Source organism: Peromyscus eremicus, chromosome 13 (assembly GCF_949786415.1).
Source record: "Peromyscus eremicus chromosome 13, PerEre_H2_v1, whole genome shotgun sequence".
Classification (NCBI taxonomy): Eukaryota; Metazoa; Chordata; class Mammalia; order Rodentia; family Cricetidae; genus Peromyscus; species Peromyscus eremicus.
The window spans coordinates 4,134,330-4,266,492 of NC_081429.1; the positions used below are offsets into that span (position 1 = coordinate 4,134,330).

The 132,163-nt window shown below is 43.2% G+C and overlaps 8 protein-coding genes, 1 long non-coding RNA gene and 2 pseudogenes across 11 annotated transcripts; 10 read left to right on the forward strand and 1 right to left on the reverse strand.

The window, feature by feature from the left end:
* The first annotated feature begins 1,232 nt into the window (after positions 1-1,232).
* LOC131923358 (UDP-glucuronosyltransferase 1A9-like) lies at positions 1,233-2,114 on the forward strand. The gene has a single exon (XM_059278353.1). It carries the CDS (start codon positions 1,233-1,235, stop codon positions 2,112-2,114), a length of 882 nt encoding a protein of 293 aa, XP_059134336.1.
* An 11,097-nt stretch (positions 2,115-13,211) lies between these two features.
* LOC131923607 (UDP-glucuronosyltransferase 1A7-like) lies at positions 13,212-14,093 on the forward strand. The gene has a single exon (XM_059278729.1). The coding sequence runs from the start codon at positions 13,215-13,217 to the stop codon at positions 14,091-14,093; it is 879 nt and encodes a 292-aa protein (XP_059134712.1). The 5' UTR covers positions 13,212-13,214.
* Positions 14,094-18,551: 4,458 nt separating this feature from the next.
* On the forward strand, positions 18,552-19,195 carry LOC131923608 (UDP-glucuronosyltransferase 1A8-like; annotated as a pseudogene).
* Positions 19,196-28,651: 9,456 nt separating this feature from the next.
* On the forward strand, positions 28,652-30,602 carry LOC131923609 (UDP-glucuronosyltransferase 1A8-like). Its single transcript, XM_059278730.1, has 2 exons — positions 28,652-29,479; positions 30,591-30,602. Exons 1-2 carry the CDS (start codon positions 28,721-28,723, stop codon positions 30,600-30,602), a joined length of 771 nt encoding a protein of 256 aa, XP_059134713.1. The 5' UTR covers positions 28,652-28,720.
* A 5,431-nt stretch (positions 30,603-36,033) lies between these two features.
* Positions 36,034-104,841, forward strand: LOC131923443 (UDP-glucuronosyltransferase 1-6). 2 transcript variants are annotated; one of them, XM_059278475.1, is made up of 6 exons: positions 46,941-47,142; positions 50,892-51,750; positions 100,812-100,943; positions 101,552-101,639; positions 101,886-102,105; positions 104,006-104,841. In XM_059278475.1, exons 2-6 carry the CDS (start codon positions 50,893-50,895, stop codon positions 104,301-104,303), a joined length of 1,596 nt encoding a protein of 531 aa, XP_059134458.1. In that variant the 5' UTR covers positions 46,941-47,142; position 50,892; the 3' UTR covers positions 104,304-104,841. The 2 variants fall into 2 exon arrangements, with proteins under 2 accessions (XP_059134460.1, XP_059134458.1); XM_059278477.1 differs by lacking the exons at positions 46,941-47,142; positions 50,892-51,750 and adding an exon at positions 36,034-36,932.
* Positions 39,297-40,749, forward strand: LOC131923572 (UDP-glucuronosyltransferase 1A7-like; annotated as a pseudogene).
* Positions 63,729-64,649, forward strand: LOC131923573 (UDP-glucuronosyltransferase 1A5-like). Its single transcript, XM_059278705.1, has one exon. The coding sequence runs from the start codon at positions 63,729-63,731 to the stop codon at positions 64,647-64,649; it is 921 nt and encodes a 306-aa protein (XP_059134688.1).
* On the forward strand, positions 75,328-76,246 carry LOC131923574 (UDP-glucuronosyltransferase 1A5-like). The gene is given in 2 exon segments (XM_059278706.1): positions 75,328-75,825; positions 75,827-76,246. Coding segments are annotated over 2 exon segments (918 nt in total).
* LOC131923575 (UDP-glucuronosyltransferase 1-2-like) lies at positions 87,743-88,614 on the forward strand. The gene has a single exon (XM_059278707.1). It carries the CDS (start codon positions 87,743-87,745, stop codon positions 88,610-88,612), a length of 870 nt encoding a protein of 289 aa, XP_059134690.1. The 3' UTR covers positions 88,613-88,614.
* LOC131923444 (dnaJ homolog subfamily B member 3) lies at positions 92,093-93,123 on the reverse strand. The gene has a single exon (XM_059278478.1). The coding sequence runs from the start codon at positions 93,035-93,037 to the stop codon at positions 92,312-92,314; it is 726 nt and encodes a 241-aa protein (XP_059134461.1). The 5' UTR covers positions 93,038-93,123; the 3' UTR covers positions 92,093-92,311.
* A 6,254-nt stretch (positions 104,842-111,095) lies between the features above and the next one.
* On the forward strand, positions 111,096-118,638 carry LOC131923288 (uncharacterized). Of its 2 annotated transcripts, none has more exons than XR_009382564.1 (2): positions 111,096-111,649; positions 117,445-118,638. It is a non-coding gene; the product is annotated as an uncharacterized LOC131923288 (long non-coding RNA). The 2 variants fall into 2 exon arrangements; XR_009382563.1 differs by lacking the exon at positions 111,096-111,649 and adding an exon at positions 114,348-116,784.
* Positions 118,639-132,163: the final 13,525 nt, after the last annotated feature.

Genomic DNA, 132,163 nt, shown 5'->3' on the forward strand with positions numbered 1-132,163 from the left:
TGGACGTTTTGTGTTAACTTTTTTTTGGCTTTAGTGTTTTCTTTGACTGATGAATCTATTTCCTCTATTGTATCCTCAACACTAGGGATTCTCTCTTCCATCTCTTGCATTCTCTTGGTTATGCTTGCATCTGTAGTTCCTGTTCATTTACTCAGATTTTCCATTTCCATTTCCAGTCTTCCCTCAGTTTGTGTCTATTTCAGTTTCAAATCTTGGACTTTTTCATTCACCTGTTTAATTGCTTTTTCTTGACTTTCTTTGAGGGATTTATTGATTTCTTCCATTTTTTTTTTTGGTTTGTCTTTTCTTTGAATTCTTTAATGGTAGTTTTCATTTCCTTTTTAAAAGCTTCTATCATCTTAAAGTCATTTTTAAGGTCTATTTCTTCTGCTTCTTCTGCTTTGGGATGTTCAGGTCTTGATGTAGCACCACTAGGTTCTGACGGTGCCATATTGGTCTTTATGTTGTTGACTGTATTTTTGCACTGGCATCTACTCATCTCTTTCTCCACTCTGTGCAGGTGCTGTCTGTGTCTGAGGGAGCCTCTTTTGGTCCGGTTGATACTCTTGGTCTAATGGGAGCTCTTGGTCTCATCCGGGCTCTTGGTCCAATCTGTTCCCAATCAGTGCAGAGTGAGCTTATGTCTCTGGTTTTCACTGGTGTCACAGGGGGCTGTTTTCTTGGTGAGAGGGTGGGAGTAGAGGAAGCTGGCTGGTCTCTGGGGCTCCAAAGGCTTGGGGGAGGGGCACAGGTAGTGCCCCTGGGGCCTAGGGCCCAGGGACCTGGTCTGCCCAGTAAGGAGATGGGGCCTTACCTGATCCCAATGGGTGCAGGATGTGCTTATGTCTCCCTTAGTTTCCAAACTTACAAAGTATAAATGAGCATGTGATGAATGTAGAGGATCCTTATAGGCAGCTTCTTAATTTTTCTGAATTTAAAATCAAAACATATTGTTTGATAACTCTTCAAAACTGGGTCTGCAATAGAGGCCATGATCTTTCTGAAATAAAGTCATAAATGTTTTTTGATCTGGAAGGCACAAAAGTAGTCATTTCAGCCAAGGAGGTTCATTAATTATTTTTCTCTTGAGTAAATTATTACACTAAATTTAACCTCACTTGGAAACATACAAATACATGTGTCCACTGAGAAGTCCACTGTCTTCTACTCAGTCAGCTCTATTAGAGGAGCTCAGTCTCAGCAGCTGGACTGTCCCGGGCTCTGCTTCTCCCATGGCTCCTGGAGATCTCCCAGCCTCCCTTCCTCTGTATGTGTGTCTGCTGCTGGCCTCTGGCTTTGCCCAGGCAGGCAGGCTGCTGGTGGTGCCCATGGATGGGAGCCAGTGGTTTACCATGCAGTCGGTTGTGGAGAAACTCATCCACAGGGGGCATGAGGTGGTGACAGTTGTGCCAGAGGTGAGTTGGCAACTGGGAAAATCCCTGAATTTGACAGTGAAGATGTACTCAACTTCTCACACTCTGGAGCAATTCAATCGTAAGTTCAAGTACTTTTCTGACTCTCAATGGATAACTCCAAAACAAAGGTGGCTTTATTTAAAAACAAACTCAGGCAACGTGTTTTTTGAACTAATATCTTCACACTGTAGGAGTTTGTTTAACGACAAGAAGTTAGTAGAGTACTTGAAGCAGAGTTCTTTTGATGCTGTGTTTCTGGATCCTTTTGATGTGTGTGGCTTAACTGTGGCCAAGTATTTGTCGCTCCCTTCAGTGGTCTTTTCAAGGTATCTCCTTTGCCACCATCTTGAAGTGGGCACACAGTGCCCCAGTCCACTGTCTTATGTTCCGAGACTCTTCTCAAAATTCGCAGACACCATGACTTTCAAGGAGAGAGTGTTGAACCTTGTTTTCTACATTGAAAAGTGGGCATTTTGCAACTATATTTTCAAAACTGCAGTAGAAATTGCCTCTGAAGTTCTCCAGACCCCAGTGACTGTGAATGATCTCTTCAGCCAAGTATCTATTTGGTTGTTATGCACAGACTTTGTGTTAGATTTCCCCAGACCTGTGATGCCCAACATGGTCTTCATTGGTGGGATCAACTGCCAACAAAGAAAGCTGATTTCCAAGGTACATTTTCTCTCCTTTAGCACATGAAGAGAGGCCTGGGTTCAGGCCATTAAAAGGAAACTCTTTACTGAGCTATGGTTTGTCATTTGTATCACTCCATATGGAATTTCTTCCTGGGTTATAGAATTGTTTTGTACCAATTCACCAATTAGGAAACAGTTCTATATAGGTTCCCTATTGATATGCATGTGTACACCTATTTCATAATTGCATGTACATTCTAAGATATAATCTAAATTTAAATATGTATGTGTGTTTTCCTGTTTGTGTATGTATGTCAGGATCATTATATTAGAAAGGAGAAGGGACAAAGAAAATTTTCCTGAGGAGGAACAAAATGGTCCTGATAGACATGTCACATGAAAACAGAAAGGGGAATATTCGGGGGTAGGAAGAGAACATATGGAATGTAAGGCTGGCTAGAGAGAGCGTAGAATAAAGAGAAGAGTACAACATGTCTGGAAAATGCCATAATGCCACCAAATCATTTGTATGCTAACTTAGAAAAGAAATTTAAAAAGAAAAAAATATTGAGCCTATATTTTACTGGTTTTTTGGAGATGTTTAACAAACACATCAAGCCACGAAGCGGCCCTCATTATTTGTCAGCTGCTCTGTAGGAGTGAACATGCAGTTTTCCCAAATTTTAAAAAGTCATTAATATGATATGTAGGATGCAAGGAAGGTGCATTTGTTTTTTTTTTCACCAAAATAAATTATAATAAGATAAAAGAAAAAGCACCATATCAAAACTGGACAAGATAGCCAACAGAAAAAGAAGGTCATGAAGAAAGGTCACTTGTTAACACATTCAGGAGTCCCATAAAAGTACTTAACGGAAAGCTATGGTGTATATTCAGAGGGCCTGGTGCAGACCCATGCAGGCCCTGTGCATACTACATCAGTCTCTGTGAGTTCACATGAGCATTGCTGAGTTGTTTTAGAGAACCTTATCTCAGGGTGTCCTCCATCCCTTCTTCCTCTGCCCGTCCAACTCCTTCTGCCTCTCTTCCTTGGGGTTTGCTGAGCTCTGAGGGGAAGGCATTTGAGGGAGACAACTCTTTAAGAGCTGTGTGTCCTAAGGTCTCTCTATATAATGTATGGCTGTGTGTCTCTGTACTTGTTCCCATCTGTTGTATGATGCCACCAAAAAAGCATCTCCACTGTCAAAGCATCTCTGATGATGGCTGACTTAGGCACTGATCCATGAGTATAGCAGAATACCATTATGAGTCATTTAATTGTTACTTTCCCCCTTAAGAACAAGAGTATATGGTTTTATCCTAGCTGTCTGGACTTATAGATTCTGGTTTTTGATCACCCAACAGTGTCAGGTATGGGTTCCATTCATGATGTGGGCCTTAATTCAAATCAGACATTGGTTGGTTACTCCTACAAGGTTTTTGCCTCCATTGCCCTGGTGTGTTTTGCAGGCAAGACAGATTATAGGTCAAAGAATTTGTGGTTGGGTTGGTGTTTCCTTTTCTCTTTTGGTAGCTTGCAGAGTACATTTCCATGTCGTAGACACTAGAACATGGGGATGAAGGTTTGATGTACCAATTTGTACCCCTTGTCTCTAGACTCTAAGACTTGGGATGTCGTGATGACTGACTGGGCAGCTGATGTGGCCGGGAGTGGCAGTGAGCCAAGCTCCTTGGTGAGCAGGCAGGAGGCATGCAGTGCTCGAGTGCTCCGCACTTTCTGGAGAGACAGTGATATTAAAAGCACCCCAGGACATCAACATAGTTGTTGGTTGAACCTTGACTCCTGTATCATGAAACTGAGATTTAAAGTTCATGCAGAGAGTCAATTTCTGAGAGAATTTGTATGGGGAGATATGTCTTTAATGTTATTAGTCAGAATTTAGCAAGTGGAGAATGGATACCAAAGTTGCTTTATGTCTGGCCTTCGTTCAACAGCCAGACACCTAGGAATCTGACCTTTTGCAATTAATTTGCAGGGGCAAATAGTCTACTTTGAATTTGCTCTGAGGTCTTAAATCAGCTAATTGTGTAAAAACCTGTCTTTGTAGCTGAGAATACTGTTATTTTCTAGTGTTAGCCTGAGTTATGAAAAATCTCCTACTATTATTTCTATTCATCAAAATTATACAGCTTAAGAAGAAATCATCTTTAGACAGTCCACAGAACAAATGTCTATAAAGGTCAAGATGTAATTACTAGATTATATGTACACATTACATGAAAATGCACAGTAATAGATTCCACAGCTGTTTTTGCTCATGTGAAATTACAGACAGAAGCAACCAGTTTTCATAGTCGATGGCCCCATAAGCCTTGCTTGAAATAGGTTCCTCCCTCAGAGAATTATTCATCTGATGGGTTGACATCTGAGTTATTAGTTGTCATATGCTGTAATATGCCATGGACAATGGCAGATAACATTACAGTATTTTCACTGATTGTCCTCATATTTTTAGTGATCATTAGTGATATTTACTTATGTACCAACTATTTTTGTGAACAAGACTGTGCTGACTGTTCTTAAATACTTTCTTGTTGTGTAATCTCACCAGCAAGAAGTTGAATTGTTGGGTCATATACTTGCACATGTGTCACACTCATTCATATCCCACATACTTAGTCACACACACACACACACAAACACACACACACACAGCACCACCACTACCCTCAGTCTCACACACACACACTAATTCACACACACCATGCAAACCATATACAAACACATATGTGGTCATGCAGGGCCTCTTGATAAAGAACTTATAAACAGCACAACCACACATCTAAAATAAAAGCAACCCTATGACCTTGTTTGTGTCTACCCTATTATTTCATATGGCAGCCATGTTTCACATACAGTGTGCTGCCAGGGATTAGATGTTATGGGTGGAGTTAAACCTGTGTGTTGAGAAGGAAACACTGGTGAGAAGCTGTGTGTGTCTAGGCATGTATACATGTGCAGTGTTAGGGCATACCCAGGGACTTTGAGATGGTTATAACACAACACCGAGGAGTTTCCCTGGAGATTTCATTACACAGGTTTAATTAAATCATACAGCAATGGGGACTTCATGGAGTTGCCATAGCCACAGGAGCAACTCAGAGTTGGTTTGACTCTGCACCAGCCCTTCCCTACACAAGGTGTCCTTTAGTGAGGGACCCGCTTTTCCGTGACCATCTCTAGCATTAATTCCTTCTCCCTGCCAACTAACTTTCCCTTCTCTCCACCCACCCTCCTTAGTCCATGTCATGATATGCAAACAAGCAAGCACATTACAGAGGCAGAGACTCTTTATGGACAGTTTCTTCATTTTTCTGAATTCTCAAATTCAAGCACATAACCTGATGACTGTGTTTGGAATCTGGCACTGCAAATGAGGGCATGATCTTCCCAAGATAAAGGTCACAAGCTTTTCTTTTCTGGAAAACACACAAGTAGGTAGTCAGCAAAACCATTTCATTAATTATTCTTCTGGATGAATCATTGGCAGGGAGTATAACTTCACCTATGAATATGTAAATACGTGTCCACTGAGGTAGCCTTGCTACCTGTACCTTCCCTGCTGTGTTATTAGAGAGGTAGAGCCTGACTGCCTGGATTGCTCTGAGATAGGCTTGTCCTGTCAGCCCCTGCAGTTTTTCCAGCCTCCCTTCCTGTGTGTGTGTGTGTGTGTGTGTGTGTGTGTGTGTGTGTGCTGCTGGCCTCTGACTTTGTCCAGGCAGGTAGGCTGCTGGTGTTGCCTGTGGATAGGAGCCACTGGTTCACCATGAAATCTGTTTTGTATGAACTGTACCACAGAGGCCTTGAGTTAGTGGTGATGGTGTCAGAAGTGGGAGGGCAATGGGGGAAGATCACTGAATATGGTGGTTTGAAAGTAAATGGCCCACAAAGGGAGTGGTCAAATTGGAAGGTGTGGCCTTGCTGGAGTAGGTGTGGCTTTGTTAGAGGAAGTGTGTCACTGTGGGACTGGGCTTTGAGGACTCTTATGCTTAAGCCAATCCCAGTGTCTGTTCACATCCTGGTTCCTGCTGATCAAGTTGTAGAACTCTCAGGTCCTTCTTCAGCACCATGTCTGCCTGTGTGCTGCCATGCCCAGCCATGGTAATAATGGACTAACCCTCTGAAACTGTAAGTCACCCCTATTAAATCTTTTCTTTATAAGAGTTTCCATGGTTGTGGTGTCTCTTCACAGCACTAGAAACCTCAACCAAGAGACGGTATTTTACGGGGAACAGTCACTCAGCTTCTCTTGCTCTGGAGGGTTTTGATTGTGAGTTCAAGGTTGTTGCTAACACTCAGTGGAAAACTCAAGATATCAGTATACTTTCTCTATGACATCATCTTTTCACCTGGAAATCTCAGGAGATCAGTATGCTTTCTCTAACTGTAACACGAATTGCTAAACAGTCTTAGTAATTAAAAAATCCCAGAGCCTGATATTGGGGTCAAAGCTGAAAGATCAGAGAACTAGAACACCCAACCACATCCTTATCTCTACAAAGTCCTCAGCCTCAAGAGCGAGACTTCCTTTTTACTCACGCCTATCTGCACCCTGCCATCTTACCTCCTTCCTAGTGCTAGGATTAAAGGTGCATGCCACCATGCCTAGCTCTGTTCCCAGTGTGGCCTTGAACTCTCAGAGATCTGGATGGATCTCCCTCCAAATGCTAGGATTAAAGGTGTGTGCTATCATTGCCTCACCTCTATGTTCATTATGGTGATTGGCTTTGTCCTTTGATCCCAAGGCAATCTTTATTGGGATATACAATATATCACCACATTTCCCCCCCTTTTGTCTAAAATATAAAAGAAGTTTATAACTAATATAAGAAAAACTATGTACAATAAGTACAATAACTCTATACAATATATACAGTCAACAATTACATTAATAATGTCCAATCCATTAACGTTTGACAAATTCAGAGAAAGTAGTTCATTATTTATCTTATTTTGGTGAGTCCAAAATGTACCTAATTCACTTTCTATCCTAACTTGTAATACCAACCAAAAACTATCTTTTGATATCTTTTAAACTTACACACTTTACACCTCTTTAGTGAGTTATTTTCTGAAATTATTAACAAGGAAAACTATAACTACAGCTATCTAATCTTCAACTCCCTCAGAGACCTGAGAAGGAAATAATATTAACTGAGTAAGGATGTGCAAACAAGCACCTTCCAAAAAATGTGAGAAATGACAGAAACAGTTGGCTGTCTAGACAGTCACCCGAGGTTTCTCTTCAACATTGGGGCATACATCTTCAGCCTACTGGCCTAGCATATCTGACAGATTCATCTGTGAAGCAGGATTTTCTAAAGAGCCTTCCTGCCTTGTCTTGGCAAGGATTGACAGTCCCTTCTTTTGTGTCTTGCTTGTCCATTTTTGACAGCATAATGTCAGCAGTCGAGGCACGGGCATTTTTTTGCCCTGTGGCTAATTTTTGCCACAATGAAAGTAAACAAAAGGAGTTTCTTCAATGCCCATCATCTTCTTTGAAGTAGATTGGTGCTGCCAGGAGCAGACCTATCTCATTGTCATAAAAAAACTATGTTATTAAAACATCTTAAATGCTATATTCTGTAGATCTTTGAAGTGTTTGAAGATGACCTGTCTATCTAAAATATATTTCTGTTTGTCCTTGAAACATACCGAGTATGACTATAAGTTTGATTGTAATGACTATTAACTTGCTTTCCTGCCTTTCTTTCTTTCTCTCCTTCTTTCTTTCTTTCTTTCTTTCTTTCTTTCTTTCTTTCTTTCTTTCTTTCTTTCTTTCTTTCCTTCTTTCTTCTTTTTTTGGTTTCTCTTTCTCTGCATAGTTTTAGTGCCTGTCCTGGATCTCACTCTGTAGACCAGGCTGGCCTCAAACTCACAGAGTTCCTCCTGGCTCTGCCACCTGAGTGCTGGATTTAAAAGCATGCACCACTGCTGCCCGGCTACCTTGCATTTCTTATATCCTAATTTGGTAATAATAACTTTCAAGGACTAGAAATTTGCATTACATTGTTAAATGAGCTGTATAGGTACAAAACCTTGAACAAGATTAGAAATATATGTTCAGGATTTTCTAACAAAATCAATCTCAAATTAGTATCAATATACATACATAATTTGTATACAATATACAAAAATCCAATCCAATTAATATATTTAAAACTCTAAAAGTAGATTCAATAATCTACCATTTTATTTTATCATATCTATGTCCTCCTCTTTTTTCTTTTCAGAGTATATTCAATAATCTACCTCTTATCTTTATCCTCTTTTTTCTTTTTATTTCAAGAACCCTGAATCTAATCTTCTTTGTTTAGCCTTTTTTTCCTAGCCATTAACAATTAACAACTTGTAACTAACCATCCTAAACAATGACAATTATCCATAACCCATAGAATGGCCAAAAATGACCCACCTCACCTTTTCGGAATGTGTTTGTGGTGCTCTTACATTACTTCCTGATGTCTGGGGTGAAGGCATATTTAGGGAATACTGAAAAGAAAAATTTTGGGTTAATTGTCAAGTCTTGGGAGACACAACTGTATCATCTGTTGTCTAGTCTCTACATAATGCAAAAATGCAGGGCTTGTCTCAAGTTCTTGCTCAAGTCTGTGAGGCTGGATCATCTCAGCTAGCCATCTCAAAATTGTCCTGAGCAGTTTGTAATCCAAAGCCGATCTTTGGGTGGTGTTTGTCAGCTTATTGGTATTAGCATTGTCCTGATGAAATCATCATTGTGGTGCCCCATCATCTTTTTGGAGACTTCAAATTTGCTGTTAGGCATGGTCATGGTTCCCTGCAGAAAACTGATACTCAAATCTGAAATCATGTACAGGAAGCTAGATGGAGCCTTTTTTCTATGGTTAGTTAGTACTCTATATGACCATTAATATCATGACAAAAGTTTAATATATATATATCATAAATTTTGATATGAAATTCATACCTTAAGAAAAGTTTTAAAAAGTCAAAATAAAACCAAAGAATTATGAAACCAGTGGCAATAAAATAGTCTCTTAATTTTGGGTTTTCTTCTGTCCCATATCATGTGGCTCTTCTGACATGAAACAGATTTTGAATTTTCTTTTAACAAACGTGCTTAATTTTAGAGAAGAAGAGAGCCATGCTCTAACTCCAAAGCCAGTTTTAATTTTTAATTGAACTGGGACTACATAAAGACCATTTGCATTATGTGTCTGTAGAGAACAGCAGAAACAAACATTTAGGAAGACTTAAGGAAATTTTTCCTGTTAGATATGTGATATACCAATAGGCTAATTTACTCTTTTTCCTGGGTCATTTTTTTCTGCATGATTTGTCCTTTTTCTTCAGATGTCTCATTAGTTCAGTGTTCTTCAGATTCCTTAGCTGGATGCCTTCATTCTCCTGAAAGACAAAAACAAAATCCTTTCCCAACCCTAACTTTGGGTTTCCAAATCTAATCTCTATCAGTTTTGATTTATGGTTTCTCCTGAATTTTTTTATAGCTCTTCTATCATCCAAAGCTGTATTTTTTAACAATAGGCATTAGGTTCTTTAATTGCTCTGGGAAGGGTTTTTTTTTTCTATGATGGCAGGAAAAGACTGAACTGAATTTGTCATGGAAGCCTTTGAGAGGTTCCTCAATGAGTTTCCCAACAGCAAAGGATTATCTTGTCTGTCCCTTGTTGATCTACATTCATTAGTCCAATGTCTGCCTTTACCATACTTTCTGCTTATTCCAGAAGGGAGGGGCGTTCTGTTGCCATTGTTCCTTTAAAAAGTATTATTTTTAGGAATGCCCTGTTTATAGTCCCTTTTTAGGTGATTTTGTTTACAACATTTGAAACACTTGACATTATTATTTTTCTTCAAACCTCTGGAAATCACCTCTCCTATCCAAGTATCATCATGGTCATGAGATTCAATGTTAATTGTATCTTGAGTCCATTCCTCCAAGGGTGCTTGATCTTTACTTTAATGGCTTAATTATCCTTTTGCATTGTGCATTAACATTTTCAAGAGCCAGAGATTCAATCATTATCTGTCTAGCTTCTGAATTTGGTGTCTAGCTTCTGAATTTGGTATCATTATATTTACTGCTGAAGACAGCCTTTGTAAGGAATCCATAAAGGTTTCTTTTGGGCCTTGTATAACTTTTGTAAGTGACTAAATTTTCTTTCCTACTTCTTCAATTCTGTCCCAAGAATTCATATGTAATGTGAATTTTAAAAGGTCTTATTAATAAAAACAAACCTGGAGCCAGGTATTGGGGTCAACGCTGGAAGATCAGAGAAGCAGAACACAGGCACCTCACCTTGCCAATTCCTCTGCTGATCCTGTTTCCTCATCCAAAATGAATCTTAGCTGAACTGCTGCTCAAAAGCCTAAAAGCTTAACCAACCCTAGTTCCTGGTTTTCACGTCTTATATACCTTTCTGCTTTCTGCCATCACTTCCTAGGATTAAAGGCTCTTGCTACCATACTTAGCTGTTTCCAGTGTGGCTTTGAACTCACAGATATCCAGATGGATCTCTGCCTCTGGAATGCTAGGATTAAAGGCATGTGTGCCACCATTTTCTGGCCTCTATATCTAGTGGCTGTTCTGTTCTCTGACCCCAGATAAGTTTACTAGGGTGCACAATATTTTGGGGAACACAATATCACCACATTCAGAGCTGCCATTAAGCATAAAATTAGGGTGTGGTCATCATATAAAGATTGTCTTTATATATCAGCATAATCGCCTTCTCCAAGAAGTTGATCTTGGGAAATTTCCATACCTCTATCCCTATATCATTATTCTATGGTCTTAGCCTCCTCTTTCTACCAGGTCCTCCATTGTAACTATGGACCAGCTTCTAGGATAGCTGTAACCAAAACTTTCCAGTCTTGAGGGATAATTCTATTAAAAGTTGACCATGAGTTTAACATCTGCTTTTCAAATGGAGAATGTATACCATATAAGACTGTAGCTTCCTTGAATCTTCTCAAATCTAACATTTGCACAGGAGTCTAATCAGCTTGTACATAGACTTGAGCATTTGGCAGTTCCTGTAAGGTTACTGGATAGATTAAGGTTGGCTGTTTGAAATCTTTAGGCTGTTTTTCTGTAACCTTATAATGCAATGCTGAGATTGGATCATCTTTAAATTCTTTTGTCTGGTTCTGAACTTCTCTATTATCTGTTTTAGCAAGTTTTTCTAAAACTTTTCTCTTGGCACTCACATTAACCAACTTTTTAAATGATAAAACAGAAATGATCAAACAAATAATATTTATAATTGACACTACATCTATCCCATCAACATTAATTATCCTCTCATTTAATTGTTCCATTTCAGATCGCCTAATGTGTTATCAAAAAGAGACCAAACACCTTCCATTGTAAAGATGTTTCTCATTTTTTAATGTGGGAAAAATTCCCTTTTAACTAATTTCTCCCTTTAAGATATCTTAATTGACTCATCAAATTTGCCAACAGTGAAAATCCAGATATGAAGATGACTGCTTCTTTGTAGAACAGTAGAAGCTGAAGTAGGTTTCAAGGCAGCTACATAGTCTGGTAGCAGCCCAAGATGAGTATCCAGAGAGAGCCCACAACCCACCAGGAGAAAAGAAGCCAAAGAGACTCTGGCTGTGTGCATCTCAGGCCTGAGCAGGGGGCCTGAGCATTCTGGGAAGGGTCTTGGAAGGCTAAGGAAACTTCATGAATGCCTCTGGATTCACTTTTTCTTATACACACCATAGGCCTGGAACACTCACTCCATCTGGTGCTGTGCTATGTGAATAGTGGATGCAGTAAGGGAGACATACATCTGCAGTGAACGTTCTTTTGCTTGTTATATGGTTTATGTTCAGGTCTACAAACCATATAGAAATGTCAGGCCTGGTTCTACATAGGTGAAGATGTGAAATTATACCTTTATGCCACACACAGAAATTAGCTTCACAATGATGCGTGACAGTATAGAAAGATTAAGACCATGAAACTCTTACACTATTCTGGTTATATCGTCATAACCTTGCTCTGTGAGACTCTGCATGGGGGTCACACTCTCTGGTGCCTGTGGGGTGGGAAGGAACACTGTGCTTACACTGTAGGTGGAGAGTAGGCTCAGAGCATCACTATTTTAGACCCAAGTCAAATGGTTCCTGTGACTACTGTTTGCCAGAAACAATATGTGATTAGAGACTTCTTTACAAATACACTGGATACGCTGTCATGGGCTGACTCATTACTCAACACCAGGACTAAGTCCAACATCAGCTCCTTCCTAGAACTGTGGTGAAAGGTGGAAGTCCTAAGTTCTGATCTGTCTGGTCCTAGAAAAGCAGAGCCCCCGGCCACTGTTCATAGAGTCATTTAATCTGACCATCATCATTGGAGGCAACAAACTTTCAGAGGTTTAGCTCTTCATCTTCTGTCTTCTTTCTAGATGTCTGTCTAAAAGCCAGGCTCAGAAAGAAAGTCATCCTGTCTTAGAAAGGGTTCTGATATAACAGAAACTGATCTAACACACAGAATGTTTTCATTTTGACAGGGACAGTGGCTGTGCAATAATGGTTTACTGGAGTCCTACAGCAGGGCAGAGTCCCAAGGCTCAGTGTCTGTCAATCAAGACTCCTGAACTCTCAGATTCATGGACTCAGAGCAATGTTTGACCCATGTCTCTCCTTTCTGATATAATGTGCTCTTTAGGGAGAAACTTGCTCTTCTGTGACCTCTAGCATTCTCTACCCTTTCTTGGTGACACTCGCTGTCTATCTTTCTTAGTTTTCCTTCTAATGAAATACAGTTGAGTCTGTGAATGATATAGAAGATCCTTATAAGTAGCTTCTTAATTTTCCTGAATTTCAACATACAAACACATTGTTTCATAATGATTTCAAAACTGGTTCTGCAATAGATGGCATGATCTTTCTGAAACTAAGATCATAAACCTTTTTTTTAATCTCAAAAGCAATGATTAGGTTTGAAGCCAATACAGTTTCCTTAATTATTACTCTTTTGAGTAAATCATTAACACTGAATTTAACTTCACTTGCAAACATATAAATACATGGGTCCACTGCAGTAGGTTTTCACCTGTACTGTTTCAACCAGCTCTATTAGAAGAGCTCAGTCTCAGCAGCTGGACTATCCTGGGCTCCACTTCTCCCATGGCTCCTGGAGATCTCCCAGCCTTCCTTCCTCTCTGTGTGTGTCTGCTGCTGGTCTCTGGCTTTGCCCAGGCAGACAGGCTGCTGGTGGTGCCCATGGATGGGAGCCATTGGTTCACCATGCAGATGGTTGTGGAGAAACTCATCCACAGGGGTCACGAGGTGGTGGTAGTCGTGCCAGAGGTGAGTTGGCAACTGGGAAAATCCCTGAATTTGACAGTGAAGACGTACTCAACTTCTCACACTCTGGAAGATATGAACCGTGAGTTCAAGTATTTTTCTGACACTATATGGAAAACTTCAGAACAAAGGCTGCTTTCTTTAATGACAGGATCAGCAAACAATTTCTTTGAATTATTAATTTCACATTGTAGAGATTTATTTAATGACAAGAAGTTAGTGAAGTACTTGAAGCAGAGTTCTTTTGATGCTGTGTTTCTGGATCCTTTTGATGTGTGTGGCTTAACTGTGGCCAAATACTTGTCGCTCCCTTCAGTGGTCTTTGCAAAAGGTGTATTATGCCACTATCTTGAAGAAGGTGCCCAGTGCCCCAGTCCGCTGTCTTATGTTCCCAGACTTCTCTTGAAATTCACAGACACCATGACTTTCAAGGAAAGAGCGTTGAATCATCTCTTCTACATGGCAGAGCATGTATTTTGCCCCTATTTTTTAAGAACTGCTACAGACATTGCCTCTGAAGTTCTCCAGACTTCGGTGACTATGGATGACCTCTTCAGCCAAGTGTCTATTTGGTTGTTACGCTCAGACTTTGTCTTCGAGTTCCCCAGACCTGTGATGCCCAACATGGTCTTCATTGGTGGAATCAACTGCCAACAAAGAAAACCAATTTCCAAGGTATGCCTTTTTTTTTTCACATGAAGAGAGCAGAGCCCTGGGTTTGGACAATAAAAAAGAAATTCTTTACTGAGCTGTAATTTATTGTTTATATCACTGCATATGGAATTTCTTCCTGGGTTGGGGAATTATTTTGTGGCAATTCCATAATTAGGAAACAATTCTATATTGGTGCCCTATTCATATGTCTGTGTACACCTGTGACGTAATTACATATACATTCCAAGCTGCAATCTGAATTTAAGTATCTATATATGCCTTTCTTTGTGTGTGTGTGTGTGTGTGTGTGTGTGTGTGTGTGTGTGTGTGTGGCAGGGGCCATTAAATTAGAAAGGGGAGGGGACAAAGAAAACTTTCTTGAGGAGGAAAAGCGACAGTAAAGGTACACATGTCCCATGAAAACAGAAAAGGGAGCACTCAGAGGTAGGAAGAGAACATATGGAGAGTAAGGCTGACTAGAGAAGAGTGGGTGAACAGAAAAGACAAAATGTCTGAAAAATGCATTAATGCCACGGAATACTCTGTATGCTAACTTTAAAATGTGATTTAAAGAGACAAAAAACTTCAAGCTACATTGTATTGTTTTTTGGAGATGTTTAACAAACACATCAAGCCATGAAGCAGTCCTCATTATTTGTCGGCTGCACTCGATAGGAGTGCACATGCAGTTTTTCCAAATTTTATAAAATCATTGATATGACATGAGCATTGCTGAGTTGTTTTAGAGGACCTTGTTCTCGGGGTGTCCTCCATCCCTTCTTTCTCTCCAACTCCTTCTGCCTCTCTTCCTCGGGGTTACCTGAGCTCTGAGGGGAGGGATTTGACAGAGCCGTCTCATTTAGAGCTGTGTGCTCCAAGGTCTTTCTATGTAATGTCTTTCTTTGTGTCTCTGTACTTGCTCTCATCTGTTGCATGAGGTCCCTGGCAAAATATCTCTGATGATGGCTGACTAAGGCACTGATCCATGAGTATAGCAGAATATCATTATGAGTCATTTAGGTGTTACTTTTTCTTTTAAGAACAGGAGTAGTGGGTTTTATCGTAGCTGTATGAACTTATAGACTCTGGTTCTTGGTCACCCAGGCAGTGTCAAGTATGGGTTCCATCTCATTAAGTAGGACTTAATTAAAGTCAGACATCTGTTGGTTACTTCCACAAGGTTTTTGCCTCCATTGCCCTAGTGTTTTTGTTTGTTTGCTTGTTTGCTTGCTTTTTTGAGGCAGGGTTTCTCTATGTAGCTTTGGAGCCTGTCCTGGAACTCACTCTGTAGAATAGACTGGCCTCGAACTCACAGAGATCCACCTGCTGCTGCCTCCCGAGTGATGGGATTAAAGGTGTGCGCCGCCACCACCGGGCCCTGCTTTAGTGTATTTTGCAGTCAAGACAGATTATAGGTCAAAGGATTTGTGGTTGGGTTGGTGTTTCCTGTTCTCTTTTGGTGACCTGCAGAGTATATTTCCATGTCATAGACACTAGAACATGGAGTGAAGTTTTGATATAGGCACCAGATCAACTTCTCCATGTTCAATAAGTTGTGTGGTTGTTGTCTTCAGCAATGGGGTCTTATTGTTAATTTGTGGAGAGCAACCTATTCCCTTGGAAACAGCCTGGGTTGTATGGGAATTTCCATGGGACCCCTTTGACCAATGACTGAATTGGATGAGAACCATTCCCAAAAAAGAAGCTTAATTTGGTGTCAAGGTATCGCCAGTAGAGGTTCTCTCTCCCTTATTATTTGGAAACTTCTTTAGGATTGCCTTCATATATTACAGGAAGTTTCCACTGCACTGCACTGGGTTCTGTTCAGGAAGTCTGTTCTTGAGCCTATGTGCTCTAGGCTATTCCCCATTTTCTCTTCTGTCAGGTTCGATGCATCTGGTTTTATGTTTAGGTCTTTGATCCATTTGGAGTTGAGCTTTATGCAGGGTGATAGGTATAAATCTATTTGCATTCTTCTACATGCAGCCATCCAGTTTGACAGCACCATCCTTTAAAGATGCTCTGTATTTTTTCAGTATGTATTTCTGCATCTTTATCATAAACACATCTCCATAGATGTGTGGGTTTTTGTCCAGGTCTTTCATTTGTTTTTACTGACCAAAGTGTCTGTTTTTATACCAATACCATGCTGTTTTTCATACTATATCTTTGTATCTTAACTTGAGATCAGGAATGGTAAGACTTCCTGTCATTCTGTTATTATTCAGGATTTTTAGTTCTGGTGGGAATTGTGTTTCCATATAAAGTTGTGAATTGTCCTTTCAAGGTCTGTGAGGAATTGTGTTTTATTATTTTGATGGGGATTGCATTGCATTTGTAGATTGCTTCTGGTAAGATGGTAATTTTTGCTGTGTTAATCCTACAAAACCATGAGCATGTGAGATCTTTCCATCTTCTATTATCTTCTTCAATTTGTTTCTTCAAAGACTTGACGTTTTTATCATAGCAGTCTTTCACTTACCTTGTTGGAGTTTCCCATAAGACATTTTATATTGTTGAGGCTATTGTGAATGGGGCTGTTCCACTGATTTCTTTCTCAGTCTGTTTGTCATTTGTATACAGGAGGACTAATGATTTTCTGAGTTGATTGTGTATCCAGCTCCTTTGCTGGATGTGTTATTCAGCTGTAAGTGTTCCCTGGTGGAATTTTTAGGGTCACTTATGTATACTATCATATCATCTGCAAATAAAGACCATTTGACGTCTTCCTTTCCAATTGGTATCCCCTTGATCTTGTTCAGTTGCATTATTGCTCTAGCTAAGACTTCAAGTACTATACTGAATAGGTGTTGGAAGAGTGGATAATCTGTAAGTCATAAAGATAAACGAAGTTCTTTTCCTTGTATTTCACTTGCCATTAACTTAGACACAGTCAAATCCAAAAATTAACAGATTTGACATCTCCCTTTATTGGTAACTACCATGGTCTTTAGAGTGCCTGCTCCAAGACCACACCTAAGTTATGCAAAATAATTTATGGTATTAATGAGAACTAAACTTTTCTGTTTGAGGGGTAAGGAAAGAACACACCCATTTTATGCTAACTTTCTTTATTCCTCCATCTTGAAAATTTCTTTCTTACCTAGTTTGTCTTTATATAGTTTTATATATCTATATAGATATATATAAATATACCCAATAGAAAGCCCTGGATAATATATGAGTTACATTTTGAGGGTCACATTGTATTTTTTACGAATATAATAAGAAGCAGAGCCAAATTCTGATAACACATGTGAAATCACAGGGTTACTCTAGGACATGGAATGTTATGCTGACTGACCAGGCAGCCAGCATGGCTGGGAATGACTGTCAGCCAAGCTCCCTGGTGATCAGGCAGAAGGCCTGTAGTGCTCAAGTGCTCCCGAGTTTCTGGAGGGACAGTGGCCTTAACAGCACCCCAGGACCAAAACACAAATAGTTAGTTGGTTGAACTTTTACTCTTGTCTCATAAAACTTAGATTAGGAGTTCGTGCATCTAGGAGTCAGATGCTGAGACATTTTGTGCAGGGAGTTATGTCTTTAATGTTATCAGCCAGAGTTGAGCAATTGGGAACTGGCACCAAAGTTGCTTTATGCCTGACGTTGGTTCAAACAAGACACCTGGGAATCTGTCCTTTTTTGGTTTATTTGCAGGGAGCAAATAGTCTACTTTGAATTTTCTCTGAGGTCTTAAATCAGCTAATTGTGTAAAAACCTATCTTTGTACCTGAGAATACTATTTTCCTATGTGAACCTGAGCTATGAAAAATGTCCTAGTATTATTTCCATTCATAAAAATTATACAGCTTAAGAAGAAATTATCTTTAGACAGTCCACAGAATAAGTACCCATTATGTTGAGATGTAATCACGAGGTTACAAGTACACATTATATGAAAATGCACGGTAATGGGGAGATTCCACAGCTGTTTTTGCACATGTGAAATGTGCAAAAATGACAGACAGAAGGAACCAGTTTTCACAGTCAATGGCCCTGTAAACCTTGCTTGAAACAGGTTCCTCCCTCAGAGAATTACTTGTCTGATGGGTTGACATCTGAATTATTTAATTGTCATCTGCTATAATATGCCATGGACAATGGCAGATAACATTACAGTATTTTCACTGATTGTCCTCATATTCAGTGATCATTAGTGATATTTACTAGTTTATCAACTTTTATTTTTGTGAATAAGACTGTGCTGACTGTTCTTAAATACATTCTTGTTCTGTAATCTCACCAGCAATAAGTTGATTTGTTGGGTCATATAACAGGACACATGTCACACTCCTTCATATCCCACATACTTAGTAACACACACACACACACACACACACACACACACACACACACACAGCACTACCACTACCTTCAGTCTCACACACAACACACTAATTCACACACACCATGCTTAGACACATACAAACACATATGTGGTCATGCAGGGCTGTTGATAAAGAGCTTGTAAACAGCACAACCACACATCTAAAATAAAAACAACCCTATGACCGTGTTTGTGTCTATCCTTCTCACACTCTGGGGGATCTGGATAGAGAGTTCAAGGTTTTTGCTGATACCCAATGGAGATCTTGGAAACAAAGGCTGTTTTCTCTAGTAATGGGTTCATCAACTGGCTTTTTCAAATTGTTGCTTTCACACTGTAGGAGTTTGTTTAATGACAAGAGCTAGGGGAGTACTTGAAGCAGCGTTCTTTTGATGCTGTGTTTCTGGATCCTTTCTATGTATGTGACTTAACTGCTGCCAAGTACTTTTCACTCCCATCTGTGGTCTTCACCAGAGTAGTATTTTGCCACTATCTTGGAGAAGGTGCCCAGTGCCCCACTCTTGTTCCTTACATTCCTAGACTTCCCTCTGGCTTCTTTGATGTTATGACTTTCAATGAAAGACTGCTCAACCAATTTATCCACTTGGGGGATCAATTATTTTGCCCCTGTATTCTCAAAACACCCAGAGAATTTGCCTCTAAAGTTCTCCAAATACCCATCACAGTGTATAATCTCTTTAGTCACACATCCATTTGGTTGTTACACACAAACTTTGTTTTGGACTATCCCAGATCTGTGATGCCCAACATGATCTTTGTTGGAGGAATCAACTGCTGCCAGGGAAAGACACTGGCTTAGGTATGTTCTCTCTCCTTCAGAACATGAAGAATAAGCTGATCATAAACTGTTAATAAAAGCTTTCCTTACTGACCTGTGAGTTGTCATGTTTGAAGTTTCTCCCTGTTCTTGTGCCATTCATTTGGTGATGCATTATTGCATTTTATAAATCTGTGCTTTTTGATATGTGTGCATGTATGGTTGATACTCTAGCATATAATTGCCAAGATGCATTTTAGTATTGTTTTGGGGAAAATGGTGAAAAAAAATTAAGAAATGAAACGTTTCCTTTTGCTGTTCGCATGCCCTATCCTGTTGACAACACTATGAAAAGTTTTGTATTTCTCAGTTTGTGGGGGGGAAGTTATCTTATAAATAATATGTATAGTAATATAAATTATAACAATTTCATTAAAGTAAAAGCTAGCATTAGTCTGGACATAAGGTTCTTTACTTTCATACATTCTCTAGTAACTGATAGCTGCCTTTTCATTTCAGTAGAAAATGTTATAGCTTCTCTTTTAAAATATATTTTTTATTTTGTGTTTGGTAATCTCACACATGCATACAATTTATTTTGATCAAATCCACCCCTCCCAACTCCACCCTCTCCAACCCCTCATACTACCAGTGTGTTGTTTTAGATGTGTCTTTTTCTTTTTAACCAAATAATATTGATAGATATTTAGTTCCAGACTGGAATAATTATTCCAGTCCTTTAAAGAGAGAGCATTTCTTAATCCTGCTATTACCTCAGCAGCACAGTGACTCAGGAGCAGAGTGACTGAGTCTGGGTATGCACACACCACATTTTAGTGCATGTGGCTAATTGTAGCTGGAGAACTTTTCTCCAGCTCCCGCCACCAAGTCCCGCCAGTCCCAGAGCCCACTTATAAAATAAACACACAAACTCTTACATTATTTAAACTGCTTGGCCATTAGCGTAGGCCTGTCATTGTCTAGCTCTTACTCTTATATTTAGCCCATTTCTATTAATCTTTACTTTGCCTCATGGCTCATGGCTTACTGGTACCTTACATCTTCCTTGTCCTGGCAGCGGCTCCAGCCAGTCTCTCTCCTCCCTTCCTATTCCCTCAATTCTCTTCTCTGTTAGTCCCGCCTATACTTCCTGTCTGGCTATTGGCCAATCAGAGTTTATTTACATATAGCGATATCCACAGCAGCTAATTGCTTTCCAAACCATTTGATCATGTGTTTATGAGAGTTCTCATTTTTCCATGTCTTCTTCTGTTATGGATATTGTCCAACTTTTAAGGTTTTGTTGATTTTGAGGGTGAAAAATTCTTATTATAGATAAGGTTCTTTTCTTTAAAAAAAAAAATACTTCAAGAGTTGAGTCCAGTCTCTTTCCTCCATGTGGAATTCCCCATTGGCTCCAGTAACAATCAATATTGTTGCCTTCTAGTGAATTCCATCTTTCAATCTTCAAAATATTTTTCAAACTTGCAAAAGTGCTGCAATGTTTTGCAATAACTGGGCTGGCATCTTGCAGAACAGTCTCATTGTAGTTTATCATATTGCTCTTGAATGGTGGTGTGGAACCTGTTCCTCTACACTGGAAGTGAGTGTACATTGTACTAGCACATGTCATAGGAGGTGCCGTATACTTGGGACAGTCTTAGTTTCATTAGAAGATGCCCTGATGCAGGTGTTCCACTTTCAGTGATTCTGAGATTGATCTGGTAATGAGAAACACCACCAGGTGGTTTTTTCCTCCTTGGCATTCCTGAAGAAGCAAAGACACAGAACACCAGGCATGCATCAACTGGACAAGTTTTAGCCTCTGAGCTCTCATCCTTGATGTAGTTGCCAAAGCTCTGTTCACATCCTGCCTGTCTTTCCTGCTCATCACTATACCTCTGTGTCCCAGCCATGCTGCCTTTTCCCTGTAAGAGGATTTTTCTGTCCCACCAGCTAGATCCCAAATCATGACATGGAGACTTATTATTAATTATAAAAACTCAGCTGATAGCTTAGGCTTGTTTCTAACTATCTCTTAAAACTTAACCCATTTCTATTAATTTATGTGCTGCCACGTGACTCATAGCTTGTTACCTCATCTCCTACATGTCATGTTTCCTCTGCATCTGGCTGGCAACTCCCTTCTTCTTGCCAGCATCTTCTCTGCCCCCAAAATCCTGCCTAGCTATTGGCTGTTCAGCTTTTTATTAAACCAATCAGTGGCAAATCTTCGCAGTGTACAAAAAAATTATTCCACAATATTTCCCAGTCTCTCAAGCCACCACAGTCCACTTTTCCTTGGGGTCTTTCTGACTCCTGCTTCCTCTCTGAAATCCTCTTTCCCCCACAAACATTTTTTTCAAAACCTACTTATCATTTGATTCTGGTTCTAATGATATACCTTTGGGAAACTTTCCATGACCCCCTGAGAAGGCCACCCCTTCAAATCACATGGTTGTCTGGAGACATATTTTAACGTTTGTATCACAATCATAGCTAATGAATTCATCCACTTATCTCCCCCACAGTGTCTACACTCCCCACGTTTTTAACTCCCTCATGCAGGAACCACAGTTGGCTTCATACTGCCACATCTCCAGAACCTGCCTGGAACTTAGAACACACTTGCTGGATGAATGCAAATGGTCGGCATAGGAGGCTGTGCCTAAGGGTTTGTCCTCAGAAGGCTCCGTAGCGAGGAAGGCTCGTGTTCTAAGTTAGATTCTGGGGCCACCAGACTTGGTATTCCTGTGATGAATCCAAAGGGACTTGCCAGACAAGATGCATGGACATGTGGACAGAAGTCTGAATTATTTGTTAATTGCTTATTCATAATTCAGTTCTATTTCTACGGGCTTTCAGTGTCAGTAAGGAGCAGTGGGGTCCCCACAGTGTGTGGATGATTAAGTTAGGTCTGACAGAGTCAGTAGGGTGACTTGAGGTATGTTTGAAGGTCATTAACAGTTTGAGAAGACGGTTTCTAGAGCCACCCAGTACTGATTCCCTATGTCACCCATATCTGAAACTTGCATATCTGTAAGAAGCTTTAAGAACATCCTGCTGATAATCCAGATGAAATTCCAACACAAGAAAACTGTCTACAATACCGCAATGAATCCCTGGTAGCCCTGGTCAGATGGACAGTGCCTTGTCTAACACAGCTGTTTCCCACCTCCAAGGTGTTAATGGGAATAACCACACATCCAGGCCTCTTCAGAATGGTCTGAGTAGATGTCACGCTTAACCTCATGTTGGGAGCTTTCCATGAACACTTGTATTCAGATAGGTGAATTGTTCTCTTATGGAGAACTTGCAAACTAGATATAACAAAACATAACATGTATTGGACGAGAACCGTGTTCTCAATGTTATCCTAAGCAATTGCATGCAGGATAGCAAAATTAAGACACCTATTTTGCATATGATGAAAATGAATAAATTGCCCCAAATTACAACTCATTGTAGTACAGTTGCCTAGTATAATGCTTCCATCTTTGTTCTTGTTTGTGTTGCCTAGGATTACGTAGGACCAATGGGCTCTTTTGCAATTAAAACAAATATATGGATTGCTGTTCCGTGTCTATGAAGAAAGCCTTTGGTGCATTTATAGGCAGCACATTGAATCTGTGTATCACTCGAGTACTATGGACACTGCAACAATATCAATTCGTATAATTGAAAGCACAGGCTATCTTTTTTTGTTTCCATATTTGTAGCCTCAAGATTTTTTTCAGCGTTTTTTTTTTTTAATTTTCAAGGTGTAGACTCTTTATCTCTTTGATTAAATTTATTCCTAAGTATCTTCTTGGGAGGGGGTGTAATTACTATAAATGGAATTTTCTCTGAATTATTTTTTCGTGTAGTTTGCAGTTAGTGTGAAGGACACTACTGATATTTAGTGGCTGACCTTGTGTCTTATATTATTACTGTCTTCATTCATTGGTTCTAGCATGTTTTTCTTTCTTGTGGTGGAATGTGTGGGGACTTCTGTATTATGAAATCAGCAAACACTGACAGTTTCAGTTCTTATTTCTATGGGGTGCTGTGCTTATTTCTCTTACCTAACATATTTGGCAACAGCTTCTAATATTATATTGGCCAGAAAGGGGAAGAATGAGCATTCTTATTCTTTTTGAGATCTTAGGGGGAAAAATTCCATGTCTTGTGATATAGATGCTGTCTTAGTTAAGGTTTCTATTGCTATGATAAAACACGATGACCAAAACAACTTGTCGAGGAAAGAGTTTCTTTCAGCTTACATCACCAAGGAAGCCAGGGCAGGAACCTGGAGGCAGGAACCTGGAGGCAGGAACCTGGAGGCAGGAACCTGGAGGCAGGAACTGATGCAGAAGCCATGGAAGGATGCTGCTTACAGGCTTGCTCCTCATGGCTCGCTCAGCCTGCTTTCTCATAGCTCCCAGGACCACAAGTGCAGGGATGGCACTGCCTTCCATGGTCCCCAGAGTAATTCTAGATAGGCACAGAACTACTACCGCTCTGCTAGTTGCTTTCTAATTTTGGAGACAATACCTTCATTGTTCCTAATTTCTTGCTGCCTCTCTTTTGCTTTGCCATTTTTATGCAGTAGTGTGCTGTGAAATTGGATAATAAGGCTTCCACAGACCATTTACTGCTCTCAACTTTGACCAGTTTTACCCTTGTTACATTTTATGTTTTAGATTTGAGTTTGAGTATTTTGTGGTGTGTTTAATTCCCAGCTTATTTTAGGTACACATTATTCATAGCTTTATAGTTTATCCCTGATAAGAGGAATAAATCTGCTGCACACTCCATCTTGACAGGCCTAGAGTGTTGTAAGTGCAGACATTTCACCTTTACCATTAGGGTTTGTGATGTGCAATAATCAGTTGGTGGCCTTCTCAGGTTAAATAACATTAACATCTATCATCAGGTCTAGTGGTGAATTCCCCAAGCATTTGTTTATGTGAGTTTTATTCTTCATTGTTCACTGTTTTTCAGGCCAGATCATTGTGCAGACTAGGTTGAGCTAAAACTGATCACTGGAGTTATAGACATGTGCCACCATACCTTGGCTCTCTCAATCGTTTACAAAAAAATAATTTGCTAGATAAAATATTCTTGGCTAATATGCTCCCCTCCCAATACCTTGAATACATCTTTCCGTTCTCTTTTGGGCTGTGGGGAATGTCCTGAGAAGTCTGCTTACAGTGAGTAGTGTTCATACTCTTTTGTGTGTGTTTTGTTTTCACAGTCTTAGTCATTGCTCTATTGCTGTGAAGAGGAACCGTGATGAAGGCAACTCTTATAAAAGGAAGCTTTTAATTGAGTACTTACAGTTTCAGAGTTTAGTCCATCATCATCGTGGTGGGGAGCATGGCAGCAGGGGTGGCAGACATGGTGCTGAAGAAGTAGTTGAGAGCTACATCCTGATTCACAGATAATAGATAGATAGATAGATAGATAGATAGATAGATAGATAGTTAGATAGATAGTAGGTAGATAGATAGGCAGGCAGACAGACAGACAGACAGAGACTGGACCTAGCATGGTCTTTTGAAAACCTCAAAGACCACCCCCAGTGACATACTTCCTTCAACAAGGCCACATCCCCTAGTCCTTCTCGAACAGTTCTACTCCCTGGTGACTAAGCAATCAAATATATGAGCCTATGGATGCTATTCTTCTTCAAACCACCACATACCTCTTCTTGTTCTCAGGATTGCTCACTATCTTCAGAGTGTGCCTTGGTGTATTTGGTTCAGGTGAACATGTTTCCTTTTTTTTTTTCTTTCTTCAACTCCTGTCATATGGCAGGTTGGCCTCTTGGGAGAGTCCTGCCGTTCCTGTAGAGATGTCTCATCCCTCTTGCTCTGTATCTAGACAGCTTCAGCTGCTCCGTACTTCAGTTTGTTGATCCTCTGCTTGGGCAAACCTGCCGGTAAAGTACTTGTCGTCTGACTTCCTGGTGTCTGTTGCTTACCTTCTGCCTTTTGTCTGCTGTCATTCAATGTTGCCTCCTCTATTCTGACAGCTTGTTGAACATTTTCATGACTCCTGTTCTGAATTCTTGTCATCTCATGGACCTCGATTTCTCCGGAGCTCCCATTACAGTTTTATTAGTTTCCTTCAGGTGTGTCACAGGTCTTTGATTTTTTATAGTATCCATGTCCTTGTGCTGAAAAAAAAAAAACCTGCTGCTTTGAACTCCTCCCAACACATATTCTTTGGCAGCAACAGACCTTTGCTGTTTATTCTAGTCTGTAACTCTGGAAGGGCCACTGTACTCCCTGAGCAAGAAGGGCTTCTTGTGAACTTCCTAGTAGACTAAGATGCATGCTGCTTCCATGATGATGCTGGGTGGGGCTGCTGGAGGCTTTGCTGTTAGATGGTGCTGGCTGGGGTGTTCTACCATGTGGAACTGCTGCCTAGGCACTGTCACAACTTCTGTTTAATCTGTTTTCAAGATCTAGTCCTTGGCCGGTCGATGCCATTGTTTAAGATCTTGGGCATGGCTGAGGGCTCAACTCAAGAGTTCAGCAGAGTTGCTGCTCAATAAATGTGGGGCCAGAAGCTACCTTCTTATAAATGTGTAATTGAAAAAAAAAAAAACCTTTTCATCAAGTAGGAGATGTGGTATAGATTTTTGCCTGAGTTGAGTGGCATTGAGCTCCTGAGGTGTATCTACTATGCGTCCATGAAGTGTGAGGAGTGGGGGTCTCTCTGCCTGTGCAGGACCATTTGGTGTCTTTTTGACTGAAGGGAACTTCTGATTGACTTTCCTGATTAAGCATGAATATGCCCTTTGGGTCTCTGAGATCTATAGGATCAACAGATTTCCTGTCTGCCCAGGAACATTAATCAGGGGTTTTAGCTGAATAGAACAGATGCCTTATAATGCTTCTGGAGTGGAGCAGGACTAGTTACTACTAGGTAACCGAACTGATAGGACAAATATATGGGGGTTTATTACATTGGCTTACATAGTACAGTCCCAGTAATCTAATAATGGCTGTCTTTACACTGGAGAGCCCGAGAACTTGGTTAAGGCTCAGCCCATGAGGTTGTGTACCTAACAAGTTTTCAGGTGGCATTGAAGTCCTAGAAGATCATTCCCTGGTGAGCCACTGGTCTTCAGTCCATGTTGGAAGCCTGGTGAAGCTGAGTTCTGATAGCAGGAAAGGAATGTAGTGGCATTGGCAGCAACAGAATAAACTGTTCAGAGGGTCACGAAGGCAAGAAGGCAAAAGGCAAAACTTTCCCCCCAGGACTCCTTTACCTGGACTGCCACTGGAAGGTGCCACCATGTTCAAGGTGCATCTTCCCATTCCAAATAGCCTGATGAAGAAGAGCCCTCACAACTACGGCCAGCAGCTTAGTTCTTGGATGGTTCGAGATCTGATCGTGTTGACAAGTAGGAAGAACCATCATAGCCATCCTCCACACTCTTCTAAAGTAGACAGGGAGACCTCTCCTTGTCTATGCAGAGAAGTCAGACTACACTCTGAGGAGGAGTAGAAACACAGAAGTATAATAAGTGACTTGGATGTCTTCCTATGCCTGTGAAGGTGACCCGGCTGGTTTTGTAGATGGGCTGGGATTTAGCTGTTATCTCTGGACAGGTTTTATAGCTGGCAGGGATAAGGTGCCATGGTGATCCATGTACAGGTAACTAAGACCTTCACTTCCTTTCTGTCATTCTCTTTCACCCTATGTGGCATGATCATGCCCTTTCTCCTAGTGACTTCCAACCCCCAGAGATATCTCTAGGGGCAGTCCTCCTAGGAACTCTAATAACACTAAGGACTTTGTATTATGAGTGCCAACTTGCTTCTCTGCCAGTAGGTCTGTACTCAGAGTAAATGATCTCTTTATCAGCATTGCCCTGATTGGGGAACAGGGCTTGGGTGGCATGACCTGAGTAAGACAATTGTCCTTTCTTTCTTATTTGAATTTCATTAAGTTCAGTGAACCACTCGTGCCTATTGGACTTGTTTTCAATTGTTAAGGTTTCAAAATGAGGTCCTGGAGAGTTGTTAGTTTATTTTTCTGGGGGAGGAGTAGAGCCTGAATCTTCCCATACAAAAGTCATATAGATTATCACCCTAGCCATTTTGCTTTCTTTTGTGTTGAGACAGGGTCTATCATGTAGCTCCAGCTGTCCTGGGACTCACTGTGTCCACCAGCCTGGCCTTGTGCCTCTGTCTCCCTAGTACAGTGATTAAAGGCATGGCACCCTAGCTATTTTTTTTTTTTGAGACAGGGTTTCTCTGTGTAGCTTTGCACCTTTCCTGGAACTCGCTTTGGAGACCAGGCTGGCCTCGAACTCACAGAGATCCGCCTGGCTCTGCCTCCCGAGTGCTGGGATTAAAGGCGTGCGCCACCACCGCCCGGCTATTTTTAATCTTCAAAGATGATCACCTGAGCGTTTTCCAGTCACCAAGAAAAATAGTTGACTCAGTAAATATCTATTCACAGTGACATTTAAGGTAAAAGGGGACCATGTTGTGGTACTAACAAGGATCATGCCTCTGGCTGGCTATAAAATTCCTCGCTAAATGTGCCTCAGTGTATTACCTGACATATGTCATTTAGTTACCATGAAAGTATATAGAAAACTTGCATAATGTGGTTGAGTCTAAAAAAAAAAAACACCCACTTTTTGTTCTTCTCTGAACAAACCATAGTTGGGTACTGTGCAAATAGGATGAACACATAAGGAAATCACATGCCCTGACTATAAGGAATGCTCAAGGGAATGTGGGACAAAAATACATAGATCCTTTGGGGAAACCCACAGCAGAGGTCCCAACCTCTCTTTAGAATATGTGACTGTCCCTGCATTGAACATGTGAAAGGGAAATGTGAAAGAGGTGGCAGTCACATGCCATCAAGTCCCTGGAGTGGTCCATAAGATAGTTGCCTATCTCATTTTAGCAATCCACAGCTCCCAGGGAGTTCAGGGGTGGAACAAGAATTCTACTGCACATGCACCAAGACAAGCAGCATTGCTCATCTGGCAGAGTTGTTTCTAACCACTGACTGGGTGGGACTAGGCTAAGGACCCTTCCCCTAGGCCTTGGAAGCAGACGCAGCAAATCCTTTTGGAACATAGTCTCGTGCCCTAAACAAAGTGTCCAGGTTTTCCTTTGAGATCAATTCTAGAAATGTAAGGGTCTTTGAAGCTTGCTTCCTTTTGTAAAACCCTTTGGACTCCTCAGGGTCAAGTACATTTCTTCACAACTATTTCTAAACTCATGTTGTGTGATTCTGCCCAAGGAAAAGATTACAAGCCCTTCTTATCTGGAAAACAAACAAGTAGGTATCTCGATCATGGCTCGATTGTTATTGTTCTTAAAAGTCAGTCATTGTCAGGGAGTGTGCTTTCTTACACGCCCTCCTCAAGAGGGTGGCTTTCTGGCTTACTCTCCCTAAATTAGAAGAGCTCAGAGTCATAGTCCCTGAATTGCCTTGGACGGTGCTTCTCTCATGGCTTCTGCAGTTTTGATGACCTCCTTTCTTCTCTGTGTGTGTCTGCTGCAGACCTCTGGCTTTGCCCAGGCAGGCAGGCTGCTGGTGGTGCCCATGGATGGGAGCCACTGGTTTACCATGCAGATGGTTGTGGAGAAACTCATCCACAGGGGGCATGAGGTGGTGGTAGTCGTGCCAGAGGTGAGTTGGCAACTGGGAAAATCCCTGAATATTACAATGAAAACTTACTCCGTTTCTTACACTCTGGAAGATTTGAACCACCATTTCAAGTTTTTTGCTCACAATCAATGGAAAACTCAAGAAGTAGGAATGTTTTCTCTGCTAAAGAACTCAGGCAAAGGTTTCTTCGAAATATTGTTCTCACACTGTAGGAGTTTGTTTAACGACAAGAAGTTGGTGGAGTACTTGAAGCAGAGTTCTTTTGATGCTGTGTTTCTGGATCCTTTCGATGTGTGTGGCTTAACTGTGGCCAAGTACTTTTCACTCCCGTCCGTGGTCTCCAGCAGGGGAATATTTTGTCACTATCTTGAAGAGGGTGCCCAGTGCCCCAGCCCTCCTTCCTATGTTCCCAGAATTCTCTCGAAACTCACAGACACCATGACTTTCACAGAGAGAGTGTGGAACTTTCTCACTTATGTGAAGGAGCATGCATTTTGTCCCTATTTTTTCAAAACTGCTACAGAAATTGCCTCTGAAATTCTCCAGACCCCAGTGACTATGAATGACCTCTTCAGCCAGGTGGCCATTTGGTTGTTCCACACAGATTTTGTGTTGAATTTCCCCAGACCTGTGATGCCCAACATGGTCTTTGTTGGTGGGATCAACTGTCACCAGGGAAGGCCACTTTCCAAGGTATGTTGTCTCTCCTTTAGCACACGAAGAGAGAGCTGGCCTTGGACAACAAAATTATTCCTTACTGAGCTGCGGGTTGTCATTTTCGGTTTTATTTTGCTCCAACAGTCCTTGATATTCACACAATCGTGCAGCAGTGCACCTTGTTACCTTGCTTGCTGACAGGTGTGTGCACCGCTGCCGCTCTTAGAACCACTAGGCTGCATTTACTATTGTTTTTTGAGACAGAGTGAGAAACACAGTAAGAAATGAAGCTTCATTTTGTCCATTCTTGTATTCTACCTCTTTTTAAAAATGCTCAGTTTCAGGGAATTACTTCACAAATAGTATGTGTAGTTCTAAACATTCAGAACGATTTTCTTAAAATAAGCTCCAGTGTCAGCCTGGATGTAAGGTCTTCATCTTCCTTTTTCACCTTCCAGCAAGTGATCGTCCTCACAACAGTAAATTTATCATATTCTCTTACAAATTATCTTTAAATTTTTTTTTATTTGAGACTCTCATATATGTATAAAATGTACTTTGATCAAATCCACCCCTTCTCTATCTTCTCCAACTTCTCCCATACCTTGGAATGACAAGTGGGTTGTTTTAAATGTCTTTCTAACCCACAAATATTGGTAGATATTTAATTCTAGATGGGGCCAGTCATCCTCATCCCTTTCTTTCTTTCTTTTTTCTTTTTTTGTTTTTAATACAAGGGTTCTCTGTGCAGCCCCGGAACTCACTCTGTAAGCCAGGCTGCCCTTGAACTCAGAAATCTGCCTGCCTCTGCCAGTGCTGGGACTAAAGTTGTGTGCCACCACAACCTGTTCCTTAGTCCTTTTTTAGACACAGAGCATGTCCTAATCCTGCTCTTTGTCTCAGCAGCACGGTGAGAGACTCGGAGCAGAGTGCCTAGGTCTAGGTGGGCACACACCACAGTTCAGTGCATTTGGGTAATTGCTTTCCGAACTCTGAGCGACTTCATCATTCCGTCAGCTGTATGTGAGAGTTCTCATTTTCCATGCCCTCTTCTGCTCTGGATCTCGTTCAGCTTTTAAACTTTTGTCAGTTTTGGTGATGAATAATTCTGTGTAGCTGTTTCAATGTTCATTATCTGTTTCGGTAGGCAGTTGGATGATTTACATTTCCTCCTTGGTACATTACACATTGACATCCTTTTCCCATCTTTCCCATTGCTACCAGCCTCTAGAGTTCAGAAATATTAACACTTAGCCATTCAAAGATATGCTCACTTTTTTACTTAGGTGTTTATCTTTTAATTTTTATTTATGTGTAAGGTGTTTTGCCTTTATGTGTGAGTATCACATGCATGCAGTACCCATAAGGCACCAGAAGAAGGCATCAGATACCCGGAACTGGAATTACACACTTGAAACTGAACTTGGGTTCCTCTGGAAAAGCAGCCAATCCTCCTAACTACTGAGCCACCTCTCTGGCTCTCTGGCTGTTTATCTTTTAATTGACATAGTTTTTGTTTTGGGTCTCCCAAACTGGTTAACTTTTCCCTTCACTTTAAATGTTAGCTTTTTCTTTGAAACTTTCTGAATTTTAACACATACTGCTGTTTCCAAGACTAAAATATCAGAATGTTTACACCATCTCCTGTGTGAGCATTCTAAATTCCTCTAAGGCTGACAATATTTTTCTGAGAACTTGACCCTATACGGCGTAGGCATCTAAATTTCGTTGCTGCTGAGTGGCGACTGCCGTTCACTAACACTGTTTGAGGAGGACTTTATTCTTCATTGACAGACTTTGTCAGGCTTTCGTTTTCCATGTTTATTTCTGCCTGCTTCCAGCCTCTCAGCTCTGCCACACTCCTAGGCAGCCCTGTATTTCCATTGATGGTCTCTGCAGTAAGTTTTATTATAGATCTCACGCTTACTGACTTCCAAATTGTGTTGGTGATGCCCATAGTATATTCTCCCTTAAAACTTAAAAACTGTGTTGTTGGAGCTGGAGAGACAGGCTCAGCAGTTGAGAGCTGGTGTTGCTTTTGTAGAGGCCCCAGGGTTAGCTCCCAGCACCCATGTCACACTGCTCACAACCACCTTTAGCTTCAGCTTCAGGAAGCTAACTCCTGATTCCGGCCTCTGTGGGAACCTTCACACACCTGCACACACACCCGTACAGACACACTGGTACTCATAACTAAAATAAACCCTTGAAAATTGTTGTTGTGAAGCTCCACAAATCAAAACAGATGTTGGAGAAATACTGGTATGTTTCTGATAGTGTCTTATTAGTCAGGAACATGCATTCCATTTTACATATTTAGATTTTATTTTATACCCATTATAACATTTTGTTCTTAAAAATTGTCCATTACGGACAAATTTTTATCTTCATCCTTAAAATGTATTTCTAGGTTTTTATTATTTTAAAGCTATGGTGTACAGGTTAGTTTATTTTGGTTTTGAAGTGGTTATTGGTAGTTGAAGCATACATTTGTCCTTTTACGTTCTATCTGGCCATGTTACTAAGTTTCTTTATTAGTTTAGAAGATTTATCAGGTACAGATAACATGCAAAGGACCCTGCCATTATTATACTATTTAGTTTCTCTTTTGGACTATGTACCTCTGTCCTGGTTGATTGTGTCAACTTGATACCACAAGTTATCTGAGGAGAGGGATCCACAATTGAGAAACTACTGTCCCAAGATTGGCCTGTAAGCAAGCATGGGGTGCATTTTCTTAATCAGTGATTAATGTGGGAGGCCTCGGGTCATGGCAGGCGGTCCAGCCCTAGGCTGGTGGTTCTGGGTTGTGTCAGAAAGTAGGCTGAGCAAGTCATGAGGAGCAAGCTGGTAAACAGCATTCATTCATGGCTTTTGTTTCAGTTCCTGCCAGGAGTTCCTACCCTGCCTTCCCTCAGTGAGATAGTGTGACCTAGGAGTGGAAAGCTGAAATAGATCCTTTCCTCCCCAAGATGCTTTTGGTCATGGTGTTTTATTACACCATCATAAAGCCTGACTAAGACAGCCTGTAAGACTTGGGACTGTACTGCGGCTGTAAGCTGTTTCAATTAGGATTCAAGTGAACTCAGGTCAAACACTCTGTTTCTTTGTGTATGTTTTATAACAGTGGACCTGTGTGTTTTAATTCTTATACTGGCTGATTCGGAATTTCAAAAGACTTTGTTCATCTTTAAAACAATAATAGGACAGAATATCAAGAATAACAAGATATACATATGAATTCATTTGTGTAAAATGTGTATAGCACTTTATCAAGTAAAACATATGCATTCAATTAAACAATATAGTTTCCAAAACTCTTACCAGAATTAAAAATATGCTGAATATTAAAATAATTAAGATAATCACAAGCTTTTCAAATCCTTATGATTATTTAAAATAATTTATGGGGCTGAAACTATGACTCAGTAGCTAGAATACTGGCTGCTTTTCAGAGGACCCAGGTTTAATTCCCAGCAACCACATCACAGTTTATAACAGTAACTCCTGTCCCAGGAAGTTCTGGTTTCCATGGGCACTGCATACATGTGGTCCACATATATACATGGAGGCAAAACACACATAACATAAATAATAATTTTCAAAAAATCAAATAAATACATAAAATAATGTGTGATATACCTGATTTTTTTAAAAAATTAAATGAACTTTGTTATTTAAAAATACTTGCAAATAAATAAAAACATCTGTACCAAGATTAACCAGACCCAAAGTCTATAGAGCTCAACAAACTTCTACCTAGTTAGAGCAACAATTCTGAATGGATGCTGTGCTGAACACTAAAGACTTGATAATGAGGTGGTATTTTTCTCACATACCGGGGTGGGGTGTACTGATGAATGAGAGATTTTCAAGTAATTCATGGGAAAGTGAGACAAGGTTGTTTCTGAAGATTAGAGACTGCAGGGTTAGGCCTTTCAAAATTAAGCTTTGCTTTCTTGTCTTGGCAAGATCAGGCAGGACGTGGGAATGGTTTCAAAAACGCAAATCAAAACTACAAGATGCTATCCACACCACCGTGAAGACGAAAAAACAAAACGAAACAAAACCCCCAAACCCAAACTAAAACAACAGGTAAAAAGATCTTTAGAGTGTCCGTGGAAACCAGACACTGATATAGACTTGGTGGGAAATTAAAATGATACAGCCCTCTGAAGAGCTGCCTGATGCTTCTCAACAGGGAACACCAGAATTTCCTTATGAGCTAGTAGTCTTTTTTTTTTTTTAATTTAAAAAGTTTTTTTTTCATTTTACATACCAACCACAGTTCCCCGCCCCCCTCTACCTGCTCCCCTCACCTCCCTCCCCACCCCACCCCCTATCCACTCCTCAGAGTAAGGCCTCCCATGGGGAGTCAACAAAGTCTGGCATATCAAGTTGAGGCAGGACCAAGCCCTTCCTCTCTGCATCAAGGCTGAGCGAGGTTTCCCTCCGCAGGGAATGAGCTCCAAAAGCCAGTTCATGCACTAGGGATAAATCCTGGTCCCACTGTCAGGAGCCCCACCAACTGCCCAAGCAACACAACTGTTGCCCACAATCAGAGGGCCTAGTTTGATCCTATGCAGGTTCCCCAGCTGTCAGTTCAGAGTCCATGAGCTCCCACTAGCTTGGGTCAGCTGTCTCTGTGTGTTTCACCCTCATGATCTCGACCCCCCTTGTTCCTATAAACTCTCCTCCCTTTCTTCGACTGGCCTCCTGGAGCTCAGCCTAGTGCTTGGCTGTGGATCTCCACATCTGCTTCCATCAGTTACTGGATAAAGGTTCTATGATGATAATTATGAAAGTCATCAATCTGATTACAGGGGAAGGTCATTTCAGGTACCCTCTCCACTATTGCTTGGAGTCTTAGCTGAGGTCATCCTTGTGGGTACTTGGCAATTTCCCTAGCACCAGGTTTCTCCTTAACCCCATAATGGCTCCCTCTATCAAGGTATCTCTTTCAAATAACCCAATTAAAAATGGGGTACAGAACTAAACAGAGAATTCACAACAGAAGAATCTCAAATGGCCGAAAGACATTTAAGGAATTGCTCAACATCCTTAGTTGCCAGGGAAATGCAAATCAAAATGACTCTGAGATTCCATCAAAAACACTGATGACAGCTTATGTTGGAGAGGATGTGGAACAAGGGTAACACTCCTCCACTGCTGGTGGGAGTGTAAACCTCCACAGCCACTTCAGAAATCAGTATGGCTGTTTCTCAGAAAATTGGGAATCAATCTACCTCAAGACCCAGCTATATCACTCTTGGGCATATACCCAAAGGATGTACAATTACACCACAAGGACACTTGCTCAACTATGTTCATAGCAGCATTATTCATAATAGCCAGAACCAGAAAACAACCTAGATACCCCTCAATGGAAGAATGGATAAAGAAAATGGAGTACATTTTCACAGTGGAGTATTATGGTAAAAAAAAAACAATGACATCATGAAATTTGCAGGCAAATGGATGGAACTAGAAAAAAAACATCCTGAGTGAGGTAACCCAGACCCAGAAAGACAAACATAGTATGTACTTAATCATAAGTAGATATTAGATGTAAAGCAAAGGATAGCCAGGCTACAAACCACAACCCCAGAGAAGCTAGGTAACAAGGAGGACTCTAAGAGGGACATGCATGGAACACCCTAGGAAGAGGAAATAGATAAAATCTCCTGGGTAAACTGGGAGCTCGAGGATGGGGGGGTGGAGGTGAGAGGGTTAGGGGGTAGGAAGTGGGAGTGTGGAGGGAATGTACACTGAAAGGACCAATTCCTAAGAAAAACCTGTATGAGGTTGTCAGCACCATTCACAGCAACCACAAGGTGGAGACAACCAAGCAGATGCAGCAGTGACATGGGAGCCAAATCCATAGATCTGGGCAGAAGGCCCCTGGATAACTGAAAAGGCTCACATCAGAGCTCTCGGCCTCTCCATAGAATATGCAGCTGTCTACAACATCGGGATGTTGGAACTGGGATGATGGTCAACTTCCTTTTAGTCCCTGGAGTGGTCTGTGAAGATGGTTGTCACTCTTACATCAGCAATTCAGAGGACACACAGTGTTTGGAAGTGGAACAAGAATTCTACGGCACATGCACGAAGACAAGCAGCATTGCTCATCTGGCAGAGTTGTTTCTAACCACTGACTGTGGGTGGGACCAGGCTAAGGACCCTTCCCCTAGACTTTGGAACCAGTGGCAGCAAATCCCTTTGGAGCACAGTCTCGTGCTCTAAAGAAAGTGTCCAGATTTTGCTTTGAGACCAATTCTAGAAATGTAAGATTCTTTGAAACTTTGCTTCCTTTTGTGAAAACTTTTGGACTCCTCAGGGTCAAGTATATTTCTTCACAACTATTTCTAAACTCACATTGCCTGATTCTGTCCAAGAAATAGATCACACACCCTTCTTATCTGGGGAGCAAACGAGTACATCTCATAATAATGTTAGATCATTTACTACTGTTCTCCCAAGTAAATCATTGTCCAGGATTGTTGTTTTTTAATGGTGTGAGTACACGCCCTCCTGAGGAGGGAGATTTAACTCACTCACACTTCCTCCTTTGTTAGAAGAGCTCAGAGTCTCCGGCAGCTGGATTGCTTCAGGCTCTGCTTCTGCTGCTCCCATGGCTCCTGCAGGTCTCCCAGCCTCCCTTCCTCTGTGTGTGTGTCTGCTGCTGGCCTCTGGCCTTGCCCAGGCAGGCAGGCTGCTGGTGGTGCCCATGGATGGGAGCCACTGGTTCACTATGCAGTCGGTTGTGGAGAAACTCATCCACAGGGGGCATGAGGTGGTGGTAGTTGTGCCAGAGGTGAGTTGGCAGCTGGGAAAATCCCTGAATATGACAGTGAAGACGTATTCAATTTCTCACACCCTAGAGGATTTAAACCAAGAGTTCAAGGTTTTTATTGATGTTCAATGGAAAGGTGCAGCAGAGGGACTGGTTCCTCTAATAGGGAGTCCAGCCCGAAGTTTCTTTGAATTACTGTTTTCACATTGTAGAGATTTGTTTAACGACAAGAAGTTGGTGGAGTACTTGAAGCAGAGTTCTTTTGATGCTGTGTTTCTGGATCCTTTCGATGTGTGTGGCTTAACTGTGGCCAAGTACTTTTCACTCCCATCTGTGGTCTTTGGCAGGGGAATATTTTGTCACTATCTTGAAGAGGGTGCCCAGTGCCCCAGCCCTCCTTCTTATGTTCCCAGACTTCTCTCGAAATTCACAGACACCATGACTTTCACAGAGAGAGTGTGGAACTACCTCTCCTACATGGGGGAGCGTGCATTTTGCCACCATTTTTTCAAAATTGCTACAGACATTGCCTCCGAAGTTCTCCAGACCCCAGTGACTATGGATGACCTCGTCAGCCAAGTGTCCATTTGGTTGTTACGCACTGACTTTATGTTGGAGGTCCCCAGACCTGTGATGCCCAACATGGTCTTTGTGGGCGGGATCAACTGCCACCAGGGAAAGCCAGTTTCCAAGGTATGTTATCTCTCCTTTAGCACATGAAGAGAGGTGTTGTGGAATACTATTTTAACTAGGCAAAGATGTGTTACATTTGTTTCTGCTGCAGAATATTACTTTAACTATGTGAAGCTGAGTAAAAGAAACAAGAAAAAAAAACTCATCTATGTGAAGTTTGTTACATTTGTTTCTGCTGCCTTTGTTAACAATGTAAGGATGTGTTACATTTGTTTATGCTGTATTTGTTTAATTATGTAAAGATGTGTTGCATTTCTTTCACCTTGCCTGCCTAAGGCACCTGATTGGTCTAATAAAGAGCTGAATGGCCAATAGTTAGGCAGGAGGGGGATAGGCAGGGCTGGTGGGCAGAGAGAATAAATAGGAGGAGAAAAATCTAGGTGAGAGAAGTGAGAAGAACAGAGAATGAGGGAGGAACAGAGGGAGATGCCTGGGGCCAGAATTCAGGCAGCTGCCTGCCAGCCATGGAGACAGCAAGAAAGTAAGATATACAGAAAGAGGGAGGGGGAGGGAGGGAGGAAGGAAGGAAGGAAGGAAGGAAGGAAGAAAGGTCAGAGGCCTGGCTTTGGACAATGAAGTTGTTCTTTACTGAGCTGTGGTTTGTCATTTCCATTTGTCATTTTTCAGTCTCTTTGCTCTAACTAATTCTTTTGACCATTCACACACAGTTGCGCAGTTGTGTGATGTATAAATAGTGCTTCTTGATTTGTATGTACATCCGTGACATTCTTGTACATAATCACCAACCTGCATTGTTTTTGAAACAGAGTGAAAAACACAGTAAGAAATGAAGCTTCATTTTGCTCATTCCTGTACTCTACCTCTTCTTTTAAAAAGTGCCCCTAAGAATTTTGTATGTTTCTTAGTTTTGAGGAATTATTTCACAAATATATGTGTAGTTCTAAACATTCAGAACTATTTTCTTAAAATAAGATCCAGCGTCAGTCTGGACATAAGATTCTTTATCTTCCTTTTTCACCTTTCAGTAAGTGATAGCCATCTTCTAATACTTGAAAATTTAATGTTATTTTTGTTATATATATATATATAATCTCATAAATGCGTACAATATAGTTTGATCAATCCACCTCTCACTCTGTGTTCTCCACCTCCCCCTACACCTTTTCACCACAGCGTGTTGTTTCAGATGTACCTCTGTCTTTTTAACCATCTAATATTGATAGACGTTTACTTCCAGGACTAGTTATCCTTAGTCCCTTCTTAAACTCTGAGCATTTCCTAATTCCGCTCTCCTCTCAGGAGCACAGAACCTCGGGAGCAGCATTTCATTAATTTTGAACATGAAAAATTCTATGTATCCACTTCAGTCTTCAGCGCCTGCTTCCCTGGCCAGTTGAGTCCTTTGCATTCCCTCTGGGGCGAATAGCACACTCACATCTGGTAACCGACGTTACCAATTACCTTCCTCCGCAGTTCAGGAATAGTAACACACAGCCTTTCAAATATGTGCTCTTTTTCTATTTTTTCACTGTTTTTGTTTGTGGGAGTCCAAATTGGTTAACTTTCTCCTTTGCTTTAAATAGTAACTTTTTCTTAAAATTTTCAAGACTTCAACATGTTTTGTTTTGTTTTTTGAATCTCAAATATCTGAGTGTTTTCACCATCTTATGTATGAATGTTTTTTTTTTTTTTTTTTTTTTTTTTTTTTTTTTTTTTTTTTTTTTTTTGTGGTTTTTCGAGACAGGGTTTCTCTGTGTAGCTTTGCGCCTTTCCTGGAACTCGCTTTGGAGACCAGGCTGGCCTTGAACTCACAGAGATCCGCCTGGCTCTGCCTCCCGAGTGCTGGGATTAAAGGCGTGCGCCACCACCGCCCGGCCGTATGAATGTTTTTAATTCCTGTAATAGTGATAATTTTTCTGGATCAACTTTTTTTTGCTTACATTTTTAATCGAGACAGAATTATATTATTATCCCTTTCCTTTCCCTCCCTCCAACCCCATCCATACCTCCACTCTCAAATTGATAGCCTCTTCTTCTTGATTATTATTGTTTTGTGTGTGTGTGTGTGTGTGTGTGTGTGTGTGTGTGTTTCACGAATATACAAATAGAGCCTGCTGAGTCTGTTTTCATTGTTTGTGTGTATATGGTTTCAGGGCTGACCACTTTGTATTGGACAACCAATAAAAGTCTCATGCCTGGGAGAGGCTAACTCTCCCGCTCTCAGTAGTCATTAGTTGCCTGTAGTTCTTTGTCTAGCAGTAGGACCCTGTGAACATTTCCTTTCCACATTAGCCTGTCCATTGAAATTGCCGTTGTTCCGGTTTCATTTACGCCAGACAGACTGTTTCACAGCAGACTTCCTGGTATTCTGACTCTTACAGTCTTGGTGGTCCCTCTTTCACAATGTTCTTTGAGCGGTAAATGAAAGACTGTGATGCAGATATATCCATTGGGGGAAGAGTTGTTTCACTGTCTGTGGTGTGTGCGCTCATGTGTGCATGCATGTGTGTGCTCAGGCTAAGGATCCTCCCCTCACACTTTGGAAACAGAGGCAGCATTTCCTTTTTGAGCAAAGAGTGTGGTAGTCTGAAGAAATCGCACCCATTTTGCTTTGAAACCAGTTCCAGAAATGCAAGCTTTTTTCAAAACTCACTTTCCTCTACTTTTGGGATACTTGTGGAGTCACACACATTTCTTCATAGCTATTTGTAAATTGCCTGATGACACATTGCACACCTCTGTCCAGGGCTAAAGATTTTTAAGCTTTCTTGATCAGGTAGACATACAATTGGCATCCCAATGAAGACTGCTCATTTGTTATTGCTCTTACTGGTTACCCACTGTTAGGGAGCGTGCCTTGACGGATGTGCAGTGAGTGCATGCCCTCCACAGGAGAAGGTTTGTCCCTGTACTCTTCCTCCCCCAACACCCCCTGCCCTATGCCCCCATAAATCAGAGCAGCAAAGACCCAGAAGCTGGATTCCCCTGGGCTCTGCTTCTCCTATGGCTCCTGCAGCTCTCCCAGGCGCCCTTCCTCTGTGTGTGTGTGTCTGCTGCTGGCCTCTGGCTTTGCCCAGGCAGGCAGGCTGCTGGTGGTGCCCATGGATGGGAGCCACTGGTTCACCATGCGGATGGTTGTGGAGAAACTCATCCACAGAGAGTGGTGGTAATCATGTCAGAGGTGAGTTAGGGACAATCATTGAATTTTATGATAAAGTCCTATTCAACTTCTCACACTCTGGGGGATTTGGACCACAAATTCAAGATTTTATTGACAAAGGAAGACACAGGAAAGATAGTAGACTTTCTCTATTAATGAGTCCAGTGAATGGTATTTTTGAATTTTTTTTTTTTGCACTGAAGAATTTGTTTAATGACAAGAAGTTAGTGAGTACTTAAAGCAGAGTTCATTTGCTGCTCTGTTTCTAGATCCTTTTGATAAGTATGGTGTGATTGCTGCCTAGGAGTTTTCACTCCCATCATGGTCTTCAACAGAGGAATATTTTGCCGCCATCTTAAAGAGGGTGCTCAATGACCCAGTCCTATTTCTTATGTCCCCAGAGCTCTTTTGAGATTCACAGACACTGTGACTTTCAAAGAATGAGTGGAGAACCTCTCTACTACATGGGGGAATGTACTTTGCCCTTGGTTTTTCAAAACTGTCTCAGATACCTGTCACAGTGCATGATCTCTTCAGCCAAGTGTCGGTTTGGTTGTGCACGTAGATTTAGTATCGGAGTTCCCCAAACTTGTAATGCCCAACATAGTTTTCATTGGTGGAGTCAGCTGCCATCAGGGAAGGCCGCTGCCCAAGGTATATTATCTCTCCTTCATGAAGAATGAGCTGGATGGTTAGGGCTACAGCTCCCTCATGAGTACTTGCCTAGTATGTGTGAGGCCCTGAGCTTAATCTCCAGTAACCCTACTGTGCTGGCTAGTTTTATATCAACTTGACGTAAGCTAGAATCAGTTGGGGAAAGGAACTCTCAATTGGGAAAATGCCTTCATAAGATTTGCTTGTAGGCAAGTCTTTAGTGCATTTTCTTAATTAGAGATTGATTTAGGAGGGCCCAGTTCATTGTCCTTGGATAGGTGGTCCTGGGGTGTATAAGAAACAGACTGAGCGAGCCATGAGGAGCAAGATAGTAAGCAGCACCCCTCCATGGCCTCTGCTTCAGTTCCTGCCTTCAGGTTCCTGCCCTGGCTTCCCTCAGTGATAGACTCATAAGCTATAAGACAAAATAAACCCTTTCCTCCCCAAGTTGCTTTTGATCATGGTGTTTTAACACAGCATTGGAAACCCCAAGACACCTGTGAATCAGGCTCTGGACATTGAGAAAGAAGAAATTTTGTATTCAACTGTATCTTCTCATTTACATTCACTGAAATTAGGATTTCTGGTTCACTGAATCACTTCATGTCAGTTTTTTTTAATGTAAACCTGAAGATTTTATAAATATGTCCTTCCTGATCAACATATGTAGTCATCTACATATCTATCATTTCTTGGCTTCCTTTCTTATTACTATTCTGAAAAAATAATAGCAAAAACCAGAATGAGATGAAAATTTCCTTGCTTGAATACTGAGTTATTCCATATGGGAGCAGTCTTTAGAGTATTGTTCAAGACTTGCATGCTTGTGCATGCCTAATGTAAATCATTGCACTTGAAATTAACATAGAATCCAGTGTTAGAGTTGGCTTAATGTTCTTTATTTTTCCTTTTTTATTTTCCAGTAAGTACTAGACATTATTCCAGGCACTTCCTGACATTTCCCATTTAAATGATAAAAGTTTCTATTTTGGTGACATTACAGTGTTTCCACACACTTGCCTTATTCCCATAAGGAGTAAGGTGGGTGGGTTGAGTGGTATACACACCTCTTCATTTTTAACGTGTTTGAGAAACTAATTTCAAATCTTCACACTAACATGAAGAGATTGTGGGAGTTTTTGTCTTTTCATATCGTCTCCAAATCTTGATATTATCTACCTTCTAAAGTCTGTTGACTCTTCTGGGCAAAACGTCCCACGCAGCACTCACCTCAGTTCTCACTGCTTGCCTTCATGGGCATGTCCGCCATTCCCATGCCTTCTTTAGTGAGCTATGTATTCCCATGCTGTAGCCAAGACAGGAGGGTCTAATGATGAGCTCCTTTGAACTCCCTGAGGACTGGGCATACTAATGCTTAGCGTTTTTATATGTTCTGTGTATTTCTCCCCTGATGGCTTTTCATCTTTTCCCATTTGGAATTTTTCCTTTGGAGTAATCAAATCAAAGAAATTTATTTTTGATAACATTTGTACTTCAGCTTTTTCATTTCTTTACCAGCCAAACATGTACACACATTTTTCTCTATGCTCTGGTTAAAGCATTTGATTCCTCCACTGTTGACAACTTTATTTTACTTTCTGGCAAGAGATTTTTTAAGATATAGTGTAAAGGGTACATGTTATATGTCTTCTCAAAGGACAGCTTTAGTGCTATTTGCTGTTAGTTCCTTTATTTGGCCTCTAAACTGAAATGATTATTTACTGTATTTAATTTTCTGAATTCCTTGCATCTGCTGCTCAGTTATCTTCTTGTCCCCCTGACTGGCTTACCCACTCGTGATCAGAACCTATCTTGATGAAGACGCTTCATAGTAAGTTAGTGTCTGGGAGACATGTTCCCAAGCTGTACTTTCATTGTTCTAAATTTCCTTGTTGGGCTCCAGAATACCCTTTCCTCCTTAAAATTTAAAATGGTTTTATTGGATTCTAAAAAACAACCAGCCAACCAAACAAACAAACAAAGAAAAAAAAATCCCAGCATACCACTAAGGCTCTGTTAATATCATATGAAATATATTTTTGTCTAATTTGAGAAACATTAGCAGGGTTTTTCTATTCATTATATATCATTCTATTCAGAATTAGTCTGATTTTTTTTACTGCTTCAGATCTTATTTTGTATCTGTTGTAATAAAAAGCACATATCTTTTTATTACAATTTGTTCCTAGGTATTTTATTGGCTTGGGAGAAATTATTGTACAAATGGTCGATTTTCCTTTTCTATTTTGAAGTGGTCATCGATGAAGTACAGCTTTGCTTTGGGCACTTTGTGTATCTTGTGTATCGCCACATTCCTAATCTCTGATTAATTTTAAAAAGATATTAGGCATATAGTGGCATACGAACAGTCTCCTCTTCTGAAATCTATAGTGCTGATTTCCTTTTGCTAGAACACACACCTCTAAAACATTGTGGAATAATAGTGTTGGTTCAGGCCGTTTAAATTGTGATGCAATCACTTTCAAGCAAAAATGTCTTGATAAGTACAAGCATAACATTCTTGGTGAGTACATTGTACCCAATCTTTGGTATCTTATCTCAGTGTACAGATTGGTTAGGGGTGGGTTGTTCTTTGCTATCTATTGTTCTGACCACCTACAAGGTCCAGCAGACCTTGTAACTGGGACATATTTTCTCATAAACTGACATATTTTTATGAGAGGAAATGACTTTTTAGACAAAGTGAAGTACTTGTCTTTCTACAAGGTTAGAGGACAGACTACAGACTTAGTTGTATCAAGATGAGGAATGGGGTGGGAGAGATGACCTGGGTGCCATTCCCTGAAACCACACAGCTGCTCACCATCTGCAACTCAAGTCCTAGAAGATCTGGTGCCCCTCTTCTGGCCTCTAAGGGCAATAGGCATACAAGTAGTGCACAGAGATACAGGTAGGCCAAACACCCACACACGTAAATAAAATTGGAAACCATGAAGTGAGGCTTTCTGTTTTGGGGATAGTCAGGCAAGTGAGCTGCAGATGGCAAGATCTTAGGAGGGTGAGTCAGCTCAAAGGTCTTCCTTCCCTCCCCTTTATTAATGAAGTGCCAAGCACTCCCCAGGCCGTGCCTGCACCCCTGCCCTCTTTTCCAGGGTGGAACCTGGAACTCTGAACAGCAGTGATGTTAGTGGCTCATTGTACCACTCCTGTGTTTATAGATATAAAAGCGATATACGATTATATATCTGTGGACCTAGAAAACGTAAGTGCCTTGAGCCATAGTTTTACAGATAAGTATTGTTTTTGTATGTCTATGATTTTATGTATCTGCTGAGGATCTACACAAGGGAAAGGTCTTCTATATGTAAGGTTATTGATAGATAAATAGGAAGCAAGGCAACTTCACTACAAAGTGTTCAGATCTCAAAGCTAGCCCTTTAACTAAGACCAGGAGCATAATATCAGTAAAAGGTAAAATTTCACTGAGTGACATCTAGATGTATGTATCTCTTCATCCCATTTCAGGTGAGAAGGTTATCTCTTGGAAAACTACACAGGTTTCATATTACTAGAGAATAAGATTTCTAGCCTGGGTCCTGTGTCTGATAAGGAGGAAACACTGCCTAGTCGTGTGTGTGTGTGTGTGTGTGTGTGTGTGTGTGTATATGTGTGTGTGTGTTGTGTATATTTGTGTGTGCATGTATGTGTGATGGTGTGTGTGGTGTGTGTATGTGTGGTGTGTGTATATTTGTGTGTGCATGTGTGTATGTGGTGTGTATGTGTGGTGTATTTGTGTGTATGTATTTGTGTGTACATGTGTGTGTTGTTGGTGTGTGTGTGTGCACGCACGTGTGTAAAGAATGGAAGTCAACATCAAATGTCTTCCTCTATTGCACTACATCTTATTTTCTTGCGTCACAGTCTCACTGAACCTGTAGCTCACTGGTTCATCTAGACTGGCTGGCTAGGGAGCCTCAGGACTCTTCCTGTCTCTGCCTCCCCAGCACTGGGATTACAGGTCTGCGCTGTGGTGCTTGGATGCTGCCTCCTTCGAGGCTTGGGGATTGGAACCTGGCTAGGGGCGGCTGTGAGAAGATGAAGACAGGACAGACACACATACAACAAAGCTGATGTCACATGAGGTTCTCTGTCTCTTAGCTGTCCCATATAGATAATGGCTTTGCCAACTTACCGTGGGCCAATTGGTCTCAGGCCATGCTCATGTGAAAATACACATTCACTAGGGACGTCACTCACTCAGGGCTTCCTCCCATCCCTACACTTGGATTTTTATGTAGATGTTGGGGTCCAAACTCAGGATCTAACATTGCATCGACTGTTTATGTAACTTGATGAATTGAATGGAGTATATTGTTATGTGGTTACAATTATACAGATCTGTACTAAAACATTAGCATGACTGTTAGTTTAATTACTAACTTGATACAACCGAGAATCACCTGGATTATCTACCTTGGGTTGGCCTATGGGCATGTCTGTAGGGGATTGTCTTGGCTGCCAGAATTGATGGGAAGAGATCCAGTCTGAAAGTGAGCAGCACCATTCCCTGGTTTGGGTCCTTGGGCTCTATAGAAGTAGAGAAAGCTCCCTGAGCACTAAGCATGTACGCATTCATTTTTCTCTGCCTTTGATTGGGATCTGACTGGCTGCCTCACGTCCCTGCTGTATGACTTCTCTGTGATGATGGACTGGAACCTGGACTCACGAGTGGCAATGAGGCCTTCTCGCTAAGCTTCTTTCTGCCAGTGCATTTTATCACTGCAGCAGAGATAAAATGGGGCAGTTAATTAATTTCATTTTCCCATTCTTATGTTCTGGATCTAGATTTTTCATGTCTCAAATTGTTCTGTATGTTCTCCGGCATCTGGAGGTCCTGGGTCCGTTGTCCACGGCCAGTAGATATCAGAAGGATCTGGAATGATGAGTACCTGAGAAGGGAACTCCTCCACAAGGCTAAACTTTCCGACAGCACTCAGGTCCTGCCATAAAAGTGTCCCCTACAAACCTTCAGACCTCTTCCCTACTCCAAATGTCAGGTGTCCTTCACTTGCTTTGGGGTGGGGTGGGGTAGGGGCATCTGCTCACTATCCACAGAGACTGGTTCCATCTCAGGGTCCATCCCTTTGTTCCACTGGTGTGTGCCTCATACCAGAGTTGTTTGTTCTTCAGAAATCCTGGGTGAAAGCTGACCTTTCCCTGTACTCTCAGGCAGAGTGTGGTAAGACCTGTAATACCTCCCAAGGCACAATTGGGCCTCCCAGGCAGCAATTCTTCAGGGTTCAAACTTAGAGTAACAGTCATACCAGACTCCCTTTTCTAATGCCAAGTACAGAAACACTCCCCACATGCCCACATCTGCACACCCCTGTGTCTGTATGCACGCATGTACACACACACACACACACACACACACACACACACACACACAGAGTCACATGCACAGAGCAGTCTAAAAAATAGCTGAGTCAAATCTCGTGAGTCAAAGCTTGCGAGGCACCCTTCTAGTGATACTATGCTGTGATAGCTCCTCGATTTCCTCTCCTGCCCTCCTCCTGCCTTCAACCATGTCTCTTTGGGCCTTCTGGGAACAGAAACAGGACTTCCTTCTTCCAGCACCCAGATGAGCCTGCTGATGTTTGAGCAGGATTCTGCTCAGAAGGACCCAGGCCATGGGCCTCTCAGGAAGGTGTGTGTGTGTGTGTGTGTGTGTGTGTGTGTGTGTGTGTGTGTGTGTGTCAGCATAAAGAATCCGAGGTTACAGTTCCTCTTACTTCTCCCAACTTTCTTAAAGCCTTTCTTTCTCCAGAGTGCTTGCTGTTGTGGAAAGAACCTTGCTCAGCTTCTCAGGAAGGATAGAACTGCAGTGTGCTTCCTTTGTGAATCTCTGGGGAGGGGTTTCTCACTGCTGTGTAGGCAGAGCCAGGATATGGGCACCCTTGCATTATCTCTTTTCATTCTGGACAAAAAGAACCTTGAGGATGCCTCTCCCCAGCTTGGACTCAGTGGAATCTTTGTATGTCTTAAACAAAGATCTTTCATCGTGGCTGTGTTCCTGGGACCAGCCTTGCCCTTAGGACGGCCCTTTTAATCTGCTTTCCTGAGCCCCATCACGCTAGGGTGCCAAGGTTAAGGCAAGCTCTGGCAAGCCAGAGTATGCATGTGCGTGACAAGGTCTTGGTGAGCCAGTTCTGTGAAGCAAAGAACACCCTCTCTCAGGACAGCCTGCTTTCCACATCTATTACTCCCTGGTCCGCCCTCAGCAGAGTGCTGCTTAGGCAGAACATGCCCCTCCCTCCTCTGTGGTGGTTGGGAAAGCCGGAGTTCAGAGGCTGAATTGCTTCACTGGCTGATGGTGGCTGACTGAAAGCAGACTACCGGATTTCTGATTCTTCCCCAGGGGCCCTCATCACGTGCTACCTAGAAGCACACTTCTCTAACATTAATATCTTAAAGGCAAGTAACAGATTATGTGTTGTGAGAGTATAATACAGAATTTGGAATAGACGGGTCTTTGTCCTGACTTTCTGTCCAGAGTTTTACAGATGCCTGTAATTTCCTGAGGGAGGGAGGGCAAAGCTGTATTGGTTCATTATTTGTAACAAGCTGTTTTTTGGTTTTTTTTAGCTTATGTTAGAGGGAGACTTTTGTAAAGTTTCTAAGGAGGGGAGTTTTGAGGTTAGAGGGACGGACCGAGAAAGGAGCTGAGGTTGGACTGATTACTGGTCAACAATAATGCAATCAACCCCGTGTGTTGCATAATGAAGCCCATGTTAAAGCACAGAGGGAATGAGTTTGGGGAGCTGCCAGGGTGCTGAAGGGAAATTCCCTGCCCCCACACCCTTTGCACTTCTCCATCTGTGTCTTGCTGCACTGTTGCTGACACCTACTGTCATAGCCTTTAGCTGAGTAATGTCAGTTCTATGAGCGGTCCTAAGAGAGTGTACAGAGCCAAGGGAAGGAGCCTCTGGCCTACAGCAGTACAGGAGCTGTGGGTGTCTGAAACGGGAGACAGCCTTGTGGGACGGAGCCCCACAAGGACTTGAGGACTTTGTCAACTCCGCTAAGTGCCGGAGTTGAGTCATACATACCAGCTGGGTGGGAGGACCCCCCTCCCTCAGTCTGGTAACACAAGTGCTGTGTGAATGAGAGTATACATAACGGTTGGTTTTTTCCTTTATACACTTGTCCAAAAGTCAGTGATCAGCTCCTCAAAAGGGAGCTGGTTCTGGGCTTGCTCTTCCTTGAGTGAATTTTTACAATGTGAATGAAAATGAAGCGCACAGATAAAACAGATAGGCAGCCCTAAAACTAGTCCACTCTCCCACAAACACATACCAAGAGCCTCCTGTATGCCAGACACTGATCTGGATGCTGCAGATGTAATAGAAAGTGAAAGGAGTGTTGATGGGCCCTGCCCAGTGCACACTCCTGGTAGTCGAAGAGATACAATCGACGCACAGTATGTGAGGTAATGATGGCAAAGAAGGGAAGGAGCTCCAGAGTGACAGGTTGGGCCATTTGACCATGGGCTTACCAGGGAAGGTATCACAGATGGGACACTAGCAGAGCCTCAAGGAAAGGGGATGATCAGAGCTGACATCTTGGTTATTATGCATATCGTCTAGGGGAAGTGTCTTAGTTAGGGCTTTTATTGCTGTGAAGAGGCAACATGACCATGGCAGCTTTTATAAGGGAAAACATTTAATTGGGGCTGGCTTACAGTTCAGAGGATTAGTCCATGATTGTCACAGCTCGAAGCATGGTGGCACACAGGCAGACACGGTGCTGGAGAAGGAGTTGAGAGTTCTACATCTGAATTGGCAGGCAGCAGGGAGAGAGAGACACTGGGCCAGACTTGAGCATCTGAAACTTCAAAGCCAACCCCCAGTGACACACTTCCTCCAACGAGGTGGTTCTAATCCTTTTAAGTAGTGCCATTCCCTATTAGCCTACAGGGTAATTTTCATTTAAATCACCACAAGGAGGGTTAGAAAATGCACACCTCTGGTCACATCTGACCTGAGCTCTGATGTTACTGGAACATGCTCATCATATTTGTTTGTAGATTTCACTCTCCAGGGCTCTGTCATTGAGATCAATGGCATGCATCAATAAGAAAGGCTTAGGCCATTAGCCGGAATGTTTATCTACCCTTAATATCAAATGAAGTGTTTCAAAATACAATCTAGGAGTCCTGTGGCTTTTTGGACATTTTAGGACACGTGAAGGGCACACTGTTCACATAGCGGCACCAGAATGGTTATTTGCTTTTCCCAAGCACATCTTCTCCTAAGGGTACTGTAGAATTTTCTGGAAGCTGCAGGGCATGTGACGTTGCAATAGAACAAATGAAGAAGGAAATTAGGGTTTCCAGCTGCTGCCCAGGAGGCCAGACATTCAATGGACTTGAGAAAATCCAGCAAGGCCAGTCTTTGACAGATTTCTGTCCCCCGACTGATGTATGTTAACAAAATGGGTTTATTCTTATTTGTTAACTAGGAGGTATTTGGTTGTGTGTGTCTGGGAATGTCAACTTTTTCTGAAGTAGCCCCCTTGACTACATTAACCCACCGAACACCGTGACGAGCGTGACGTAGAGGGTTCTGAAGGCCTTTGGCGATTGTCTCCCAGGTTGGCTCACTGCAACACTCACTTTATTTGAGGTGCCAACTGATTCTAGAATTGCAAATAAAATCCTCTTAAGTTCTTTTTTATAAATTTGTTTTGAGATCCTATTTATTTTATTTGTATGTGTATGGGCGTTTGCCTGTATGCAAATCTGTGCACCATGAGGTCAGAAGAAGGTATCCTAGCCCTGGAGCTGGATTTACAGACAGGTTTTAGCTGCCGTGAGGGAGCTAGGAATCAAACTTGGGTCCTCTAGAAGAGCAGTTGTTGCTCTTCACTGCTGAGCCTTATCTTCTGGGCCTCTCCTGTTTTTGAGGGAAACATGTACTCCAGGCTGTCCTCAAACTCACTATGTAGCTGAGGATGACCTTGAACTTCCGATCCTTCTGCCTCCACCTCCCTGGTGCAAGGATTACTGACTAGGCAAGCATTCTACTGTCTGAATTTCATTCCTGGCCCTCAATTCAGTTTTGTTTTGTTTTTAAGATTTATTTCTTTTTATGTGCATTGGTGTTTTGTCTGCATGTATGTCTGTGTGATGGTGCCAGATCCTCTGGAACTGGAGTTATAGACAGTTGTGAGCTGCTATGTGGGTGCTAGGAACTGAACCCGGGTCCTCTGGAAGAGCAGTCAGTGCTCTTAACCACTGAGCCATCTCTCCAGCCCACCCCTCGGTTAAGTTTTTACACTAAACTTATCCTCATTTTCTACCATTTGTTTACCATGAAGGCATTCTAAATCCCATAGTTTGTTAACAGTTGGGCTAGCAGCAGCTAATTTTAGTTTTCTTTCAAAAGCTACAAAGGTCACTAGAAATATCCTCTGCTTAGGCAACACCCTCAGTTTCTCGCTGGTAGATGGCAGGCCAAACTGCGTTCTGAGCTTTGTACTGTGTGAGAAGATGGGTGGGGGGTTAAGGCCTAACTTGTGTCTCTCCCAAAATACAGTGAAGTCAATGCCCAGAAGCTCCCAAGTTGACCTTGGGCGCACAGTCTTTGCAGCTGGAGCTAGTGAAGAAGAGGTCCTCAGGATGGGTCCCACTATAGTAAGACTGGAATCCTTCTAAAGATAGGGCCATATGGACCCAAAGACACACAGGAGAAGATGAAGATAAAGAATTTGGAGGCGGACAGGGCTCTGTGTTGCTCTGAGCATTGAATATGTCCTCTGTTAAGTTAGTGCTTCCTCCCTGTTGTGAACAAGGTTGGCAAGAAAGTGTCAAGGCATGGAGAGAGGGAGCCATCCCTCCACCGACCTCACAAGGTGCAGTCTGCTGGGGCCCCCAGACCCCTCCAGGTTGTCCTTAAATAGTAGCAAAGATCTACTGGAGAGGGAGAGGTCCATTGGTGGAGATAAAGAAACCTAGAATCTCCAAGGAAGGCTGATAAGCTGGGGAAAGCGAGCCATGTGCTGTATGGTTAAATATTAATTTCTCTTTCTTTGTAGTAGAGGGTATGATTCAGAGCAAGGAAGAGGAAGGCGGGGGTATTCAAATCACCGTGTGTGTTAGAGGGAGTAGCTCAGAGCCCTGTGGCTTCAGGAGTGTTCACTGCTGTTGCTTTAACTTTCTCTAGGATGGCTTGCCTTCTTCCTGCTGCTCAGAGAGTTCCTGCAGGGTTTCTCTTCCTAGTGCTTTGGGGCTCGGTTCTAGGTGACAAGCTGCTCGTGGTCCCCCAGGATGGAAGCCACTGGCTTAGCATGAAGGAGATAGTGGAGAATCTCAGTCAAAGGGGACATGACGTCACAGTGCTAGTGCCAGAAGTCAACTTGCTTTTGGGAGAATCCAAATACTACAAGAGGAAAACCTTCCCAGTGTCCTATGACCTTGAAGAGCTGCAGATGCGTTTCCGCATCTTTGGAAACAACCACTTTGCTCCCCGTTCACAGCTGATGGCTCCTTTAAGAGAATACAGGAACAACATGATTATCATCGACCTGTGCTTTTTCAGCTGCCAGAGCCTCCTGAAGGACTCTGCCACCCTCGGCTTCCTCAGGGAGAGCAAGTTTGATGCTCTATTCACAGACCCAGCCATGCCCTGTGGTGTGATCCTGGCTGAGTATCTGAACCTGCCCTCTGTCTACCTCTTCAGAGGTTTCCCATGCTCTCTGGAGCACATGCATGGACAAAGTCCTAGCCCCGTGTCCTATGTTCCCAGATTCTACACCCAATTCTCAGACCACATGACATTCCCCCAACGGGTGGCCAACTTCATTGTTAACGTCTTAGAGAACTACTTATTTTACCGTCTGTATGCAAAGTATGAAGTCCTCGCCTCAGAACTCCTCAAGAGAGACGTGTCCCTACCGATCTTACACCAAAACTCTCTGTGGCTGTTACGGTATGACTTTGTGTTCGAATTCCCCCGGCCAGTCATGCCTAACATGATCTTCATTGGAGGAACTAACTGCAAGAAGAAGGGAGAACTGACTCAGGTGGGTGGACGCATGTCTTCTGTTTGTGTCTCTCCACAGGCAGGTTCTTGTCGGCCATCCCCTCTTCTGTATTTGACATCAGCTGCCTCTCACTGGAAAGGTGGTCACATGACATGGTCGTAGGCAAGGGAGTGCCAGGCTCAGAGTAGCAAGATGTGTGTCCTTGAGGCTGGATGAACACAGGGTCCTTGCTTGGAATCAGGAGAAAATATGCTTGGTTCAGTGATCTGGTGACAGTCTCAGAACCTTTGAATGAGCCTTAGAAACGTTTAGTCCACAGAGGTGAAAATTTGACTCAGGGGACAGATCCAGATCAAAACCCTTTCAACCATCTCTGTTCCATGCTTAGTTCGTGGGCGCTAAGTCAGAGGTCAGCCAACAAAGGTCAGAGGTTATAGCTCCCAAAGTCTTGCTTTCACATGGTCTAGAGCTAAGTAATAAACATGGTCAGTATAGTTTTAAAGGGTTATTGACAACTGTGGAAGAATGTGTGGCAGGATGTATGTGGCTTCCAAAATCTGGTCATTTGCCCTCTGACCTTTATCAGAAAGATGTGGTAGTCAGAACAAGCATCTATTTATGATTTAGGACATACAACTACTTTGGAAAACAATAATGTGAGTTTTTAATTCAAAACAGCTGAAGGGCATCAGGCCACTCCTGTCTTTTATCTAGGATTTTCATCAGAGAGAAACCCTCGAGCAGACCCCAAGAGCATTCTTGATGCTTTCCCACCTGCTGTGATGAGAATGCTTGGAGTCAGGTGGACTAGTGCTTGCCCAGTGCTGTAAACATTGTGAATGTCTGATCTGGGCCTTGGGATGTCGCTAAATGGGAGCACACTTGTGTTTACCTAGCATGTGCCCCAGGGTCCAATTCCATCACAGTAAAAAGAAAAGCAAAGGAAACAAAGATGTAGGGAGAGAAAGAGGAAGGGAGAGAGAGGGGGGGAGGGAGGGAGGGAGAGAGAGAGGAAGGGAAGAAGGAAGGGAGGGAGGAAAGGAGGGAGGGAGGAAGGGAGGGAGGGAGGGAGGAAGGGATGGAGGGAGGAAGGGAGGGAGAAAGGAAAAAAGGGAGGAAAGAACTACCTCTGTGCTTTTGTTTGTTTAAAAGAAGGCATTGGTCTAACATGGGGCCACAAACCTGAAATCTGAGCACTCAGGACACAGAAAGCTGAGGTGGGTGGGTGATGAACTCAAGGACAGCCTGGGAGGGAGAGAAAAAAGAAATGGGAGAATGAGGGAGAGGGTGAAGGACAAAAGGGAAGGAGAGAAGAGAGCAGAGAAGGAGAGAAGAGAGAGGGGGAAGGAGATGGGGAAATGGAGAAGATATCGGGAAGGATCGAGAGGGTATATCACAGAAAATAAAATAAAGCCTCGAGTTTTTAAAAATCCACTTCTCATTCTGCACCCCCACCAAAATGCTGACTCATTCCACCCATGCACTTTTAAAGCAGGTCATTCAACCCAGTGTCTACAATGCCTGTAATTTGTGGCTTCTTTCCTTGGAGATTACAAAACATTTTGGCTTTGATTTTCTGTTAATCAGTTATAAATGCTGGAGTGAGTCCAGGCTCCCACTCATTATTCAGCATCACTGTCCAAATAGCTAGAAATTTAGCTAATAATTTAGGTAATACTGGATCAGATGTATGACTTCAAGTTTGTAAAAATGTTGTACATATCTTTTTAATCTTTCTCTTTTAAGTGAATTACAAAAAAGCCAAAAAAACAAAAATAAACAAAAAACCAAAACAAGGAAACCAAAAAACTCTCAGATAAAATTTGTACACCATATGGACTCACTCATTTAATGTTTACAGTTTAATGATTTTTGCCCTGGTTTTCTCTCTGTTGCTGTGATAAAGCACACTGACTAATAGCAGCTTAAGTGAGAAAAAGATTTCTTTGGCTTACATTTCTAAGTCACGGTCCCTCATTGAGGGGAGTCGGGATAAGAACTGAAGCAGGAACCCTGGGGGAAGCTGCTTGCTGGCTCACGCAGGCTCATAGTTTTGTGTACAGCTGAGGCCCACCTGCCCAGGGAACAGTACGGCTCACGGTGAGCAGGGCACCCCTACATCAACTAAGGATCAAGAAAACCTCCCACAGACCAGTCTGACCCAGGCAAACCCCCAATCGAGACTCCCTTCTCACGTGACTGTAGGTTGTGTCACATTGACAGTTAGAGCGAACTAGGACAGTTTGTGTGTAGCTTTATGTTCACAGATTCGTCATTTCACGGCAGCCATTCCCAAAGATGGCCCTTCAGCCTGACCTTCGCCCCCTGTCTCCACAGACTTGCCTATTTGGAAATTTCAAATAGAATTTGTGGTCTTTTGTGTCACCTTTCCTTGTATGTTTTTAAAGTTCATCCACCTTGTAGCCTGTATCAGTACTTCACTTTTCTGGCTGAATGATAGTGTGGGTATGACTATCTCACATTTTATCAGTTTACCGACATTTGAGTTTCTACAATTTGAATAGTTTCCATTATTAAGAAAAGTGCTGTTATGAACACTTTGGTATAAATCTTTGAATGCATTTTTGGTTCTTTTGAATATATGTTCAGGAGTGGGATTGCTGGGCCATATAATAATTTTATGTTTAAATTATTGAGATTTTTTTCCCCACAGTTGCTTCACCATTTTATATTCCCACCAGTAATGAAAGGAAGGTTTCAGCTTCTTAGCATCTTTGCCAACTCTTGTTATTTCCCACTTAAAATTTGCGGCCATCCTAGTAGGTCTGAACGCTATCTCAGAGTTTTTGCTTTCTTCCATAATGGCTCAACAGTCACCATGTTTTCAGCTGCTTCTTGGCCATTTCCATGCCTTGTTTTGGAGGAGGGGACATCAAGGCCATTGCACATCTCTAAATGTTTCTGCAGTTGTGGTTGAGTTGTAATGTGTACATCCTACGTGTTAACCTCTTACCAGATTATTTTCCTTCGTAGTTTCCTTTTTTATGTGTGTATGCGTGTAAGAGATGTGTATGTGTGTACATGTGGTTCTGTGTATGTGGGTGTAAGCCCAATGGTGCCCATGTGGAGGTCAGAGTGTATGTGGGTGTAGGCCCAATGGTGCTCATGTGGAGGTCAGAGGTCATCCTTTCCACTTTGTTCCAGCAGGATCTCCTGTTGGTCACTGCTGCAGATGCCAGGCTAGATGACCCACAAGCCCTTTGGATTCTTTTGTCTCTGCCCCCCATCTCCCTGTAGGTGTGTCCGGGTTCCAGATGCATGCGTCCACATCTGGTTTGTATGTGGCTTCTAGGGATCTGAACTCCAGTCCTCAGGCTTGCTCCTGTAAGCACTCTACCTCATGAGCCATTCCCCTAGTTTCCTTTTACAGCCCCAATGCTGCCATCTTAACAACATCAAAGGTTCTGTTTCGTGAATGTGGGGTGTTCTTCGGCATGTTTGGGTCCTCCTGAACAGTTTTCAACACTCTTTCATACTTCTCATTTAAGGCTCACGCTTTAATCTGTGACAGAAATATTTTATTTATGAGCATTTGTGCATGCGTCTGTGTGGAGGTGTATGTATGTGTGGGTGGGTGCCAGCAGAAGCCAGAAGAGGGTGTAAGATGCCCTGGAGCCGAAGTAACAGTCAATTCTGAGCTGCCTGACAGAGTTACCAGGTACGAAAGTCTGGTCCTCTGAAGAGCAGCAAGTGCCCTTAAGCCATCTCTCTAGCCCCTGCAATTTTAGTTCTTGGTGTAATTTTAAATGAGATTGTTTCATTTTAATTTTGAAATGCATATTACTAGTGTATAGAAATATAATCAATTGTTGGATATTGGTTATGTACCCTGTAACTTTGCTGGATTTATTCATTGCCAAAGTTTGTAGTGGATTTCTTAGGATTTTCTGAATAGAAGATCATGTCAGTTACAAGTAGAGATCTGTATTTCTTCCTTTCCAGCCCAGGAGGATATTTATTTATTTATTTGTCTGTCTATCTATCTATCTATCTATCTATCTATCTATCTATCTATCTATCTATCTACCTGTTTTTGCTGCTTGATTGCCTAGTTAGAGTGTATGAGGAAGGAAGACATCCTTTCTTTGTTCCCAGTCTTGGAGGAAAAGCATTTCATACTTTACCCTTACATGTTATAACTAGAGATTTTAGGTAGATTCTTGGATTAAAACATTGAGACAATTTCCAATTGTCACTAATTTGTTTTGTAATTCTTACCATACAGGGACTGCTGGTTTTGTCAAATGCATTTCTTGTGTCTGTTAAGATCAAAATGCAGCTTCTTTGTTCTGTGACAAAAGTGTCATACGGCAGTTGATCTTAAGCCAACTACGTCTTTTGGGGACAACGCTACTTACCCTATTGTAAATTTTCCTGTGCACTGCTAGATCCAGCTTGACATTATTTTGCTGAGAGTTTAAGTGCATATATTCAGGAAAGACATTGGAAGGTTCATACATTTTTAAAAGTAATTATATAGTGTAGCGTATGGGTGCACACACTATGGGCGTGCATGTGGACATCAGCGGACAACTTGCCGGAATTAATTCTGTCCCCATGTGTGTTCTGGGGTTGACCTCCAGTAGTCAGGCTTGATGGAAAGCACTCGTTTGCTGAGTTTTACCTCAATAAAACGATTTGATCTTTGTGAGATAGAGGCTAACTCTGGCCTTGTAGGATGGATTGGAAACGTTCTCTCCTCCCCCACTGCTGTGAAGAACTGGAGCTGATTGTGTACATGTAAGATTTCTGATTTCCACGTGAAGCCACTTGGCCCTAGACCTCCTTTGTGGGAAGTTTTAAAAATGACTAACTCCACTTTGTGGTTGTTTCCTGCTGCCCTGAGGAACATGCTGCCATGTGTTCATGTGCCAAACAGTGGCGCTTCACTGTGATTGTCTCATACACATGTATCTTGGACTTTGCTCATATTGACTGCCAACCCTCTGGATCCTCTGTTGTCATGGCCCCTCCCCCACCTCCCACAAACAATTGTGGTTGCTTTGTTCTAATACCTCATTTTGGTTTTCCGCAGGCTATACACTTTCCATTTTCCTAGGTAAATGCTTATAGGTGGGATTGCTGAATCCCATGTTTCCCCAATAAATTACCAAGCTGCTTTCCAAAGCAGTTGCCCTATTTTGTAGACCTCACAGTATTTTATTTGAGTTTGGATTACTCTATGTTATTGCAAACGTGTGCTATTAGCAGACTTTTCTAGTGTGCTAGAAATTCATCTCAGTGACTGTTTGTGTTTGCCTCTTCTTCCTGACTGGCAAGAACATGTGCCCTGCATAGCTCTTTCTGTGCTCCTGAGTACATTTCCGGGTGGCTGTCTTATCAGACCTTCTATTCACTTTTATTGTTTTACTTATTTTTAAGTTGTGACGTCTCTTTGTACATTCTAACTAGTATCTTTGTCAGATACATGTTGCCATTTTCTTAATTGCCTTTTTCATTTTTAGAAATGAATATTTTCAAAGAGAAAATATTTCAGTGTGTGTGTGTGTGTGTGTGTGTGTGTGTGTGTGTGTAAGAGAGACAGAGACAGAGACAGAGACAGAGAGACTGTGGCATGGGTGCCCCCGGAGGCCAGAGGAGGGCATTGCATCCCCTGGAGTTGGAGTAAGGCTGGCTGTGAACCACCTGATGAAGGGTCTGGAAACACAACCCAGTCTTCTACAAGAACAGCAAATGCTGACCCATCTGTACAACCCCAACTTAGCTAATTTTTAACTTTTTTTTTTAACCTTTAGTGTCCCAGGAGATATTAAAAGGTGTAAATATTTGTTCCTGTTCTCTTCTACCTGGTTAATATATGACTAAAGTACCGCTGAGGTAATTTAGTGAAGAAGCCTCTGTAACGGAATAGGTACCCTCGCAGAGCAGGTCTGTTCCCACCCCTCTCCATGGCCATCTGAAAGGTGCTTGCTAGGCATAGTTCAGGGGCTGGGATGCTTCGCCCACAGTAGAGAAGCTCTTTCTAGAGTGCCGTGTCTTCAAGGCTCCCAGGGCCTGGGCCTCCCCATCACAGGCAGTTCTGGATGATCCTGTAGACGGGCCTTCTCTACGCTGCTCTTGCGCGCCCCCTGGTGGATGTCTCCATTCCTGCTTTCACATGGGTCTGTTCCTGGGATGAGGCTGCTTTTAACTCACTCTCGCCTCTGCACAACCCTGGGTTCAGGCTGACCGGACTAGAACCTCCTCCACTCCTTTAAGAATACAGCATGGCTGTGCCACACCTCCTTCTGTAATCTTCTCCATGCTGGGGATGAAACTCAGACCCTGGTGTAACATACAAGGCTTCGTTACCGGTTGAATTGGGATTGCAATGGAAGGGAGGAAGGAAGGAAGGAAGGGAGGGAGGGAGGGAGGGAGGGAGGGAGGGAGGGAGGGAGGGAGGGGTTGAAGACTATGCCTCAGGACCTTAAAATGTTACTCATTTAGACAAATTACCTCATGGCACTTAGTCATATATTAACCAGATAGAAGGAAACAGAAACAAATCTTTACACCTTTAAACACCTCCTAAGACACAAAAGGTTAAAAATACAGTTAAAAATGAGTTGAGGTCCGAGACCCTTGGCTCTGAAGACTTGGATGTTCTTTGGACCACTTCCCCCGTAGCTGGCTCCTTTCTCTGACACCTCATAGCCGGTTGTCTCCAGTCTCAGGGATACCCTGTCCTGCTGTCCCCACTCACCACCCCCTTCTTTTTCTCGCCTTCTGGATGCTCCTGAACTGTTTAGCTCCTTTGTTTTTAGCCATCGACAGCACAGGTCTGCAAGCGCTCAACTACCGCGGCCTCTGTGGCTTCCTCCATGTTACTCACTCAGCCCTCACTGCTTGTGGGGCCAGAAAGGACCACACAAGAACAGCTGTTCACAGGAGGGTGTCCCCGAGTCAGCTCCCCAAGGGAGCCTGAGCAGCCCAAGGAAAGGTGTTTGAACCAACCCTAGACTGCCTTGCCTCATCCGCTATTTGAACAGAGCAATCACAGTGTTGCCTCCTTAGCACCAATCACAGCAGCTCCTCTGCCAGGCCAAGGGAAGCACTAGCCAAGGGGCGTGGGTTGAGCCACTGCTTGGGGATCTGACGTTCACTAACCCTCGTGGAAGCAAATCCTCTGGTACAAACCACCCTGGACAGGCCTGGTGGAAGCTTTGTCTTCAGGAGACAAAGGCAATCAGCTGCAGTCTTTGTATGTGGTGTCTCAGGGCGTCCACGGAGTGTTGATCTGGCTGGCACTGGTTTAGGCCTAGTCTGCCTGGCTGTTAGACAACAGACATTTTACTCAAGATTGGCAGGTCACCATGGAGACACATCAGCTGCTAAGGAGGGCATCAGTTTGCCTTACCCCCGGCACACACTTGTTTTCTGAAAACGATATATCAGAGAACATTTTAGCATTAGTTTACCATTAAAACGATAGTGACTTTTAATGGTACCCCAGACAAGGTGGGTTCCCCCTAATCTATCTAAGGCCAATACCACAGGCTGAAAAGGCAGGGCCACGGTGCTTCTTTGGACACTTCAGAAGGAGTGTGGCCCTGCCCACACCTGAGTTGGACTGAAGGCCTCTAGAAAGGTGAGAGGCCAAACACACACTCCAGGCCTCCACATTCCGGGTTCTTCAGTTCTGCAGCCCTAGGGAAAACGTCTCTCAAATTTCAGCCTTCTCTTATTTTTTGCTTGTGAGCCTAGGAAAGGCACAAAGCTACAGAGAAACCCTGTCTTGAAAAAACAAAACAAACAAACAAAAAAAATTCAGCCTTCTATGGATGCTCTGGCCATCTCCCAAACTCCTGGCATCTCTGCACTTCAGTTGTGGTGACTGTCAAAGTACTGAACTGTAGTTACACACACGTGTGAACCATCATGTGGGTTCTGGGAATTGCACTTGGGTCCTCTGGCAAAACGTTCAGTGCTCTTGACCACTGAGCCATCCCTCCCTCCCATCTTCAACTTTTTCAAAGGAAAAACTCCTTCTCCAATGCCCTAGTGCCATTTCTTTTGCTGAGATAACGTGTCCCTGCCTCCCTCCACAAAAAAGCAACTTAAGGGAGAAAGAGTTTAACTAACAAATCCCAAGTCACAGTCCATCATAACAGGGAAGTCAAAGGTGGTGTGAATTTGAAACAGCTAGTCATGTGACATCCACAGTCAAAAGCAGATGAGTTCACGCATGCTGCTTGCTTCCTTGCTTGTACTCAGCTGGATCTCTCTCTCCACTGTTGTACAGCTCAGGTTACTCTGCCTAGGGAATAGTGCTACCCACAGTGGGCCGAGTCCTCCAAAATCAGTTAACTCAAGAGAATTCCCACACACACGCCCACAGGCAACCCAAAATAGATAATCCCCACTTAAGACTCTCTTCCTTGGTGATTCTAGGTGGTGATGTTTTGTTTGTTCTCTAACAAATAAAGCTTGCCTGAAGATCAGAGGGCAGAGCTAGCCACTAGTTAGCCATAGAGACCAGGCAGTGGTGGCACACACCTTTAATCCCAGCACTTGGGAATCTCATGCCTTTGATTCCAGTACTTGGGAGGCACATACCTTTAATCCCAGCACTAGGGAGGAGGAAACAGGAAGTGATATGGCTGGGAGAAGAGGGGAATATAAGGTGGGTGGAGTCAGAGCTCAGCCCCTTTCATGCTGAGGAGTTGTCGAGGTAAGAAGTGGCTGTGGCTTGCTCCCTTGTCTCTCTGATCTTTTAGCATTTACCCCGATATCTGACTCCAAGTTTTTATTATTAACACCAATTAGAATTTGCACTACAATTCTAGGTTATGTTGGCAGTTGAAGCTGACCACCACATCCGGCAAACCACTCAGTGACTATTACTGTGAGACCTCCTTGTCCAAAGTGTTGATGCTTTAAAAGCTCTGGTATTTGGTCTTATGCTGGCATTTCTCATTCAGTTAGCATGTAGGAAGCAGGTGCCCAGATACCTCAGAGACCGTTGGATGTAGTTTGACAGATCTCATGTGCCCTGTGTCAAAACCAAATCTTACGGACCTCTCCCATGTTGTGTGCATGTCCCAGCCTGCAGGTCTGACTGTAAGAGCACTAATAGTTTTCCAAGACAATTCCAACACTGTAGTTTGTGACGCTATGTTTAGGCCCTGTCGGCTTCTCTGCAGAAAATTAAGAGCTTGCTTCATGTTTAGCTCATTTCAATTGCTTCCTTTCATATCTTATATGATCTTCATCTATGAATATGGGGTGAGACAGCTCGTGGTGACCATCCCATGTCACCTGGACTTCCAAAGGTCTTTATGTGAGGCATAAATTGTACTGCAAGAATGGACTTTCCCAGATGTGTATAGTTACCTCATCCTGTCACACAGCTGAAAGCTGGCTTTTGTCAAGTTCCTTCTTTTCTGCCCCCTGCATGGCAATGGGCTGGTTTGTGTGGACTTAGGGAAAAGGTTTTTCCCATTTCCAAAGTCTGCCACTGTTGTAGGATCAAGTTATGGCTGAGTGGACTAACTAACATGTTACTAACCAACTGTGGAAACCCCAAGCATTGGCTTAACTATTTTGCTCTCAGCCTTCAGAAAGAGCACAGTCCCTGTCTGGGAAGTGGAAGTGAATGCACAACAGACCCACCTAGGGATGTGGGGGATCACCAACACTGTCCTGGGCTGACAAGGGCCCAAGAGAAACAGGTTAAAGCAGGAAAGGATTGTTTTCCCTCGTGGTTTGAGAAGCATCAGTTCTAGCAGGCTGGTTCCGTGTTTTCTAGGCCTTTGGCAAGGCAGAAACATCATGGCAGAGAGGCTCTCGTAGTGGATGTTCACATCACGATAGCCGGGACACAGAGTGGGATGGTGAGAGGAGAGGTTCAGAGAGAAGAGACAACATTTAAAGGCGTACATCCCGTGACCTACATCCACATCTCTACCCTGCTTCCTTAAAGGACAGTCAAGTATAAATTTACCCATGGATTAATCCATAGAGAGAGTCAGCAGCCTCTTCATTCACTGACTCAATAGTGCCACCAGGTGGGGGCCGAGCTTTCAACAATGGGACATTTCAAATCAAACTCTGGGATTACATCCAGTGATCACCCTGGGGTCCAAGGCATCAGGCATTATTCAGAGCTCAGCGGCAGCTTGTTAGACGTGCCTAATAGGGGTGGAAGCAATGAAATGAAATGGGTTTCCCACAGCCTTTCTCAGGAGTTGGAAGAAAAGAGGTGAGCGGGGGTATCTTTAGGAAGAGCAGTGGCTCATGGGAATTGTTCTAGGAAGGAAGTGAGAAGATCAGATTCTTTGAAGAAGAGGTGACGAAAGAGGGCAGTGGTGAAGCACAGGGTGGATTTATTCTGCAGTGACTAACTTCAGGGCAGTGCCGTGCTGTCCAGTGCCAGCCCACTTTCCCAGGTGGCCTGGTGCTAAGATGGTAAAGATGAACAAACTATGTAGGAGGCATATGACCCGATGAGGAAGGCTCCCCACCGAGGGCTTCTGGAGAGATGGCCCCAGGACTCCATGTGCCCATGTGAGGACTCACAAGGCCTCTTTTCTTGCTGTGTGCCCTGCCCTGGGCTGAAGATGCAAAGATGCCAATGTTTTCCACCAAGGGCAGCCACTGGCTGAGCGTTAGGAGATGCAAGGGAGTCACCAGGCTGTGGTCCTGGCTCCAGAGGTAAATTCACACTTCAGAGGAAAGGGTTTTTTCCACCCTGGAAGCCTATACCATTTCCTACACCAAGGAAGAAGACAAGCACAGTTGCATGGTGGTTTTCAAAAATTCTTTAGTCTGAAACACCCGAGAACACTTCTAAAGGTCTGGCATATTTGAAAAAAGTTATCTGCCTTCCATATGAAGTCTTGCCTGAGTCTACAGGACATGCCTCTGACGAGGCATTAAACTCTAGTTCCTTCAATGTGGTTTTGAGAGTTCCTATTTATCCCTGGGATGAGGTCCTGGTGATGTACACATCCCAGCAAGAAGTCACTATGTCAGGTCTCTGTGGGTGCCTTCGCCCAGCTTATGGTTCAGGCAGTGGCCATTCTTTAAGAACTTTGTTCTAATTTCTTCCGTTTCTAATCTTTCCAAAGATCTCTCCTTTTCTTCTAACAGTCTTTGGTGAGTTAAAGTATTGAGGTGTAGCTGCATACTGGAGGTTTGCAATTTCCACTGGGAAGACTCAGAGGCCAGAAGACTCAGGATAAATACGGAAGCCTGTGACCCCCAGCATCCGGGAGACTAGAACTTTAGACTGAGCCATATCCCAGGCTAATGCAAAGTGAGGAGCTTATGGGAAACAGAGCTTGTTAAGCCCACTTTACGCCATTGCCTAGGTTGGACTGGCCTAGGTTTTAGTGACTTGTATCCACGAGTGCACACAAAATTTCCAGAAGACCTTGCTTTACAGTCATCTAATTTTGAGTTTGAAATATCTTCCTTTATTCCCACACTTGACAACAACCAGCAGCTTCAAAAACTGTTCCCTGCTCATTACAGAGATACCTAGGTAAACGGACCTCACCAGAGAGCCACAAATCCTTTTTGTGGGGCAAGCTGATTTAGTGATGGTCCTTATAGTGTACTGAGTGCTCCTCGTGGAGGGGAAGCGATACTTTAGAGAGTTACCTAACAGGGTTACAGTCTGAAATGCTACATTATAGATCAGAGCTCAGGGCCAGCCTGTTAGAACATGGCCAGCAGAGAATGAGGTGACAAAATGAAATGGGTATACACAGCCTTGCTGTTTTTTAATTGAGGGAAAAACAAGATACGAACTAGCATGTCCCCTAAAGAGAGAGGAGTGTCTTGTCATGGTTTTTAAGAAAGAAATAAGAAGATCAATATTGTGTTGGTTGGAAGTAGGGTTGGGCAGGAGCCAAGGATAGATTTATTCTTCAATAATTAACATTTGGGGGCCTGTGCCAATGACACGTCCAGGTTGGACTGGAGATAAGACGAAGTAACAAAAGCAAGAGGCATAGCCTGATGAGGAAGATCAGCTCTGAGTTTCCACAGAGATGGCTACGGGTTTCCATGTGCCCTTGCAAGGATTGCTGGGGCTGCTCCTCCTCTGTGCCCTGCCCCAGACTGAAGGTGGGAAGGTGCTGGTGTTTCCCATGGAGGGCAGCCACTGGCTGAGCATGAGGGATGTCACCAAGGAGCTCCATGCCCGAGGCCACCAGATTGTGGTTGTGGCTCCAGACGTGACTCTTCACATCAAAGGCGAGGACTTCTTCACCCTCAAAACTTATGCCTTTCCGTACACTAACCAAGGATATAAGCAACAAATGATAAAAACCATTAACCTGGTCTTTGAAACAGGAAACTCTGTGAAGACATTCTTTAAAACATCTGAGGCTTTGAAAAAAATATCAGCAACTCTCTTAACATCTTGCAAGAATCTACTGCACAATGAGACCCTGATCCGGCACCTGAATTCCAGCTCCTTTGACATGGTCTTAACGGACCCGGTTTTCCCCTGTGGGGCAGTGCTGGCCAAGTACCTACAGATTCCTGCTGTGTTTTTTCTGCGGTATATCCCCTGTGACATAGACTATGAGGCCACACAATGTCCAAACCCTCCCTCATATATTCCAAGTCTATTTACAAGACTTTCTGACCACATGAACTTCCTACAAAGGACCAAAAATATGCTGTACCCTCTCACCTTGAAGTACCTGTGTCGTGTATCTTTCACTCCCTATGAAAGGCTTGCCTCTGAGCTTTTGCAGAGAGAGGTGTCCTTGGTGGAGGTTCTCAGCCATGCATCTGTGTGGCTGTTCCGGGGGGACTTTGTGTTCGACTACCCCAGGCCCATCATGCCTAACATGGTCTTCATTGGGGGCATAAACTGTGCCAACAGGAAGCCACTCCATCAGGTCTGTATTGAAGCCTTTAACCAATCAATATTCTATGCAGAATATATTTTCTCATGCTGACTTTCCTACTGGTCTTTTAAAGGATTCTGCCCCTTTACTGATAGCCTTTCTTGGCATAAACTATTAGAATCAGGCTTTTCTGTTTTTATTTTATGTCTGTGGGTTTTTGCCTGGGTGTCTGTTTGTGTACCACATGCAGACAGTGACTATGGAAGCCAGAAGAGATCACTGAATCCCCTGGAAGTGGAATTACAGATGGTTGTGTGAGCCACCCTGTGGGTGCTGAGAATCGAACTCAGTGCCTCTGGAAGAGAAGCCATCTCTCCAGCCCCAGAGCCTCCTATTTTTCAGTGGCCACTGGGGGGACTAGTGCCTGAGGGTCTCTGATAGACTGAAGAGTGGTGGTGGGTCTCTACTGAGACTGTCCATGTGTCTGTGTACTGTTTTCCTGAGGGTGAGTTCCTGGATCTGGGCGGGAGCAGAGACACTGAGCTGTGACCTGACCTATCACAAGGAGTGCTACTGCCTAGGGGGATAAAGGAATTTCACAGTGCAGTTGTTGGGTCCATATGCATAGTAGGTCTAACCTTTTCCTGGTGTCACCTTCAATGTCTTCCCTCAGTATTGAAAGTCTTCATTATAGAGTTCTTCCACAGTGTCGGTTAGCTGGGCATTTCTATTTTGAGGCAATTGTTAATGGGGTTTGTTCTTGGTTATTTTCACCATGTTTGCCGTTGGTGATTAGGAAGACAACTGTTGATTTCCTATTCTACCACTTTGAAGAGAGTGTTTCTCATCTCTTAGAAGTGCAGGTGGGTCTTTAGGGCTGCTCTATGTACAGCTATATCCTGTGCAAATGAGGACACATGGACGTCTTCTTCTCCTCTTCGTGTCCTTCTAGTTGTCTCCTTGTCTTGCGCTAACAAGACCCTGGTGCTGGATTCAGAACAGAATGGACACCTTGTTTAGATCCTGATTTTAGTGGAAGTGCTTCTCCCCATTTCCTATATGTTGGCTCTAATTTCGCGGTACATAGCTTTTGCTATGTTGAGATATGTTCTTTTGATTTGTAGAGGCCACAGGGCTTTTTGTATTAATGGATCCTGGGTTTTGCCAAAAGCCTTTTCTGTATCTGTTTGGATGACCTGTGATCTCGGTCCTTCTGTCCACTTTAGTGATTTTCTACACTTATTGATTTGTGTGTGTTAAATCAATATTACCTTTCATGTATAAAGCCAACTTGATCATGATTGAGCTTTCTGATGTCTTCTTAAATTTAGTTGGCAAGTATTTGATTGAGAAATTCTTCATCTATTTTCATCAGAGAGATTGTTTTGTGGTTTGTCTTATTTTCTTATATATTTATGTGGTTTGTGAATTAAAGTAATGCTGGCTTCATAAAGAGTTTGATCATGTTCTTTCCTGACTTCTTTGGAGTCCTTTGAGAAGCATGATGTTAGTTCTTTGAAAGTCTGGTAAAATTAAGCAGTACTTCATGTGGACCTGGGAGGTGTTGGTTTTGGAGGTTTTAAGTTACTGCTTTGATTTCCTATTTCACACTTCAAAAGAGACCCAGATGCACTTTCTCAGGGTCCTAGTTTGTGCCAGTGTGTTCAGGTCCTTTTACCAAAGAAAGGTTGTGTTTTTAGCTCGATTTCATTTCCAATTCAGTTTAGTGTCTTATGCAATTTCTTAAACTATCCCAAGGTAAGCATGCCAAAAATCCTCTTAGTGTGGGGCTGGACTGAGTTAACAGCATGGACTTCTCAGACGAGTGTGGACCACCTCATCCAGTCAGCTTCTCCTCTGGTCTGTGTCCCTGTGTGATAATGGGGAGGCATGTGCACTTAAGTGAGGTGTCCTTTCCCTCATCAGCCAACAACACTGTTTTAGAACCAAGCTGGTCTGAATGGCATGCTAAGAAGCCACTAACCACCATGGAACCTTGAGGCCCTCAATTGAGTATGTTGCCCTCTGCCTTCACAAGGAGCATGGTCCTGGAACCAGTTTCTGATCTAAAAAAATGTAAAGAGAAAAAAGCAAACCAACTTAAACTACTACAGTTGAGATAATAGGAGTCTACTGACACCCCCTTTCATAGTTCCCTAAATTTTAAATCTGGACTGACATTTTAACGAATTATCGAATGGCCCCTCATTATTTATGTGTAATTGAAAGCCATCATTTTAAATTTGTTTTGTTTTTTCACTTATTAAGTTAAAATATAATCACGTTCCCTTTCCTTACTCCAACCCTTCCCATGCCCACTCCCTCACTTGCTCTCAAGTTCCTGACCTCCTTTTCTTTAACTGTTTATGTATTACACACGTACACTACACATTGGGGAGACTATCTGGCATTTGTCTTTGTGAACCTGGGATACCTCAGTGTATTTTCTAGTTCCATCTATTTACCTGCAAATTCCACAGGTGTGTGTGTGTGTGTGTGTGTGTGTGTGTGTGTGTGTGTGTGTGTGTATGTATGTATGTATGTGTAAATCTCTAAGTACAACTTACTGAGTCCATTCAGTGTTGCATGTACATGGCTCCAGGGCTGACAGTTTGGTATTGGATGACCAACTTGGGACTCCAAATTTGGGGAAGACTGCTTCTCCCGCTCCCAGCACCCTTCAGCTGCCTGTAGTTCCTTGTGTAAGGGTGGGGCTCCTTGAGATTCCGCTTCCATGTTAGCCTGTGCCAGTGTTAACACGTTAGCGTCCTTACTCAGGTCTTGTTTAGGTGGCCACATTGTTGAATAAAGCTTTCCTGTTACGTCTAGGGGACACAATTTCATGACAGATTTTTCTTTGGTCCTCTGGCTCTTCAATCTGTCTGTCCCCTCTTCTGGTACGTTCCCTGAGACTTATGTGCAGCAGTTGTGTTGTGGATGTATCTCTCCATTACAGCTGGGCACCCCCAATCAGTTGTTGTAATCTGCGCTTTGACTTTCTATAGTAGTCTCTGTGTGTTGCAAAGAGAAGCTTCTTTGGTGCGGGCTAGGTGTCACACTTATCTGCTTACCTAGGGATGAGTATTTAGAATACAGTTAGGAACTGTGCTGGTTTAGTAAAGTAGTGGTCGTCTCTTCTCCTCTGAGGTCCGTGGCCTCATCAGCCTCATATAATTGGCTGGGTTTCCAGGACCAGGCATGATCTCCCTCCTGTTGAGTGGTCTTCAATCCAGTTAGAGAACCGTTGTTATCACCAAGATACAAGTACCACCATTGCACCTTTAGGGATGGCTTGCCAGCTGGTCATGGTTGGGGTTCATAGGCTTCACCGCTGGATGTGACTTCTGGTCGTTTCCCTTCCTTGGCAGCTTGCCTAGTACCTTCCAGAACTATAGAGTTAGTCCTTGGGGAGGGGGCTTTCAGATCATATTCAGCGTTGAGCTTCCAAGTCCTGTATCCAAACTGCATGGTGTCTTCAGCAATAGGGACCTACCTTCAATCTCTATGAGGCAACTAAGGGCAACAGCAGTAGCTTGTGTTATTTGGAAGTCTCTTGGACTCTTCCAACCAACGACTCAAAAGGCAGGTACTGGGGTTTTCATTAGATATAGTCTATGGCCCTTGGGGCATTTTTTAGCCCATGTGGCTGAGCTTCATTTAAACTATATTGTGTATGTATATACACTTAAATGTATTCTGTGTAATTTGGGGTAAGTAAAGAATACTATGACTCCTTATGGCTTTCAAACATCCTTATGTCATTTCCCCTCCTCTTCCTCTCTCCTTCTGCGTTGACCTTCACCCTCCCTAACTAAGGTCCCTCCAGTTTCCCCATGTTCCTTCTCATATCATTGGTTCCCCGCTCTTCCTCTCTCTATTGCCCCTCCCCCACCCACCTACAGGAGACCTTTGACTTTCCTGGTTTCGGTGGTTACTCCAGGATACATACCCCTCACATCTGAAGATTTGTAGCTAGGAACTACAAATGGGGAAGAATATGAGGCATTTGTCTTTGTGGACCTGGGATACCTTAGTGTAGTTTCTAGTTCCATTCATTTACCTGCAAATCTCACAATTTCATTTTTTTTACAGCTGAATAGTATTTCATAGTGTATATATGCCACATTTTCATTATCTATTTGTCTAATGATATTTGCTTTAGTGGCCAAATGACTCTTCCTCATTTATGTGCAATTGAAGGTCATATTTATTGTATTTGAGATAGAGTCTCACTGTTTAGCCCTGACTGATCTCACTAAGTAGTCCAGACTGGCAGTGATTGGCCTGCCTTTGCCTCCATAGTGCTGAGATTGAAGACATACACCCTCACACCCAGCCTTTTATTTAAACCCAAAGTGTCATTAATATTCTTTACATCCTTCTCTATGAAGTATAAAAAGGAAAGTATAGTTAAAAATGATTCAGAGAAAGCATATACCTTACCCAACATTTCTAATAAAATGTGAAACGGAAGACTGACATTCTTCTGGCAAACACCTTTCCTAATGCCAGGAGCATATGAGCAACCAGGATCTCTCAACATCTTTAAAGACATAAAATTAAGAATATTATCGCAAATATCTGCTGTGTGCCTCTTCATGTCATGCTTCATAGATTTATGTCTCTGACTCAGCTGAGCCACACAACACTCATGGCCTCGTTCACAGGTAAAGTATTCTTCGGATGCAGCATTTGAATGATTCTGTGTGCTTTTGAAAGCGAATGAATGCCAGAACCTCACAGTGAGGAGAGGTACCAACACTGTCCTGGGATGGCTTCCCACAGCTGTCTACTGCAGTTTTAGGTGGAGCAGGGGTGAACATTGAATCTGGGCAGAAGTGCCACTAAATAAGTGCTGTAGTGGGATTCTGAGATGGCCCCAGGACCCCATTGGGGGAGCTCATAGAGCTGATGTTTCTGCTCTGTGCTCTGCCCTGAGCTGAGGGTGGGAAGGTGGTGGCATTTCCCATGGAAGGCAGCCACTGGCTGAGTATGACCACCATCATGAAGGAGCTCCATGCCTGAGGCCACCAGACTTTGGTCCTGGCTCCAGATGTGTCTGTGTGCATCAAAAAAGAAAATCTATGCTGTTCCACTTAGCAAAGAGGAATACAGGCACAACTTACTGGGCCACCTTCCAAAGTTCTTTGAAATAAGACATGACCTGGAGATATTTCTTAAAGTTATGGCATACATGAAAAATATATCAACATGGATTTGGGTCTACATGGGTCTACATGGGTCTACATGGGTCTACTGTGTGGGTGTACATGGTTCTACATGGGTCCTCATGGGTCTACTGTGTGGGTCTACATGGGTCTACTGTGTGGGTCTACATGGGTCTACTGTGTGGGTGTACTGCAGAATGAGGCTCTGACCCACCATCTTAATTTGAGTTCCTTCAACATGGTTTTAAGAGACCCTCTTGAGCCCTGTGGGTTGGTGGTGGCCAAGTGCTTACATGTTTCTGCTGTGTTTTTCCTGCACTACGTTCCCTGTGAACTAGACTTTAAGGCAGCCCAGGGTCCAAACCCTCCCTTGTATGTTTCTCATAAGAACTTCAGACCACAGATCTGCAGAGGGTCAAGAACATTATTCTGATTCTGTGAATATATCTATTCTGAGGCCTTGAGTTATCTTTCATATTTTTTAATACTCCCTATGTGAGCCTTGCCTCTGAGCTTTTGCAGAGAGAGGTGCCCTTGGTGGAGGTTCTCAGCCGTGCATCCATGTGGCTGTTCCAAGGGGACTTTGTGCTTGACCCCAGGCCCATCATGCCTAACATGGTCTTCATTGGGGGCATAAACTGTGCCAACAGGAAGTCACTCCATCAGGTCTGTATTCTGCCTTTGTGCCAACAATGTTTCCACAAGACTATGTTTAAAAAGACGTCGTAGTCTGAGTTGTACAGTTAAATTCTCATCTTTTCAGGGATTTCTCTCTGTGTAACTCTCCTAATTATCTTTGGTGAGTCTAATTCTTTTTGCTGTTGCTGTTTGTTTTAGTTTTTATTTTTTGTTTGTTTTGGAAGATGAGGTCTCTCTATGCAGCTCTGGCTGTCCTGGAACTCACTTTTGTAGACCAAGCTGGGCTCAAACTCACAGAGATCCTCTTACCTCTGCCTTTCAAGTGCTGAGATTAAAGGTATGCACCACCATAACTGACTTGAGTCTAATTCTTGAACTGTCCGCAGTAGGTATTCAGGATTTTAGTGGCCACTGAGAGGATTGGGAGGCAATATTAAGGGTCTCTCCTGGTTCAGAGGGGGAGTAGGACTTCATGGAGACTGTCTACTAGTTAAGGCAGAATCTTCTAGAGGGTAAGGCTTCCCGAAACATGGCAGAGGCAGAGAGGCTGAGCTGTGATCTAGCCCTTTCTTAGGTGGAAAAGGCAAAGTTAAGCATTTTGCAATGATTTACATTAGAAGGAAGTTGTGGCAATCAATGACAGGCCCTGCTGGTGGGCAGTGCTTGCGTAATAAAATGAACTTGAGGAATTTAATTGAGGAGATGCAGTCTATGGAAGATCCGCTGCCTTGGGATTCTGTGGAGATGGCCCCTTGACTCCAGGAGCCCAGGGGAGGACTCACAGAGCTGCTGTTCCTGCTGTGTGCCCTGTCTTGGGCCGTCTGGTGTTTAATGTGTACAGTCCTTTATGTACCTGGATATCCGTGCCCTGTCCTATGTGTTGTTTGCAGACTCTTGCATTTCCTCAGCTCTCCCACTCTGGTGACTGCTTCAGTTTCGTATAATCCCGTTTGTTGATTCTCGGGATTAATTCCTGGAGTCTTGGAATGTAATTGGGAAAACCACACCTACACCCATTGTTAGGTTTGGATGGGGCCGCGGTTCAAGAGGACACTGGGATTGATCACTGGGCATTAAGGAGTTTATTTGAAGAGTTGTTAATGCCATGTACTGACAGGTAAAGGGTCAGCAGCATGTCAGGGGCTCTACAGAGAGTCCAGGTCCCAGTAGCAGTGACAGGTGGCACGGCGGTGTCTCTGAAGAGAATCAGAGCCCACGTGGCAGGCAGGGGTAGAGGTGGGAATCTGTTGTTTCGGATGGAGAGGCCCTCCTGGTATCAACTAGCTCTCTGGGTGAGACACTGGCTGTAGTAAATGTGTCAGCTCAGGGCTCACAGAAAATCCCAGTGGACACCTGTCAGTGTCTGTGAGAGGAGGCCTGAGCACAGGCTGGACTCTAGTATTACATTCTTACATCTACATCTAAGAAACAGGCCTACTACAAAAATATAGCAATTTATCCTTCAACTCCAATACTTGAAGTAATTGAACAGCAATAATAGTACCACATGTGATATTAGTTATCTAATGTGCGAATGGAAATTTTAAAAGTCCAATAAGACTAGTGATTAGTATTGGGATGCTGGAGAAAGACAGAGGGAAAATAAACAGAGGAGGGGAACAGTGGGGAAGGGTGTGGGTCAGAGGCAGCTCTAACCTAAGGCAGAAGGAAAAGAGAAAGGGGTAAAGAAATACAGTCAGACACCCTGAAACAACCCCAGCTCAGGGAAGACTGAGGCAGAGGTCCTCAAAACCAAGACAGCCTTTGTTCTTTGGAGAGCCTTCACGGGAAAATTGAAAAGACTAGAACAGAAGAAAAGAAGAAGGGTGTGAAAAGCAATGTGAACAAACAGAGTAGGAAATAGGATCGTAGATGGACCTTAGGTGCTAAGTAAGGGAGGAATAAATGTAAAGGGAAGAAATAGGAAGTAGATACAGAGTCTGACTTGGCCTCTTACCTTCTGGACATCCCTTTCTAGGCTCACAGATCCAGGTCACACCCCTGGGCAGTCTTCGACAGGCCAGGTAGCAGATGCCATCCGAGTTTCTAGGTGGTCTTTCACTGGTCCATTTAAAACTGTCGGTCACACCTCTAGGCAGTCCTTTGTAAGGTTGGGCCACAGATGCCGACTCTGTGAGTGAGAGGTCGTGTGGGATTATAGATGCTGGCCCTGCCCCTGGACAGTTCTGACTGGTGTCCAGCATTCCCTTGGAATCTGTGTCTGAGTTCCACTGCAGATTCTGGCCCTGATCAGTTTTCAGCCTTGCTGAGTACTGCATGGTTCTGATTCCAAATTTAGTTCCTGATATCTTGAGGTATTTTGTGGGCTAAGTTTCAGTGTATATAGTCCTATGATACGGTCAGTGAAAGAAACAGTCCTCACCTCCATGGAATAAAAGATGTGGTTTATTCCAGAGTTAAATATGCAAGTCTGGGGATGCAGATTTGGGTCTCTTCAAATACCATGTTCTAATGAGGTAGAAATTTCATCAAATTTTTTTAAAGGAAATAAAACAAAACAAAAAGCCACAAGTCAAGACACTTTTCAAACATATTGTTGGGCACATCAGGCAGGCAGGTTATGGAAAGATTGGGAGAACTCTACTGTGGGCTTTAAACGCTATCAGACAATACTCTTAGCCTTTGGGTTGGTGTGAAACTAAAGCTTTATTAAAATATTCCAAAAGATTGATTTATCTCTTCGTTAGGATGTTAGGTTCAATGGTCACAGGGTGCTGTGGTTCGGCACAGAGCGAGGCAAACATTGGCTACTTAGAGGATGATGATTGTCTAAGATAAATTGCAGGTAGGCTTTGGGCTTATAAAATCCCCCTCTCTTCATGCCATTGAAGTGCTAATCCATCAGCTATCCTTTGAGACACAGCTTCCCCCACCCCCAGGAATTCTTATTCACACCTCTTGCTCTGGGTTCCAGAGTGTATGTTTCATGGAGGGTCTATGGTGGCCAAGCTGCCCACCCAGCAAGGGTCCTTTCAAAAATCATCACTCCACTCCATCTAGAGAGTTTTGCAGGGCTTCCTTCCCTCTGTGTCTCTCTCGCCTCTCTTCTTCTGCTCGTTCAAATGTCTGACACTGAATGTATAATACAGACTTTCTGAGTCACTTTGCCCTAAGTCATAGCTCAGAGCATCCTGCTCATGGAAAGAACATCACCAAATGCTTCTGATAGCTCCTTTGACCTCTCCTTGGTTCATTCAGTTGCCTTTGGGGGTCCTACCTCCAGGAACTGGCTGCCTCTCCCACTGGATGTGGAGGGGGTGGCTTTCTTGAAAACAATGGCAGCAGCAGCTCAAGCAGAGACCAAAAACTTATCAGTCACCATTTACATCCTTCCTAGAGTTCCTTTGACCACTTCAACAAACAGGAGGGGTCTCAACCTAGACCCAGGTCATTTTGTATGTTTGTTGGGAGAAGGGAAATGATAGAATTTGATGTAGACGTAGAAGACCAGAAACTGAGTATAGGGTAAAACATACAGAGAAATCTGAGGACAGGAGAAAGAGCCAAGGAAACAGAACAGAGAAGTTGCTTTTGGAAAGGAAGTGGGATTCTGGACTCTTAACCTCCTGGAGAGCCACAAAGGATTGCTGCACAGTGACACCTGGTGGCCTATAGGGAGCATTTTGCAAACACACATCTGCCCAGTAGTAGATCTGTTATTATCAGAGTAAGTCTCCAAGTCAGTGGCTTCTCTTCACATGGAAATTCTCTCTGTACAACCATAGCTGCTGACCAGACTTTGCAGAAGGTCTTAGGTACCTTGAGGTAGAATGCTAGCCAGCCCTGGGACATGCTCCATGAACAGCAGAACCTCAAGCCAAGTAGAACCAAGACAAGGCAGCAACTGCTGAACACCTATACAAGAAATACTTTGGGTGGGGACCAGACTCCTGGTTATATGTGATCTGCTGACCTGCCCAACTCAGTCTTAAAGTTAGAACACAGGCTCCACAAGAATGCACCCCATGTTGTTATCACAGAAAACATCCATATCAGAACACAGAGCTGCCATTGATCATGAAAAGGAGTCTGATCACAAACTCTAGGAGGTAGTGAAGGCCCAGATTAGTGTCCGCCCAGGCCCCTAAACAGGGGGCTTATGGCTGTAGCCCTCATCACAAAGGGGAACGGAACTTCAGATGAGCCGAGATCCCAGGCCAGATGTAGGCTCCATCTGGTGAGTAGACCAAGGTAACAACAGCTCCCGAGAAGGAGCAGGATGCTGTTTTTTCATAGATTGGTCTTGCCTAGGTATGCTTCAGATAGCATTGACTTGATAGCATGGAGTAGATACCAAACTTTCCACAAAGCATTGAGTAGATTCAAATAATCAACTCATGAGTTCAAAATCCTTCAAGCATTCCAACATTTGGTATCTGCCAACTACTTCAAATTCAGTGTTCCTGATAATTATCATCACATGCTAATAAATGCATGAACTAGTGAGTTCAAAAATTCTCTTTTTTCCAAGCTAGCTTAGCAGTGGTCTGTGTTCTATGATGTAATGACTGCTACTTGAGAATGGAAAGAGAGACTTCAAGGAATTACTCAGCTGGTTGTGTCCAGAGGAGAAGCCATGTTGGGTATCCAGCCATCAGAGATACACCAATGGCTGAAAGAGAAGGAAATGATGAAATGAGTGCACACAACATTGTTTTGAAAATTGAGGGCGGGGGGGGGGAGAGAGGTAAATAATGCTTAATGGTTCAAGAACAGCCATAAGTGTAAGGAGTTTTTCTGGTAGATGTTAAGAGAGGCTTCTCCTTGTGTGGAGGCACAACGTTAGGACTGTAGTGAAAGTCCGCCATGGATTTTTCATGCAATGATTAACTGCAGGGGGGCATTGTCCCTACCAATGACATGCCATTATGCAAGGTGACTTGATGGTTATATAAAATGAACAAACTCATGTTTGGGCACAGACGGGTAAGGAAGGTTAACCTCTGTGGGCTTCTCTGGAGATGGCCATGGGACTCCAGGTGTCTCTTCGAGGACTCTCAGGGCTGCTGCTCCTGCTCTGTGCCCTGCCCTGGGCTGAGGGTGGGAAGGTGCTGGTGATTCCCATGGAGGGCAGTCACTGGCTGAGCATGAGGACCATTGTGAGGGAGCTCCATGCCCGAGGCCACGAGACTGTGGTCCTGGCTCCAGATGCGTCTGTGTACATCAAAGCAGAGGATTTCTTCACTCTGAAGACCTATGCTGTTCCATACACCAAGGAGGAATATGCACATGACTTGCTAATCCTCTTTCAAATGTTCTTTGAAACCGAATATTCTGTCATGATGGTATTAAACAATATGGAACTTATGAAAAACATATCAACGTTCTACCAGAGAATTTGTACGAGTCTATTGTACAACAAGGGCCTTGTCCAGCATCTGAACTCCAGTTCCTTTGAAGTGGTGTTAACAGACCCTGCGAATCTCTGTGGGGCATTTGTGGCGAAATATTTGAATATTCCTACCTACTGTGTTTCTTCTGCGCTTCATTCCTTCTGAGGTTGACTTTGAGGCTGCCCAGTGTCCAAGCCCTCCCTCATATGTTCCAAGGTTACTCACAAGGAATTCAGACCACATGAGCTTCCTCGAGAGAGTCAAGAACATTCTCTACCCTCTGCCGTTCAAGATCATGTTCCACTTCTCTTTTGCTTTCTATGAGAGCCTGGCCTCGGAGCTTTTGCAGAGAGAGATGTCTCTCATGGAAATTCTCAGCCATGCATCCATATGGCTCTTCAGGTTCGACTTTGTGTTCGACTACCCCAGGCCCATCATGCCCAATATGTTCTTCATCGGGGGAATGAACTGTGTCCTCAGAAAGCCACTCTCTCAGGTCTGTATTAGGCCTCTATCCAAAGCCTGTTCCACCAATATAGCTTTGTAAATGTCCTTATTCTGAGTTGCTCATCTATCTGTTCATCTTTCCATGAACTTTGGTGAGTTAAATCCTTAAGGTATCCTCAGTCGGTTTATCAGGATTTGAGTGCCTAATGAGAAGAGTGGGAGGCGGTTGTGAGGGTCTCTGATAGAACCGAGGAGCCATGGTGGGAGTCCACCGAGTTTGTCCACTAGCCATGACAGTGTCTCCCGAACATGATATTTCCAGAATCTGTGGAGGACCAGAGAAGCTGAGCTTGCTCTCAGACTCTCAGTGGTAGTTTCTGGAATTCAGATATTGGCTCCAGGGTGGGCCTATTCCTTTGCCTAGAGAAGGCAGTAAGCCTGAAGTGAACCTGGATCGCACACAAAGCTGGGAGTATTTTCTGCTAAGGCACCAATCAGTTTGACCTGATGGCCCTTAAGCGCACCGGTCCTCCTGGACTTCTGTTCTCCAGTCTCAATGACCAGCTCTTCACCCTTACCATCTCCTCTGCTTTGCCCTGCATCTGGGAAGAGAAGCAGATGAGGATGGGTTCGCTTTTCTCATTTTCCTCACCACCAGTGCTCCAGTATTGGTTTGAATGTGTAGCTCATAGATTCAAGTTGCACATTTTCATTTTTTGTGTATCAAAACTCGCCTCTGAATCTGCCCAGGTCCTAAGTAAATGTCTCATACTGGGATTTGCACAAGTTATATTTGCATGTTAATTGTTCTGCCCCAACACATGGCAGTTAGATTGATGGACAGAGATGAGCAATATTTTGATCACATCTTATCACTGAGTGACATACTTTTTACTTACCTATCTGATCTAATACTATCTTTTGTTACTATATTACTCCACCCTTTACCTCTAGTGAAATATTTTATTAGAATTTTATTTAAAATGCCATTTTTTAAAAAAACCTTCAGCCTGGTGATATTTGTTAATATGTATCTGACTTTCTTTCTCTTAATTTATATAATCTTGGGGTTTTACAGTAATCATTTTCTTTTTTCATCATTTTCTTTTTTCTTTTTAATTGTGGAATTTGGTGACTCCCAGGGAATGACAGGATTAAAGGCGTGCACCACCACACTGGGTTTCATGTTTCTCTTTTCTGACATTGGGTTATCCATGTGGAAGGGAGCCATCTCCCAACCACCTGTAGAGGTATGGGCAGCATTAATCTTCCAATGGATAGAACATGGTTCTGAGTTCTGCAGAATTAGGGGCATGGCTCTGTGGGAGGCCCTTGCTTTGGATATAGCACGTTCAGTCTTCTTGAAGTCAAACCAGATCTTCCACAAAACTAGGAGTATTTTCTGCTAAGGCACTGAGCAGTTTGCACTGATGTTTTCTAAGGAACCCCTGCCCTTCCTGGATCTCTGGTCTTTGGTTTCTGTCATCTCCTCTTTGCCTGTATTGAGTCTGTTTTGCCTTGTGTTCTTGGGGAAGCAGATCTGGAAGAGCAGGTTTTAGACATTAAATTTGTATTCTTCATGGTCAGTTTTCCAAATTGGTTTTCAAAGTGAATTTGAGGACCTCTTCTCCTTGAAAACCTGTGACATTCCATACACCATGGAATGATATAGACATCACCCTCTGAACTAACTGCTAATTTTCTTTGAAATGCAATTTTCTGTGAGGATACCTTTAAAAAATAATGGGAAGTAAGAAACAATGTATCAACATTCCATGTGATGTCCTGCATGGGTCTGCTGCACAACAAGGCTCTGGTCCCAACCTGAACTACAGTTCTTTTGATGTTAACAGACCCTGATTTTTTTTGCTCTTTGCAATGTACCTGGGATGTTCTTGCTGTGGGTTTTCTGCACCATCATTCCCTGTGAAATAGACTTTGAGGCCACAGTGTCCAACTTCACCCCTTATATATGTCGAGGCTGCTCACATGAGCTCCCTGCAAAGGGTCAAGAACATGCTTACCCTTTGACCTTGGAATACATGTGTGCTGTATCTTTCACTCCTTTAGAGAGCCTCACCTCTGAGCTTTTGCAGAGAGAGATGTCCTTGGTGGAGGTTCTCAGCCATGCATTGATATGGCTGCTCCTAGGGGGCTTTGTGTTTGACTACCCCAGGCCCATCATGTCCAATGTGGTCTTCACTGGGGGCATAAAGTGTGCCATCAGGAAACCACTCTCTCAGGTATGCATTGGAGCCATAATTTATCTTTACAGTATTCTAGTTTTCTAAATATCTCATTTTCATGTGATCGTTAGTCTCAGCTTTCCAGGGATTTTTTTTTTTTCCTTACCTGAATTCTCCAGTGTGTCTCTAATATTTTCAGCTTTCAAGATAGCTATAACTGACATTTCAGGTTTACAATGGTCATTGAGGGGGACTACAACGCCACACTGAGGGTCTCTCCTGGGACTGAGGCACAGCAATGGGACATCACCAACACTGCTTACTTGTCTAGTCACTGTCTTTCTTGAGGTGAGATGTTTTTCTGAAGCTGGGCAGATGCAGAGAAACTGAGCTGGGACCTGACTCAAGTGGACACAGATTGCTTTCAGATCTTCAGTAGCAAGATAAGGGAGCTTTTTACTCAATAGTCCTTAATGATGCTCTCTAGGAGGGCTGGGTGTGTGCTCACATGACACCTGAGAATGGAAATGGAAGCAGTCAGCATGCAGTTTTGTTTACATCTTCTCTCAATTTTTACTAGCTACCTTTCAGGTACTCCAGAGTCACATGACTAGTGTTTCTAAACGTTCTGCAGATGCACCAAAATTGTCACATTTTTATGTTTTGTACGTCTAATACATCTCTGAGATTCTCCAGTTCCGATGGAGATGTCTTCTACCTTCCATTTCCTGCCTTAGAATCACCAATATTTGCAGAGAGTTTATTAGCATTTTTAATAATTGTCACCCTGTAAGTATGGAAGATAGATTGGTACATGAAGCACTTGTGTTGTGGTAATATACTTCGCTCTTATCACTAAGTGACATATTATATAGCCTACCTATCTGATCCCAGTATTGCTGTCTTATGCTGTTTTCATATTATTCTTACCCTTACATCTAATTAAATATTTTAGAATTTTGGTTAAATGTTTAAAGTGCTTTAAAAACTCACTCCTGTTGATTTCTCTTTTACTTTTTTTTTTTTTTTTGGTTTTTCGAGACAGGGTTTCTCTGTGTAGTTTTGCGCCTTTCCTGGAACTCACTTGGTAGCCCAGGCTGGCCTCGAACTCACAGAGATCCGCCTGGCTCTGCCTCCCGAGTGCTGGGATTAAAGGCGTGCGCCACCACCGCCCGGCGATTTCTCTTGATCTAAGAATTCTGTCTATTCAGATAGGATGGACTTGATTTCATTTCTCCCAATTAGTATAAATTCATTCCTTTTACATTATTGTTTTTCTTTAACATTTCCATCTTTAATCTTACTTTTGTAATTCAGTGGCACTCTCTGTCTCCATGGAGATGTGGTGGAGCTTGCCCCTATCTCTAATTCTCACATTTCCTTCATTTACTAACAAGATCTTTTGTGATGATGTTGGACCACTCATGTGAATTAGGACAGTCTCTCCCCTTCAAGGTCCTCAATGTTAGCTATAATCTTTTTGCCATATGATGTAACACTGTCTATAGTTCCAAGAATTATGATATGGGCTTCAGTCTGGTGTCTACTTTGCCTCCAGCAGGCAACCAATCTACTTGAGTGAGCCCCTGGATCTCATTCAAAGCTGGAAGATGTTGTCTGCTGAAGCACCGAGAACTTTAGTCTGCTCTCTTCCTTCAGACTCCACTAAGGCAGCTATCGACTGGACCATGATCTTTGCTGACAGCACGGATTTTATCTGATGTGTTTAAGGTGCCTCATCTAGTTAGACACTCAAGCGAAAGCCAGCTTTTTGTCAAGTTGCTCTGGTCTGTGTCCCCTGGATACCACAATGAGTTTGATATACCTTAAATATCCTTTTGATGCTTTCAGCACCTGTGGTAATTGTGAAACCAAGATAAGGCCAAGTGTAGACCTAACATGAGACTAGCCAATAGTGGAATTTTGAGGTGTTTGCTTATATTTTGGCCAGTCTTGAGCAATGATATTCTTTCATTGGAGAGAATAAAGTGGACTGATTTATAACGCTGAGGTCTTAATGACTTGTTACAGAAATGGTAGGAATATTATTATACCCACTCTACTAGGTTACTTGTTTGTTTGTTTAAGACAGGGTCTCATTATACTTTAGGTTGACTTGGAACACACTATGTAACTGATGACGACTTTGAACTCTTGCTCCTCCTGCTTCCACACCCCAGAATTATAAGCATGTACCACCATGTCCAACTAAATTAAACTATTTTTTAGAGTTAATAGTGGCCAACTATTCCTAAATAATTGAAATTTTAAATATATTTAATAGTTATATATTAACTGATCTGAGGGCCATTTTTAATTTGTTTATCCCAGAGTATCATAAGAACTGCTAAGATTAAAACCTGCTTCAGTTCCCTTTTCATTTTTAAATGCAATGTTCGAGAATAAACTGTAGCTTTTTCAGAGGAAGATATCTGGCACAGATTTCCCCCAAAATGGGAGAAATTAAGTCTTAAGGTGCTGGGCAATCAGTCTTCCAGGAAATAATACAGTTTGCCTAAGCAATAGTTTAATGCCAAAGAACATGCAGGTATTCACAAAAATTTTAAAAATCTAAGTCAAAACTGTTAAAAAAGACTTTGCTGCATGTCTCTTCATGAGTCTAGTTGAGATGTAGGGTTCTGACCAAACAAAATCAACAGCACACCCATGGGGAGTTGCTACCTAGAATATTTCTTTAGGCATAGCATCTGGATCCTTGTGTGCTTTGGGGCTCTGAGCACATGGCAGACCCCTGCAGTGAGAGAAGCCATCAACATTGTCCCCACAGTGCTCTTTATAGGCATCCTCCATAGTCACATGTGTACAAGAGCTGCATATTGAACCCGGGAAAGAGATGGGGTCCCTCCTCCAGGAACTGGTCACCTCTTCCATGAGATGTGGTGTTGGGAGTGTTCTTGATAATGCTGAGAGCAGCAGCTGAAGCAGCAAACAGATTTCAGGTTCTGACTTCTCAGCCCAACTTCTCCATGTAAATGGACATTTCTCTCCCACCCAACAGTTCCCAAATAACCACTCAGAGGCTTGTATTAATTATAAATACTTGGCTGGTAGCTCGGGCTTATTACTAATTAGCTTTTACATTTAAATTAACCCATAATTCTTATCTATGTTTAGCCATGAGGCTTGGTACCTTTTCTCAGTATAGCATTCTCATCTTGCTTCCTCTGCATCTGGCTGGCGACTCCTGACTGCCCTTCCTCTTCCCAGCATTCTTAGTTTGGTTGCTCTGCATATACTTCCTGCCTGACCACTGGCATTTTATTAAACCAATTCAAGTGACAAATCTTTACAGTATACAAGAGGATTATTAAACAGCAGCTCCATACATTCTTTTCCTTTTATAGGCATTGCATGGATGGGCATGGCCACTGCCTAGACTCAGATAATTCTATATAGATAGCCATAAAAGGGAAACAATGGGATTTGGCATGAGATAAAACATATGGAGAAGTGGCAGGTACAGAGAGCAGATGGAGGAAAAGAAGGCAGGGAACTAACTTTGGAGGAGAAATCAAAGAACATTTATCTGAATTCCTATCCTTTTCAATAGGGTGAAATGCAAAGGCTACTTGCACAGTACAGTGGAGACACATAGGAGGCATATTCATATACACATCTGCCCAGCTGCTGAATCTGCTCCCAGTTAGGTATTAAGGGTGTGGCTTTGCTGCAGAGGGAAATCTCAGCTTCAACAACCAAGCTGAATGGGCAGAATGACATATACGCAGTGAGGTGGAATGCAGGACACCCCAGTAAAGCTCACACAATGGTGAGTGGAACCCCGGGCATGTAGAGGAAGGAGGTGGAGCAACTGCTTAGTATTTGTGAGAGCAATTCCCTGAGGCAGGGCCAGATTCCTGGTCATGTGCACAGTCCCCACAGCTAGAGTCCTGCCCTCGACTGCATTTCAAATTTGCTTTGCCATCCTGACATTTGAAGAGTGTACCATAAGATCACAAGCCCATGATGTTCTGGGGAATCCAGCCTTGTAAGAATTTTGAGCCAGCAAGAACTGTAGAATGGAGCCTAATCACAAACCACAGGAGGCCGTGGAGGCCCAGGTTAGTGCCCACCCAGGTCTTTTAAGGAAGTGCAGAAGCATGCAGCCGTCAGTATCTAGGAGAAGAAAAATTTGGCATCGGCTGGGCATTTGCGATACATTGTCCCAGATTACTACAGTTATATCACAGTACAGGAAATGCACCAGTCTGGAGATCCAGCAATGTCTTTGTTTCTCAAACTGCCTTAGTAGTGTTCTGTGAGGCAGCTTGTAGTGGGAAGAGTCCTGAAAGTGTTTCTGAGTGTATCATGTCTAGCAGAGAGTACAATAGACACCAACTACTTTAGTTATTGTTCTATTGCTGTGAAGAGACATCATGACTGAGGCAACGTATTTTAAGAAGCACTTAATTGGAGGCTTGCTTATAGTTCAGAGCGTGAGACCATAACCAATCATGGCAGGGAGCACACAGCAAGCTGGCAGGCATGGCACTGGGGCACTGGTTGAGAGTGTATGTTTTATCTAAAAGTTGGAGGCAGAGAAGAGAGAAAGGAGAAAGAGAGGAGAGAGGGGAGCAGGAGGAGAAAGGTGAAAAGTTTGGGCACCAGGATAAGTCTCTTCTCCAACGCAGCAATCCAAATCAGACCGAATCACACCAAATTAAGAAAAAAACCAGGTTTAATGGGTAAACCATTCCCAGATGATTTTCTAGCTCCCCCAGAGAGGAGACAAGGAAGAGAGCCTGAAAAACCACATGTCTGTTTTCTGGAGGGCAGTTTAAATACCCTGTGGGGATGGTCTTGAGCATCTCTGGGAGAGGAGCCATGTTTGGCGGGCTTTCTGAGATGAGGCAGGGTTTGAAGAGAGAGAGATGGGGGAGGGGGATTGAGGTGGAGCTTCTACTAGAACAAAAGGGAGGGAGACATAGACAGTGACAGAGGCAGAGACAGATATAGACTGGGCCTGGCATGTGTTAGGGTTCTGGAGAAGTCCCACAAAAGACCATCATCCACATATGCAATCAGCAAAAACATTTATTATCTTGAGAAAGCTTCCAGTGTGTTGGGGCCTGCCATCCCATACAAAGGCAAGATGGCAAAGACCCCGAGAGAGGTGTATAAACTCCTTTTAAGCCTAACTAAGGAGAGTGTCCAAGGAAGTTATATCATCTTAGAAATGATTGGCTTATGCGAGTGGCAATCATGTTAGTAACTTTTAATTGGCTAGGGTTAGTTAGGGGGTTGTCAGGGCTACCGTTATCCATTTTTGGGCAGGCCTGGACAAGTCTCAGGCTTTGTCCTTATTTGGTTATTACCTTGAACTGTTGATTATGGTGGCTGACTCAGTGGCCCAGGTTTGCTACATCTTATCTCCCTTGTCCCTGTTGTCAGGGCCACCAGTGATTAATTGCCCTTTGTTCATGGCTCTTCATTAGAAGCAGCTTGTTCAGTTTCAGGAAACTGAAATTGAGGCCTGATCTCTAAGAGAAGACTGAGTAGCCTGTTATGGTGTCTGCTCGGTCCTCTCAGCATGGGCTTTTGAAATCTCAAACCCCACTTGCAGTGACACACCTCCTAATCCCACCCAAACAGTTCCATGAACTAGGGACCAAACAATCAAACATATGAGCCTATGGGGGCCATTCTCATTCAAACTACTGCACCAACCATCGGTTCTTCTCTGAGTTCAATGGCTGACAAAGAAAGAAATGATTACATCAAGTGAGTGTGCAGAACCTTGTTTTGAATATAGGAGAACAAATGAGGTGAACTCTGATATTCAGTAGGTAGCAGCCATGGGCCACTGGAGTTTAACGCATGAACAGCTGATAAGAGGCGAAGGGTAAGATAGTAGTCATCGCCAAGTATGGATTTATTCTGTAATGATTAGTGGAAGGAGGGCACTGTGCCACACAGTGAAATGCTGAATGCCAGGGAACATGGAGATAAAGAGATGATTAAACTAGGATAGGGGTCACAGCTTGGTAAGGTAGGTCCATTACTATGGGATTCTGGAGTGATTCTAGAACCCGGGATGCCCATGTAGAGCTTGTGTGGCTGCTGGTTTTCATAGATGCCAGACAGCATACACATCTTGAAAACATTTTTTTAAATTTTATTTTATAATTTAATTTAATTTTACATATCAGCCACAGATTCCCTTGTTTTCCCCCTTCCCCCTTCCACCTTTCCCTCAGCCCACTCCCCATTCCCATCTCCTCTATGGCAAAGACTCCCCTGAGGATTGAGTTCAACTTGGTAGATTCAGTCCAGGTAGGTCCAGTCCCCTCCTCCCAGGCTGAGCCAAGTGTCCCTGTATAAGCCCCAGGTTCCAAACAGCCAGCACATGCACTGAGGACAGGTCCCGGTCCCACTGCCTGGATGCCTCCCAAACAGATCAAGCTAATCAACTGTCTCACTTATCCAGAGGGCCTGATCCGGTTGAAGGCCCCTCAGCCATTGGTTCATAGTTCATGTGTTTCCATTCGTTTGGCTATTTGTCCCTGTGCTTTATCCAACCTTGGTCTCAACAATTCTCGCTCATACAAACCCTCCTCTTTCTCACCAAATGGACTCCCAGAGCTCCACCTGGGGCCTGGCCGTGGATCTCTGCATCTGGTTCCCTCAGTCATTGGATGAGGTTTCTAGCACGACAATTAGGGTGTTTGGCCATCCTATCACCAGGTCAGTTCGGGCTGTCTCTTGACCACTGCCAGCAGTCTTTTGTGGAGGTATCCTTGTGGATTTCTGGGGACCTCTCTAGCACCTTGCTTCTTCCTATTCTCATGTGGTCTCCATTTACCATGGTCTCTTATTCCTTGTTCTCCACCTCTGTAGTCAGTACCCCCTTAGGGGCAATAGAGAGGTTGGCATTGCCTTAGTGAAATGATTTTTCCTATTTCCAACATCTACTGTAAATATAGAACTAAGGTGCAGCTGAGGCCATTCCACCAACCAACCTTGAAATCTTAGGGTGCTCAGAGGGAGTGTGATTCTAGTAACACAGTTTTGTGGCTTCCAAACCATGCAGAGATTAAATGTGAATTTAAGCCATGTAGTGTGTGGTGAGTTGATACAAGAGTGCTGAAAACTAAGAATGCCCACTTTGTCAGGCTTTACTACTTTCAAAGAGGCAAGATTTATTTTTAGCCAAGTCATGGTCAACTATTAAGACACCGGCAGCATCCATGTATAACTGAGTCATCTCAAAGTTACTTAAGAATGATAATAATATACTCACATGTTTCACCAGGGCCACTTACCTGGACCTGCACTTTTCCAGCCAAGGGCAAATGCAAGGATCTAAGTGCTGTGCTAACACCATTTCCTAGTTCCAAGAAAGAATAGTTTGCCTAGGGATTAATCATAATTGATACACATAGTCACAACACTTTAAAATAAAAAAGGAAACAAGAATATTGTGAAGGCTAGTCTTTGCCATGTACTCTTCATGATTCTAGTCCACATTTACGGCACTCGGTGTGCAGAACTGACAGTATCCTTTTGACCTAGTTTATATGTAGAAATTGTTCAGACTTGGTATCTGGCTCCTGTGTGCTTTAGATCTGTGAGCACACTTCAGGCCCTCAGAATGAGGACAGCAACCAATGTTACACTGTGTGCTTTTCCCCAGCACAGGTGCACAAGAGCCACATACCAAGTCTGGGCACCAGTGGGTCCTGTCTCCAGGAACTGGCTGCCTCTTCTACTAGATGTAGTAATGGGAGTGTTCTTGTTAACGCTGACATCAGCAGCTAAAGCAGCAATCACAGATTTCAGATGCTGACTGTTCAGCTACCAGCTCATTCTATTCTTTTCCTTTTATGGGCTTGGCATGGACAGGAGTGGCTACGCCCTACACAGGTAATTCTACATAGATAACCATAGAAGGGAAACAATGGGGTTTGAGATGAGGTAAAACATGCAGAGAAGTGACAGGTGCAGAAAAAGAAAGCAGAAAAGTTGCCTTCGGAAAAGAAACTGCAGAACATTTTTCCAGACTCCTGCCCTCTATGAAAGGGTGAAATACCAAGGCTGCTTACCCAGTGCAGTGGTGGCACACATGAGGAATTCTGCATATAAACAGCTGCTGATTCTGCTCCCAGTTGGATTCTAAGAGGGTGGCTTCTCTCCAGAGGGAAGCCTCAGCTTGGCCACCCTGGCAGAATGACACAGATATGACACAGAGAGGTGGAATGTACAACACCCCAAGCAGCTTGCCTAGTGGAGAGTAGAGCCATCCCCAGGACATGCAAAGGAAGAGGTGGTAGCAATTGCTCATCCCGTGCGGCAGGAATTCTCTGAGGTAGGGCCAGAGTCCTGGATATGTAAATAGTGCCCACAACTGGGCTCCTGCCCTCACCTGGGCCTCAAATTCACCTTTTCTTGAATTTGGGCACAGTGCCCTAGAAAATTGTAACCCATGCTTTTTGGAGGATTCCATCCTCATCAGGATTCTGATCTGGCATGGACTGCAGAAGGGACCCTGATCAAAAACCTCAGTATTCACCTTAACAGAGTGTGAGATCCTGCAGCCCTCCACATCCAGGAGAATAGAACCTGAGACTGAGCCATATCCCTCAGCAGTATTTCTCCCTTTTAAGGAGATCAGCTTATGGGAGGGAGCAGGATGCTTCCAGAACTCATTCTGTGTCAGTGATGAGGCTGATGTTGGCCAAAGGTGCTTTACAGAGAGAGCATCAGCCTCATTCCATGGAGTGCTCACAAGATTTTTAAGCGTTCTTGCAGCAGAGTTCAGATCCTCTGAGCCTGACTTTGAGATCTTTCCAGCATTCCCGTCTTTGTTAGCAGTCAGCTACTTCAAATTGTGTTCCCTGAACCTTAAAGTCCTGGCACCATGAAGAATGTGAGCCATGGCAAAGGGATATCGTCTTTGGTTTGGTCAAGCTTGCTTTGCACTGTTCTGTATGCTGTGATACATTGATTGCCACTTGTGAATTGGAGGAGAGACTTTAACGAGCTACTGAATTAGGTCTTCCCCAGCAGAAAGGTTTGGGGAGACGAGGGCACTGCTCGGAGATCAATGGCCACTTGCTGACAGTCTAGGTGGTGAAAGACATGGGTGTCCTCCAATGGGGAACTGGAGGAAACCAAGAGGTGAACTAGTATGCCCTAGGAAAAGAGAAGCATGTCACAGGAGTTTTTAATTAGGCAAGAAAAGGAAAGCTTAAGTTTCTGTGGGTGGAGGCAGGCAGAAGGGTAGGGCATTAGTGAAAGGCAGGGGTGATTTACTTTGTAATGATTGACTTAAGGGCACTGTCCTACCCAATGGTATGCAGAGTGACAGGTGGCCTGGTGATAAGAAAAGGAATAAATTGACAAAGGAGGCACAGGGTGTGGACAGTCCACTGTTGTGGGCCTCTGGGGACATGGACACAGGACTCTCGGGGCTGCTGCTCCTGCTCTGTGCCCTTCCCTGGGCTGAAGGTGGGAAGGTGCTGGTGTTTCCAATGGAGGGGAGTCACTGGCTGAGCATGAGGGATGTCACCAAGGAGCTCCATGCCCAAGGCCACCAAATTGTGGTCCTGGCTCCAGATGTGACTCTTCACATCAAAGGAGAAGACTTCTTCACCTTCAAAACCTATGCCTTTCCGTACACCAATGAAGAATATCAGGAAAAAATACTGGGAAATGCAAAGAAGGCCTTTGAAATACAAAATACTGTGAAGTTGTTTTTTGAAAGTGTGGCAGCTCTAAGAAATTTTTCAGAACTCTATGCAAATTCTTGTGTAGCGCTACTGTACAATAAGACTCTGATCCAGCAACTGAATTCCAGTTCCTTCGATGTGATCTTAACGGACCCCATTTTTCCCTGTGGGGCAGTGCTGGCCAAGTACCTACAGATTCCTGCTGTGTTTTTTCTGCGTTCCATTCCCTGTGGCATAGACTATGAGGCCACACAGTGTCCAAACCCTTCTTCCTATGTTCCAAGGCTACTCACAACACTTTCTGACCACATGAGCTTCCTGCAAAGAGTCAAGAACATGCTGTACCCTCTGACCTTGAAGTACATTTGCCATATCTCATTCTCTCCCTATGAAAGTCTTGCCTCTGAGCTTTTGCAGAGAGAGGTGTCCTTGGTGGAGGTTCTCAGCCATGCATCAGTGTGGCTGTTCCGAGGGGACTTTGTGTTAGACTACCCCAGGCCCATCATGCCTAACATGGTCTTCATTGGGGGTGTAAACTGTGCCAGCAGGAAGCCACTCCATCAGGTCTGTATTCTGCCTTTATCGCAATAATTTTCCAGGAAAAATATGTATTTTTTTTTTTACTTTCAAGTGCTTATTTATTCATCTCTCCAAAGTTATCTATCTCTCTTTTTCTAAGAGGCTTTGGTAAAATTCATCTATTAAGGTGCTCAAGGTGCTATGCTTCAGGTTTTCAGAGGCCACTGTCAGGGCTGTAGTGGTACTCTGTTGGGACTGCCCATCCAGACACTTTTTCTGTTGGTGAGTATCCTGATTCTGCACAGGAACTGAGAAACTGAGCTGTGGCCTGACCCATCAGAGGGTGTGTTGCTTTCAGATTTTTTTTGGCGGTTAAAGGAATCAGTGAATGTCAGTTGTTGGTGTGGCAGTTTTTAATATTGCTCTCAGGGATGAAATGGGTGTGTGTTCACAGGATGCTTGAGCACTCAACAGACCCAAAGCAAGCTAATGAGTAGTTTATGAGATCAATTGGACCAGCCACAAATCAAATGCTTGATAGTCTATGTGTAACTGAGCAGCTACTGTATGACTGTAGATCTTCCATGATAAAACTAAATTGTCTATTTTCAAATTTTAGAAAACTAAAAGAAAAATAGTCTAGAGAAGTCTATCTTAACAAAACTTTTTACTTTATCATAGGGTAGAGGTGGAGAGTAAGTTGTACGTTTAGTCCTGAGGCTACTGGCTACTTCCCAGTCCAGTCAGCTTGTCTGACAGTAATTGAAACTATACTAAATGGTTTAATGAAGATTTAAGGAAGTTAAATGAATCTGTATTTAATGAGAAAACCTGTGCGCTGGGTCAGGTCTGTAATCCTAGCACTTCGGAAGCTGAGACAGGGTTATGAGTCCAAGTCCATCCTTGGCTACATAATGAGAGCCTGAACTGGGACACATAGTGAGAGCCAAGAGGGGAAGAGGGAAAGAAGAGGAAGAAGGGAGGAGAGAGAGAAGAGGGTTTAGGAGAAAGAAGGAATGAGGAAGATGAGAGTGAGTAGAGGAAAGAGGAGAAAGAACTGATGAACATGGGGAACTGGAAATTCTGGAAACATAAGCTGATAAAATGGAGAAGGTACCTTTCTTCCAGTTTGGAGGCTGCAGCATAAAATCAAAGGGCAGGTGGTTATTTAAAGACAGTATAATTTCTTCCAAATGCTTTCAGCCATGTTACAAAGCCAAACCCAAAATAGCTGTGTGTGAACCTCCAGCCACTGTGACTGGCTTTTTGAATTCTTGATCCTGTTTTAGGTGGAACAGGGCCTCCTAGTCATCTGCGTCTTACAGTGTATTTCTCTTCCTTGCCTGGTGCATTCTGGAAAATTCTCCCAGTAGTTCCATGAAGGGATCCCCTGTAGTGGATTGGAATGCTTTAAAAATATTAGGTGAGAAGTGCATGTGTGTCAAGGTGCTCATGTGGAGGTTAAGAACAATTTCAACTTCCGGTTGCTGGTTCTCTCCTCCCACCATAGGTCCCAAGGATCAAAATCAAGTTGCCAGGCTTGTGCAGGAAGTGCTCTTATAAGTCCACTGGTGGATTCAAGAGGCTCCCCTTTGCACAGGAAATGCGTTTTGACCACTATGACAAGCCTTCCCTAAAAGAGGACCTTCCACAGGGATGTCTGCAGAGGTCTTTTGAGACTGAGCAATTTTTGAAGAGATTTTCAAGCTTGACAATTCATTAAAATGTTTTTTTTTTTATAGTTGGGTCTGGTGGCACATGCTGTGAATTCTTACACTTGGGAAGCAGAGTAGATTTCTGTGAACTCAAGACCAGCCTGGCCTACATAATGAGTTCCAGTCCAGCCAGGAACTTTCCATTTACAGCTCCATTAATCTAGGATATATGAATACTGATTCTTCTTTTTTTCTCTCAACTATTAAAACTAGCCAGAGCTGAAGATCTATGACCTCTGAGTGACTTGCTATGCCAAGCTCTTTGCCTACCATGGTCTTTTTTCCACTGTGTGGTTTCAGACTCACTCATTCCATTCTACCCTGGGTACTGATTTCCACATTTAACCATCACAGAACTGTACATTTGTTATCTCCAAATCCTTAATACTTCCTACCAGTTCAGATACAAACCCACACTAACATTCTACTCAGTGTCTTTCCCTCCTGTTTTTATGTGGTCTGCATATGTGTCTGCATATTTTGCGTGTGTGTGTGTGTGTGTGTGTGTGTGTGTGTGCGTGCGCGCATGTGCACATGAGGACGTCTAAGGCAGATGTCAGAAATCAGCCTCCATTACTTGTCTACCTTATCCAGGGTCTCTCAAAAAAAAAAAATCCAGAGCTTGCTAATATGGTTCATCATACTAGCCAGCTTGCTCTGGGGATCCCATGCCTCTGCCTTCTGAGGACTACCACATACACCAGACTTTATGTGGGTTTCTGGGGATGCTTACCTAGTAAGCACCGAAACCCCTGGGCCATCTCCCCAGCCCTCAGTCACTGTCTTCATTAGCTCCCTAGGCTGAAGAAAACATTTGTTTCAAAGTCTGGTAGTCGGTCTGATTTGGGCACTTGTTATTGTTAGAAAGCAGCTGTGATTTCTAAAGGCTCTGTGCGCCCCGGGGGACAGTGCTGAATCTCGTGTTTCTGCTGTGTATTGTACGTATATGTCCCAGCATGAGGTTACACTAGGGGGAGTATGGGTATCCAGCATATTTTCATGTAGTCTTAGTTTATAATAATGTGCTTAGGTCCCATGACCTCTTGGCAGAGAATTACAAAGTGTGGCAATTTAAACCTATTCAGATCCCTTTTGCTTCCATGTCTTATGAGTCTTCACTGATGACAATGGAGTGAGGTAGAACATTGTGTGGTGTACTCTCTAAAGGCAACCATCTTCTGCAAGGTTTGAATAGGAAGCACCCAACTGAGCTAACAGAATGGACTCTATTGTTACATACATAGTTACATATGTATTACATATGGCAATCGAGAACCTTGTTTAGCCTTCAAAAAGTACTTCTATTCACTTCCAGAATCTTCCACTGTTGTAGAACAAATTTAGGGCTGAGCACTAACCAGCTATGAAACTCTGACTGATAAACGCAGCCCTAAACATTCAGAGACCATGGTCCTGGCAATCCTTTTTGCCCATTGAAATGGATTCAGATTCCTAGCCTACAAAACTTGGGAAGAATAAATGTGATAGACATTACCAAGTTCATGGTAATTCACTGCAGCAGGGACCAGAATCTACCTAGTATACTTTTTCAATTTAACTCCTTTCAAAAGCTTAGTTTTAACCTTTCGTTTTAAACAGTAGTCAATTGTTCCTATATCACTATCATTTTAGGTAAGTTAAAAGATACTTTTTCCAATTTACTTTAAACTAGATAATTAGTATATGAATAATTTTCACCACAGTGTGAGTGTGGGGAAGTGGAGCTATATGGCTACACTTCACAGAAAGCTCTCCAGGTCGAATTATCAACAAAATGGACATTGTGCGGTTTTAGGTGCTGTGAACAGTGTTTCCTACCACTAGGACAGAACGGTGGTCTGCCTCAGGATTAAGTTTAATGAGTGCCAAAGGCATACAGATATTTACAACAGGCATAAAGACCAAGAGAGATCCTATCCCTGCAGTCCCAACAATAAGAGGCACCGGCATGAACTGTATATAATGTCTTGAATACAGTTGTTCTGAAAGTAGAGTTCCCTTGAAAACGCTTTTAAACAAAAAAGTCCTGATAGTCCTTAAAACACACTTTATGCTTTTACTCAGTATCGATGCGAAGCAACTGCTCTTTGCCGTTAATTATCAGGGATTTTAACTCTCCGTCTTCTTCCACTTCCACTCTTTCTTGGCCATTCTCAACGATTCTCTTGGTGGTGATTTTTTTGCCATTAACTATTTCGGTGGAGGTTGACACCGACTTGAAGTTGCCTGCCGCGCCCCCGCCACAGGACATGGAGAAAGAAGAAACTCCCGAGTTGCCCGGAGAACCGAAGGATGTGAATCCGGTATCTAAGGAAGCAAAGCCACCCCCGAAAGCTGGGAAGTGGGTGAAGGAGGAAGAGAAGGGTACGGCCCCTCGGCTTCGGCTTCCTCGGGTGCTCCTCCGTTCCCCAAAGAAGTTCTCAAACGGGTCTCCGAAGAAGTCGAACGAGAAGGGGTCGCGGCCCCCGAAGAACTCCCTGAAGACCTCGGCGGGGTCTCGGAAGGAGAAGACATACTGGAAGGCGTCCTGGAACGGGCTGCCGGCCGCGCCGCCGCCGCCCACCTCGCCCACCTCGCCGCAGCGGTCGTACACCTCTCGCTTGCGGGCGTCCGAGAGGACCTCGTAGGCCTGCGCCACCTGCTTGAACCGCCTCTCGGCCTCCTCCTTGTGCTCAGGGTTCTTGTCCGGGTGCCACTTGAGCGCTAGCTTACGGTACGCCTTGCGGATGGCCTCGGCCGAGGCCTGCCGCGGCACGCCCAGCACCTCGTAGTAGTCCACCATGGCGGCTGGCCGGCCCGCGGCCTAGGCGCTTCAGCGCGGCTGGTGGCTGCTGAACCCCCGCTTACCCGCCGGCGCCGATCGCGCGCGCCCTTGTGACGTAGATGCCTCTCATTGGCGGAGGCGGGCGGCGCTTCAGCCTATCAGAATGGAGGGCTCCAGGGGTTGGTTCCGCTCCCAACAACGCCCAGGGATGCTTAGGGTTAGAGATGGGGCTGAGTCCTGCGGCCTTTGTCCTGCTGGTTGGTTTTGTTGGTCTCGTAGAAGACAAAGGACAATTTAGGAGAGAGGCTGTGATTCTGGCTGCCATAGAAAAGTACTACTTCACTTTTTTCTCCTTCTCCTCACCCTCCTCCTCCAACTTCTCCTCTTCTTTTCCCTTCTCTGTCTCCTCCCACTTCCCCCTCCTCTTCCGCTTTCCCCCTCCCTACCTCTCCTTTTTTTATCTCCCTTTCTTCTCCTGCTGCTGCTCTCCCTTCTCTTCTCAGCTGTGTAGATCAAGCTAGTCTTGAACTTCCAGTGATGCCCTGCTGCATCCACATCCTGCGCTGTGGGTTTACAAGTGTGCTTCACAAAGTTGGCGTTTTAAAATGGGTTTCTGTGCCCTGCCCCAAGTCAGCTTTCCTTTAGCCAGGTAAGAGGGTAGGGAAGTTAATAGGGGTGGCTTTTGTCTGACTCTGAAGGACAGTGGTTTGAGAAGGACTGAGGTCCTCAAACAGTTTGGCTTCAGGACCCTTTGTTTTCATTTCTATGGCTCTGAGGCCCATGGAGATCAAAAGAAAGTAAAGCAGTGAGAAGGGCATATCTATTAGCTGCATGCTGAGATAAATCATGTTCGTATGAGGAAATAACTTCTTTAAAAACTCAGAAGAGTGGGGTATGTTTACATTTCTTTAAGTCACTCCAGCACTGGGCTTAGTAGAGTGGGACTCTCCTGCTTCTGCATTCAATCTACTGTGATTTCACACATGGAGTAACCTTTAGAAAACTCTACCATATGCTTATGAGAAAATGAGATCTTTAAAACGTCAGTATCCCTGTGGGTGGAAATAGTTTTGATGTTGTAAAATTCCCTTGTAAGGTCCTCAGGGTTCCCTAGCTAATACTTGGAGAGCCATTGTTGTCCTGAACAAAATAGTTAGAACTTGTGGGCTGTTTTTGTACCACTGCAGGTACTAAGGGTTTCCTTCTGTCCTTGCTTGATACTTGTGTTATCTCCACTTCCTTATTTTTTTAAACATTATATTACCTGACTTGATCAGTTGTGAGGCAACACTCATCTATAAAGGTTACTTGGCTCTAAAGGTAAATAGTTAACCAGTGAACTTTTAAGACTCTATTATGAAGGGCACTAGGTCTAACCAGGAGCACTAGTGCACCAGAACAGTCATTGGAGTTTTTGTCACACCCAGTGACTGAACTTGAACCTCTAGGCCTGGCACTTGGCAAACAGTGATAGAAACCTGATTAGGAGGAAAGGGCAGATGGATTGACTAATCAGAAGAGCTAGAGAGGAGAAATAATCTTCAAAAAGTGAGCCAAGGAAGGGCAAGGCTAAAGGATTTGAGTGTTCTTGTGTGCCCAATGAAGCTGTTGACAAAGGCACCAGAAGCAGTGATGGTATGGGATAAGATAGTGAGTTAGAAGGACAGCCTAGGGGCTGAAGCTCTGAAATAGGACCATGGGAGTTGGGTTTGAGAGACTGAGCACTTGGCTTAAGTACTGAGCCTATAGTAAAAGTGGATGAGGTCTGTACAAAGACAGTTACTGAGTGCATAGCTGTGGACTGGCACCTGGGTTGATAGAGTGACTGCAAAGCTGAAAGCCTGTCTTATGAGGAATGTATCCATTTATATGTTGTCTAGCACACAGACAGTTATGTGAACTTCTAGATGATGAAAGGCAGGACAGAGAAAAATGCTGCAGAGATTCTAGGAAAACTGCCCCTTTCCTCTAGATGATCCTTAGCTCATCCACAAGGGGATGACGAGCTTATGTGCTCTGTTTAGTATCAAGCTCTATTCTTATCCCCTCAAAGGGGCTAGGTGTCCCACAGATGGGATATTAACTTCTAGCTCCAGCTTAAAAAGTAATTTCATTTGAAAAATGGGACTTTTCAAAGACATCACATTCTTCAAGGGTCTCCAAAATAGGACCATATTGCTGCTCTGTTCTGTTTTCTCAGCCAGCAGAGCACATCTTGATGTGCCCTGTAATTGTTTGGTTCAAGTTTTTCTCTGACCCTTGGACACCCCCCCCCCTTACAGGCACTGGCCATTTGTCATTTGAGTTTTGGCTCTGACACCTAGCATAGCACCCAGCACAGTCAGATTCATATGTTTCATGCATGTTGGTGAAGGAAGAGATTAGCTTTGCATTTGAAATATGTTTGGTCTGCTCATGTTCCATGGCAGACCTATTATTGGGTTGCTTCGAAGTGATTCTCCTCATGGGTTATAAGAAATGTAGATTGCCTTACATTTAGGTCAGTGAACAGTGTTCCTCAGCCAAGGGTAGGGTTGGGGCCCTCACCATTCAGGTCCACAGTGGCTCAGGAAGCTCTGAAGCAGCACTGTGTGCTTTGTATGTGGCCCTGGGTTCTATCTCTGGCACCATTTAAATGAAAGAGCTCATGGTTCTGAGTAATGACAGGAACAGAGAGTCATAAAAGCATTGTCATATTTATGGGCTCTTTGCTCCATATGAGCTGCAGGTGAGTTCTCACGAAATGGGGCTCCCAAGGGTTACTGATCCTAAAGTTTAACTCGGATTGTGAGCTTTGGAATTTCAGTTAAATGCACAGCAAAAGCAAAGGCATCATTTCTGCTAACTGAGAATTAAACGTAATGGAGTGAATGTGGGGAAGGATTTGAGAGTGCATGTGTGCACTGTGTGTGTGTGTGTGTGTGTGTGTGTGTGTGTGTCCCTGCAAAAACATAAGCAAAACCAGGATTCTGCTGAGGAAGGTGAAGGTCCAGGAAGGGGACTTTAAGCACCTGAATGAGAGGGGTTCTGTCACCTGCACTCCCTAGAAGAACGCCAAAGCTTTAAAGTTACATTGTTTCTCCTTGTTGTTCCCAGCACAGCTCCATGCAGGCAGGGCAGGCACTGAGGTCAGTACTGGGATCTGTGCTTTCTTCCAGGGACTGTATAGGACATCAGTGGATCCCCAGAAAGAGTACAAGACTGGGTTCCGCCCACATTCTGGTCGCCCACTTCAGGAGGCATTTCTGTACAACAGCTCTTCCCTTGGTCTCCGAGGGCCTCAGATAGTGCTGTTTGAATACCTCCTTGGGCTCAAAGTCCTCCCTCTTGCCTTTTTTCCATTCATGACCTGAGGATCACAGTTTTCCATTCAACTTCTAACTAGGGCCTGTGTCTTAGCTCTGTCAGCCTCAGTGTGTTTGCAAACCGAGGGAAATAACCTTCTCCTTTGATGGGCCAGCTCTACGGGATAAGATGTGTTGCAGAACGCTTAGCTTGACAACACCTGATACATAGTACACACCTGACTTTGTTACTTTCAAGTCAGTCATCAGAATTCCCACAGGACCTTGGGCCAGTGTGATGAGCACAATTGTACTTGTCTAACCGGCTTATCTATTTTGATTTTCTGTTTGGAATATGTTTTCTCACTGTTTCTCTGAGGGAGTGTGGTTCTGCTCTTGAAGAGGACTTCTGCACATGGACTCATGTGACTTTGCCTTGTCATTCTCTACCCCAGCCTGGTTCCATTCATTTGCCTTCTCAATGGGCCTCATTTAGTAGCTTTAGCTGTGGGTCTGTCTGTCTTGATAGAGGCTGAGCCCTGGAAAGGCAGGACACTCCTCTGTGCTGGTCTTAGCTGCAGTCCCTAGACCTAGCACTCTACTAGATTTATTAAGTATGAAGTAAAAACAGCGATAGAGGCCATGGAGATAACTCAGTTAGTAAAGTGCTCTGCAAGCGTAAGGACCTGAGTTCAAGCCCTAGAAGCCACATGAAAATTCTGGACATGATGGGGCATGCTTGTAATCCCAATGTTGAGGAGCTAGAGAAATGAAAAGTCCTTGGTTCAGTGGCCTCCCAGTTTAGATTAATTGGTAGGGTCTACTCCAAAGAAAGAGCCTACCTCCAAACAAAATGTATGGCCTCTGAGAGATAACACCCTTTGGACTACATACCACACACAGACAGCCACAGCCACACACACACACACACACACACACACACACACACACACACACTTTAAAAAGTGGTGGAAGTGGTTAAGGGGAGCCTCAAGTGAATGATGGTGGACATTCTTAGGGCCTTCATGGACAGAAGTGGAGTTGCAGCACTTTTCAGTCCCTTTCTTTCCAAAAGACTTTCTGAGTAACTTTTTATCCTTGAGAAGGCGGCATGCTATGACACTTCATGGCAACCCTGTCTGACATACAAAAATGCTAATTTAATGAATCCAAAATGGCCAGAGATGGTTTGCTCACTATATTCATTCAAAGGCGTGATTTGAAGAAGGAAATGCAGTCATTTCAACAGCTGTTGCTCATTAAGGAACCCAGAAAAGCTCCACCCTCTTCCTTTGGAAAAGCAAACATTCCGTGGTCTTTGCCAGTTGACTGACAGCTTTAGTCATGGGACACAGTCAAAAATTAACTGGTTGCACAGATTTCTTTTCATGAGTTATGAGCAGACCTGAGTAGACCTTTGACAATAGCAGAGGGAGAGGTACCATCACTATGGTGTGCTGGGGCAAACATTTGCTTCTGCTTCTCCCGGGCCTTCTGATATGTATGTTTGGCCCCTCTGTGTCGCATGCTGGGAAGCTGTTATTGTTCCCTATGGATGGCAGCCACTGGCTCAGCATGCTTGGAGTTACTCGGCAGCTCCAGCAGAAGGGGCATGAGATAGTGGTCATAGCACCTGAAGCCTCACTGTACATCAAAGAAGAATCATTTTACACTTTGAAGAAGTACCCTGTACCATTCAAAAAGGAAAACTTGACAGCTACCTTTGTGGAACTTGGACTTAGTGTCTTTGAGCAAGATCCTTTCCTGCTACGTTTGGTCAAAACATACAAGAAAGTCAAAAGGGACTCTGCTATGCTCCTGTCTGGCTGCTCATACCTACTGCACAATGCTGAGTTCATGGCCTCTCTGGAAGAAAGCCACTTTGACGCTCTGCTAACAGATCCTTTCCTTCCTTGTGGCTCCATCGTGGCCCACCTCCTGGCTCTGCCTGCTGTATACTTCTTGAATTCATTGCCATGCGGCCTGGATTCAGAAGCTACCCAGTGCCCCATTCCTCTTTCCTACGTGCCCAAGAGTATGTCTGTAAACTCAGATCACATGAACTTCCTGCAGCGAGTGAAGAACATGCTCATTGCTTTGTCAGGGAACTTTCTATGCAATGTGGTTTATTCTCCCTATGCATCACTTGCCACAGAAATCTTACAGAAAGAGGTGACGGTCAAGGACCTTCTGAGCTCTGCATCTATCTGGCTGATGAGAAATGACTTTGTGAGAGATTACCCCAGGCCCATCATGCCCAACATGGTTTTTATTGGTGGGATAAACTGTCATCAGAAAAAGCCTTTATCCCAGGTGTGTATTTGAGGGGGGCCTCTCCCTGCCCGTGTGTTCCCTCAGGAGTGGGACCTTCTGTAGGTATGTGCTGAGCTCAGTGAGTATGTTGGATGGTTTCAAGGGCTCTCTCTTGTCACCTTTTCTCTCCTAAGTCTCCCAGTCTTGAATTGGTCTATCCTTGGCATCCTCTTCTGACTTACCTCTTTGTACACAGTATTTTGGAAAACTGTATCTTGGGCATTTTATTCTGTGGAATTCAGTTTAATGCAACCGACATTAACTGTCAGAGAACCATGGGATTTGGGACACTTCTCGAAGAACACAGCTGTGTATTAGATTCTGGCCCTAGCAGCTCAAGTCTGATGCAATTGTTCTTTAACCTTTTCAGATCCTGGCAGGAGATTAGGGTCCTGGCTAAAGTTCTAGATCTTCTAACAGGAAGCTAGATCCCGCAGCTTTCTCCTTCTTCTAATAGGGCAAGGCGTCATCCCTCTGTCTGAGCAAGAGATAGTCTTGGTGGGAGAAAGCAGTTCACAAGCCACAGCTGTATGTGTTGGGTCTGAAGTAAATAGCCAATAGGAGATCCCAGAGGCCAGAAATGTAAAGGCAATGAAGGAAGAGACCAAGCGTAATAGGCAGGCAGGCTCCAAGCACATGTGCTTGGCTCAAGTGAAAGGCTTTCGACAGGCAGTCTCCGTGGATCCTCGGAAAACAAAACATGTTTTGTTCAGAGCTCAGAGCCAAATACACAGGTCTCTGTAGAATGTAGGAGATGTTTAAGGGTCGCACCATCTGGGGGCGGTGGAGGGGGGTATCCCTAGGGAGAAGGCCTTTCTTTTGGAGCATTTAACCTGTTTAGAAAGAAACAAGATCAAAGATTATTTGCAGTTAACATGTTGCCTCACTGTTGCCTGTCTCATGGACTGTGATGTGGCAAAGTTTAGGGCATATTGTACTAAGCAGAGAGGACTCACCTTTGCTGAAAGCTCACCTTTGTTGAACCCACAAAAGTTGAATCAGAGTGAGGCATTGACCATCTTGCCTCTGTGGCTTACTCTGTTGGCCTCTGCACACAAACTTGCGTGCCAGTTAAGCCTTAGTTAAATCATACTATCTGATTTTGGATGTTTATGACCCTACAGATCTGATTTTGTGCCAGTCACGTACTATTGCCTGCTGAGTAGGCGTTCAAAGGCATGCAGGAGGGCAAACTACCCTGCCTTTCCCAGCTAGGCTTGCACGGATCTGGAAGGAGCAAAGATTCTGGAATGTAGGTGAGCTGCGTGCTGTCAGGAGGTAGCAGGAAAGCAGAGCACACTAGGATGTGAGCTGCCTGTCCCCAGGGAAGAAGTGCATGGGGAAGGAGGAAGAAAAATGCGATGTGATCCTAGGGAAGAAAGGCTTCAGAGCAACCAACTCCGGGATGCTTTTGATCAAAGTCCAGGGCAGTGACAGAAGAGCCCGGTCTTTAGATGGGCCCAGTGAGTGAGACCAAGGTACCAGTGCTCTGACGATCCAGAGAACTGCAGGAGCCTGGCCTTCAGGTGGATGGAAGAGGGGTGTGCCTCTGGGAAGACTGCCCAGGGTATGGGATCCTGATATGTTCAGGATAGAGTTTAGTAGAAGCCTCTTTGTATCTTACATGCAGGGAGAGTCAGGACATGCTTTGCCCAGGAATATTTGGGTTTTGTTAATAAAGGTACAGTGTTCCAGGCAGCCCCTCAGCTGCCGGCAGCCTGTCACATCATGCCATCATGTTGATGCTGTTTACGTTCTTTCAAAACATCTGAATCCATCTGAGAGACTCTTGATGGTTAGTTAGCTTATTAATAATGTACAGCGGGAGAGAACTGCCATGCCACTTAATGTCTATTTCCTGTATGGGACCACAGGTGGGCACATGTATATGGACGTGTGTCATGTTCATGTGTATGTACACTCATGTATGTGCCTCTGCTTCTCTTATGGGAAATCAGCACACTACCTGGATTCTGCATCTCCAGGAAACCCCACAGATAACCCTGTAAGCAAGAAATCCTCCTAAATTGACAGGGGGCAAGGAGACAGAGTTGCCATGGTGATTTTTGTCTATTACATACACACTTTTACAGATTTCCACAAGAGGAAAGTATCTAACTTGTAATCTAATGTGTGCAGTTACCATGGAATATGAGAAATAAGAGATGAATCGGAAATTTCTCTTCCTTCTTTAGGAATTCGAAGCCTATGTCAACGCCTCTGGAGAGCATGGCATTGTGGTTTTCTCTTTGGGATCCATGGTCTCGGAGATTCCAGAGAAGAAAGCTATGGAAATCGCTGAGGCTTTGGGCAGAATTCCTCAGACTGTAAGTTGGTTCTGCAAGACTCCTTCATATTTGTTTTCATGAGAGCTCTACCTCTAGACTTCAGGATCTAAATGCAGAAATTTGGGGTGTGAAACGCCTCTGCCATTCCACAAAGTTATTGTTACTTTATATTGCTGTTTTGCAATTCATTCAGGCACTCATACACCATGGTCTGCCTTACTCATACTTCTCATTTGCTCTAGGAAACTCTAAAGAAATAGGGAGAATTTAGTTAAAAAATAAGCATGATACTTTTTTTTTCATATCAATGAAGAATGTGTCTCCAAAAAGCTATTTTGTTTTGTTTGTTCTTGCTTGATAGTTTTGTATCCACTTGCTTTGTCAAGAAAGTTTCCCTTTGAGGTGCAGAAAAATGAAGAAATCCTGAATGTGACTTGATGGCTTTTCACACTCGTGTTGTCAAGTTTTAGCATCAGGATGCAATGTTGCTTTCGAGTTCTGGGGACTTCCCATTCCCCAAACCTCCCATCCTGCAGAGCCCATAGGTGTTCTTACTCATGGCACTGGCTTTTCTAGCTAGGATAGCAGATTTTTAAAAGATCACAATGTGCTCTTTTATTAAACCTTGTGCGTTTTATCCCTGCCAGGTCCTGTGGCGCTACACCGGACCTAGACCATCGAATCTTGCAAAGAACACAATACTTGTCAAATGGCTACCCCAAAATGATCTGCTTGGTAGGTTGGGAACCTCTGACTTGTAGGTCAAACCAGGGTTAAATTAAGAAAAAGACAGGCATTAATATTCTAAATGATTGCTCAGCTTGACTATGGCTGATATATATCACATACATCAACCCACCCCCCACCCACCCCCAGAGTTTCTACAATGGTCACATGTAGATAACAGTCCTTAGGGGGTTTTCAGAATCTAGACATCGTCAGGCTGAGGACCTCAGTGTCCCTCTCTGTTGTACTTCTCAGGTCATCCAAAGGCTCGTGCGTTCATCACACACTCTGGCTCCCATGGTATTTATGAAGGAATATGCAATGGAGTTCCCATGGTGATGATGCCCTTGTTTGGCGATCAGATGGACAATGCCAAGCGCATGGAAACTCGGGGAGCTGGAGTCACCCTGAATGTCCTTGAAATGACTGCTGATGATTTGGAAAATGCCCTAAAAGCGGTCATCAATGACAAGAGGTAAGTAACAGAAAAGAAAAAGAAAAACAACTTGTATTCATGTCTACAGCATTTGCAATCAACACAATAGCACAACAACAAATATATGAAAAAATCTAGATTTATACACAAACAATGTGGGGATTATTCCTACTTGTAAAAGGACTTTGTATTTTAATATAGAGTTTGTTAAAATTATTACTTTCCTTAGATTTAAAATCTTCAGTTAAAAATAATGTCATCATAATAGGCGTTTCATCTCTAAGATCTCATAAAGAGGGAAATATTCCATTAAAAGATGCATAAGGGTGGTGCCAGAGAGATGGCTTTGTAGGTAAGAGCACTTGCTATGCAAGCCTGAGAACTGAGTTCAAATCCCAGCACTTCTGTGAAAAGCCAGGCTTCAGCATCACTGAAAGGGAGATAGGAGAATTGCTGGTGCTTGCTGGCCACCAGTCTAGCTCCAGGTCCAGTGAGAGACTTGGTCTCAAAGAAATAAAGTAGACATTGACAGAGCAGAACATCGTCTTAGGGCCTGTGAGTTACTATATAAATACACACACACACACACACACACACACACACACACACACACACGTGCACACTGTGAGGCCACTTTGTCTCTACTTGAAATTTAGTTCATTGCTGTCAAGGTTACCGGAACTATTTTATTTAAAACCTGTGGGAAAACCAGCATGGAGACAGACACTGGTAATCTAAGTACTTTGGAGACAGAGACAGGAGGATTGCTACAAGTTCAAGAAGAGTTCAGGGCTATATAGTCAGTTCCAGGCCAGCTAGACTGCATAGCAAGATTCTGTCTTAAGACCAAACCAACCATCCAAACCCAACCAAACAACAGAACCCCCAGACAACAATGTAAAAGGCAGGGAGGTGAGCAATGGCACAGCAGTTAAGAGCACTTGTGGCTCTTCTAGGGGACTTGAGTTTGTTTCCCAGCTCTGGGGGATCCAATGCCCTCTTCTGGCCTCCATGGGAACTGCACTTATGTGTATATACCCACACAGAGACAGACATATTAACACAATTAAAAATAAAAATAAGTCTTAAAAGCAATACTACAAAATGTTATAAGAAGAAATGATGGCCAATGGTAGATTTAATCTAACAGCAGTGTGTGTGCAGACTTATGAGCATATGTACGTAAAGAGTTTTAGGCACATTGTCTTAGTCTGTTTTTTGTTGCAATAACAGAATACCCAGAATTACACGACTTAATGAAGGGTTAAAGTTTATTTGGCTCACAGTTCTAGATGTTGTTGGAAAGTCTAGAGTTGGGCAGCTGCATCTATTAAGGGTCTCTCGCTGCATCTTCACATGGTTGAACCCTGGAGTTGCAGAGGATGTGTGTATGCAAGAGACTAAACACAAGAGACATCCTACTCTCACAGTGACAGATTCTGGCTCTGGAACAAAGGCCATCATCTCTCTCAATGGCTTCTCACTTCCTAGACGTTCCACCACTTCTTTGTACCTTTGCATTGGGGTCCAAAGTTCCCACACATGAGCTTGTGGGAAAAATTCAAACCACACTGCTCTTTAATCTATAGCTGATTCCTTTTTTTTCTTCATTTTTACCATAAAGATAGTATAATTTTCCTATAAAGAAGTCACTAAAAGGCAAAAAATAGGAAATGAAGTTTCAATATTAATAACTTTTTTTTGCTTTCGCTTTCTTTCCTCCATACCCCTCCTTCTTCCTCCCTTTCTTTCTTTATTTCACTGCCTATCTCTCCTCCGTTTTAGAGATAAAGAATATTGATTGTGTGTGTGTGGGGGGGGGGTGCTTTTCTGGTTATAATAGAAGCATAATTTTCTTCCTGACTGGAGTCAAGCCTAAGGGAGTGCTGTCTGTTCCATGGATGCTCCAGGCACTAACAACCGCTTTCTTTGTGTGCAGCTACAAGGAGAACATCATGCGTCTCTCCAGACTTCACAAGGACCGTCCTATAGAGCCTCTGGACCTGGCTGTGTTCTGGGTGGAGTACGTGATGAGGAACAAGGGGGCACCACACCTGCGTCCGGCCGCCCATGACCTCACCTGGTACCAATACCATTCCTTGGATGTGATTGGCTTCCTCCTGGCCATCGTGTTGACAGTGGTCTTCACTGTCTTTAAGTGCTGTGCCTATGGCTGCCGAAAATGCTTTGGGAAAAAGGGGCGAGTTAAGAAATCACAGAAATCCAAGACCCATTGAGAAGTGGATGGGAAGTGAAGAGGAAATATTGATTCATTCTCCAATCAGTTTGACACTTGAAAACAGAATCAGTGTTAAATTTATTTTGCTTTTATTTGGGAAATAATTAGCCGTACACTACATACACAGAACATTTTTTAAAAAGAAAACAATCTAATTTCTGGCCACGCCCATCCGGGAAGGTATGGACAATGCTTGCCATCTGTTGGTAACTTACGGAAAGTTTGGCAGTCTGTATTCAACGACAGCCCCACAGTCATTAGATTCCTCGCCTGGATTCTCAGATTGTTGTGACCTTCTCCAGTGCTAGTCATTCGTCCTGGTGTTATGGGCAACATGGCCTTTGTAGCTTTGGGAGAAAGGATGATGCTATGAAACTGATGGTACTGTCTTTGAGATGATAATCATTGCTTGTGTGAAGCAGGTCTGAATTTGATGAAAACCAAAGTATATTCTTAGGCAAGTACATCTTCTGTAGTGTTTCCCAAACCAAGAATGTATTAATAAATTCACATAAATTGTACTTATTATTTCTTTCTCCATTGATATTATATTTATTTGTTGTCCAAGTATATCCTCTAGTTCTAAAAGTGCTACATGGTTGGGACACAGAACTTGAAAACCAGAAGAGAGTCACACGTGTACATACACACAAGAGAATAATCACCTGTAACTGCATTGCTCATTAATGCAGTTGCAGTTCATGCAGTTAGTGCAGATGCACCACTGTTGCTGTGCTGTGTGATATTTTGATTACATTCTGACACTCCCGAGACTGACAATAAAGTTTGTTTTGAATCAGAGGACAGAGCTAGCTACTAACTGACCAAAACTAACCATAGAGGTTTTGGAGGACTGAGGACAGATAGACACAGGAAGTAGTAGGGTGGGGCTGAGAGAGGGTCTTGGCCCCTTTTGGATGGGGGAATGAAAGAGATAGGAGGTCATTTCTCCGCCACTTCTCTGATCATTCAGGTTCTTACACTGGTATCTGACTCCCGAGATTTTATTGATAAAGAATAATTAGATAAACACATCATTGCTGCCATAGTTTTGATTCTGAATCTTCTAAGATGCATTTGCTGACGGCTTGGTCCTAGGCCTGTGGCACCACTGAGAAGTTGTGAAACCATTAAGAGGGGGGTCCAGTGGGAGGAAGTTAGGTCTCTGGGGTTGTTCCTTTGATGGGGATGTTGGCATGCACCTTCCTCTCTCTTTTTCCCTTGCTATCATGAAACAAGAAGCTTCTGGGACACTCTCCCTGAGTGTTCTCCTGTCTTGCACAGGTCCCAAAGCAACATGGCCACATGACCAGGATGGATTCATCTATAACGAGCCCAAAATAAACCTTTGCTCATGAGCTGCTACATCTTAGGTATTTATTACAGTAACAGAAAGCTTATTAACATGGGTAATGTTTTCATAAATACACATGAAACAGTGCAGGTACCCTAGATGTATCTAAGGGTTTGATAACATTCTGCATTGGTCAGTTTTGCAATGGTATAATGAAACATCCAAGGCAAGTAACTTATAAAGAGAAAAAGGTGGTCTAGCTTACATGCTTAGAGGTTCAGAGGTGATCCTGCATTGACCCAGTTCGGGGACATAGCAGAAGGTCTCATGTCATAGCAGTAGCACAGACATGAACAAACCGGCACAGACACGAACAAACTGGGAATTATATTTTGAACCAGTAATGGGGGTGGAGTCTGGGGTATCACAGTCCTCTTTGAGGAGAATCCCCAATAACCCAAGGACTTCCTAACAGGCCCTACATGCAAACGGTTCCCCTAATTTTCAATAGCATACTATGGGGACCAGGCCTGTATCACAGGGCCCTTCGGAGGCATTCCAAATTCAAGCTATATATTCTGACCCTGGTTCCAAAGGTTCATGTCCACTTCACAGTTAAAAAAAATGGATTAATGCCAGGCTTTAATCTTGAGAGGCAGAGGCAGGCAGATCTCTTGAGTTCGAGGTCAGCCTGGTCCACAAAGCAAGTTCCAAGACAACCAGGGCTACACAGAGAAACTTCATCTGAAAAAAAAAATGCTAATAGATTAGTTCTATGTCTAAAGCCAGCCTCAAAGTCAACTCTTCTAGCACAGGTTGGAATTCCAAGGCTAAGGTCTCATCAAGACTCACGACAGTCAGTTGTGAGCCTCTGTAAAAGAGACAACCAAAAACCCAGAAAACAAAACAGACCCCCAAACCAAATCACATCCAGTGGAGCCCAGCCATCAAGTAAACATCTCTTATTCTGAAAAGGAGTCATGGAGAAATGAAAAGAGACATCATCCTCAGAAAAGGAAAAGGGGAAACATCAAAACCCAAAAATCTTTGTTGTCAGGGGCACACTGTGGTGGGATGTGGGCTTCCAGAGAGCATGGTCATTTCCACTTCTCTGGCTCCAGAAGTTGCATCCCACATATTTGCCCTCTCAAACTGTTTTTCATACTTCCTGGATCTTTTCCCTCACAGGTGTGGCAGGTTGCTGGCATCTCTTCCTTCCTTGGGTCTTTATTATGGCTCCCTCAGCTCCACTACATATCACTGTATTGGGTGTTCAAATCTGGCTGGGCAGCTCTGCCTGGTTTCCCAGGCTTTAAGATCTGGTGGAAGCCTCCATAACTTCATAACTTGCATTCTGCATGACTATAAAAGCCAATATCTCATGGATGACATTTGGGGCTTTTGCCAGCAAATATGGAATGAAGACTGGTTGGATGCAGAGAAATGAATCCTGAGTGGCCGTGGGAACATCAAGCTCCCTGGATCTCTCTCCTGAAGCCACTCTGTCCTGGAAAAGCATTGAAACAGAGTGAGATTTCTGTGTCTCTGAGCCTATAGGAGTGGTAGCCTTGAAGACTTCACCAACACCCTTAAGGCTAAGGCACTGTTCCTAGTTTTCTGATTCAAAGCACTCTCTTCCTTTTTATTGCCATTGGTCACAACTATACATGACCTTTCTTTTTATTTCCTGGCCAGGCTGCAAACTTTTTCAAATCTTGTTTGTGTTTGAGGAGGAACTACATACACATGTGTGCTGGTGTGCATGCCTGTGCACATACATGGAGGCCAGAGGAATCTGGAGCTCTGCTGCCAACCAGCAAAGTCCCCATCTCCTACCCACTGTGCTGGGGTTATAGGCAAGCATGTGGCCGTGGGTGTGAAGGATTCAAACTCAGGTCTGGCCCACTCAATGATTTCTCCAGGTCCAATTTTCAAAATATTTTGTTCTGATAGTTTTTGTGTCTGATTTACACTGTAAATTTGGCTAAAAGTGTATACTAACATCCATGCAATAGCCTTAATGCGCTTCTATTTTGAGATCTCCACAAAAAAAGAATCTATTATTTTATCTTCTTTTTTAATTAATCCTTTAAGAAATTATTACAGTTTTTAAAATCACATTCACTCTCCTCTCACACTCCTCCCAGACCCAGTAGGCTTCCCTACCTACTCAACTTTGTGTCTTTTTAAAAATCTGTCAAGTACAATTTATGTTACCCATATACCCTGGAGTGTGGCCAACCCACCAGAGGTCACACCCTTAAAAAGAAAACTGACTCTTGCTCTCCCCATGGTTATCAATAGCCAATAACTTCTCAGCTAGGGGTGGGAGTTCATGCTCACCTCCCCTCTTCATGCTGGGATTTTGTCTAGCTTGAGCTTGCTCACATCTCATGCATGCTGTCTTAACTTCTTTGAATGTGGAAATGCCCTGCTGTGTCTAGGAACCATCATTTTTTTGTAGTCATCCATCACCTCTGACTCTTACAATCTTTCTGTTCCCCCTTCTACAATAATTGCTGAGCCTTGGAAGGAAGATGTATGATATAGATGTCCTCTTTGTAGTTGAGCATTCTAACATCTCTTATTCACTGCATTTGACCAGTTGTGGGTCTTTGTGTTAATTGTTATCTACTACAAAAAGAAGATTCTCTGATGAGGGTTGAGAGACCATCTTATGGGTATAACAAGTCATTAGGAACAATTTTAATGTTGTGCCCATTTAGTAGAGCAGTAGGAGAAGGTTCTCTCTTAGAATTAGCCACAGGATCTTGGACCTGAATTTCAACTTATGGAGTGGGCCTTACTTTCATTCAGAAAGTGCTTGGTTACTCCCATGACAGTCATGCCTCCATTGTACCAGTGAGCATGTCTCACATGGCCAGTCATTATTGTAACTCAAAGTGTTCATAGTTGGGGTGGGATTGGTGATTACTTTTCTCTGGTAGTGTACATAGTACCTCCCATCACATCCAAAATTAGCTAGAAGGGGTGGAGTTCCTAGAAAGGTGCCAGCTTGAGTCCTTTGTCTTCTGTGACTCAAGTATGTAGTGTTTTCAGTAACAGTATCTTACTATCAAATTCTGGAAGGTAAACAAGAGCATTGGCAATAGCCTGTAATATTTAATATTTGAGGGTCCAGAAGAATCTCAGTGGCTAACAACTCCAAATATACAAATGAAAAACATATCAAGAAAGAAATCTTGAAAATAAATCCATTCACAATAGTCTCAAAAATATCTTGGAATAAATCTGACCAAGGAAGTGTAAGACTCACACAACGAACATTTAATACACTGAAAAGAGGAACAGAAGAAGACTCCAGGACCTGGAAAGGCCTCTCCTGCTCATGGATTGGTGGGATTAATAATGAGAAAATAGCCATTTCACCAAAAGCCATAGTCATTGCAATCCATCAAAATTCCTGTGCAATTCTTTACAGAAATTGAAAAACTAATCAAGTTATATATGGAAATCCAAATACCCAGGATCACCAAAACAACCTTGAACAATAAAAATACCATGGGAAGTATCACCCTTCCAGATTTCAAGTTAATATTCCAGAGCTATAGTAATGAGAGCAACGTGATACTGGCATTAAAACAGACACATTAACCAATGGACCAGAAGTGATGATGCAGAAGTGAGTCCAGACACTTAAAGCTACCATACTTTTGACAAAGAAGCCAACAATACACATGGGAGAAAAGCCAGCACCTTTTTACAAATGATGTTGGTCAAACTGGATACCTATATGTAGCAGAATGAAACTAAATCATTATGTCCCATCCTGCAAAATTCAACTCCAGATGGATCAATGTAAGAACTGATTAGCCCATCATCTCTAAGGTCAGCTTGCTTCAAAGTCCCAGAGCACACAGAGTATAACCAAATTCTGCCCCAAAATTACCCACAATGCTTTTCTTACATCACTGTAAGCCTTTTCTAGCATTCTCTTCCAGATTTTCCCATTAGGCAATTCTAAGTGTTTTTCCAACTTCTGGAGAGTAATGATTTCACTCTTGGTACCAATTTTCCCTCTACATTACCTTCATGTTACTGTAAGGAAACACAAGAATCAATTAACTGATAAAGATGAGATGTATATAAACTATACATTTAGGTTAATTTCTTAGTTCCTAGTTAGTACCCAAAGAAACAAAGGTGAAAAACTTAATGGAGTAGCAACCCAAAAGAATGGATTACATGTGAATCTAACATCATTGTCATAATCTGAAAAGAAAAATAATAGGAATTTTTACTTGGAAAACCAACAAAGCCCACTGATTCCTCACCAACCTCATTGTCCTAGTGTCTTCTATAAACAATTAATTAAAGGACATTTTGCTTTTTAAAATTTTTGAAATAATTTAACTTTATTTTATGTGCATTGGTGTGATGGTGTCAGGTCTCCTGAAACTGGAGTTACAGACAGTTGTGAGCTGCCATGTGGGTGCTGGGAATTGAGCCTGGGTCCTATGGAAGAGCAGCCAGTGCTCCTAACCCCTGAGCCATCTCTCCAGCTCCTTAAAAATTTGTGTTATGTGTGTGAGTACTAGCATGTATGTATGTGCACTGTGTGTATGCAGGTATCTGTGGAGACCAGAGGAGAGCATCAGATCCCCTGAAACAGGAGTTCAGTTGGTTGTGAGCTGTCATATTGGTGCTGAGACTCAAACCCAGGTCCTCTACAAGTGTAGCAATTGCTTTTACCACTGAGCCATATCTCCAGCTTTGGCATTTTGCTTCTTGTCATGCTTTGCATGCTCATGCTGTGTGTCATTTTAAAATATGGCTCCTATCTCTACCCTCCTGACAGTTAGGTCCTTCCAGTGTGACTTTGAAACTCTTCCTCTCAAGGTGAGGCATATGTTTGTCCCTGGGGTCCTGACTTGACTTAGCCAATAGAAGGAATTGGTGCTGGTTCCAAGTTGAGCCCCCAGAACCTCTCATTATTCTTATTCTCTGGGATCCTGCTGCATTGCCATGAGAACTGCCTGAGTGAACTCAGGGGCTTTTGGTGCCTTAACACCTCTATCTTCTCAGCCAACAGAAAGCCCTTAGCATGAGTGACTCTGGTTGTATTTGGAAAGACATGATTCAACTTGTAGACCGCAATAATTTTTTGTTTCAGACATTGCATTTTGAGAATGTTTGTTATACACCAATTGCTAACACATTTACTTCTGGTTCTAATCCATTCATCATTTGTGTATTGTATCTGAAGATTCCAGAGGGCAAAGCTGTGTTCTCCTGAATCCAAAATGGGCAATAAAAAACATGCTTAGCTGAACCTGATAGGCATGTGATTTGAAAGATCACTTTGTAACAGGGCCCCAAATCTTAGTAGGCCCCAGACCTTAGCACAACTGACTCCACGATGGAAGTGAAAGGACCAAGCAGATGCCATAACTGGCTGCTCAGTCTTCTCTCAGAGATCAGGCCTCAATTTCAGTTTCCTGAGACTTGAGCAAGCAGTTTCTGGGAGGACCATGAACAAAAGACATAGTCCTTGCAGTAGCTCCCTTTCTGCATGCACTCTGACTGCTCAAAGTTCAGCCAGATGTTTACTTTCTGGGGCCCCTCACCAACTTAGAGTTATGTGCAGTACGTGCTTGGCCAGCCAGCCCCCATGGTGGCTCAAGGACAAAGCCTGGGACTTGTGCTGGACTGCCCCCAAAGCAATAAATTGTAACCACCAACCAGTAAAAGAGAACAGAGATAGAAATAAACCAATCCGAGTTGCACCCGTGCAAAACTCCCCCACCCACCCTGAAGGGCTTGTGGATTTTGCCTTTAAAAAGCTAGCCACACAAAGAAAAAGCAAGTTCCTCCTGGCCTCACGACTATGAGTGAGTGCTTTGGATTGAGCTTCCCTGTCCGCGGCTTGTAAACAAACAGAAATAAACCATGCTGTTGCATTCTGAACCTAAGGTCTGTGGTGAAGTCTTTGGGGTCCCTATCTGGGCATAACATTTGGTGCGTTGGCCGGGAACCCCAGAGACCCCACCAGGACCCTCAAGTGTCCAGAGGTTTATTGACATCTACCGGTAAGAGCGCTCTCTGTTTGTCTGTGTCTGTCATGTTACTGTTGTTTTGTACCGGTCGATCGATTTGTACTTTGCAGGCTCGATTTGTACTTTGCAGGCTCTCACTGGGACAGACGTGTCCGGACAGTGATCCTGGAAGGGAAAGAGAGACGTCTCATTCCCTGATTTGGGCAAGAGACCTCTTGGTCTCGAGCCATTTGAGGCCACCTCAGAGGTGACCATTTGGTTTAGGAGCATCTTTGGGTATCTTCCCCCACGGTGGTGGGAGGAAGTGCCACTTTGTATTTTGTCCCGGGAATTTGTCAGAGCCATTTTGTGGGGTTTTTTTTGTATGTTTTGTTGTGATCATTGTTACTTTACTCTCTCTTTCTCTTCCAAAAAAAAAAAAAAAAAAAAAAGGTGCATGTCTGACTGACAGGGATGTGGAAGCCCCTGATGTCTGTTTGATTAAGGACAGAGGTCCTCGAGTCTGGATTGTTTTTGGTGTGATTGAGCCTGGAGGGTCACTCCCCCCAGAGCACATCAGGCTGTCATTGTTCTTGGAGCTTTGTTGGTTGTCTTGTTGGGGCAAAGTTTTTCGTGTGCCCTTGGTCTTGTATGTAATGTGTTAATTGTTCTCATTGTTGACTTGACTGTGACGGACGCTATGGGACAGTTCCTTTCTTCTCCTCTATACCTTTGCCTAGCCCACTGAAAGGATGTGCGAGCCACAATAGAGGGAACTGGGTCCCCCACCCCCACTCCCCGACTGAACTGAGATAAACAGGTAGCTCCTGCCAGGTGGGGCTTGCATTCTGCACGAGGGGCTTGCTGGCTGTGAATGAGGCCATCGTCTCGGTGCTAATGTACCGGTACTTGGATTGTCTGTGTAAATGTTATTTGTTTCTGTCTACTAACCTCCCTTATTTTCCTAGAGGAAGAGGAGGAGAGAGAGGCATAGCAAAGGCCACCTCCCTCCCTCCGTAGCTCCCTTGCTATCAGGACTGCAGCCAGCTGGCTGCTCTTAGGAGGGTGGGGGTGCGTGCTCTCGGTACAGGCGGGCAAAGACGGGAGCTCTGGACAGGGCAATGGGGACTGCCTGCAATTGACAAAAACTGTGTGAACACTGAGCAGAGAATCTGACTTTAGTCAGAGGAGTTAACAAAAACTTTTTTTTTAGGAACACTGGCAGTCAAGGACACGCTCTATGCCCACTGCTCCCCCTCCCTCCCTTTACTGTGATAACTTCAAGGTCTCTTCTGCCGGCCAGCAGCTTCTCTTGTTAACCCTTCTCTGTCCTGGTATTGCTTAAAAAGAAATGTTAAATTACTAGTTCAAGATACTGGGAAAATTATGCTTTTGTTTCCACAGGAAAAATAAAAATTTACATGGTGTGAAACCTCAATAACCCCCCTTCCTCTATCCCCTACAGACAAAGAGGAGTCTAAACCAGGATTCCTAAGTGTAGATAAGAAGTTAGACCCCTTTTTCCCAGGTGGCTTTATCAGCTACAGAAACTTAGAAAAACACAGAGTCAGAATATATGGCCATCTGGCAGAGGCTAAGTGGTCATAAAACATCCCAAACTTCTCGAACCCCGGAGACAGCTCGTAAAACTCCTAGACACGGTTGTTTAACTAGCCTCACAAAGAAAGGGTGTGCTCCTTCCAGTCTCCCTGCTGTGTGTGAGAGATTTGGAACAAGCCCCCTGCCTGGGCTTGTAAACTTTGACTTCATCTGAATAAACCTTGCTTTTTGCATTCTGTACCTAAGTCTCCCAATGGCTTCTTTGGGGGCGAACTGGGCATAACAATGGGTTTTGGTCATTTACATTCAGTGGGTTACAAATACTTGCCATCATTTAAGAGAATTGGTTTCAAATTATTGTTGGTTAAGATAAAATATAATATTTTTATAATAATACGAAGGCTTGAGATATGAGGATAAAAGTTTAAATAAATGTTTTTTTGGTTTGAGAAAGCAGTTTAAGATATAAAAATTTAAAGGCTTAAGCGTGTCATGAGGATTTAAATATATGATATTTTGGGTCTAAATAAATAGTTTGAGATATAGAACTTTAAAGTTTAACTTTAAAGTTTAAATAAATTATAAGATTTAAATAAAGTTTATACAGGATATAAGATATGTAAGTTTGTAAAAATTCTCTTGTTAGATCTGTGTTAAGAAATCTTTAGGTGTTTGCTAAGTTAAATATATGCTAATGGTAGCCCTGTATAAGTTTGTAAAATAGATCTATAGAGTTCCTTTAAGAATACAAGCTTGCAAGAAGAATCTAAGGTAGTCCTAAGACATGTAGTAATAAGCTTGTAAGAAGTAAAGATGCTAGTTGTAAATGTAAGTTTAAATAAGAAATATGAGTATATAAGAAGAAATATATTTGCTAAAGTAGTTCTATAGTTTCCTTAAGGAATATAAATAAGTAGATGTTAATACGTTATATGTGAGTTTGTAAAATGTAAATGTTAAATGTGAATCTATTCTTAATATATATATGGTTGAAAGAACCTGAGACACAGAAGGAAGTGTCCTAGTAGACTGCAAAGTAGTCAGTCTGAGTAGTTTTCAAAAGTTCCAGAAGCCGCTAAGAAGCTAAGAATGGCGGACGCCAGAACCAGCACAAGGCATCCGCAGCTGAGAACCGTGGAAAATCGACACAACACAGAAAAACCTGAGCTAACATCAAAAACGGTGCGGTTTAGAATACTACTGTACCTAAAAAGGTCTCTGGCTTAAGAATAAGTTCAGAGACGCTTGTTTGAACAAAAATTGTTAACTGCAAAAAGTTTTGGTTAAAAAAAAAAAAATCTCTTCATATTTTGAAGTGAAAGCCTGATACCAGAATTTATTTCTTGTTTGAACTTTTTGAACTTAAAATGAGATAAAACTACAGAAAGATTTTGGTTCTGGATTTCTTCATATTTGGAAGGCTAGTACCAGAATTTATCATTTGAATTTAGGACTTAATGAACTGAACAATAGATTTCATTGCAATGGGACAATTTTGAGTTTACTTACAGTAATGACCCAGAAACTGTTTTCTGGGACTGGTTTTGTTACAAATGGAACTGTTTAAATGGAAAAGTTTGGGTTTTCTAATTAGGCTTGAGATTTTGTTTAAAAAAAATTATAAAAAAAAAATTAATTAAGTTAATATTAAGTTAATATTCCTTAGTCTAATTTCAAAAGTTGTTTGAGTGGATTAATGTCATGTTTTTGTTAGTAAGAAATGCAAATGGGGTATACTAAGAGACTACTTTTAAAGTGTAAAGAGTTTTATTCTTTTGGATATTTTGCTAAGTTTTCAAAGTGTTAATGGTTAGATTGAGAAGATTGCTTTTCAATATGGGTTTATAGGAATTGTATAAGTTTGGGTTCCTCTAACTAGGTTTGAGATTTTGTTTAAAAAAAAGGAGTTATGAGATTGAATTATGTTTGCAGAAACCTATTGATATTAATGTACCCTGGTTTTGTGGAGTTAAAGAAATATTTAAGTTTGATGTGAATACATTGTTTTTCCTAAGTTCTGTTAGCAAGAAAATTCAAATGATTGAGTTAAAGTTGTAAGACGGAGAAAACTGTTAACTATATTTAGCACCATATATGCTAATTCAAATGGTTCTGTTAAGAGTTTGCTTTGAGTTGTAAGATTGAGAGAATTGTGACTATGTATAGCAATATTTATGTTAACCTGTTAATGGTAATGATGAAGCTAAGGGATTCTTTAAGTTTGTAGTCACCTTAAGAGTTTATGGTTTAGAAAGGGCTTGAGGCAGCTAAGACTACTGTAGTCACCTTGGACCTAATTCAACAGAGAAATGCCATCTTTATCATCATCTACTCCCATACTGGGAGGTGTAACAGCTATGGAGATTGCTGTAAGCCATTAATAGTTATTTTTTATATATATATATATATATTAAGAAAGGGGGACCTGTGGGAGCCCGTTGTCGGGTTCCTCGTGGCTTTACCCAGCAGGTCTGCATAGAGGATGATTAGACCACGGGCCTAAGTGCAGGTGTCTGGGATGGTCTGCACTTGGCTGTGCTGGGGGAGGAGGTCTTTTGCTCCACCCCTTGACTTCTCTATAAAAACCCTGGGGCAGAGACAGTCGGGCCGTTGGAATAGGTTCCAGGCCCTCTCGAGGCTATCCTTTGTTTTCTATCTGTTTATCTCCGCGAGATTCTCCGCAATGGATCCTTCTATCTAATATTTCCTGCTGCTCGCACTCAAGAAAACTCTGGGGAACTGTGGGGGTGGTTGGGTAAATGCCCCACAGTTGTTAGAATACGTAAAAGCAAGATATAAAGGTCTGAGGATAAAAAAGGCTTAAATAATGATTTAAAAAAATGACTTGAGATATATAAAAAAAAAAATGAAACATGTTTCAGATTTCTTTGTCTTGCTATTCTGCTGTTACATTGAGGCTCCAAAGGGTCATAGTTGTAAAAATGTCTGTCTACTCTACAGGTATGAATGAAAAATGTGGCCACATGTAAGTTTGGTTTTGAATGTCTGAGTTTGCATGTCCTTTGTGTTAAGGAATACAAGTTAATACTAGTCATCTGGCTATTCAGATACTAGTTTAAAGCATAAACTGTTCTATTTAAATAAAAAAAAAAAAACTAAGAGGTATATTTGACTAATATATCTATAGGAGAACAAATTGGCCTGGTTATTGTTACCAAACTTAGAGATATTTTCAAGATTAGGCCTAGATTTGTTTGGCTCAGATACATTTAATAGATAATGGTCCTCAAACCTGTCAAAGATCTGATGAACATGGCATTTACATTATTTGATAAAAAGCTTACTATAGCAAACAGAGACTCCGAGCTCCCCAGCTCCTAGAAATGACTCCCAAGGTCTCCAAAGAAGATATGGAACAATGACAAGAAGATGCCACCTGAACTGCGGACAACACCGACCACTGGGCAAGACGCTCTGACTCAACACCTGCTGCCAGGGATCTGGCATAGAAGAATGGACAAATGAGACACTGACAAGATAAGGTCAGTCTTTCTCCTCCACAGGGAGAATTTCACATTATGGGCCCAGCAGCCAAGACTGATGCTGTCCTGACACCTGTCCTGCCAACACTATGAAGACTATAGGAGCCTGGGACGATGGCAGTCTGGGTTATGGATAGTCTCTGTTGTTTTTAAATAGATTTAAAGTCTGCACTCAGGTAGAGTTTATCCTTCTCAGATCTTTGATAACATTGATGACTGGGCTAGCTATACCTTTGTCAGCTTAGTAATTGTTTGATCAATGGATTAATTAATTAAAGAGAATAAAAAAATAAAGCTAATAAGGAGGAGAATAAAGCTGGGAAATGGAAGGCTGAGAGACACTGCCAGCCGCCATGATGACAAACAGCATGTGAAGATGCTGGTAAGCCACGAGCCACGTGGCAAGGTATAGATTTATAAAAATGGATTAATTTAAGCTATAAGAACAGTTAGCAAGAAGCCTGCCACGGCCATACAGTTTGCAAGCAATATAAGTCTCTATGTTTACTTGGTCAGGTCTGAGAGGCTGTGGGACTGGCAGATGAGAGAGATTGGTTCTGACTGTGGGCCAGGCAGAAAAACTCTAGCTACAAGTCTCTTTAAAAAAGATAAACAGATTCTAAATATAGACTTACAGATGCTTTTCATTGGGCCAAAGAAATTTCAGTTCAATATGGATTTCAGGGCAAATTGATAATACTACAATTACTAAGACTATGGGTCTAAAAGTTCCAAATAAGTTTGTAAGTTTTAACTCCTGTTCCTAGTTTATATCTGTCTCAACAGGTTTCCACTTGGCTGACAGATACATCCAAGCATCATTTGCTGGTGACATCCTACTGCAAATGACTGTGAGCCCTGAACTTGCTGAAAGCTGATATGGACCAATTCAGCCGATATGCATACCATCTCTTCAGCTGGTCAATAAAACATTCCCTTTTGTCTTTGATTAACATTCTGGCTTTCCAGGGCCCTGACAACAACATCCCAATGTCAGCAGGAAGTAATTACAGAAGAGAAAACATCGTCCTTGTTCCCCCCCCTGGAATGTTAGATCAAAAGGGAATTTCTTGTTATAGGGAACCTGAGATAAAGTTCCAAGTTTCTTGAGGATAAGAAACTCTGTCAGCCATCACAAGGCTTTTGGCCCTTGTGCTTCTGCTAATTATTGTTGGCTCTTATATTACTGATGTCTTATTCGTGTCTGGGTACCACTAAACTGAGGATGCTAGAATTCCAATATCTACCTCTGAACCCATGACACACTTGAAGATGGCAAAAACTGAATAAGGGAAAGCTCGCTTTGCCATTGATAATGGAAAAACTCTTATGTTCTGGTCCAATTAGTCTCTGATATGATCTACTACCCTGGTGATAAAGTCTTTTACCAAAAAGCAACATCTCCATGATTGGAGATGATATACAACTCAAGGGGGGAATGAAAGGACCAAGCAGATGCCATAACTGGCTGCTCAGTCTTCTCTCAGAGATCAGGCCTCAATTTCAGTTTCCTGAGACTTGAGCAAGCAGTTTCTGGGAGGACCATGAACAAAAGACATAGTCCTTGCAGTAGCTCCCTTTCTGCATGCACTCTGACTGCTCAAAGTTCAGCCAGATGTTTACTTTCTGGGGCTCCTCACCAACTTAGAGTTATGTGCAGTACGTGCTTGGCCAGCCAGCCCCCATGGTGGCTCAAGGACAAAGCCTGGGACTTGTGCTGGACTGCCCCCAAAGCAATAAATTGTAACCACCAACCAGTAAAAGAGAACAGAGATAGAAATAAACCAATCCGAGTTGCACCCGTGCAAAACTCCCCCACCCACCCTGAAGGGCTTGTGGATTTTGCCTTTAAAAAGCTAGCCACACAAAGAAAAAGCAAGTTCCTCCTGGCCTCACGACTATGAGTGAGTGCTTTGGATTGAGCTTCCCTGTCCGCGGCTTGTAAACAAACAGAAATAAACCATGCTGTTGCATTCTGAACCTAAGGTCTGTGGTGAAGTCTTTGGGGTCCCTATCTGGGCATAACAGAAGTACTATCCAGGCTGTAAAACTCAGCACATACACAGCACCACTTGCCAAACTAAAACAAAGGCCTAATCCATCAAAGTCCAAATAGTTCTAGGAAAGTCTCAAAACGTACTAACCTTGCTTTTTGGTTTCTGTAGTTCTGCTTTTGGCTAACTGTTCTTTTTAACTGAAGTATGTCAACCCAGAACATGGTTTTTGTGATTAAAAGCTCACCCTGAGAAAGGCTCAGTGCTATCCTGGGATCCCAAACACCCAGTGTAGTTGCTGGCTGGCTAATATAGACTTTCTGTTGGCTTAATCCCATGTCTGAGCAGTCTTCTCTGATGAACGCCCCACAACATTTCTAAAGGCTCCAGTGAGAACCCAGAGTCCAGACCTTGAGACACTGGGTCCTAGAGTGCTGGTGGCCATGTCAGAGGAGCAGCAGATGGCAGTTGATTTCAGGGTGTCAGTCCACCAGGAGGCAAATCCTACTGAAATTTCCTTGGGGGCCTGCCCTGAGGAGATTTCTACCAGAGTCCTGGGGAAGACACTACAAACAGCAGGGATAATCTGAGGGGAAAGAATCTAAATATATCAAGTTCTACAGTCCATTTATTTTATTCCTCTGAGGCAAGATTTTATCTACACAGTTTCAATTCTGTACTCATACTTAGCTCCTCTCTGTCCCTTTTTCTCCAGTGCTTTCTTAACTCTAGCTAAGTTCTTTTCCATCTCCATCCTCATCTTCATTCTTCTCCATCCTTATTCCTTCCTGTTCCCTTTCCCATGACCCAGTCTCAACACCCCTACAATCCACAAACTCTACCCTGCTGCCTTCTGGTCTGGTGGAGTAACTCTGTTCAGAGATAGGAAACCTGTCTCATGGCTTCACTGCACCTGGTATGCAAAAAGTCCTTTTGTTCTGAGTCAATTGCTCTGGAATGCCATTTGGGCTATGAGAGAAAAGAGGGTCTGAGCTTCATTTGCACAAGAAACAAGCTATGCACCTAACTCCTAGGCCTAGGGGACAGGCAGTGTCTCAGTAAGGGTGTTTACCTTAATTCAGCTCAGCGGTTGGTCTGAAAAGCTTATTCTGTCTGCCATTTGGCTTAGGATGCTTGAGAGGTACACATTGTTAGTATGAGAGCACACATGAAATCATAGCAAGAAACAGCTGATATATTAAAAGCCAAATAACACCAAATACTCCTTGAGATTTGAGTTCCTCTGGAAGAATTCCTTGATTCTTCCAGGTATAGCTTTACTATATACAGCCAAATTTCTACTTCATATTCCTGTGGCTCATAGCAGAATCCCTAATGGATGAATCTTAGATAGGCAAGGCCCCAAGACCCCAGACCCCAGAGTGTCTTTTGTTTTTGCTATGCCTTCACATGTTTGCTGCTGCCATCTTTCTCTGGTATCTGGCATGGTGTGAATGGATACAGGGAGATCCCCACTGCCTGTAATGTAGTATGTTTATCTCATGTAAACATCCCATCCTACTGGGTATTTTTACCTGTGAACTATTATGAAGATGATTTCTTCCTAAGTTGTACTGTCTAATTGATAATAATGATGTTAGTTTATACAGAGTTTTGATGAATAAAAATATATACATGGAGATGTCATACAGCTAGTGACTATGAGTTTCACCTAAGGAGATGCATAGATCACAGTTCAGGTTAATGATCAAGGAAAACAATTGAGTCCCAGGAGCCAGGCTGGCTCAAATTCTTTTAATATTAATGCTGAAAGTTGTAGTCACAAGTTCTAGTGTGCATCATTAGCTGAAACAAAACCTTGTAATAACTTCAGGTTATATCAGATGTTTTGATAATAGCTTTGAGGTCAAAAACCCAAGAAGACAATCTAAAGTTTTAGAAAGGCACATAGTTGAGTGAGGAACTTTTTAAGGTCAGGGAACAAGAACAAAGCAGCCCAATTATTACTAGCTGACACTTTTCTTGCTAGGATTGGTGGATGACCAAAGGTGATGATTAATTCCTTATACCTGTTTCTGCCTTCAACCTCCTGATATAAAAACTATTGATGAGTGGGTATGCACCCTAAAGATTTAAAGTAGCTGACTGATTCTTTTTCATATAGAAAAGTTTAGATTTGTGATTCTTTTAAGATTTTTTTTGTAAGATTACCTTTTGAGATAAGTAATAAAGTGATTGGTCCTTTCTTTGTAATCTCAAAATGCAGCATTAAAAGAATATCTTCCTTGCTTACACACTTTTGGGTATGAATGTATGTGGATTCTTGGGATAATTTGTTTTTCATCTGTAATATGTAAAATGTTTAAACATGTAAGGAATATGGAAAATATGCTGTTTTTTTTACTTATATTCATTGTAATAATTCATCTGAAAAACAGAATGTAACCACATTGTAATTTTTATATTGCCTGAAAGATTTTTCTGGGATATATAAGCTATAAGAGAAAGAATAAAGATAGAATTAAAACAGGCTAGAAGGAAAACACCAAGAATGAGAGAATTAGGAGGAGAACATCAAGAGAGTTAGAAGGAGAAGGAAAACACCAAGAGAGACAGAAGGGACATTTCTGGATAGAGATAAGAAAGGAGAACAGAGAACACAGAAGGAGGTATACAGAAGAATAAAGAAGGAAACCATCAAGAGAGTGTGTGCCTTTTCCCCTAACCCCCTCAGACAGAAAAGTCTAGTATAAGCCGACTCCATGGATTCCTTTGAGCCCAGAACTGCTGGAGGTTGGCCCCCTAGGCAGCAATACTAGAGGGTGCTCAACCTGGATATTCCAGGTCGTCAGAGCTCCCTAATTGCTGCTAATGCTTCAGAGGGGTCTGACATCTCCACCCCAGAGGGAAACAAATTATAGAGTTGCCTGGTCTGTCACCTCTGGAGGTAAGTCTGGTTAAGGTATCTTCTGTTTGGACACATAGGAGTGGTCAGGCATGGCTGCTGATCCAGTGTCCAGAATCCATGTGAGATATCAGTGGATCCTTCTGTCCAGGTGTGTGACTATGTGGTGGCCACCCCTGGTTGTCTTTACTGTATCTCTGTGTGTGTATGTGTCTCTGTGTGTCTTTCTGCATGTTTCTGTCAATTGTTTCCCTGTATTGACCAGTGGCTTTCTCTGGCATGAGAACACCCTGGCTTAAGACCTGTGCCCCATGTCACTGGGGACCAGAATCCTTTTGGCTCTACCAGATCACCCAGAGAAACAAAACAAACAAACATACAAAAGAAAGAAACAAAGCCCAAACCCTCCATCTCCCACTCTAGGAGCAGGAGCACTGGCCTGTTTTGTTGCCGGACTTCTGCTCAGTCAGGACGGGTCCCTGTGGAGAGGTGGAGAGGGGCAGGGCCTTTCATCCAGGGCCCCCACCTTGCCATCTAAGTGAATGCACACAGGAGTGTGGGAAATAGTTCCCCAAGGGGAGCATTCTCTCTGCTCCCTGCCTGCTCTAAGCAGCCCCCAGTTCCCTGGGCTGAGCCCAAAGGAAAAAAGAAAGTTCTATTTCTTTCTCTTTTGTAGCTTACAATTAGTTTTCAACCAATGATCCGTAAAACCCACGATTCTCTGCAGGAAAACAAACAAACAAACAAAACAAAAACAAAAAACAACCACTGGGCTATGCAGGGGGGTTGTTGCCAGACAACCAGCTTGGCCAGAACAAATTTTCCCTTCTGTTCAGTACTGACCAAGGAGACTTTAAACAGTTTCACTAGGTACTTTTTAGAAAGATTAAAGACGATGGCTAAAAAGATTTCCTTTGCCACCCAGTTGGCCCCAGATATTAGAAAAAAGTTATAAAAGTAATAAAAAAAAATTAAAGGTATAAGCAGGCTCCAGTGGCTGGAGGTAGCTTAAAAGGTGTTTTAACAACACAGAACTGATTTGGGAGAAGAACTTTTGCATAAACTGAAAGCCACCATCACCTTCTCTGATGATGAGATGCAGTTAGACCTACAGATACCCAGCAAAATCTTGGTATTTCATCCTCTGTTAGGAGAAACCAGCCCCCCAAAACTGGCCCAACACCAAGCTCCAGCTACCCCTGTCCAGATTAAACAATACCCAATGACCCTGGAAACAAAAGGGGAAAGGCAGTCCATGTTGCTTTGTTTGAAGAGACAGGCATCCTGGTGCCCTGCCAGTCACCCTGGTGCCCTGCCAGTCACCCTGGAATACACCTCTCCTGCCTGTGAAGAAACCTGGGACCTCTGGTTCTCAGGAGTGTAGCTATGTGGTCATTACACGAGTGTGTGGGTTCACATGGGTCCATGGAATGAAGACACAGAGGCATCTCAAGAATGAATCTAGCCTATCATGGCTGCAGGGTGGTCCAGCCTCGAAGGACTGAAGCACTAACCCTTTGCCTAGGGCATATTTACTTACTCTTTTTTACAGTTTAGATAGTTAATTTTCATACCTTTAAAGCAACCCAAAAGGAGCTCCCAGAGACCAAATGCCAGGTGCAAATTATTTGAACTATCAGGTACCTTGGTTTTCTGGCTTTCCTGGATCAAGTTTTGCATAGACCTTTGATCCTTGGGAGACTCTTTGATCCTTGACTCTCAAACAAGATTCACATAGGGCAACAAGAGAAACAAAAGGTAAGAGAAACAAAAGGTGTGGTTAAACAAAGGAAGGATTAGGGCTAGGTGCTGCTCTCTGGAGCTCAGCAGGAATGCCACTACACAGAAGTCCGATTCTTCAAAAGAAACAGGTATATACTGTCTTGGACCTGTAAGATGTGTTCTTCAGCCTCCCACTGGCAGAGGTAAGTCAACCCATCTTTGCTTTTAAATGGACAGACCCAGAGGGAGGTTACAGTGGGCAGCATACCTGGATCAGGTTGCCCCAGGATTTAAAGACACTAAATGCAGACTTCCTGCCCTTCTGTCAGAGGTTTCATGGGACAATAGATTACAAAAGGGCCACAGAGGGACTGCTGCAAGAGTTAGGGATGTTGGGCTGCAAAATGTTGGCTAAGAAAGCCCAACTTCGTAGAAGGCTACCTATCTTGGCTACCAGCTGAAGGGAGGCAAAAGGAGCCTGTCTCAGAGTAGGATTGCTGCCATCCTTCAGATTCCAATCGCAAAGACTAAGAGACAGGGTCCAGAGTTCCTAGGTGCAGCTGGATATTGCTGCCTCTGGACACCAGAATTTGTGGAAATAGCAAGGCCTTCATACATCAGCACAAAGGAGGGCCCTGGACCCCTAATCTGGACTGAGGCTAAACAAAAAGGCTCTGACTTCTACTCCAGACCTAGAATTTCTAGACAAAGGGAGTTTTAACTAAATCTTTGAGGCCATGAAAACACCCTATATGATTGGATCCTGCACTGGCTGGTTTTGCGTGTCAACTTGACACAAACTAGAGTCATCAGAATGGAAGGAGCCTCAGTTGAGGAAATGCCTCCATGAGATCAGCTGTAAGGCATTTCTCAGTTAGTGGTCGAGGGGAGAGGGCCCAGCCCATGGTGGGTGGGGCCATCCCTGAGCTGGTAGTCCTGGATTCTATAAGAAAGCAGGCTGAGCAAGCCATGGGAAGTAAGCCAGTCAGCAGCATCCTCTCATGGCCTCTGCATCAGTTCCTGCCTCCAGGTTCCTGCCCTGTTTGAGTTCCTGTCCTGACTTCATTCAATAATGAATAGCAATATGGAAGTATAAGCCAAATAAACTCTTTCCTCCCCGACTTGCTTTATGGTCATGGTATTATATTGCAGCAATAGAAACCCTAAGACAGACCCTGTAACCACAGGATGGCCCATCTGTCTAAGAGCTATGGTGGCAACTGCTAGTTTAATGAAAGAAAACAAATGAGTTAATTCTGGGCCAAGCTCACAGCACCCCATGACACAGTTCAGGCCCTCCTCTGATTAGCATTAGTATGTTTGCTGTCTAGTGACTGTGTATCCCAGTGCCAGGCCTGACCCCTGGCCCAACCTCAAGTCCAGTTTGAGAAACCCACTGCCATCAATTCTGCTACTTATTGTTGGTTGTTTTTGCTCTTTTGGGGGGCCTGGCACCCAGCTCCAAAATTAAAAAAACACACAGAGGCTTATTCTTAATTATAAATTCCTGGCCTCAGCTTGGCTCGTTTCTTGCCAGCTTTTCTTATCTTAAATTATCCCATCTACCTTTGCCTCTGGGTTTTTACCTTTCTCTTACTTCTGTATATCTTACTTTGACTCTTATTCCATGGCTGGCTGTGTAGCTGGGTGGCTGGCCCCTGGCATCCTCCTCTCCTTGTTTTCTTGCTCCTTGATCTCTCTTCTTTTCCTTCCAGATTTCTTATCCTATTAATTCTCTCTGCCTGCCAGCCCTGCCTATCCATTCTCCTGCCTTTCTATTGGCTGTTCAGCTCTTTATTAGACTATCAGGTGTTTTAGATATGCAAAGTAACACAGCTTCACAGAGTTAAACAAATGCAATATAAAAGAATGCAACACATCTTTGCACCATTAAACAAATGTTCCACGGCCTAAACAAATGTAGTACATCTTAAAATAATATTCTACAGATGCAGGTGCTCATCCATGACTGTCAGGAGATGAAAGATAAAACCAGATATGTAGAAACTGCAGTAGTTACTTTAACTGAAATGATTTGGGCCCAAGCCAGGTACCTTAGCCCAGAGAGCAGAACTGAATGATCTGACCCAGGCTCTCAGATGGTGTGGTAGTTTGAATGTAGTTGTCCTGCAGAAGCTCATAAGAAGTGGTGCTATTAGGAGGTGTGGCTTTGTTGGAGTAGATATGGCCTTGTTGGAGGAAGTGTGTCACTGTAGGGTGGGCTTGAAGTCTCATATATGCTCAAGTGTTCAGACCACTTCATGTTGCCTACAGGTCAAGATGTCAGAACTCTCAGCTCCCTCTCCAGCACTATGTCTGGCTACATGGCACCGTGTCTGCCTGCACACCACCGTGTTGCACCAAGATGATAAAGGTCTAAACCTCTGAACTGGAAGCAAGCCACCCAAATGAAATGTTTTCCTTTATAAGAGTTGCTGTGGTCACCGTGTTTCTTCACAATAGAAATAGCTTCTCATTGCTGGAAAAGGGGCATTAAAAAACCTTGGCCCTCCTAGTGGCTATTAGATTTCCCTTACAAACTGCTGGCCTCAACTGCTGGGCTGTTGACAAAACCCTAAGGCCAGTGGGGCCTATTGATATTCTGATGACATGCAACCTGATACTCATGTTGTTGGGGGTTTTATGGCTCTGTTTTGGGAGCCCACCACCCAGCTCCCAAATAAACCACACACAGAGGCTTATTTTTACTTATGAATGTCCAGATAGCTTGGCTTAGTTTCCAGCCAGCTTTCCTCAACTTAACCTGACTATCATTTGCCTCTGGGCTTTTCCCTGTTCTCTTATTTCTGTAAGTCTTACTCTTTCTCTGTGGTTTGCTGTGTAGCTCTGTGTCTGGGCCCTGAAGTCCTCTTCCTCTGGCTGCTAGCTCTTCCACCCCTCCTCCCAGTTTTCTCCTTCTATGTATACTTTCTGCTTGCCAGCCCTGCCTGTCCTTTCTCCTGCCTTGCTATTGGCCAGTTCTTTATTAAACCATCAGGTGTTTTAGACAGGCACAGTAACGCAGCTTCACAGAGTTAAACAAATGCAATGCACACAAAAGTAACACACATTAAAATATTCTGCTACATGATAACTGCCTGAGACTCCACGGCAAAAATGAAATGAACAAGTTGATGGAGGACACCAGAGGGAAGGATCATTCTCCCAGAAACAACTGGCAGCAATGTTGATAACAGACCTTCACCAGGCTACTCATCTGGGTCCACAAAACTTTCTGAGTTGCTCAGACCAAGGTATGTTATACCTAGACTGGGCAGCCTAACATGGGATGTCTCAGCCAGATGCAAGGTTTGTGCTCAAGTGAGTCCAAAACAGAGAGCCCTTACTCAGGAAGGGGTCCAAATGAGAGACCAACACCCCAGTGAACTCTGGGAAAACTGACTCCACCAAGATCTGGCCTGCTGGGGGAGAATAAAAGTACTTGCTAGATACCTTGTCCTGGTGAGTAGAAGTGTTCCCCACCTGAACTAAAACTACTCAAACAGTAGCTAAAAAGCTCCTCCAGGAACTAGTCCCCTGATTTGGCCTCCCCCTAGCAATGAGGTCCAACAATGGCCTGGCTTTGATAGCCAAAACCTCTCAATTAATAGCTAAAGCTTTACACATAGATTAAAAACTTCATTGTGCATAGAGACCTCAGAGTTCTGGCCAGGTTAAAAGAATAAACAGGACATTAACAAAATTCTCATTAGAGTCTCCTAGGTAGGCCTGCTTTGCTTTGCCCCAGCCCACTGCACCCCGTATAGGGAGGGATTTGCCCTCTATGAGATTGTATATAGAAGACGACCTCCACTATTTTCCAGGCTCTGAGACCAATAGTTGGCAGAACTCTTAAATCATCTATTTCTAAGTTCCTACAGGCACTTCAGTCCTCCATAAAGGCTATTCATTTGACTCCTTCAGAGACCCAGCCAACCTCTGAGTCCACCACCAGGTCCCCCCTCCTTCCAGTCCAGTGATACTGTCTTGGTCAGGCAGGTAGCCAAAGGAGCACTGAAACCACCTTGGAAAGGACTCTACAAGGTGATTCTCTCCACTCCTACGGCGGTGAAGGTAGCTGACATCACACCATGGATCCACCTCACCCAGGTCAAGAAAGAGAAAGCCACAGATGCAGTTGCCAAATGGACTGTCTCCAGACTGTGGGCCCGCTGAAAAGAAGGTTTCACTGGGCCCCAGGCCCTTCCACTCCCTACCCCTCTATCTCCTCCTCCTGAGTCTTGTGTTTGGTATGAATACAGGGTTATGGTCCAACCCCCATGGCCCTCAGGCCTGGCCCTGGGAACTGAGGAAGACAGAAACAGGAAAGGTATTAGCTAGTGTGACTACAGACCAGCAATTCATCTTGATTTTTACTTGCTGATACCTACTATAGATGTCTGGAGAAAAGATATGGGAGTTTATCTTTTGAGATAGGAATACATAATTTACTGCCACACCAACTCCAGTGTCGTCCATGTGACATGAACAAGTATGTCTACAATAGCAGATGGGAGATACGTGTCCCACGGGACTAAGCTCCCTGGAGGTCCCTGGCAGAGTGCCCGTGTTATGCTTCCTTCTCGAAGAAGATGTACTTCACAGATCATGAGCTCCCTGGGCTATGGGTTCTGTATAACTGCTTTTCTGATAATGTTTTAATAAATCTATGAAGCACAGCCAAAATTAATAAATGCTTGGGTTGTGAACTATGGAGGAAAGGGGAAGCTGGACATGGATCTTAATCAGATATAGCAGAATGAGCTATTTTTTAAGACCTCAAGCCGCTAGATAAAAAAAAGTATAAAGGTTCAGGCACTTCTAGGGAATAAACACTCACCCACTAGGAATCTGCCCCGCCTGCAGGGCTTCAACGGGTTCTCGACCACCCTAAGGACGGAATGATAGGGACAGGAGATACAAGGAAACACACCAAGTCTGGATTCTGATCAAGGTGCAACTTTATTTTTCTCCAAGAGGGTTTATATAGTTTCTGCAGGGTAGGGGGAGCAAGAAGCTGTCATCTGCATAAGGTGGGGCAAGCTAAGGATATTTGCATAGGATGTTTACAGGGTGAAAGTGTCAAGGGCTCTGCCTCAATGTCCTGTTGCTAGGCAACCTGACTGTAAGATGATCTAGTTCCCTGTCTTATGGGGGGTCTGTATTTTTCCACTAACTAGAGATTCTATCCTTGTCCCTGACAGGAATCCTTTAGGAATCCCAACTAAAGTGATTTATGGTAGAAAACGTTATCTCATAGGAGGCAGATGGTGGGCCCCTCCATTGAGGAAGTTCAGCATGGGAAACTTAAGGACTACAGCAAAATCCCTTCCCCTTACAGGCGTAAAAGTACAAGAGTCCATATTCCAGCAGGTAAAGGTTTTATATTAGAAGAGATATGTGATAAAAGAACTGAAGAAAGACTTAGAGAGGGTCTGCAGCATCCAAACTGGCTAAGCAGGTCATGAGAAGCAGAAAAGCAGAAGTGCATAATAAACTAGAGAGCAGTTGAGATAAGATGAAGGACACAGCCGCAACCGCAAAGAAGCCTACACAAGTCTAGGGACTAAGTTTAAAACACACAGACTGTTCTTTGGGTCATAAAATTCTTGTGGGTAAAGGGATATGTCTAGCGCCGATTAATAACTGTGTGTTTGCTGTTTCTTAAAGATGATGTAATTGAATTATTGCCGAGCTCTTGTTGTTCCTTGTATGACTTGATAGTTTTCTTTTCTGTATATAAACTACTGATTTGCAGAAGTAAAATTGCAGCAGATTCAAACCACTTCTGAGTGTGTTGTCTGTCTGTCATTTGCCGAATCCTTGCCTTCCTGACTACCCAAGCTCTGGTCTCCCTACAGTCGTGGTACCCCCAATGGGCCAGTCCGTGGCAGTTTACAATCCTAGACATGCCCTGTGATGGGCCCCCTGGTTGCTAGAAACAAAGGAGTTTCCATTGTAAGAACTGAGGTAATAAAACTGAGGCTTTCTAAAAAAATCTTTTAGTAAGATTCTAGCCTTTGAGAAATAGGAAAAACCTGGCGAATCAGACTCTGTGCCCCAAGAAGGGACCCTGGAGTTAGAGTTGTCCATTCCCAGCCAGAAATCAACCAGCATTGCTGGTTATGCTTAGACACCTGACCCTCATACAACACAGGGATAGGAACTAACCAGACTGTCAGCCCACTGACTGACAAAACTCAGTGCGACTGGGGGCAGTTCAAGTTAACATTAGAGGACTTGTAAGGGACCAAAACTTGTCTAATATCCAAAACCTTTAAGCTAAATGCTTCCACTTATTCTGATACCTGCTAGTCTGCCTTAAGGGTTAATTCATATGGACAACAACAATATTACTGGGCCTCTGAGACTACTTGGTGGGCATATACTAATGGCTTAACTAAATGTGCCTCTTCTTATGCATTCTAAACTAAGTAGATAGGTTGATCAGGACCTAGAGGTATTAAAAGTTTCAGTTTCTAAATTAAAACAACAGTTAGATTCCCTTGCAGAAAAATGGTCCTACAAAGTTGGAGAGGCTTAGATTTCTCATGAGATAAATAAAACTATGTATGTCTTTGAAAAAAAAAATCTGTTGTTTCTGTGCTAATTGATCAGGACTAATTACAGAAAATCTTGCCATGGTTGGAGAAATAATTGGTACTGGTCTCTGTTCTCTTGGTCCCCCTGGATAACTACTCTGCTATCAGCACAGTGAGGCCCTGCATCTTAAACTAAAACAGGATGAGTCCGTGATTTGACTCACCCACTAAGACCAGTGGGGAATGTAACAGGCCGCAGACCTCAGCACAAACGACTCAGTGGAAGTACCGTTCAGGCTGTTAGACTCAGTGCATGCACAGCACCACCTGCCAAAACTAAAACAAAGACCTAATCCATCAGAGTCTGTATAGTTCTTAGAACGTCTCAAAATGTACTAACTTGCTTTTTGTCTTCTATAGTTCCAATTCTGGCCAACTGTTCTTGTTAACTGAAGTGTGTCAACCCAGAACATGGTTTTTGTGCTTGAAAGCTCACTCTGAGAAAGGCTCAGTGCTACCCTGGGATCCCAAACACCCAGTGTAGTTGCCGGCTAATAAAGACTTTCTGTTAGTGTAATTCCTGTCTGAGCAGTCTTCTCTGGTAAATGCTCCACAAGAACTGGAGGTGATGAGAAGGCCCAGTGGGGGGCTGGAGGAGGTAGTATTTGTTTGTTTGTGTTGACTAATATGTCTTCAAAGACCAGAATGAGGAACAGTGCAGGGATTTTATGTGTGTATACATGTGTGAGCAGATGTACATGCCTGTGCACATGTGTGAGCAGGACAGAAGAGGACATTGGATATCCTACTCTATCACTTTTTACCTTTTTTCCTGGAGGCAGGGTCTCTCACTGATCTTGAAACTTCCTGTTTTAGCTAGGCTAGCCAGCCACCAAGTTCCCAGAAGTTACCCATCTCCATGTCCCCAATGCCGAAGTTACAAACACACATACAGTCATGCCTGGTTTTTTATGTGGGTGCTGGGGATCCAAACTAGGGCCCTTATTCTTATGCATCAAGCATTACTATTCACTGAGCCATCTCTCCAGTCTGGAATTCATTTTTCAACCGTCTAAATTCCATGAAGTAGAGTTGGGATAGTCTGAGGAGTCAGATGTTCCCTGATGTTAGAAGTTAGCAAGTTAGCAAGTTTCTCTACCATGAAAAAAGCCACTTGGGCAGAAAGGAGTTTATTTGGCTTACACATCCTGATCACAGTCAGTTAAGGGAAGCCAAGGTAGGAACCCAGAGACAGGAACAGAAGCAGAGGCCACAGAGGAATGCTGCCTGTTGGCTTGTTCTCACAGCTTTCTCAGTCTGCTTTTTATATAACCCAGGGCCACTTTTCTAGAGGTGGCATTGCCCACAGTGGGCTAGGCCCTCTAATATGATCTTTAATCAAGAAATGTTCTGGGGGTTGGAGAGATGTCTTGAACATTAAGAGCACTGGCTGCACCCACATGGTGACTCACAGCCATCTATACCTCTACCTCCAGGTGACCCAATGCCCTCTTCTGAGCTCCATGGGTACCAGGCTTTCATATGTTGCAGATATAATATGCAGGCAAAATGCTCACACACATAAATGATTTTTAAAGATTAAAAACAGATAACATCCCACAGACTCACCTAAGCATTTTCTCAACTGAGGTTGCCATTTTCCAGATGACCCTAGCTTGGGTCAAACTGACAAAAAGCAAAACAGAACAGAACAAAACAACAACGACATAACTATATAACCTGTACAAACTCCCACTTGGCAATATTGCAGACTCAAGTTGGAATTGTCATGAAGGAACCTTGGGTCACTATGACTCAAGTCTTATTCTGTTGACCTGAAATGCATGAAGGGTCTCCCCAAAACCAATGCTTTTCATGTACAAACCACTGATCTTGACAAGCTGTCTTAGCTACAGGGAGATATTTTGAGGTCTACTTGGTTTAGGGAACAATACCTATTCTTCTTGGTCTTTGGAGTTCCTTATCTTCTGAGATTCTCAGTGAGAACACACCTCCTTGCCTGGCCCATGGTCCAGCCATGAGAAACACATCTCCTCACCTGACGCATGGTTCAGCCATGAGAACACATCTCCTCACCTGGCCTGTGGTCCAGTCATGAGAACACACCTTCTCACCTGGCCTGTGGTCCAGCCGTGAGAACACATCTCCTCACCTAGCTGTTGACTAGTCATGAGAACACACCTCCTCACCTAGCTGTTGACTAGTCATGAGAACACACCTCCTCACCTGGCCTGTGGTCCAGCCGTGAGAATACACCTCCTCACCTAGCTGTTGACTAGTCATGAGAACACACCTCCTCACCTAGCTGTTGACTAGTCCTGGTGATGAAGAGTTGTTCTTTAGCCACAGCCACACCATCA

Coding starts and splice junctions, on each gene's coding strand:
- LOC131923573 (XM_059278705.1), top strand. CDS start 63,729: ATGGCTACGGGTTTCCATGTGCCCTTGCAAGGATTGCTGGGGCTGCTC.
- LOC131923609 (XM_059278730.1), top strand. CDS start 28,721: ATGGATGGGAGCCACTGGTTTACCATGCAGATGGTTGTGGAGAAACTC.
- LOC131923575 (XM_059278707.1), top strand. CDS start 87,743: ATGGACACAGGACTCTCGGGGCTGCTGCTCCTGCTCTGTGCCCTTCCC.
- LOC131923443 (XM_059278475.1), top strand. CDS start 50,893: ATGGCTTGCCTTCTTCCTGCTGCTCAGAGAGTTCCTGCAGGGTTTCTC. Junction 51,751..100,811: donor AGAAGGGAGAACTGACTCAG/GTGGGTGGACGC, acceptor TTCCTTCTTTAG/GAATTCGAAGCCTATGTCAA. Junction 102,106..104,005: donor GCGGTCATCAATGACAAGAG/GTAAGTAACAGA, acceptor CTTTGTGTGCAG/CTACAAGGAGAACATCATGC.
- LOC131923607 (XM_059278729.1), top strand. CDS start 13,215: ATGGCTCCTGGAGATCTCCCAGCCTTCCTTCCTCTCTGTGTGTGTCTG.
- LOC131923444 (XM_059278478.1), bottom strand. CDS start 93,037: ATGGTGGACTACTACGAGGTGCTGGGCGTGCCGCGGCAGGCCTCGGCC.
- LOC131923358 (XM_059278353.1), top strand. CDS start 1,233: ATGGCTCCTGGAGATCTCCCAGCCTCCCTTCCTCTGTATGTGTGTCTG.